The sequence below is a fragment of the Gallinula chloropus genome (genome assembly GCF_964237585.1).
Source record: "Gallinula chloropus genome assembly, chromosome: 6".
Lineage (NCBI taxonomy): Eukaryota > Metazoa > Chordata > Aves > Gruiformes > Rallidae > Gallinula > Gallinula chloropus.
The window spans coordinates 20,212,685-20,332,829 of NC_140091.1; the positions used below are offsets into that span (position 1 = coordinate 20,212,685).

Sequence of the window (120,145 nt, forward strand, 5' to 3'; positions counted from 1 at the left end):
GTCCGAGCCTGCGAGGGGAGGGTGTTAAGACGCCGGTGACCTGCCGAATGTGGGTCGGGCTGCGGCGCCGCGGTCGGCTGGCGCTGAGGTCAGCCAGTGCCCAGCAGGTTTCGGATGAAAAGCACCAACACTCTGTTCATTACTTGGTCTTGGGCAAGTGTAATTAAGAGGAGGTATCGGTGAGCGTCGCTCTGGCTGCACGCACCGGGCAGACCTCAGTGTGGGTAGGAGCACTCGCAAAGCAGAGGTCCCTGGGACCTGTGACAGGACCCCCCTAAATCACCAGAGCGAAGGAGCTCTGTGGGCAGGTGGGCGCTGCCCCCGCAGGGGTGGGTAGAAGCGCTGCCTCCTGGGATGGTATCCGCCGCTTCCCTAACACCCTGGTGTGGGTACGGGGAAAAGCACCTGAGGTTGGGAGGCTTTGAGGGAAACCAACATGAATCCCAAACACAGCAAGTTCCCCAAGGCTGGGAATTGGGGAAGGGCGGGATTAGGGCCACGAGGGTACCCTGGGATAAGCAGGGGCTGCGGCACTGGCCCGAACGGCCCCAGTGTGGTCACCCACGCTACGATGCAGCAGGTGCTGAACCCCCCAGCCCTGGGGGGCAGCCGAACCCCCACATGGCTGGGCTTGCTCTAACACCTGCCCTGGGTGTCCCTGTTGCCCTGGCCTGCACATGGTGCACTGTCTTCTCCTGCTGTTCCTGCCCCCTGGCTTTTTGTGGACAATGTTCCCTCCTCCCTCAATTCTCACATACCCTCCTCATGTTTCCTCCTACTCTTCCTCTCCATCCTCACCCTCTCTCATTTCTCTCGGTGGTCCCTCCTGTGCCAAAGCCTCTTCCTTCCCACACGAACTGTTCTCCCTGTCACGCTTCTCCCCATCCCACACTATTCCCATCCCACCCCATTACCATCCCAATCCCATTTTCGTTCCCAATCTCATCTCCATCCCATTCCCATCCCAATCCCAATCCCAATCCCATCCCATTCTGCTCAAATCCTATTAAAATCCCATTCCCGTCCTATACCCATACCCATCCTAATTCCATCCCCATCTCATCCCGTCCATTCAAATCCCATCTCTATCCCAATCCCTATACCCATACCCACCCCAACCACTTCTTATCTCCACCTCCATCCCAATCCCATCCCAATCTCATTTCAATCACTTCCCATCTCCATCCCCATCCCAATTCCATCCCAATCCTATCCACAGCCTGTTCCATTCCATTCAAATCTCATCCCTGTACCATCGCAACTGCTTTCTGTCTCCATCCCCATTCCGATCCCATCCCATTCCTACCCCTATCCCATCCCATCCCCGTCCCGGTCCCCGCCGCCCCGTCACCCCCAAAGCGCTCAGGACCGGCCCCGGGGCTGCCCAGAGCCTTCCCCGCTTACGGTGGCGCCAGGCCGGGGATCCGAAGTGACGCAGGCGCCTGCCCAAACCGTCCGCTGGGACCGGAAGCCGCCGCAGAGCACCCCCCGCCAGGGGACCCCGGCTCCCCCCCCCCGCCCCGCCAACCCCGCGCCGGCGGGCAGGGGCGGGGCCGAGCGCCTCAAGCCCCGCCCCTCCCACGGGCCCCGCCCCGCCCGGCGCGGCGGTGGGCGGCGGCGGCGGTTGCCGTGGCGCTCGCGCGCTGCTCTGGCGGCCGGTTGGCTGTGGGGCCGGCTGACGGCTGGGAGGCGGCGGCGGGGCGGGGAGGAAGATAGCGGCGGCGGAGCTGGCGGCCGCGGCGCGGCGGCGTTGAGGAGGCCCGAGGCGGGCTGAAGAGCAGCGGGGCGGGCGGGCGGGGGCCCATGTGTGGCGGCGGCGGCGGCGGCCCCCCCCCGCCCCCCACTACCGGCGGCGGCGGCGGCGGAGGAGGAGGAACCTTCGCGGCCAAGCGCCGCTGAGTCGGCTTCCCGGGGCGCACGGCGAGCGCGGCCTCGGCCCGGCGGCAGGATGAAGTTCGCCGAGCACCTCGCGGCGCACATCACCCCCGAGTGGCGGAAGCAATACATCCAGTATGAGGTAGGGCCCGGCCGTCGCGGCCCGCTTCCCCCCGCCCCTTCCCTTCCCCTCCAGCTCCCGGTCACCCGCGGAGCGGCGCCGGGGAGGGCTGGGCGCCGGGCTCTGTGTGTATGGAGCCGGTCCGCGGCGGCTCCTCGGGGAGAGGTTGCCCGTGCCCCGGGGCCGAGGCGGCTGCCCTGCCCGGCGGCGGCGGCCGGCAGCTTCCCGCTTGCGGGCTGGGCGGGAGGGCGTTGCGAGAGCGGCGGGGGCAGAGACCAAGGCTGAGGCTCCCGCCGTGTCCCCGCGGGCGTGCGGACGCCCTGGGCGGCCGGTTCGCTATTTCATTAATTGTTGACGGTCACCTTTTGGCGTGGGACAAAGGTCAGGGAGGCTGGGGACACGAGCAAGGCTTGTTTGTTGTTTAAAGAAAACAAATAAATAAATATATATAAAGAAATCGGTTCCCCTGGGAGGTTTCCGGAGGGGAGCGGTGTTTGCGCGCACCGCGCAGGGGCTGGAGTGGGAAGGGCCGCGGAGCTTCCCGTTAGCCCGCGGAGGCGAGCGGCCGCGCGGCCGTGCCCTGCTCCCGGGCAGCACCCCCCTCCTTCGCCCTCTTTCCCCCGTCCTTCCTGGGTTGTTTGGGGTTTATTTTCAGCACCACCGCCAGTTCTCCGCGTTAGCGGCACAGGATGGGGGACGGAGGGACTCCCCGGGGGCTGGAGCGGGCAGCCCGGAGGGGGGTAGACCTCTTCCTCCTCCTCCTCTACCCTCCTTGCCTGCCTTCCCCCATCCCTGCCTTCCTCTCTGCCTTCCCCCGGCGCTATCCCCGCGGTGGGCCGCGCTCCGGTTCGGTGCTGCGAACGCCTGGCCGAGGGATGCAAAGCAAACCCGGCATCCATCGCCTTGCCTTGTTTATCTTATTAGATTTTATTATATCTCCCCCCCCCCCTTCCTTCTTTCCGTGAAGCCAAGGCGGTGAGCCCTTCGCGTCTCGCCGCTTCGGGCTGGCTCCGGGGCGCGAAGCGTTTCCCGGCGCTGTTTACGCAAAGTTCTGCCGCGTTAATCGCCAGTCATTCGCAGGACGCAGCTTCGGGGGCTCTGTTATGCCCGGCTTTCTAAAGGTCGCGCCCAGAGCTTAGTCTCAGGTTCAACCCTGCGGCGCTTGGCTTGGGCGGCGATGGAGCTGAAGGTGCCTGTTTGTAGTAAAACCGTTTCCTACTTGGGTGCTGGTTGGTGCTGGTGATGCTGGTCCTTCCCGCAAGGAATAATTAAAGCCAGACAATGGGAAACTGGTTATAGGAGAGCCACGATCAGCAGAACTTCTTGATGGATTGAATGGCTCACGACCGTACAGCAGGTGTTATCATTCGAAGGCCTGTGGCTTCTCGCTAGGACTTAAGCAGCAATCTATTCCTGGTGTCCTTATTCAGCTGCCTGTGTTGGCAAGGAAAATCACGTTTATCTTGGCTTGCTTTGTTGTAACATTTAACTAGAAAAGTTTATATCTGCCCTTTTGACTGCCCCTTTGTTTTCCTTTACCTGACTGTGAAGGAGTGGATGTTTAAATAAAACTCTGCTGTCAGATTTGACTTTAGGACAAATAAACCCCCGTGATTGCCTTGAATTATGCAGGGAGCTAGATGGGCGAGTAATGGATTGGCCTTTGAGAAGGAGGAAAACCATTGTCTTGATAATATAAAGTACTGGCTGAGCTCTGCGTGTGTCCCGATGGTTTATCTCTGCTGGGAGAGAGTTTCCAGAGATGTTTTCTGTTCCTGGAAATGGCAAACTTGCCCGATGTTCCTAGATCAAAGAGAAGGTTTGGAGGTGGGTTGGAGGAGACGATAAGGAGGAAACAGAAGGGCAAAAGATTTGGCTGCCTGCTGACTGGACAGATGTAGAGGGAGGGTAAAGGAGACCCGGTGAACTATGACACCTTGATTAACGTGTGAAGAACTCTGCTGCTTATCAGCTGCTGTTTTCATTACAGGAGGTTAATTTTCAGGTGTTTTAACTAGGGCAGCGTTGTTCTCCCTTCCCCCATCCCAACTTAAAGGTAGATTTGAGGAAAAGCCTCCTGCCAGCTGTTTTAACTGTTTTTCTACGTGTAATTTCCTTCTTGGACAGGTAGAGCGAATTTAAGCAAAAGCCCCGCCCTCCTTTTTAGTAACAAGCTTCAAAACTCTTTGTTTCCCTTGTTGCAGCTGGCTGAACGTGAGTCAGCTCCCACGTATTACGGTAATGGAATAGCCTGGCATTTATTATTCAGTAACTGGTGGTCGTGTGGGTGTGGAGCAGGGATGGCCGGCGCTACCTCGGTTTACTTGTTGATGATACTTGAGGCAAAAAAGCAGCTTTCCTTTGTGGAGAAAGATTCCAAGCTGTTGGTTGGCACATGTAAGGCCAAGTGCTGCTGGCCTGCGATGCTTCCAGCACGGTAAAAACGTTTGAAAACCAATTTGTGTGTTTAATAGTGTCATGGTGTTTCTTCAGCTGGCAGTCTATATCTTCCCCCTCTTAATTAAAGGAGTGATCGAGCACTGTTTTGGAGTGAGGGGTCTTATGCGAGTTTTTAGCTCTAAAAAAGATTATTCCAGTTTTTCCAGGGACTTCCCGTGTCAGGTTCACGATGGTGATGGAAGATGGTAAAGAAATTGCTTGCTGTAAGTCATACTGCACCACGAAGCTCACGTGTAGTCACCCTAATTCTACTACTCCGATGGTTGTAGTTACTTCCATTGGTGAGCAGGTGCCTCGTGCAGCCAGTTGGCCTCAAAGTGCAGCAAGAACCAGGTAGTATGAGGGTAGTGAGATCCTGGCACAGGTTGCCCAGAGAGGTGGTGGAGGCCCTGTCCCTGGAGACATTCAAGGTCAGGCTTGACGGGGCTCTGAGCGACTTATCTAGTGAAGATGTCCCTGCTCACTGCAGGGGGGGGGTTGGACTAGATGGCCTTTGAAGGTCCCTTTCAACCTTATACATTACATTGTATGATTCTGTAACTTGTAAGATCCTCACTGGGCCGTGTGTGTCTGGCTTGATGGGATGCACAGTGAGCATGGCTGTGGGTAGATCTGCCTCGCTTAAATTGCCAGTCAAACTAGGAGGAGGGTGTAATCTGCTGCCAATAACGTCAGGAAGAAGGAGGAGGCTATTGTGTACCTAAAAATACAGTTTCACTTTCAGATAGTCTATAAGAATTTACAGTCCTCAAAGTTCATACCATTAACATGATCTTTCCTTCCAACAATAACCTGTGAGTATCGCATCTGGGCTTGTAGGATGTGTGGAAGTTGCCAGGCCTTAGGGCAGATGGTCAGTGGAAGAGCTTTAGAAAGAGGAAAAACCCATTAATTGTCTTTAAACTGACAAAAGGAAGGTATACTTTGATAGCTATGGCTTAGACTCTTCTTTCAGCAGAAGCTCTACAGTGACCATTACAGTCTGCCTGCTCTTTGAGATGGGGCACTTGACTTGTAGGGAAGAGGAAAAGTGATGGGGTGTGCGATTCTCTTTCAGTCAGCCTTCCCCAAAGGCCTTAGCCATGACTGAGTCAAGGTTAATGCTGAACTTCACACAAACCCTGACAGGCTCAATTAGACTTTCCATGCCAAGGATTGTGTGCGAACATGCAAATTTTATACGTCACACTCACGGTGTGAACTCCGTTACCAAACGATGGCTCTCGCAACCTAAGCCGATGCAAATGATCGGGAGGGCTTTGTGTGAGGGCTGGTGGCAATGAGGTAACACGCAATCCCCATGCACAGGGGCCTTCTTACTCCTGAAGTACCCTGAGTCATCTTCAGGCCGCTCCCTGGATGCGACTGAGTTAAAAACAACATGTGGACAAATGCTTAATGGGTGGAAATGCTCATTAATTGTGTTAAGTGCTAAATATCCCAAAGTTTTAAACAGCTTTGGACCTATCATCCAAAATCTTCCTATTTGTTAAAAGTAATGTTTTGAGTTTCTGCATCTGCTGCTGTCTCTATGCAAGGACCGTGGCAGAGGGGAGCAGTGGTTTTAGGGGTGCCAAGCCCATGGGGTGCTGGCTCCCTTGCACACATACCTGGGTGCTGCACGGCTCTTGCCGTACAACCAGGCAGCGACCCTTGGATATGCCCTGGCTGTGGGAGTGAAAAGGTTTGGGTGCCGCCTTTTAGGTGATCTGGCAGTGTGTTGTCTTCTAAATTAAAATTAACAATTAAATTAGCGCCATGGCACGCACTACTGCTTGTCTTAAAACCTTAAGCTTTGAACCGTTCATTTACTTTCAGTTCCTTTGGTATAACCTACGAAAACAAACCAAACTCTATCGTTTTTGTGCCGGACAGCAAAATTCTCTCTTTCATGTCGTACTGGACACAGGAAGGTAACTCTTGGATGAATTCCAGCTGATGCTTTATTGCTACGAGTGTTCTTTGTCATGGTTCTCATGTTTTTGGGCGAAAAGTGAAATCCTTGGGGTTGCTAGTCCTCTGTTTATCCACAGATTGGGCTGCAGGTCTCCTTTGCTCTCCCGTTTGTCTCTGGAGTGCTCGTAGGAGAAAGAGGAGAACGTTGCTCCTCCTGCTCAGAATTCTACATGTAAGCGTTTGCCTGCGTGTCCAGCCAATGGAAATCCAGTGGGGTTTGACACTTTCCAGATGGAGGTTTGGGTTTGGTTAGTCTGGCCTGCGCTTGTTTATTGGGATGCAGAAGTCTGGTGGCATTTCTAAAGGATAAGTGTGTAATGCTTTTGAAATTGCAGCATCTGGAAAGAAGAATCAGAACAGTTACTGCAGGAACATGGGGGATGTGGGTAAAAGGTACGAGGGGGTGACTTTCTCTTTTAAGGACACTCCAGGTTTGAAGTATTTTTGGAGAAGTGATTGTTTTTTTGGAGACAAAACCTCCATCAGGAAATGGGTGGGGAAAACGAAACCAGTAGCTGAGGTAACCAGCTTGCATTCCAAGTTGCTCTTCCAGAAACAGGTTTTTTGGTTTTTGGGAGGTGGCCAACTCTATGCTTTCAACCCTGGTTGGTGATAGGCAGTTCACACCCCGGCTTGCCACCTCCTGACGCAAATCTGTCGTGTTATTTTGCTGTTTGCCCTTCTGGGTCTTAGCAGTGGAGCGGAGATGAGCATAAGCGGTTTGAAACAATGGCTTTGTTCACTGTTGAGTTTTTAAATGTGCTTTCTTGATGCTTTTTTGGTGGTGGTGGTGGTGTGTAAAGGACCATCAGACAAGTTCACTGCAGACACAAGATGTATCACCAGCTCAATTTAAGGAAATTACCACTTTTGTTTGAGGGCAGAAAAGCATAATTCCTAAACATTTGGCAGTGATAGATAACTTGGAAACAGTGATTTCTCCAATTCTGTAATCTAGAGGACAAAATAGCTCAGGCATGAGGGTCCATTGAGCCTTTCATTTTCAGGTTATTGGTTTACTTATGTAGGTCAGGTAAGCAGTAACAAAATCTGCTGCCCTGCAGCTGCCAGATGGTAATGCGTCAGTCTGCGTGGGCACACCACTGACACCTTTGGCTTTCAGGGTTGGTTAGTGCAGGACCATCAGTGCTCTGGTCCTTTCTAATGCGTTTGTGATTTGGGTTTTGTTCTTTTTTTTTTAAAATGACTGCCCAACTGCAAATGTAACTCTGAGTGGTAAAGGATGAAGTTCTGAGTGGTAAAGGATGGAGTTCTTGCTACAGCGGCTTTCAATTTGCTGTCCTTCGGGTTTGGTTATGCTGTGCTGTGTGGTTGTGGTTCATAGAAGAAGTTACTGGTGGGCAAGGGTGAGGAGTGGGATGAAAGAGAGGGAAGGCTTTTTGAGCTCTTGGTGCATGGAGGCACATCAGGTGCTGCTGGCTAGTAGGTTGTGGGGGTAAAGAAGCAAAGCGGGCTGTGCTTGGGATGAATTTAAAGGGGAGAGCTGTGCTGCTGGAATGAGGGTTACTCTGTGGTGGCTCAGTTGGGAAAACAATTGAGCAAGTGACCTTTGTTGAGACCTCTGTGGCCTCAGGAATCAGCCCTTTGAGAGATGTCTGAGCTGCTGGTGTAGCCTGCCACCTGGGATGTCTTCTGATAAACAACTATGTCCTTTAGACCTTATATTTACTTAACAATATTGTAACCACCGTGTTACAACAGGGATGAGTTTCCAACTGCTGAGCCAGTGGTTTTTGCCTTGAGGGTATGAGGATATTTGTTATTTAGGCTGTGATGTTTTGACCAGGGGATGGTGACACAGGAGGTAGTGAATGCAGAGGTGTGGGGTTATAGAAGTATTGGATATGTTGGGAAACAGGCAGAAGAAGCAGGAACCCGAAAGACCCGAGAACTGCATCCAGCTCTGGGAAAAGGCACAGGGAAGACATAGAGCAGTTGGAGTGAGTCCAGAGCAGGCCACAAAGATGAAGTGGCTGGAGCACCTCTCCTGTGAAGACAGGCTGCGAGAGTTGGGCTGGTTCAGCTTGGACAAGAGAAGGCTCCAGGGAGACCTAATTGCGGCCTAGCAATACTTACAGGGGTCCTACAGGAAAGCAGGAGAGGGGCTGTTCCCCAGGGAGTGCAGGGACAGGACAAGGGGCAATGGCTTCAAGCTGGAAGAGGGCAGGGTTAGGTTAGGCGTTAGGAAGAAATTCTTTATTCTGAGGGTGGTGAGGCCCTGGCACAGGGTGCCCAGAGAGACTGTAGAAGCCTCATCCCTGGAGGTGTTCAGGGCCGGGTTTTATGGGGCAGCCTGGTCTAGTTGAGGGTGTCTGTGCCCATGGCGGGGGGTTTGAACTTGATGATTTTTGAGGTCCCTTCCAACCCAAAGTATTCTATGAATAACTTCTGTGTGTTAGATTTCTATGGGCTCAAAAGCGGGGTGTGGGGGGGGAGTTTTTGCAGTAGCTGCGTGTGAAGGACACTTGTCCTGCATGTGTGCATCAAGATGCCTGTCTTTACACACACACCACTCAACAAACAAATCACTTGGCAGTAGGAATTCACCCTTCCTGGTGGCTTCTAGTATGAAAACTGTGGCTTAAGTTATTCCTTCAGGCAGTGATCCAAATTCAATTAATTTACCTGTGTGTTCGATGTGTGAGAGAGCAAATCTTTTACTCTATGGCTGGAATAATACCAGCATTTTAATAGCTGTCTAAAAGGCCTTCTGGAAAGGAGCTGCAAGTCGCTGAGGTGTGTGATGTGGTGCCTCCCTCCTGGCTCTGCTGGCAGAAGGAGTCTGTGCTCGGTGTTTAGCTGTGGGCCCTTCTGCCCCCTGGTCCTGCTGCCCGCACTGCTGATCTCATGCACCAGCGATGTGAGCGTGGGTGAGTAGCTTGCCCGGTGCTCTCTGGGAAGCAGCTTGTGATGCCTCTGGGACGTGAGGACCTGGTTAATAATTCTGGCTGCTGGTGATGTTGTCCTTCAGTTTCCACCTCGAAGATCATGACCCCCCCCATTCCCTAGTCTCCTTTGTCATGTTTTCTTTGGTTTGTAGAACACGTGTATTTCTTACTCCAGTGTAAGGGTGCTAAGAAATCCCTGAGGCTGCTTTTCTTCCACTAGCCTTGACAAACTCCTCCTGTGTCATGCAGTGGGTTTTCTTTGGCTTTTCTAATGTGAAGACTCAAAACGTTCTACCTACCAGGAAACAATTTTCCAAAGGAAGTTGTTGAAAGATACAATTGGAAGAATATTTATGGATTAGTAAGGTAACAGGCCTCAGACAGAGCAGTTGGCAAACATGAACTTGTGTGTCTCTTGTGAACAGAGATACATGTGATAGTATTGACATCATGCTCCATAGTTTTCTGTGTCGGTCTGGAGGATAAAAAGGCTTTAATTGCTTTTGTTTTCCAACAAATATGTGTACGTATGATGTATTTATTTGTTACTAACTGTACTCCTCATTCTCTCCCTAACAGGCTTTGAAAGAGATGCTATATGCAGCTGTGGATGAAGCCCCTTCTATAGAAGGTAAGTGAATTGCAACCAAGAATTGTGTTTTTCTTGGCATTGCGTGCTGGACACACAGTCCTGCTACTTTTCTGTCCTTGGTCCTCCTAAATTGGTAAACTTAATATGCTGATGGGCAAATGCCTGGCCTTTCCCAGCCCGCCTGCTATTTCTGATTGTTAGAACTCTTTGTCCTCTGTCATTAGGACAATAAATGTCTTTGTATAGTTTGGGGCTTCAACAGCTGGATTCCTCTTGCTTATAAGGACATTCACTGGTGGAAGTACTTTCCTCATCGCATGAGAATAGACCTTTGTTTTTCTGTGAGTGAGCTGCCTTGGGAGATAAGCCTGCTGGAGAGATGCTGGGTCCTGGTTTGTTACCAGAGATTTGAACTGGAAGGGTCTTGCCTCTTCATCCTCCCTGAATGCCGTGCTGCTGCTGGTATGTTGACATGAGTATATTTTCTTCTTTGCTTGTGTTTATGGGCACTTGGTTCTCTGGATGGATTATTTTAGTACAGTATTTGGTTTTAAGCTTAGTGAAATCTGAATGATTTGTTTAATTAATTAAGTGGTGATCTGTTTAACACTTCTCAGTAGAACCCTTTATCTTCTCTTCTTTGAAGTATTGAATGGTTTTTGCCTTTGTGTTGCTTCACTCCCTAATTCTTGCCCTTCATGTGGATTTCAACCTGGTTTTTAACCTCCTTACCTTTACTGTTTCAACTTGCTGTTAATATTGCTGTGCAATATTAACTTTGCTAACCTCTGTGATTGCGGCTCTGGGCTTTCTTCTGTATTTATAGAACAGGAGAAGAGTTGCTGTTCCTAGAGTAGTCAGATGGCTAGCACAAATAATACTAGTCACTATTAATGTTAGCTTGTTAACTACTTTATTTTAACTATGTCATACCTCATTTCCCATTTCTAATCAAAGAAAGTGGAATGTTATTTTTTTAATTATAGCATCACTTAAAATACACGGGTTATTTTGAAAGACTGAATAAAACTTGCCAGCAATACGTTGGCAAAAGAGCAAAGAATGTCTTGCTTTCTTTTTTTTGAGTGGCAAAATTGCTTTAAAACACCCACAAACCTAGAGAGCCTCTTCCCCACGGCACAATGTCAGTTTTCTAGCGAAGAGGAGCCAAAGTGTTCTGTGCAGGCCAAACTGACTTTTAACTTCTGGAGAGGACTTGCTAATTCTGTTGGAAATCCAGTTTTGTGGAAGACTTGGAGCATTCACAAGACTTGTTTGCCTCTGTTCTATCCATCGGTTTATTATCGACAGTTGGAACAAACGGTGTCTGTGCTAATAAGGTTTTGTAGGCTAACGTGACTCAGTGGATTTTGCTTGGGATGCCTGGAATTTTGCTAGCCATAAGACTCCACAGAGTTATCATTCAGCTGCTGGTGATACAGCAATGTTCTGTTGTGTCCTGTGATGTATGTGTGCAAGTGTATTTGGCAAAAAGGGAGGAGATAAAGAATAAAATAGTGTAATAGTTACATTCTTTTAAATGGTATGAGAACTTAAACTTGGGCTTCTGCCTCCTTCAGTGCTGTAAAAAACCTCAACAGAAGGAAAGCAATGACTTAATGCTGGTTTAATTAAAGTGTCTTATCTTAATTTTTTGGGGATTGTGTCTCTTCCTCTGTGCTGGAGAGAGTGAAACCAAAGTATTTAGGACCACTCACATTTAACTCCATCTTGCCTGACCTGCCTTTGGGTAGAGAGCTGCTCTACTAATTCATTCCTTCACCTTTTGTTCTTTAAGAGAATGTGAGTATCTGTGTGGCAGCTGGAATTTTTTTTAAAGCTTATTTTTGCTTCATTCTTTCTCCTCTGCTCTCTGCTGAGAGTCTGTTTTGCGTTTTAGCATCCGAAAGTTGTGTGTGGCTCAGGATGGGGCTCAGGACCAAGCCGTCTGTACGAGCGGGTGTATTTGCAGCAGTGGATTTTTCTCCCTTTGCTTGTAGGAGTTGGAAAGGTGGCAGAAGGAAAGTGGTCTTTCCACCAGCTGCAGTTTTAAGAAAGGCTTGTACTGGAAGTGGCTCAAGACCAGCTATTTCTCCATCCTGGTTGCTTACTTCCTTCTCCTCTAGGCCCTTCTGTCTTTGTTTGTAGACGCCTTCGATGGGAGTTAGTGTGAGACTGCATGTCAGCTGCGGCAAAAACATCACCCTGGGCCCTGTCCAAGGAGATGGAGGAAGTTCCTTGAGCTTCAGGGGGATGCAGCAGCAGGGGCTGGCTGTTGGCTGCACGTTTTCACTTTAATATGGATTTTGTGATGGATACTAATGTGATACTTTGAGCTTGGCACAGAAGCTACAGGAGTGTGTGATTGAAACCCGGCTCCCGGTGTGAGCCTAATGTAATCTTATGTTAGGCCGACCTAACTAAAATCCATTTTATAATTGATCTAGTTGATCACAGACGCGCTGTAGACATGCACAGTTGGTTTTGATTTACCTTACATGTACTGCAAAGCTAATCTCCAATTAATACATTGGACTGTGGAGGCAAGGGATTTCTGTCTGCCAAAGCCAAGGCTGTTCCTAGTTCTTCTGCTTGGCTGGATGTGTAATTCCAGACTGGGGAATGAATTTCTTAGGTTGCTGCTGTAGGCTGCTTACTGTATCAGTTGGTAAAACGTGTACACATACAGAAATGCTCTTCTGTTCATTGGTAGCATGCTGGAAGCAGTTTGGAATATCCTTAAAACAGAAGCGCTACCCAACCAAGGAGCGTTGTGAGTAACAGGTGAGGCACTAAATAGGGGAACCATCCATGGTTTATAGCTGTCATTGGGTTTGTATTCAAGAATCTCTTGAATAAACGAAGCTGACTTCAGAGTGACTCTTAAGCTCTACAGCCTGGTCTGTTATAGTGGTCCTGGTACTGTTGTAGTGGACTAAGTGTTGCTGGGAACAGGATCTTGGAGATAAAATAGTGCATTTTTACTCTGATAGCTATCCAGTTCTGTGATGGTGACCCTACTCATTGTACCTACGTCCCTCTGCTCTTTCCTGTTTTCAGGTAACAAACACAGACTGCTCTGTTAACCAGAAACCCTGTAGATACAAATAAGGAAAACTCCTCAGGGCCATATAATAAGAGGCGCGATTGTTCATAGCTGTCCCCTGACGCTGCTGTGAGGTGCCCAGGAGTTACACTGGGCTGTATGTGTGTCTCCCTTGGCAGCTGCTAGCTGTACACATGGATTTCTTTTATCTGTTCAAAGGTAGATTTTTGTTCTCCTGTCTCCTTTGTAATGATAGCTTTCTACATGCCAGCGTTACTCCTCCAGATGCTCATCATCTTTTCACAAGGCTTTCCCCTGATGAAACTTGTGCCATCCTTCCACCTTATCAGCATCTGTACAACATTAGCGTTCAGCCTGTTAATTCAATCTCACACACATCACTGGAAAAACTATTGGATAAAGCTTGATTCCCAGCTGTATGATGGGACTTGCTTGAGTTTTTTGAGAATGCTTTGATGTGTGTTTGCTTTGTTAGCTGTTTGTTCTATGATGCTTGCTGTTACTGAAGTAATCAATGGGAATTGATGCTGCCATGATGTTCACAGGTTCCGAGTCCTCGTGGCTCAATAGGAAGGCCTGCCTGTGAGCATGCCGGGTTGCTGGGAGCAGGGACCCTTTCTCTACTCTGAGCTGCCTTTATGTGACAGCTCAGAGGTGAAAATCTAGCGTAGTGCTTGTTTTCTCCAAGGCAGGATGTGTGGTATTGCAAAACCACGAAATACTGACCTCACAGTGAGCGTGCTGATTTTCTTATTTGGTTTTATTTTGCATTCCTGTCCCATTTGTCACCGAAGTGAAACAGGTTACTGGACCACTGTTGCTTGGAGTCCTCCTGATTTATTCCACGTGGTGAGCAGATGTGTCGGCATCTCCCCAAGCTCCTTACGATGCAGCTCTTGGCTGTGGAGGAGAGGAAAAGTGTGCCTGTAAATTATTCATTCTCATTATCTGCTTGAATGGACAGGGTCCACTCTAAATATTATTTCCTGGAGTATTTGTCTTTCAGATATTGAAATTTAACCTTGCTTTAATATTTGTATAAACAAACGTCGTCATCGTAATATTGGATGGTACAAGAGCACTGGGTTATATCCTCTTATTATGGAGATTACTCACTCTGAGACCAATCCTGAATTTCAGCAGCACATTTTGAATGAGGATCACTGCTTGTTAACAGGCTGTGTGGGGCTGGAACAGTGTGACAGCGTACGAGCGGGGAGCAGGGGTGCTTTGAGAGAGAGCACAAGCCCCAAATTAACAGCTGACACTAAAGCAAAGCTTGATTTGTTGGGGAAAGGCTTTAGAGCTCATGGAGATCCCGTGCTGGTGCTTGTAATCTCTATGTTCACCTCTTTTCTTGTGCTGGATTAGAAAAGCAAGAGGTAGAAGTCTGGCAGCGTGTCCGCTGGGGTTATACCCTTGTTTCCGCTTTTGTTTGTAACACGCTTACCGTGTTACCTGACAGCTCCAAATCTGGAGTTTGGATTTATTCCTGTTACTGAGTAAATGCAATCGTATCCCTTCGGGTGAGAAGTAATCTTGGTGAATAAGCTGGGCGTGGGAAATCACGTTCATTTTTTCTCCAGCAGAACTTAAGAGGCTGACAATTTTCGTTTGTTACATGCAGACACGCTTTGTAGGGGTGATCAAAGGCTTATGGTTTGTCTGTATATAGAAAGATGTCTTTTTATTTCAAAAGAAACATTTATTTCCAATTGTATAAGCTCGCATTGCAGCAGGTTGAGGTTCGGTTTACATGGGAATGCTCAGGCTTAAGGGGGTCTTGAGCAGAACTGCTGTACAGCAGCTACCGCGAAGCAACCACAAGCTGATGAATGCTTTGTCTTTGCTGCCTTGTCATGCACCCATGAAGGATGTAGGGATCGGTGTCCTTCTGAAGGTTGGTGTCCTACACCCTAGGTGCTGGTCCTTGATTCTGTGCAGACTCTAAGTCATTCTGGAGTCCTCTGTGTTTTTAAGTAGTGTCTAAACTCAAAGAAAACCTAACCCCAAACCCACCAAACAAGCCCATGATGATCCTTTTCTTTCTTGGACACCTGACATCAGGAATTGGATTATCTATAGAGAAAATAGGTTACTGGGGTTTGCAGGCTCTGAAATGCTGGCTGTCAGCGCATGCAGGCAGTGGACAGGAGGAGAACTTGGCCGCACACCAGCATTTAGAGAAGGACGTGATGTCTGTTTTCTCTTACCCTGGGCAATAAAATTTGAAAGGTAAACAGTGCTTATGGTTGTAGTAGGGTGCAGAGTAGTGTGACAGAACAGCTGGACGGCCACCAGGATATTTGGAGCACGGATGTCTGTATGAATATTGCTGCAGTGTACGTTGGTCTCACGTAGAAGTCATTTTTGCTGTCAGAAGCAGCACAGTGTTCAGAGCAAGCCAGCCTTGGGACTGACCACAGGGCGTGTGTTGTGCCCACGCGTGCCGCTTTCTGTCCGTGCAGGGAATGCAGCCCCGTGGGTGCTGCTGGTACTCTGCCTTCCTCAGCGGGACCAGGGACCGAGCAAGTGGGTTCTGCTTAACCGTTAATTAGCCTCCGTGGCTGTGGAGTAAAGGTCAGGTAAGGTGCAGAGCTGAAGTGATGGAGGGTAACTTGTTGGTAGTGCAGACAGCTGGCCAGTGCAACTTTTGATGTTATTACTGCTGCACAGACCACAGGTTCTCAAGCTGTGGCCATGAGTGTGTTCAGAGGGCTCTTGGCAGCAGGGAGCAGCCCTTGCCACTGCCCCTGCAAGCTGGGCTGCTCAGGGTCCTGGCCTGCTTGTGGGTGCTGCAAGTTCTTTCGTGGATTTGCACCTGGCTGGGAGCCTTTCCAGTTGCTAGAAACCACTGGCTCCAGTAAGTGTGTGCAGAGGGGAGCTTCCCTGAGGCTCTCTGGGCTGCGATGGGACTAGGCAGATGAGTGCGGTGGCATGTGGGTTAACAGATGGATCATGTGGATTACTCCTTCCTTCTGAAGGAAGCTTGTGACTGTGGTTGGTGGAAACACTGAGAGCTTTCTCACACTTTCCGTTTGCCCTGTGTCCTGCTGCCTGGTTGGTACATTGCTTTGTCTGTGTGCACAAGCCAGGTATCTCATGGTGTTGCTGAGCAAGTCCTTTTCCCCCTTTTCTTCTGTCATCTGATGTGATCTGGGTGATGTGCCCAGCAGCTTGGAGAGCTCTGAGGCATTCTCCTTGGGGGAAGGACTCAGTGCACTGAGTAGTCTATGTTCAAGGCTGCTTCTGGGTTTGGGGACAGGCTGTTAATTGCTTTGGAATTTTGTTCTATACCATTAGTTGCTTTACTTAAGCATCTGTTTGTATTCAGTACAAAGAGCTATTACCCACACACAGCACTACCCCAGGTTTAACAGTGAAAGCTGGACCTGGTCCTGCCTCCAACGAGGCAGGCTTTGTTGGCGAGTCTGCAAACTGCTTAACAGCCTGGCTGCTGAAGGGCTGTTCGCAGTTCCTTAGTGATGTTTTTAGGGCAGCAGCAGAAGGATTTGACTAGGCCTTTTTGTTTGTTTCCCCCTTTTCCTTTTCTGTCCTGCATTTGCTTACCAGTAATTCAGGAACTCCAGTCTGGTCCTGTTCAGTGGCTAGAGGAGTTAAAGGTGCTTGTAATTTAACTGGTATGTGCCAGGTTTTGTGTCAGTGGTCAAAACTTGAGGGTTGGAAAGCAGAAAAAGGTTCATGAAGCTGGAAGGTTGACAAGGCAGCCGTGCCTTCAGCAGGGTACTCCTGAGATAACGGCACAACATCAAATGGCGCTTTGGCCATAGACCCGCCGAAGCACCACACGTGGGTGTGCGAGGGGCCAGTATTTATTGCTTTGTCTCAAATAATAGAGGAAGCCTGCACTATACACCTTATCAGCAAGATTTAGTGTGTAGAAGGCAGCCTCTGGGTTTCTAGTTACTCCTTTGGAGCTGTATTTGAAATAGGTGATTTGAATTATTAGACAATTAAGATTTTGGATGAGCCTGTAGCTGCTTGGTGAATAATGCAGTATGAATTGAATTTGATAGGTTTCTCTCCTGCTCTTTAAAAATGCATGCTGTGGGCAAGGGAGGGAGCAGGATGTCCCTGGAAGGAAATCTCATTCTTCTACATTGGAGTTGTTTGTAAGATGCCTTTAAAAAACCCAACGAAGGCCAACCCAGCAACCCTGGTGTCTGTGTGATGCGGTGGAGGAGCAAAGGCTGTCCCCAGGCACCCCCCTGCTAGAGCTGTCCCTTTAGTCACGATACCTTCACCTGCCACACCGTGCAGTGGCTGTCACAATAGGTGAACACAAGAAGGTCTGTCTGTTTGATTAAATAATGCTAAAGTTAGCAAGGATGTGGTGAAAAGTCAACCCGCTCCTGGCCATGGCTTCTTCTTTTTTTTCCTGATTCCTGAAGTAAAAATGAAGGCTCATAGTGCATTTTGCCTGTGGCCTTTTTTTACAGTGTACCTGTAGCCTTGCAGCTTGACCCTTTTTAGGAAAAGTAGATGATAAACCATCTATATACATTACATTTTAAATTATAGATAATTGTGGTTTTTTGTAGATGCATAATCTTAATTTTAGTTGTAGCGTAAACCTGCAAAATTACAGGACCTTAGTGTTACAGAGGCACAATGCAAGGGGGGGGGGGGGGAAGCTTAAAAATGTATCTGAGGTTGTTTTATGCCGCTTTGGAGGGTGGTAATCCTTTTCCCTTGAATTAGCACAGCAGACATGTAAAGTCCAGCCCTATGGCTCCGTTCCCCTGTGGCATGACGAGTACCTAAAGCTCCTGAGTTGAAGGGCAGCAGCACTGGGACTCAGCATTGTGTACGTTCAGCTGGAAACCACAAAGAAAACTGTGGAAAAGTACGAGGATCCGCTTTTTAAAGCGGCCACCGACTCTTGTGCTTAGCAACTCAGCTTCCCCTCTGCAGCGGGGGAAGCCTTGTTTATCTCCTAGGAGATGGAAAACCAATTTCTACTTCCTGATGAGAAGCTGACAGGCTATTTGACTTAACAAGAGAGGCAGGCAATGCGATTGGGAAGAGGGAAATTGCATACCATAACATACCAATACGAATGCAATTTATTTTGCATGTTCTGTATAGCTCCAGGCACATGTTTTGAGGTGCATGAGAATTCTTTGCATGCTGAAATACGAGCTCTAGATAGCAAAAAGAGTCAAATTTGGCATCTCTGTTTATAACCGTTGCTGTAATTGCTTAGCATGTTTTTAGAAATCATAGAATCATAGAATGGCATGGGTTGGAAGGGAACCCAAGGATCAGAGTTCCAACCCCCTGCCACAGGCAGGGACACCAACCTCCAGGCCTGGATCTACACAAGGTTGCCCAGGGCCCCATCCAACTTGGCCTTGAACACCCCCAGAGATGGGGCATTCATCCCCTCTCTGGGCAGCTCGTTCCAACCCCTCACCACTCTCTCTGGAAAGAACTTCCCCCTAGTATCTAATTTAAACCTTCCTTCCTTTAGCTTTAATGCATTCCCCCTTGCCCTGCCATTGTCTACCCTCTTAAAAAGTTGATTCCCCTCCTGTTTCTCTGCTCTCTTCAGGTACTGGAAGGCTGCAGCCTTCTCTTTTCTAGGCTGAACAAGCCCAGCTCCCTCAGCCTCTCTTCGTAGGGGAGAGTGCTCCTAATGTATTTGTGGGGTGAAGGGCAGGGCAGCTGAGAAGATTGGCATGAGTGAGCTGTTAACTCAGGATCTATCCCAAGTTGCAGGCTTGTTCCGACGTGTGGCCAAGGCTGCTTTTCCAGTGCTGGCACCCCGTCCCCACACAGCTCCCCGGGACAGCTTTGCTGAGCTCCTCTCTGCTGCTGAGACCGAGCTGTTTGGTACCAACCTCTGTCAGCTATAGGGAAAAATGAGCATCCTTGGTCTAAACCCTCCCTCCTCTGCTTGCACTGTTTCCCACCCCAGCTGACTGACATAGGGATGGTTTTGTCTCTTTTATGCCGTGTGTCGGGGCATCGGCAGCAGTTACATGGTGATGGCAGGTTGGAGAAACCTCTGTGTGCTGTTCAGAGGCAGCTCCCTCATGAGTGCAGCTGTAGGAATGAGTCACAGTCGAGGTGGTAAAATGGGATAATCATGAGCGAGAGGGCTTGATGTACCTACAAGGTAAATTCTATAAATAAGTTAGTGGAATTTGGCTTGTATTTCAGTGTTTTGGTATGACTCTGCCTTCCCTAAACAGAAGCAGCAATTAGAAAGCGAGGAAATAAATAATCTCATAGCCTGACCTGGCATTCCACGTTGCTTCAGTCGTGCATATGCACCAAATGGTCCTTGAGCTCGGCGGCAGCCCAAGGCCATGGTTGAGTTCCTCCCCTGCCCAGCTGCGGGAGAAGGCACCGATGGAAGCCTGGCTCAAAGCTTGGTTCTGCTCGGACCTCAGTGAATGCAGGAGCAGGAGAACATTTCCTGGAAGCTTTGTGTCCTTCTGAAGCCTTGAAGAGGTTACAGTTCACTGAACTACCTGGGCATGAGAAGGCTTCCCAGGGAGGGTGAGGAAAAAGCTGGAATACCTTTAGTTTTTCTGCGATCGGACCGGATTAACTTCAGTGCTCAGAAGTGATAATTGTGTACCCAGAGGCTGTGTTTGAAGCTTTCAGGTGATGCTCTTGACACACAATGCTTACTTACGGCATATTTTTAGTTAGTAAGATGTTGATGAGACTTGGTTATTTAAACTTAACGTTTTGCAGTGTAAGTCCATGAATGACATTTGGAGCATTCAGAGGCAGAGGGGTTAGCCAGAGGGTGCTGAGCTTGCAGGGTTTGCCACACCTGACCAGCCCCATGTGCTGTGGTGGTCCTGGCTGTAAGGTGACCGCTGTTGTGGTGTGTGCTTCAGAGCCTGCAAACACACCCCACATCAGGAGTGAGTTTTAGCAATGCCTCAGCAACAAGGAGCTCGCCACAGATTTAATACTCTTCAGCAGATGTTGCTTTCTTGGTGTTGAAGCCTCAAAGTGAAGGATGGAGAGAGATAATTACGTGGAATGGCGAATGGGTGGATCAGTCTGCTTGCAGCATGCCACGAGCTGGGTCGGGGCTCAGCTGTGGCTCTGGGAAGGGGCTATGGTGCTGAGCAGAGCTTGCCAGGCTGCTCTTGATGCCTGGCTTGTGTTTGCCTACTGGGGTCTGTCCCAGGTGGTGTATTTGACTCTGGCTTTGGCTGTACCTTTGCCTTCTTACAGTGGAAGATGAGTTTGCTACTGTCAGTGTTAAACAGGACTTTCAGCTCCAATCTCAAAGGCTCTAGAGGTACTGACTTTAAAAAAGCTTTCAAACTGGACCCTCCAGGTGTAGAAATCCAGTCACAGCTCGGGTAGAACCGATCTGTACCCATTTCCTTTCCCGTTTCTTCTGCTTTCACCCAGCTCCTACAGATTCAGCTCCAGCTTTTGTTCTCAGCTGATGGAGCTGGATTGGTGTGACTGTGTGCTCATGCAGTGTTCTAGGTGGAGGAGATGTGGATCTGCTCAAGGCAGCGTTGGAAGGTGCGTGATCTGGGCTTGGACTTGCCTAAGCACAAATCCAGGTAATGAGTTAGTCATCAGGCACGGCACTCAGTCATCAGGCACGGCATTCGTTTCCCCGGGACACGGCGAGGGAGGATGGAGCAGTCGGTCAGGAGTTGCTGGTGTGGGAACTGTCACCAGCTCACCCTACTGGTGAGCTGCCCAAACCCTTTGGTTTGGTAATTTGGTGCTACTGTGAAGGTAGCACCAAATTTGGTGCACTTGAAGGTGTTTGCTCAAAGGCCTTGGTTTCTTCAACATTAAAAATGCCAGCTGGCTATTTTGGAACCGAAGGCAGCAGAGCTTAGTTGTAGCAACTCTGGTCTCCTGTGTGTGGTGCAATTTTACTGAATCCTGTTGGTGTGGTAAGCAGGGCATGCTGGAGGGGTTTGCCATCCTCCATCCATTTCAGGAGTGATTTCATGGTTATTGAGGTGTATGGTTGATAACAGGGTGACTTTGGGAAGAGATGTCTCTGCTCCATCAGCTTCTTACCCTCGGTCACAGTTCTGACTTTGCTCTGTGTTTTTTGCTCTCTTGCTAGGTGTTTAGCTCTGGCTTGCAGTGGCTAGGCTCCTGGATGGTAATGATTTGCCAAGATGTGTGGAAGCTTTACTTAGCAAGCAGGGAAGAGGAATTACGGCAGAATGTGCTCTTTTGTCTGTAACTAGATCAATGCCTGTTTGAGGCTTTGTGTGCCCCGTTTCCCCCTGAACAGCAGGTAAAAAAGGCTGATGTAGGTGTTCTCAGTCTTCTCTTCCTGCCTTAGGAATTTCCTCATCATCACATCCAGCTCCACGGATCCTCTGGAGAGCTGCTGTTACATCTCGTAGCCTGTGTGTCTGTTTCTGTTGCCTTTGCTGGACAAACACCCTGTGCAGTAGCAGACAAATGTGTGATTCTCCCCTGTAGCAAGGGGAAGTGGCACAAGCACCTTAAGATGATGGTTGGTACTGTGGGCTTTTGAATTACTTTTGTTTTCTTTTAACACTGAATAACAATCCCAAAGCCTTCTGCATGCTAACTGCCACTTTTCCTGAACTTCCTTGCACCCAAAGGCTTAATTTTTCACTAGCTTCTATACCAAACTGTGCTGGAAGTGCAAAATCCAAATACTGCAGGGAGGTTTCCTCTGAACACTGTAAGGAGCTGGGATTTACTTGGAACTGTGCCTTCTGCTTGCAGTCTTTCTTTGAATATTTTTCAGTTACTTCAGCAAAATGATGTTGGAGTTTGAAAATGGTCTTTTTTGTTGGTCAAAGCATAGCATGGAGAATGGAAACATTCATTTTCTGATTCTGTAATGTTGTTTTATACCAATAAGATCCCTTTATACCAGTTATGTGAGATCCCACTGGAATTATTCCAATTTTAAAATATATATATATTGCTGGGTGTGTGTGTATGTAGATGTGGTGTCAAATGCAACAAACTATCTACCAGACCACGTGTTCTTCACATGCTTCTGGTCCTGGGAGTTTTTTAAGGAGAGGAAGAAAATCCCCAATCCTCTCAGAAAAGGCTTTTGTCTTAGGAACAGCTTGTAACTGCATCCCAAAGATAGAGTATTATTTCAATTAATATTTTTTTTCCAGATGACAATATTTGGGTCTAATGGAATGGAGCAGAGTGCTGCCATGAAGGCTTTTCCCACTGTTATGTTTACTTTTCTAGCCCTTTGGCTAGGCTAGGCCAGGCCAGCTCAGACTGCTTGAGAAGTGGCGTTTTGTCATTCTCTGTTTTTCAATTTTCAGCTTATTTACGGAAATCAGCCGAAATGAGGAAGCGCTTTGCGCACTGTGAATGATCAGAGTTGGCAACTTCTCTATTTAAAGCGTTTGAGGCTTATTTGTGGATGAAGATTTGGTTTGGGTCATTGTTTGGTCATGTTTTTAATCTTCCAAGATTTACATTGATGAGAGTTGTTTAGCACTAAGCCCAGCTTCTGATTTTTAGTTCGACTGAGTTCTGCTGCCTCAGAAGCGAGCGCAGCTGCTTTGAACTTGCAGCTTCTGGATTACACAGCACTAGTTCCTTCTGTTTTGTGTAATGTTGCACTGATTTTCGTTGGAAAATTGGTTAATTTATCTCCAACTTGGAAAACCAAAGGTGCAGAGTGACAGGAGGGTATTTGAACTGAAAACAAAGACTCAGATGGGTATGTGAAATTAAACAAAGGCCGGAGTGTGCAGTCTGAGAGTGAGTTAGCTGGTTTTTAACTTGGACACAGCACTTTGTGGAACTCTTTGATGATGGAGAGGAAGGTTCCTAGTTCAGGTGCAAAGACTGTGACTGTTTCTGAGTGGAGGTGGAAGAGAGGAGGCCCCTTCAGCTCTGCAATGCACCGTGTCTGCCTGTTGACCCTAAATTCATCTTCTTTGCTTTCCTTCAGTGTGTGGGAGAAGTACCTGTTCTGATCTTAATCAAGTGTTCTGTTCCATAAGTGTTCGGTACATATGTCTATTTACAAATATTCTTCATCTTTAATTAAGGAATCCGTCTCTTCCTCGCTGCTTGGTGCTCGCTTCCAGGCTGGGGAGGCTGAGAAGATGACTGACTCTAGAATTTGACTGCTCCGTGCATCCGTCTGTTTAAAACAAGCAGTTTTGCAGCTGATCAAAGGGAGGATTATGCTGCTGCCAGGGAACTAAACTGGTGAGGGGGGATAAATGGCAGTTCTGAAGCAGACCTACCAGAACCGACAAGCTCTTTGTTGTCAACTGGATAATGTGGATAATTTGTTCTGTTTTTTATTTCTTGCTTTTGTTGTTTGGGTGGTTTTGTTGTTTTTAACAGGTGTATGTTCGTTCTGTTGGAATATTTACTCTTGCATTTCAAAGCCTGAGCAACTGGGTTACCTGAGTGGACAGCTGTATTGCAGAGATGTCCCTTTGCCCTGCAAGGCTTACCTTCCCGAAGCTGAGAGGAGCACAGGGCATCCCCTGCGGATGTGTGCTTTCAAACGCTTTTCTTGTGCAGAGAAGAGGGATTTTGTTTTGCACACACGTGTTAATAGTCTGAAAGTAAAACCTGCACAGAGAACGTTAGCTTTGTCTGATTAATTAGTATATTAAACTGAGAAGTGAAGGATGTGGAACTGCTGATGTGTTACACGTTACAGTTGCCTGTGGTGCTGTAGGTAGGCAGAAAAAAATAGCATAAACTCTGATTCAGTGGCTTAGGAATCCAGACTGCTGAAATACTGGGTTATCCCTGTCCAGAAAGAGCCAGTTCAAGAGCTAAACCGGCCGCTGTTAGCTGCAGGCAGTGAGGTTCTCCCGTCTCTTCTCATTCATTGTTGGTTTATTTCAAGTTAGGAAACCAGTAAAAAGTTGAAGATTTTCCTGTTAAATCAAGGGTAGAAATATGTCAGCGTGTCAACTACAATCTGTTTCCAGTTCCTGCTCCTGTCAAATCGGTTACGTTGACGAAGTACAAGTAGCGCTTATGAGACCAGATCACTTCTTTAAAGGCAGATTTTGTTTAATAGCATTCTCTTGTCACTTTATTTTTATACAGCTTTCTCCTTCCTGCACAGTGAGGGGTTGTATGGCTGAAATAGGAGCTGGCGTCTGACTTTTTGAGGAGCTGATTTTGAGTCTGCCTGTATACAGGCTGCAGTAGTTCTTCTATATTTTTTAGGCAGCTAATTTAGTGCCCAGTAACTGAAGATGCTTGTGCATGTGCTGTAAAACTTCACTGCAGGGATTTGAACTGGCATTTGCTGGGTAGGAGAGGAGGGAGAAGAGGAAAACTGTGTTTTGGTTTCTGGGCAAGGAGCAAGTGCCTGTGGAAGGCATGGCGCTTGGCAAGGAGAAAAAACAAGATTGATGGTGTTGAGCTGTTCCACTCCCTGTGTTCCTTACGTCTTGTAAAACTGCTGGAACTGTGACTCTTTCTCACAGAGGAAAATAAGATGACATGAGTAAACCCAGAGCTTTTACTGCTCCCCAGTGCACCGCTTATATATGACATTGTGGTCCTTAGCATTGTACAAATGGGTCTACCACATCACTGTAAAGGTATCTTGACTTGCTTATCTCCTAAGGAGAAGTCTTGTACCTGGGATTAAGGCCTGGCCTTGCCTCTGAGTTAGTTATCCAAGGCAGGGGATGGGTTGTTTCTTGTAGCTTTTTTTTTTTGGTGTGTCATTTTATGAAGTGTTGAAAGTCCAGATATGCCTCTGTAGGACTTGAAGCTGCTGGCTTTGATGTTGGCTGGGAATCATGCTGGCTTTTGGGGAGCTGGGGATGGCCTGAACTGGCACGATTTGCCTTGGCCGTCCCTTGTGCAGGGCTGATGGGGACAGGGCCAGGCATGTAGCAATAGGATGAGGGGTAATGTTTTTTACTAGAAAAGGGGAGATTTAGGTTGGATATTAGGAAGAAAGCTCTTCAGTATGAGGATGGTAGATCACTGGAACAAAGTTGCCCGGATAGGTGGTGGAGGCCACATCCCTGGAGACATTCAAGGTCAGGCTTGATGGGGCTCTGAGCAACCTGATGTAGTGAAGATGTCCCTGCTCACTGCAGGGGTGGGACAAGATGGCCTTCAAAGGTCCCTGCCAACCTAACTAAAACATTCTATGATTTTATGAGTTAGGCAGTTGTCATTCTCAGCCCATTGCCTGTAAGTGAAAGTTATCAAGTGTTACATGTATTCTGGTGTGTGCCCTCTTAGAAGCCATGAACAGTGTAGATTAAGGCTGTATAAAATGGACTGTGATATTTTTTTTTATGATTGACAAGCACAGAAAAAAATGCTGGGGGGTTCTGTGTGACTTGGAGCTGGTTCTCTTCAATTTTTTCTGGTTTGTGGTCTTCTGTGGCACATGATCAGTTAAGCCCTTGGTGTTTTCTGTTCTCCATGAGCTGCTCTCTTAACTTCCTTCTTCTTTTCCCCCCCCTGCTCTGTTTTTTCCTTTCAGTGGAGCAATTGGACTAATTTTGTTCTTTGAGCATCTTAAGCCAATCATCAGAATGGCTGTTCCAGTTGTGAAGAGAACCTCTTAAATAGCAGCCAGATCGCACCTCATTCCAGCATCCGCTGCTGCAGCTGGGGTTGGTGGCAACATTCACTTATGATGGATGTCATTTTCAGCATCCCTAGCAGCTGGTGCTGGCAGGGAGCAGGGACAGCATGGCAGTGAGCAAGGATACAGTGGTCCACTGCTCAGAGATAGGAAACCAGAGTTCTGTCATCCTGCTGCTCCGTGTTCTGCATCACCTGTTGCCATTGGGGTGAGACCTCTCCATTTTGCATCTACCAAGGCATCCAGTTGGATCTTGGGCGTTTTGCTGTGTGTTAGGATTTCAACTTGTTATCTATAATAAGTCTAAAGTCCCATTTTACATATTTAAAAGTATCCCCTTTAGGGTGAGGGGTGCATTCATTTGATTAGAACTCTGTGATTAGCTTTAATCAGCAGCGTGGCACTAAGGACTTTATCAGAGCACAAGTGTGAGGATGGGGAAAAAAAAATGAGTTCCTGGCTTTTCTCTATTCTTGCTGCTTGTGTATGAAAGCATGTTGGAGCTTTCCCTTGTGATGCTGGTACTTCATTTAAATATCTTGGAAGTGATTTCTTTTAATAAGTAAATTTATCCTGTGGAAGAAACTTTAATCATCCAGATGTATTTTTTTTTTCCATGACTTCCTCATAGCTAGTTGGAAAATTAAGAAATCTCCTAGAGATTCTAAGACCCTTAAGGACTCTCAAACTGGAAATGATTCATTAACTGTTCTAATTATGTGACTTCTAGGGCATGCCTGTGTGCTTCAGGGTGAATAGGTATAATGACAAAACCATGGTACCTGCCCTAAATGAAGGCTTCTCCTTCAATCCATCTGGGCAGCCAGCATGACATAACACTTTGAGCAAAACCCCCAAAAAAGTGCAAAATAAAATGATTGTTCAGATGGCAATACATGACCACTATACAAAGGTAATTTTATTTGGCAGCTATTTATATGAAGGGCTGAAAAACTTGCTCCAGGACTTCCTTTCTCCCAAGGGGTAATGGAGGATTTGGTTTGTTGTTCTGAGTGCTCCTTGCTTGTTTCAAAATCAACAGATGCCTTTTTTAAAGGAACTTTTTGGGTTTTTTCTTTTCTTTTTTCCAGCTACGAAGGCAAACATCTTTTCTCTGTGAAGCAGACAGAAGGAGAGAGATTTGTATTTTCCCGTGACTGATGTAGGCTGATACGGGTGGCGTTTGATATTCAAACCGCAGGCAGCTTCTGACATCTGTGTTGCAGGTAGCTTCTCTGACGTGGACTTGTAGATAAGGCTGTTGCGTAGGCCTCTTGCAGCATTTGATGTCAGAAAGCCAAGCTAAGATGTGTTAATCTTATTAATGCATTTAGCCAAGGCAATGATAAAAGGAGGCAGAAATTTGTTAAGAGTGTATTTTTGAAGAGTACCGGACCTGAATCTTTCCATTTTAACTTCAGTTTCTGTTCAGGAGGGGGGAAAAGTCATTTATCTGAAATCAAGTATACGGAAAGTTTAATTGAATTGCAGTAGATGAGAAGCTCATGATCTAACGAAAGCCGTAGTGGAGAAACCAGCTTCTTGGGAGAAGTCGTATCTGATGGCTTGTCGTGGTGATTAATCCTGCCAGTATGGCTGCTTGGTGCTGTTTCCAAACAGCTGTGGAATAAACTTTTGTTGGACTTGGGTGGTCAATGACTCTCACCTGTCCTCTGCTGCCCAGTGCAGAAAGGAAGGCACGCTGGCACGTTGGAGCTCTTTAGATCTGCCAAAATGGAGTTTTAGTGTACATTAATAATTTGTTGTAGTGTCCAGCGTGTCTCTTGAAAATGCTCCTTGGAAGTTTTCCTTTGGAGTCTGAGTGAGGAAGGAGAAGTTAAGTGCTTGATGCATCTCTCTGTAAATTGAAAATAAACCTAAAGTGGGATCTAAAAGTCACTTTCTGTTACTTTGCCTGGAAGGGATCGTTCAGAGTCTTGAATGGCACCTTCAGGGAGCAACAGAACTGCTCCCACTGGAATTAGTATGAGATTAGAGCTTTACAAGCGAGTAAGATCTGAGGACTAAACCCTGTGCCACCGCCACCCCGTGATTAAAAATCATCTAAAATAAAGTTACTGTGCAGGTGGAGAAATGGGTGCTGTAATCTTATTTACTGGCTCTGTTACCACTGCTGTTCCATTGTCAGCGGGGATAATAGGTGCAGGAAAACCCAGGGTTATTTTTTCCTGCTGCTGTTGCTTCTCCCCCCTTCTTGCCACCCTGGAGTAGAGAAGTCCCCAGTGATACCTCTCAAATGCAGTGTACTTAGGGAAAACGCTGCTGTTGGGGGCTGCAGGATGCTGGGCAGAGCCAGAGGTTGTTGCAGTTTTAACTCTGGGATTCTTGAAGGCAGCGATACAGAGAGGTATGGGGAGGGCACCACTCTGCATCCAGCAGCAGGCAAGAACTGTTTTCTGCATTTCCTTTAGAGAAACAATCAGGCTCATTGAGATGATTAATTAATGCAGTTTTCTGCCATTAATCTTTCTGAACACCAATACGCATAAAAGGTGCAGTGAAATCCATTAACATGCCGTGACCCCATGCTAATTGTTAAGCTCCATTCTCCTCTGAAGGGCTTGGGACTGAGGTAGATGTGCATGGATTACAGAGGGGGAAGAATGCCTCCCCCTCAAATAAAAAGATTTAATTGGATAACACAGATAATCAGCAACCAAAAAGTGAGCGCTAGCGTTACTAAGTGGAGTAGGGTATGTCGTTAATAGCAGCGCAGGTTATTAAATAGGAGTGAGGAAGGGGTGATATGGGAGGGGAGCACATTGGCACATCACCATGTGCACACTGTCCCTGTGTCAGGTTGATCCAAAGGGGACTCATTTAAAACCTGTTTAAACTCTTTGCCATACAGTCCACTGGCTTTGGAGAAGGAAGCTGATGGAAAACAGAGCACAGCTGAGGTTTCTGATAAACCACGGGGCACATGTGACTGGGATTTGAGTGACTCCAGGACAATGGAAGTAAGTGCCCACATAGACTTGCTAACCTTAGGGGGTCTTTCAAAACTGAGAGGAGGATGTAGCGAGAGCTACCTACAAAGAATTTTCTCTTTTTTTTACTGGTTTACAGTAGTAACAGGAATACCTACTTGAAGTAAAAATACAGTGTCAGAAGATAGATGCTACCAGAACTTCAGGAAGCTTATGACCGCAGTGACTAAAACATTGATGGAAGGCTATGCTCATCTCCCGAGTAATGGATAAAATCCCATGCAGCTATGTTTAGGGAAGCATGTGATTATCTTCATGCTTCCAATTGTATCAGAAGTGTTTGTTTACATCTTGTAAATGGATGTTTCTTGTTTAAATCTGCAGGGTATTCTTCATGCTGTTCTCAGCTGATTGTAGAAACTAACTGGGGGACAAAGATTTGTGGCTGCAGTTTACTCATAGCATTGATGTGTTTTCATTGGAGTCAGTTCATTGGAGTCTGAGGGTTGAACTCGGAGCACAGAGAGGTTGTGGAGTCTCCTCCTTTGCAGACATTCAGAACCCACCTGGATGTGTTCCTATGTGACCTACTCCAGGTGATCCTTCTCTGGCAGGGGGGGTGGGACTACATGATCTTCAGAGGTCCCTTTAACACCAACCAGTCTGTGATGCTGTGATTCCTCTTACAAGAAATGCATGTGTGCTGATAATTCAAGTTAAAAACCCAAAGCAAACAAACAAATCCCCCCCAGCCCCAAAGCCTCACTATTTTAACATGTCTGGTTGAGACTAAAGGGTATGAATTTTAGATTAACCTTTCCAAGCCCTTTGCTAAGGAAGACTTTCTGGCTTTAAGCAGATGCTGTTTAGAGTGTGCAGTAGTGGTGGATTCTCTTGAGGGAAATGGCAAAGCTCTGAGTTAAGTCAAGACTCAGTAAATCTTTCCACGAAGTTCTGCTGGTGCTGCGTGTGCTTTACCTTCTGCGCATCCACGAGGACACAGATCTGCTCTCGCCACTGCAGGAAGTCTGACGCAGCGACACAAGGCTCTGTTTGAATCTGTCAGATCCTTTGGTCTCTCAACTTTCAGTAAACTTTGTTTGAAACTTCTTCAGACAGCTCCAGCTTCAATGGATATCGAATAAATGTGTCCCATGCAAGCCACCCGTTATCTGTTTTGGCAGCCTTCAGTCAGTAGTGTTCAAAGAAAAGGAACAAACCCACCCCACTCCCCTCAGTGCTGTGGTTTTTTGCTTTACCATCTTCAAACAAGTTAATTTTGTGCTGTTCATCCTTTTGCCCAAGTTTCTTATCTCTGCAATCCAGGCTCGAGGATTTGCTCACAGACCTGGGATTTGGGGATTTGGAAGGGGAGGGGTTTGGGGGTAGGAAGTAGCGTTACCTCCATTAGTGGTTACTTTTGCATTTCTTCTGTTAATCTTTCTTTGTCTGATAAACCAGCTTAAAACTGTATTCGTTTCAACGTGCTGAATGATGGAGAATAACTTCCGTGCTGTCACAAATGACGTCATTCTTATGCATGTAGTAAAGAATAAGTAGTAAAGGTACTATACACATATACTAAAGAATACTCTTAGGAGAGTAACTTCCCGATGAGACCCCCAGAACCTGCTGCTGGGCTGTAGGAGGGTACAGCATGTTCATAATACCTCTACTGCAGCTGTGTGTTTTTCTTAGGTTATTTTTTTAACCGCAATTTAGCTGCTTGCAGCTGTGACAGTAGCATGAAAGTCTCAGTGCTGGTATTAACACATGGGTAATTTTTTAACCACTTGTAAATATGTGACCTCCGTGGTAGCGGATGCTGCTGCTTACAACAGGTCTCGGCCTCATTAAACCTCTTTCATCTTCAACGCAGACATGCTCTTTGCTAGATCCATTGCCAGTGTTTGCTCCAATACTGGACGTAGGGAAGTGTGGCTACTTCCAGGGATGCCTGGTTCCTGTAACCCTGGGATTTTTAGGCAATCTGATTAAAAATTGAATCTGGTGGAGAGCAAGCTGAGGTCCCTGGTGCTTTACCTGTGTGTGACACTGGTGAGCGTGGGCCAGCGATGAGGAGGGTTGGGGTCTTTTTTGGTCTTATGACCTCACTTGGAGCTGAAGTGACTCATTTGAAATGAGTAAGGAACATTACCATCCAGAAGAGGATGTCAGGTCTTTTAACTTAAGGTATTTTCAGCTTGGCATGAAACAACTGAGGTTTCTGTGAGGGGTGTGGGCCGTTTTTGGCAAACCCCATCAGAACTACTTAGGTGGTGCTGAGCTTCTGTTGCGCGTTTGCTCACTTGTCTTGTAATTTGAGAGGGAGGGAAAAAAGTTGACTAGATGGCAGCCCAGAAAGGTTTGGTGTGAAGTTAAAATTCTTTGGCTTCTGTAAAAGTGTTATTTGAGGAATGTGCTGGCTCTTCCCCCATCTAGGAAAATGAGGGGTGGTTCTCTGCTCCGCACCACGGAAGGGACTTGGTTTGTGCGTGGTTTGTATTAGCAACAGAGTGTGGGAACCTTCAATGTTTGGAAAGTTTGGATCATCTGAGAATTGTCTATGAGAAAGCAGCATGACTTAATTTTCTATTAGCAATTGAACCTTCTTTTGCTGACAGATGAGTTGAAAAACTGCAGACCCCCCCCCCCCCAAATGACCACCCCTCCCAGTGGGATGCCTGATGTTTTAGTGACCCGCTTACTGCTTGAATTGGGCTTTTTTTATATGGGTTGCAGGGGAAAAAGAAATCAAGGCTAAATCGAAGTGCAGTCTGAAGGCTGGATTTAAGGCACCAAAAAAGCATGTGAACTTAGAATTGAGGTTCGAGTAAGAACTGGGTTTATTTTTACACATGGACCATATGTGCTACTGTCTCTACAGAATGAGAGTGAAGCTAATGAACTACAAATGAAACACAGCTCAGCAGGGGTTTATTGCCCCCTATCTGGATGGCATGAGGAACCTGCTTCAGTTATTACTTGTTTTTCTATATGTTACAGCTTATTTACTACTGAAAAATTGCCTAAGTGTGGGGGATAAGGTGTTCTGAAAATGCCACTGGGTTTTCCAAATCCTCTGTGATTTTCCTGGTAGTTGTTCACATATCCACTAAGCTTTCTGAGCATCAGCAGCCTAATCCTACAGGAGATTAATTACCTCTGTGAAGTGCTGTATAGTCAGAGAATTAATGTTTCTGAGATATTTGGGCTGCTCAGAGTTGCCAACCATGTGCTCGAAGAGGAACATTTGGTCACAGGCCTGGTGCAGGCAGATCCACAGGCCCTTTTGTAGCCCGAGAGTTTGGGACTGATTTAGTGTAGATTCAAACACAAAGAACTTTAAATTTGATTCCCATATAGGAATTAGACATCTTTAGAAGCTGGAATGCATTCTTAACAACTTTCATCTTATTTTAGTCTCACATCTCATGAGGTCACCCCTCATTCTGTTTTGAAGCTTGTGCTGCTGCAACATCATAATTAAATGGGATGCATTCTCTAAATTAACTGTGTATTGTTTGATGGGGTTTTTCTTGAGATATCAGATACTGAAATAGCTTGACATAGAAGGGTGAGATAAAAACAGATTGCTTATCACTGAAAAACAGAAGGAATTGAATCAATATTTATTCAGTTTTTGTAGCTGGTGATTTGTTTCAGGTCCATGTTTGTGAGCAATCAGCTGTATCTATCTGTATTCTAGTGAAGGAAAGCTGCTCTGCAATCTCCAGTTAATCACTGTGATCGTTTGAGACGTGATAGCTGCTGAAATAACCAAAACATAGCCTCTTTGTTACAATGTTTGTCATGATGGGGTTTTAGTATGTATGGAAGAGTGCCCAAGATACTGAAGTCTCCTGACTCTTTAAGGGAAACATCTCTGTCTGCTTGGTCACCTGGATTGGATGGATAAGGAACAGTAATTTGAAAGCTATCTCTCTGTCCATCAAAAGAAGGCATTGTTTGAAAATTGGTCTTTCCTAGCCTACTGTGTCTGAAGAGTTCTGATGCTGGAGAGAGATTCTTTGGTGATCTGAAGAGCACCCTTCCCTAGAAAGTGATAGATAGCCATAGCTATCCTGTGTGAAGGTAAAACTGCTGCTCCGGGTGGGCTGTATTGATGTTAGTTGTGGAGTGAAAGGAAGGAGGAGAGGAGACAACCTGTGCTGTGGTCTGAAAATCTACCAACACTTGCTGCTTTTCCCATTTTTGAGGTTTTTCTGATAGTAATTGGACCCCATGTACCTGGATAGTAGACTCCTTGCAGTCCTTGGTTCAGGCTTTGAAGAAAACTTCTGATTGTTTTGCTGGACGTTCAGTGTTTCACATTTCTCAGGTGAGGTGTAAGGAGCAGAACACTGTTTTGGAGCCTTGGTGCCTTATTTTAGTATACTAGCTTGGTCACCACCCCTGCTATCTGATAGCCTTAACCCATCATGGAAACCTACCTGTCTCTTGGCTTTCAGCTGTGCTGTCTTGACATGAATGATTGTTTCTGCTTGTCTGGGGCTTTGAATGCTGTGGCTTATGCTTCTTATCCTGAACTCAAATCTTCCTGAGTGTCTTATTAGCTAAAGCTACTTACTGTTTTGGCTGGTGATACAGAATTGAGTGATGTGCTTGTGCTTTGACCATTGCTCTCTCAGTAGAGATGGCCTTTGATGCAATGTCTGTTAGAAAATGGATCGTGTGTGGTTGAGTTGGACTGTCTAGCTGTTATTCTCCAGTTTCTAAATATTAACAGGCTATTACACAAGTCTTTAATAGAAAATAAATTAAAAAGCCACCTATTTCAGGAGTGAGCTGTTTGCTGAGCTTGAAAATGGAGAGTTTTTCCCATGTTTCTCAGGTTGTGATTTTAGTGTCCAAGATGAAGTTTTTCTTTCCAAGTGCCTTCACAACAGAAACTTACCCATAGAGTTCCATTCTCTCCCCTCTCCCTACTGCTTTGTCCTAGCTGGGGAAGCTGGTGGACGGTGAGGGGTGAGAAAGGTAGCATGGGAAGGCAGGCATCCAGAAACTGGGCTCAAGTGGGCACCCTCTCTGGGGAAGAAACCTATCTTGGGTTGACTCCTGGGCAGTTGTTAGTTCAGGAGCTGTGTATTGCTTGTCTTCAAGTCTCCCTGCTTGCATGTTGCAGTACACCTAGCTCACTAATTGCTGCATTGATTGATTTCTAACCGATAAGAGCTGGAGCAGCTTGATTAGTGAGGAAGTGGGTTGTTGAACCTGAGCCTTGCTGAAGCACCAAGCATCGATATGTTACTGCTGATAGATGTCCACACTTCTCTAAGGAGATACTGACAGTGGTGTAGGGGTGTTGTGCTAGTGACAATCACCAATTAAGTTCGGCCAAAAAGACACCTCACCTGGAGACACCTGTATGACTAGGATTTTTTTTCAGAAGGATGTAATTTTCTTACGTCACAGATGAGTTTGTAATGGCTTTTTGCAAGTTTATGTTCTTCCGGGTCTAGCACAGCCAATATTTCAAACAGTTTTAAACTTCAGGAAGTTGAGTTTGGACTGTTCTGCCGTGTGACCTGTTTTTATTTCCTGCAGTAGTTAAAAAACCTCTGAACTGGAGAACAAAGGGATTTCGTGAGAGACCCGTTAGCATCATCTGAAGATTTCTGTCTTCCCCATTTATTTCTTCTTCAGGGTTTTCTTTGTTCTTGATTTTTCTTGTTCCATCCTTAGAAATGTGCTTGCAGAAGAAATGTTTTACAAGGGGAATTCTTTCTTTACGGAGCTGGCACAGATGAGTGAGCATCACCCAGACGTCTCTTCTGGTTTCATGTGTTTTCCTGATGGGTCACTGGAGCCTGACCTCACTTAGGCTGGCCACTCGTGCTTTTAAAATGTCTTAAACTGAGGAGTCCGAGTCAGTAGCATGTTCTCCAGGGAGCTGATGTGACTTGGAGGATGAACTGAGATTTGTGTATGAGGTCGTGGCTTTCTTGAAACAGCACATCCAGATGTAAAATAGCTCCAGTAGTCAGGATTTAAGAACAGCTCACTTAGGAGAAAAGCAAGAACACACAAATTGTGGAGGCTTTGAGCAGATTATTGTGAATGTTTCACCAGTGTTTTCCCCCTTACAAGCACTAGCTGTTAATTCTGGCACAACTCCGTTGTGCAGTAACCCTGCCGAGCCAGACCTGTGTGTGAAGCTGGCCATGAATCTGCCTCGGGTTATGGTGAGGAAACCTGCCCACTGACTCAGACTCTCAAACTCAAGGTAGCAGCTCTGCACATCACGTTTGACGTGTCACACACAGTGTGATACAGCGTAGGCAGCAAAACACACGGTTCACTGCGATGGAGATGGTACAATAAAAACTCAGGGTTTTATTTTTTATTATTGAATTGTGGGTTTGTGCAGGGTGCAAGACCATGTGCAATGATTAGTGTGACAATGCAGCGTGCTAAGAAAATGCATAGCTATTTTTTTTCCCCCCTCAATCTCCCAGAGGTTTCAGCAAGACAGGTAATCAGTGTTTCTGAACTGATGCTGTGAGAGCAGGTGCTGTCAGAGCTGCTGATAGGAGCAGTCTGTCCTGGTTTGGTGAAGTTTTTGTTCTTACTGCCTGAAGATGCTGATTCTTACTTATTCTTACTGATTCTTACTGCTCCGATGCTGAAAAGCTCTAAAGAGTTTTTTAATTGCTTAGAAAAGTGTTTATAATCACCAGCCCCTTAGAAATTGATGACCTTCAATAGTTATGTCACTAGATACATGCTCTGCTGGTTTTTCTTATGAGCCTTAAGGAAAAGGGTTATTGTGGATAACAATAAATATAATATTCCAACCAAGAACCTCTTGCTGGTCAGTAATTAATTATCCCTTCTTAATACCCTTCTTAGGATATTACTTCAAGGCATTTTCTTAAATAGCTATGAAACAGAGAAGGCAATTTTCCTTTTGACTCTCAATGATGTTGTGTGAGCTGAGCTCCTTCAGAAAATCCCCATGCTTGTTTCTGCAAGAGGACCGAGAGTGGACATCACTGCTGGTGTATTGATTGCAGAGTTGTTTCTCTGGCCTGGTCTGGTCTTAACTTAGGAACATCTCTGGCCTTGTGATGTCTTGTCTCTGGTGCCAGCTTCCAAATTGTAGCTGCCCAGTTTGTCCACCTAAGTCCCCCACCTAGTAATTTTGCTTCACTTAATTGGTAGAACAGAGTAAAAGTTCTCTATATTTGACTCCAGTTTGTTCAGTTATAGTAAAATTTGACAGAAATAAGATACCACTGTGCTTTGTATGTTATGAAGCTCATAGCAATGAGCTTCCTGGTGTTCTGTGGATATGAGTCCCCGGTCTCTGTATCGGCTGGGAAGTTGAAGGAAGTCTTAAGTCCTGCACATGAGTTAGTGCTGGAACCAAGATGCTGCCTTGAGAATTGGCAGCACAACATGGTTTTCATCCACAAGATGTGACTTATCCAGCATCTGTAAGGGCTGTTAGTGAGATTCAGTTACGAATCGTTATCTCTTTCAGCCTGGATCTATATACTTAAACTGAGCAGTGCTGTTGTTGAAGTTTACCTTTTCTGTGGTTATCTTCTCTGTGCCTTAAGCCCTTGGCATTTATGACACGGGAATTTCTTTAGGTCTGTAGGTAGTCCTCAGCTGTCAAGTGTTGTAGAGACACTGTGGGCATGAGTTGGAGAGCCTCTGTAAAGGATGGGGGTTGCTACCTTTAAATAAACCTGAAGGAACTGGAATTGCTTACAGCTACCATCAGTTTGTTGCTCTACTTGTGCAGGCTATGTACTTTTTTTGGTTAATGGCTGAATTGGCGACAAAGGCCACTCACATCAGTTCTTCGGGTGTAGTTGTGTGTTGTCTCCGCGCCTTTTGGTCAACGTGCCAGGTTGTCTTCATAAGCATTAGCCTGGGCACTGCTTCTCCAGAATACCATTCCCCTGAGTTACTCTTTTCATGTAGCAACCGGAGGGATAATATTCCCAAGTTCCACCTGTAAAACACAGGCATGTGGCAGGTAGAAACACGCCTCTTAGGATCCATTAAACATGAGGAGCTCCAAGCAGGCTGTTTGGCTTGTCTCTGCTTTGACACAGCTCCTGCTGCTCCTGGCTTAGGCTGTGATTTTGCAATGCTGTTGTGGCTAGCTGGCTTACCTCCAGACCCAAAATGAAGGTAAATTACAGCATTCAGCACAGAAATGGATCAGAAGTTAACAATGCTTGTGTTTTATAATGCAGTCTGAAATTTATATTTCAGATGTCACGGTAGTGCCATGTCTTATTGTTCTGGTCTGTTTGTGCTTACCCTGTGATCTGTGGGTTCAATAATGGCCCCGTTTGGGGCTGTGCTAGAAGAAAAATGAGGCAGGAGGCTTTCAAAATGGAAAATACTTAATCGTTCATTGTTGGAGTGGAAGTGGATTGTGGCTCTGCTGGGAACTTGGTTGGTTCTTTTGCACATCATTACAGTGGTCATGGGTACCACTCCTTGGGGAGAGAGCGATTTCATTTTATTGCTGCCTTTTCTCCACTGTAAGCTAGGAAGAGCTGTGTCCTTGAAGCACTTCTTGAGTCTGTCTGTGGAAAAGATTTCCCCCCCACCTCAGCTTTTAGAGCTTTGGCTCAGCAACAAGAAAACAGAGGTGCAGCAAAAGTTACCTCTTATGTTTGGGTGTATTAAATCTCTGAGACTGGAGAAGTGGAGAGACAGACCAAAGGGACGTGTGAGGGATTTGGCTGTGATGAGGCCCTGGCAGCAGCACTCAGCTTTCTTGCTGTCCTTCAGATGTCCTTTGTGGACTGATGAGAGGGGCACAGCTTTTAGGTATGGATGGAAAACCAATGTCTCACTTCTTGTTTTAAACTATTTCCCCATGACTATTGAATCAAGTGCTGTTTAGCCTTGAGTCACTGAGCCTTACTCACTGTGGAATTTACTGAGGCAAATAGCTACAACGTGCTGCTGCTATTTATAATGCTATCTCATTGTCCGTAGGTTATGTGAAGCTGAGCAGTATGAGGATTTGAAGGGCATGGGTGCAGGCAGCCCCTTTAGAGTGTGCAGCACTGCAAAACTTTGTGCTGATTGCTCCAGCCTAGCAGCAGGTACAGCTTCCCTTGCGAATCACTGCCTGATGGCTGGGGCTGGTGGATAGGCAATGAAGAGATGACTTTGAGGATCTTTAAGTATTTATCAAGGCTGAGATACTAATATCCGGAGGTTGAAAAGACTGTTTACTCCTTGCAAACCTCCAAATTGGGGAAGAAAGGTAAGGGGAGATCCAGAAACAATGTTAGACCGTGACTTTTGGAAGTACACCTTCACCAGACACTTCTTCCTTCACTTTACTGAAAAATATTTATGGGCTCAGATATTCTTCCAGCTCATAGTAGCAAGCTCCTGATGGCCTCCACAGAACGTGGAAGAGGGTCCTCAAAGCTTGCTATCCTTTTGTGGGTTTGTTTTTTTTTTTCCCTTTTAAACTGCCTTTGGTAGTATTATGATGGACTTCTGTCATCCCAATATGTTCCCAGAAACCCAAGATGGAGTGATGGGATCTAGCACAGGTAACTATCTGACTTGTCCAGGGCAAGTGTGTGAAGTTTTTCCCCTTCACAGAATCACAGTCTCAGGGCTCAGGAGGGATCTCTGGAGATCATAACTTGCTTTAAGCTTTTTCCTTTAATTCAGATAAGAGCTTCTCTCTAGTTTCTGTCTCTTCTGACTGATGTAATTCAAGCCAGAAACTCATATCCACATCCAGAACTTTCCTTTGTTCAGGATGCACCAGATTTGCAGTCTATCATCAGAGCATGTGCATAGTAAAATCAGTGAGCCCAGTGTTTTTGGAATTCTGGATCTCAGTCCAGCTGGCTCCAAAATACCGAGAAGGGCTGGGAATGGGGAATTCCCAGCTGAGCAAGCTTCACTGGTAAAAAGAAACTGAAGAAATACTGAATCACAGAATCACAGGGGTTGGAAGGGACCTCAAGAGATCGTTGGGTCCAACCCCCTGCCAAAGCAGCTCCCCAGCTCATACTGCACAGGTCGGCGTCCAGATGGGGCTGGAATATCTCCAGAGAAGGAGACTCCACACCCCCTGGGCAGCCTGTCCCAGGGCTCCCTCACCCTCACTGAGAAAAAGTTCTTCTGCATGTTGGTGCAGAACTTCCTGTGCTCCAACTTGCAGCCATTGCCCCTTGTCCTGTCCCCACAGACACTGAAAAGGGGCTGGCCAATTCCCCCTGCATTCCATGCTGAAGATACTTACAGACATTAATTAGACTCCCCCTTAGTCTTCTCTTCTCAAGACTGAACAGCCCCAGCTTATTCAGCCTCTCCTCATAGGGGAGATGCTCCAGGCCCTTAATCATCTTCGTAGCCCTTCTCTGGACTCTCTCAAGGAGATCCCTGTCCTTTTTATACCAGGGAGCCCAGAGCTGGACACAACACTCCAGGTGGGGCCTGACCAGGGCAGAGTAGAGGGGGAAGATCACCTCCTTTGACCTGCTGGCCACACTCCTCCTGATACACCCCAGGATCCCATTGGCTCTCTTAGCCACCAGGACACACTGCTGGCTCATGGCCAACCTGTCACCAACCAGAACCCCCAGGTCCTTCTCCATAGAGCTCTTCTCCAGTAGGTGAATACCTTAAGGAACCAGCTTGTCTTAGCTACCAAGCATCACTATTCCTTCAGTGTTCCCCAGGCATTAGCCCCAAAGAAGCCAGAATTGAAGAGGGCTAGTGAGAGCCAGCATTGAGAGTAGGGCAACACCTTGGAGAGCAATGCAGGAATCTCTGCTCTTGTTTGGCTACCTTCCTAGAAAATGCAGGCTTTGTCAGTGAAGCCACAGCCAGGAAGACTTAATGGTTTAAATATGCCATGAGGACATTTAATCCATCAAATTCCCTGGAAGAAAGCGTGCGCGTGCATGTCCCAATGCAGGTGGACGAGTGCACACAACTGTGTGGTACTGGCAGAGGGTGGATAGTTTGAGGATAAACCCAAAGAACAGGAAAATGTGGATTTGTTGGGAAACTCTTCCCTTTCTTTCAGTAAGGCTGCAGATGGGAGATCTCTGGCAGGAGAATTCAAGGGCCAGGAGATGCCTCGGACTTGCGTTGCTTCACGCTCTGTGGGTATGCGCACTGGTACCCGGCGGAAATTTGCAGAGCAGCTGGAGTAAAATTTTAAAAGAAGTAAAACTGATCTGCGAGATTCTTTTCTGCATAATTGTAGTGTTTTTTAGTTTAGAAGGTATGAGCTCGGAATGCCTTCTCTTGACTCTTCCTTCAGTAGGAAGCCAGGTCACATTTGATGACCCCACAGGGCCACCATGCTGCTTTATTCTTCTGTTACTGGTTGTAGAAGAGGGTGACTGTATCCAACTGCTCCTATGACCAGGAGCAATCAGTGCTGTAAAGTGAAGACACAATATCTGAAGTCAATTAAGTTGCAGATAATAATCTAGGAGAAGGGAAGAGGGAGAGAACTTCTGGTTTGTTAGGTGCTGGGGTGTGAACCCTGTGCAGCTGAGGAGAAGGACCTAATGGAAATGCAGAGAGCCACTCATGGCACTGGAGTTCATTTTGTGAGGGGAGTTGGGCAGAGGTGTGAGTAGCTAATTGCGTTGTCCTTTGCAGCCACAAAGGACAAATATCTTTCCGAGAAAGCTGTCTCTTCACTTGAGTGCTTCAGGGACGTGATGTGTTGGGACAGCTGTCTTGTTGGAGTTGACATTGGAGCAGAAACCTCTTTACCCTTAAAAAGCATGCCACGTGTTTGGGTATCCTGGTTTGCTGTAAAGAATTGAGTTAACTCTCAATTTTTTCTTCACAAAATCTCACTTCTCGTTTTGCAAGTGAAATGTGAAAGCATTCTTTATACTTAATATCAGTCCTTATGGAAGAGTAGCTAGGAGCTCTTTCAGTAGCAGCTGGATTCCAGGCACAGGTAGATGATGAGGATGATGACTGCGTGGGTTCAAGTTGCAGTTTATTTTTCTTTCCTTTTTTTTTTTTTTTGATGTCTCTTTTGTTCAATCTGCTCTCATCTCCCTGGAAACTGAAGCATTAACACAGCAGTCACAGAAGTAAGAGGAGTGGGTTTTAGGAGAAGAAAAGGTTATTGGGGGCTGGGAGAGTTACCTGACTGTATAGTTCCACCTGAGCAGGAATGTCCTTTCTTTACACTAACCAGCTTGCTGCTGCATAGATTCATGTCAGAGTTCATCACGGTAGAATTTCTGCACCTTAGGCTTTGCAGCTAGGTGACTGCAGCGTGGTGCTGTGCCTCCCACCCATGAAAGAGCCTGCCTCTGTCTGCCAAATCCTTGAGTTCTCCTTGCTTGGCTGAATACTCCAGCAACACTCCACTGAATGATCCAGGTGTACGGCACTCGGGATGTGAAAATGCGCGTTTGTTCGGTGGAGACGTTCACTGTTGTGCCATACCTGCTGTTTGAATACATTTTATTTAATTTTTTTTTTTTTTTAAATCACTCAGCATTGTTCTTTTCATGTGCCAAAGCTGCTTCAGCAAAGCCAAGAACTCTACTTGGAGGTACCAAGGTAGACGCGATGCTGCGTATCGGCGTGCTGGGTGTTCAAGACGTGTGTGTGTGTGCAGAGGCTGCAAATAATTCACAGAATCCAGGTGTTTCGTCGTCTTTTGACTAAACATGAAGACTCAAAAGTGGGTTCAGCATTCTGTCTGCTTGCATTGTGTTGATTTATGGCTTTGACTATTAATCTTCCTAAGCTGAATTTTATGCAAGTTGTCTCTCGCATCCCCCTGAAAGAACAAAATGTTGCTATAATAGCCACCCAACTGTGGAAACGAAGATCATGAAACGATAGCAACTTTCTTGCTTATTCCTTTCACAGTTTTTGCTGATGTTTTATCAAGGACAGCACACTCAGATGATTGAATGAGACCCCTAGGAGCTGAGCACAAGAGGAAGATGGATACTGAATAAGTCCCTCTCGGTTTATCTGTGGTCTCTTTAATTTTTTTTGGCTGGCAGTGTTTTGTGTTGCACTGCTGTGTGTTTCATCTTGAGTGTTGCGTTTGGAGAAGAGGAGGCTGAGGGGAGACTTTATCACCACCTACAACTACCAGAAAGGAGGTTGTGGAGAGGTGGGCAGTGGTCTCTTCAGCCAAGTAACAGGAGATAGGACAAAGGGAAGTGGAAGCTGTGCCAGGGCAGGGTCAGGGGTCAGATCAGATGTTAGGAAAAAGTTCTTCACTGAAAGAGTTTTGGGGATGTGGAACAGGCTGCCCAGGGAGGGGGTTGAGTCACCGCCCCCGGGTGTGTTTAAAAAAAGGGTAGATGAGGTACTTAGGGATATGGTTTAGCACAGGATGGGAACAATTGGACTTGATGATCTTAAAGAACTTTTCCAACCTTGGGATTCTGTATAAGAAGAGTGTAGGGTTGTAGTGAAGCGTGGAAATGCTGTGGATGTACCTGAGCTCTCATGAGGATCTGCCCTTGATGCCCCGACCTTTACTTTGTACCTGAAGCAGACGCAGCTGGTGGAGGGGTTGGAAAAGTGAGCCTGGGAAGAAGTCTATCATGTGCAAACAAGGCTGTTGGGCAAAGATAGCGTAGCTCTGGTGTTGCTTCTCTTTCCCACCTGTATCAAAAGGTTGGGAGAGGTGCGAAGTAGGGCGGTACAGATAAATGAAGGCATAGAATGGCTTCTAGGTGATTGCATTCATCAGCACTATTCAGCCTCAGATAAGAGATCTGATAGAGGTCTATGAGATGAAAAAGATGAAAGATTTACTCTCCTTTTCTGGAAGGAGAACTAGGGGACATCAAGTGGAAGCAGCAGATGCTACATAGAAAGCAAAAGGAGGACTACCTACCTTCTTGTTACAGGTCTAGAGGATGGTAGGAGTTTGTGAGCTCAGAAAATCCAATGGATTCCATAGGAGACAAACACAGCTAGGCTACAAACAGAGACAGAAAGCCCCTTAACCACAAGTAGCTACTCCTGGGAGGTTATTTAGAGGAAGCTTCGTTTACATAGGTGTGTTGTCTTTGCATTCTTCCCTGGATAACCACTTTCGGATGGTATTGGGGATAAGCACCTTCTTGCCTAACTTGGTAGGGCAGTTCTAGTCATACACCTGGCAAAATGGGCAGAAGGTCCATGTGCAAAAGCGCTCCAGTGAAATTTTCTTTTTGGGACAAAAAGATCTTTAAGCATATCCACTCAGGATTTTCCAGTTAGACACGCTGTTGAACAGTATTGCCTTTGGTTATCCTTTGAGTTTCTCTCCAAAGCCAGCATTTCTCTGGCTTTCTCAAGTCCAAGCCTAAGAGTTGTAAGAAAACATTATTAATTATTGTAAAATAACTTGTAGCAGTCTTGCTTCAGCATGTAGTCCAGTGTTTTGGTTATTTTATTAGTGTACCTGTTGCTGTATGAGGACATGTATAGAATTTGTTTGTTATTAGTGGCCTGGCAATACATTGCACATTCTAATTTATGTGCACCTCTAAAAGGGGTTTAACTGCAATTGTTTCATGGAATCATAGTCATAGAATGGTCTGAGTTGGAAGGGACCCCAAGGATCACAGAGTTCCAACCCCCTGCCACAGGCAGGGCCACCAACTTTCAGACCTGGATCTATACAAGGTTCCCCAGGGCCCCATCCAACCTGGCCTTGTTTGTTCAAAACAACTTGAAAACAGGGTTTAACTGCATTTGTTTGTTCCAAACAAAAGAAGTGTAGTCTGAACTCTTTTAGAGTTACTGGAAATTATTAATGGAAAAGGTGAGGCTGTTACATCCTCTCTGCTTGCTTTAATTTAAAGAGGGGTATGGTGGAACACGTGTCAGTCCTTGCCTCTCTGAATGGTGCATTAATTTTACTCTTGTTTTTTTGGAAAAGCAACTGAGTAGCATAAGGGCACAGGGTCTGTCAGCAGAGACACTGTGGTTTGCTGTCAGGTGGTTTGTGGTCTGTGTTTAGCAGGCCTTCTGACATCGGAAACTAGAAATCACATCTTTTGAAAGTACTTTTGTCAAGTAGTGTAGAAACTGTGGTGAAGGTCACTTGATGTGGTGAGCTTCTCTACCTTATGGACACGTGAAATGCTGCTGCATTAACAACAACCTGTTTGTTTTTACCCTCTGAATATGTGCTTCAAAACCCAGTTGTGGATTTGCAGGTGAAAAGGACTCCTGGGCTGGAAATGTGATGCTGGACAAGGATGATGGTCAGCTGTTACCACTGTGTGTGTAGCACCTTACTCCCTTGGTTTTGGATTGACCAAGATTGTGTGTGAAGAAGAAAATAAAAGGATGCTGTGATGAAGCCTTATCCATCCTTTATGGCTGCTGTTTCTTAAGATTATATGACTTTGTGTCACCTGTAATGAAAAGGTGGTGTTTCCTGATCTTTGTAAATACTGTTTGGAAATCAAATGCACTGATTTCCTCAAATTACCTGTATTTTAGGAGTTTTTAAATAAGTGCTATCAGAAGCTCTTTGCTTCTGGAGAACACTGAGTTACTTTATGACAACATCTGGTAAGTGAGATGTTGTCCATCGCTTGAAGCAGCACTGTTGCCCCACCTGGGTCTCCAGCTCCTTTCCATCGCCCAAGCAGGTCTTGCTAGCCATCTGTTCTGTGCATCGTTGTAGGGAGCTGTTAAACAGTGACAGGCTGCTGCTCTGGTTACACACCTCTGATAACAGGTACCTCTAGGATAAGAGGAAATGGCACCAGGTTGCACCAGGGGAGAGGTTTAGATTGGATGTTAGGAAAAACTTCTTCCCAGAGAGGGCTGTTAGGCATTGGAAAGGGCTGCCCAGGGAAGTGGTGGAGTCTCCATCCCAGGTGGGATTTTAAAGATGGTTAGATGGGGTGCTGAGGGACATGGCTTAGTGGTGGATGGCAGGTCAGAGTGATGGTTGGACTCGATGATCTAAAGGGTCCCTTCCTACCAAGGCAGTTCTGTGTTTCTGTGACACAAAAGCTGTCTCCTAATGTGTTGGGTGAGTTGTAGGTGAGATGACGTGCCTGGCTTTAAATATTCAGAATCTGCCCGAGTTGGTCCCGAACAGCTGTGGCAGCCCTTTATCTGAATGATGTAAGCCTGGCTTGTCTAATGAGCCACTTGTTAAAAAGCTGACTGCGGTCAGGGCAGCGGCTTTGGGGAGCGTATTCCTTGATGCTGACGTGGATGAATTGGGTAGTTACAATTCAGCGGCGCTCGCACCGGGAGATTAATGCGTGTTCACGCCTCCTGCCTGGCCCTGCGCATCTGTGGGCCAGGTGGGAAGCCGCCCTGGGTGAGGATGGTCTCCAGAGCTGCAGTGCACCTGCATGTTGATCGGGATGTTGTCTTAACTCTTTAAAAGCTCATTAAAGTTGCATCTCTCGTTCTTAGTTCTTTCCTTAACGCCCTCTGGCTAGCTGTCTGGGCTTTTGCGAACAAACCAGAATTGATCACACCAATTAGCTAAGCCCTGGGGAGGTTTTGAAATGTTAATGTTTTGGGGGGAGGGGGTTCTTTGCTATTAGATAGCTCTTTGCTAGTGCAGATGACTTGTGCTTTCTTGCTTCAATGCATTTGTTCTTCTTCCCTTTAACAGTCCTCAATAGACTGCTAGTTAGGTAACACAGTAGACCTCTGTGTTTGTTTAGCTTTACGTGTCTAACCAGGTATTAAATTGGTGATATTTACAGTTGACTTAAATTCTGAATGCCTTTTCCCCTCCGAATGGTATGCATCTACACAAAAGAAGGATTAAAGATCGCTTATTACACTTGTAAAAATCGAACGAATCAAATAAAGACCACATACTCTTAAGTCATTCAGCCAAGTAAAACATCATAAACACTGGAAGTCTGATAGCTGGTAGCTCTATCAGTCTAGATACCTAAAAATACCAACCCTGAAAGGTTCAAGCTGGCACTGGCTTTTAGAAGAGGCAGTTGGTTTGAGCTGCTTCTTGGTTAAAAGTTCCTTACCTTCAAACAAATCCAATAAAAGAGAAAAATGTGCCAAGATTTGGTGAAGAGGCAGTGGGGAACTGTGCAGAGCCTTAAAGCTGTGACTGGTATATATGCCTTGCCAAACGCAGTGCCTGCTACAGCATGTACCTTATTACCTCTTCTTGAAAAATATGTCTCTTCCTACAGAAGATGCATTTGGTGTCCTTTCCAGTGCTGTGTTATGACCGATTTCCTCTTTCTTGACCAAAGTTCAGCAATAACCTTGGTTCAGAAGAAAGGGAAACTCAACAGAAGGTCGTGGCTTGACAACTGAGAATCTAACCCCATTGACTCAGTATGGCCAATAAACACATTCTATCTTGTGACCTGGATGCTCACCTTGGAAAGAGGATAGAAGAAATCAAAGCTTTGGTATTGTAGTCTTCAATATGCAGTTGTACTGTGATGATGTTATGTGTTCTAACAGTGCCTGAGTACCACAAGTAAGCATATAATCTCTTAGGCTAATCTAAATTTTCCCTGTAAAACTATGAAGTGGTGAAGCTCTCCCTCATTGCTGGTGGTGGTAGAAGTCCCTATGTGCTGTGGATTAAGTATGCAGAGGCATTTCACACCATTACTCTTCTAAGATTATTTTTGTTTGTATTTGAAAAACACCAAACCAGTGTGGTTTATTCCCAGTTCACACCAGTCCCGTCATGGGGCTCTCTTAAGTAGTTTGTTGAGCTATTATATGTGTCTGTAATGTAAGTTTGGGGATCATAGGGGTTTAATCCTTTTTACCTTGATGACTAGACCCAGGATTACAGTAAGTGTTTTTATAGCACAATGGGAAGTAAGGTGTTTCTGCTCTCTTAGCGTAGAACTTATTCTGGAATAACCTCTATACCTGATTATTTGGTGCTCTTTTTGGGGGGGTTGCATCTTTTTGGTGTGAGAGCAGATACTTTTACTGGTGAACTTTTATCAGTTAGGTCACAGCTCAGGTAGGTGACTTAAATTTTCAAGGCACCTGGGTCTTGTTCTCTTTGCCTCATCCGAATGCTGATGTACTGCCTGCAGTGCAGCCAACAAGTTGGCCAGGGAAAGACCCTCCCCGTGTTGCCCCATGACTCATTCCAAGGTGACGCTGGATTCTGGAGGAAAGGTCTCTCCATACATGCACACTCATGCCTCTTGCTCCCTTCTCGGAATCAGGCAAGCTTCCCATGTGCCAGCCCTTCCTTGGAGGTTAGAAGAGCAGCAACGCTTAGTAAAACTATCACAGGTTTGTGTAAGCTGTTAAAGGCCAAACCAGTGGCAGGGGAGGAGGTGGCAGTGACCTTTACATGGCTAGGAGGACCTAGCCCTTACCTTGCTCTGTGTATCTAAAGTAGGGTGGATTTTTTGATCTGTGCATCCCCTTCTCTTCACGCTGGGTGAATTTTAATTCTTCTATACTGAGTCAACTCAGGTCATCCTGCTGTTCAAACACATCCACGGATATCTGATTCTGTGTTTGATGTCTTTAAGGGGATTGCTGCTTCCTGTGTTGCCACAGCATTAAGACCATTAAAGAATACTCCAAAAGCATCAGAAGCATTCACCAAAATGTATTTAATTAAACCCATGGCTTCCAGTATGCCTCAAGCACACGGTTCCAGCTCATGACATTGTGATAATAAGATGACAGCTTTAAAATTGGCTAAGTCTTCTCCTTCCTGTCTTCCTTTTTTTGTTTCAGAGGTTCTTGATGTTACAGCCTTCATATGGCAAATGAATTCTTGGCAGAGTTTGCTTTGCTTGCAGGCCAGACCTTTTACTGCTGCTCCTCTCACACATTAAAATGTTGGGGGGTTTATAGTCAGCTTCTGTAGCCTTGTTGTCCCTTGTTAACCACGAGGGATAAATAGTTCTTGTTTTACAAATTTCACAAGACTGTAACAGAATTCTTGCATTAATACAGCTTGGCTGTGTATCTCTTCTCCTTTGGTGATCTCCGGAGATGTCCTCCTCACCATGAGCGAGGCCCTCAACTCTGCACCTTCCTTCCCTTCCACCTTGCTTTCGTGCAAATAGATACCAGGTTGTCAAGACCTCCTTGTTGGTTGAAGATGCAAAGATTAACTCCAGAAAAGCCTTACTTTTGATAGTAGAAATATGGGGTGTTTTTTCTGCTGTAGAGTTCTGATGGGGTCATGAGATGGCTGTGAGAGGCAAGCGCCCATCTTCTGTGTTAGCCAGTCTGCTCTTTGGCTGCAGCGTTGCAGGTACCAGATGAGTTTGGTGAGTCTGAACGTACCTCCAGCAGAACAGCCCATCGTGGGGGTTAACAAATGCATTGAAAAAAATGTCTGAGGTGAAGACTGCTTTGGGATTGGCAACTGTCAAGCAACTTGCAGAAGATTAATTGGAGTTAGGACCAGTAATTATGGAAACGATTACAGCTCTTTGTAACCTCTGAGGGCTTCTTGGTTCCACCTCCCTCCCATAGGCCACAGGATTAGTTTGTCACCAAACACACTGCTGCTCAAATGTGCCTTTTTTAAAAATGGAAAGCAAGATTGGAGATTAAATTTCCTCCCTTGGCCTTCTCCCAGCAACGATTTTGTAGCATCTAACAATCTTTACTGTCCTCAACAGTAGTTGAACGACCCTGATGTAGACTTGGCAGAGACTTGCTAGCAAAATAAGGCTGTGCCACATGTACCTGCTGAAACTCTGGTCCTGGCTTCAAAGAACAGCTTTGTAAACCTGCAGTGGCAGCGGCTTTGCCTACTTCTATGATGTACTTGTACAGGGATTGACCTGGTGCTCTCAATTTCAGAAGGAAGTTGAAGGATTATTTCTCTCCTTCCCACCCCCCCCCAAGTTGGGTAGCATCAGGCTGAGGGATGTACTCCTCGTTCCTCTTGAGAGGACCAGAGCTAGAACTTCAGTTAATGAAACAGTTTCTTCCTAATCAGGCTAGTTTTGTAACAAAAGTAACTTGGAAGAAGCATTTCAGCAGGTGATGGGTGTGACTTGTTGAGCTGGATCAGAGCTCTTCTCTGCAGCAACGGGTTTATATTCATCCCAAGATTCACTCTCACCTATGTAGGGCAACCCGGGACAGGGCTGTAATTTTAGGCTTTGAAACACAAACTTAGGCAGGATGGCCACAGCACTCAGTCTTAAACCAGGACCTGTAAGTGTAGGTTTAAGTTGTGTGGTGTACCTAACAATCATTCAGCTGGGGAATTATTTTAAAATACGAGGGGCTTATTTCTGAAGAAATTAGATTGTGACCTCCTCAGCACTGCAGATGTGCTGGTGAAGCCTGTCCTGTTCTACACATGCTTATTCCAACACCATGTGTGTTACTTCAGTGCTTCAAAGCTTTCCCAGGCTGGAGATCCGCAGGCAGTGGGAATTCAGCCTCGCTGGGAGCGTGGCGCAGCACTCTGCCTTCAGCTCTGGCTCGTGCTCCCCGTGGACAAAGCGCTGTGGAGTATCCTTACAAGAAGCTGCGCTTCCATACAAGGGGTTTCAAGTGTTGTGCTGGCTTCTCTCCTTTACGCCCTAGATAAACATTCTTAATCGTTAGAGTGAATATGATTTAAAGCCTTCAGCTTACATTTGAGCTGCAAGTTTGGGTCCTCAGCGAACCCATTTTTCTTCCCCTGTGGTATTGCCATGTTTGGATAAGACACTTTGAAGTCAAGCAAATGCAACTGAACTTTGAAAACAGCAGTGACGTATTTCTCATGACTGCAGTGGCACTCCAAATTCTTTTTTTGATTAAATGGAACAACATTTGTACACTGACCTGACAGAAGGGTGTAGAGAGGTGGGCGATGGTCTCTTCAGCCAGGTGACAGGTGATAGGATGAGGGAAAATGGCCTCAAGCTGTGCCAGGGCAGGGTCAGATCAGATGTTAGGAAAAAGTTCTTCCCTGAAAGAGTTGTGGGGCTGTGGAACAGGCTGCCCAGTGAGAGGGTTCAAGTCACCACCCCGGGTGTGTTTAACAGATGGGTAGATGAGGTGCTCAGGGATATGGTTTAGCTTAGGACAGGAATGGTTGGACTCAATCTTAAAGGTCTTTTCCAACCTTGTGATTCTGTGATTGTAAAAGTGGTTCATGGCTTTTCTTTCTGCAGGTATGTAGAAGAGCTACCGTGGAGGGGAGGAAAAGTATTTAGCTTTCCTTCCTAATTTAAGACCTCCCAAATGACATCTTTTCTTTCTGTTTCATCACATTGAGAGATGTTGCAGAGCATGAGACAGATTTCCATTTTTTCCAAACTTTCTCAGCAGAACAAAACTAGATAACAAAGCCTGTATTCACAGACCATCATGCCTATTAGGATTCTTTGACATAATGAAAAAGCTGATGAACAATCTGTCCAACCTCCTGGAGTGATTTATTTTATTTAGTTGGGAGATTTTGTGTGTGACATTTCCTGTGTTGAAAGATGCTCCTTGCAGCCTCACAGAGTAATGCAGATGAAGAGCCCTTGGGAGGTCTTTGGTCCAAGGTCCATGCTCAAAGCAGGTCCAACTAGACCAGGCTGGTGATGGCCTTTTCTAATAGGGTTTTGATTATTTCCAAGGGTGGAGATGCCACCACTTCCCTGGACTCACACTCAGTGCTTGACTGTTGTTACAGTAAAAATGTTTTCTGTAGTTGTATTTTCCTATGTTGCAGCTGTCTGTTACCTCTTTGTCCTTCTGCTGTGGATTTCCAAGAAGAGTCTGGCTCAGTCTTCTCTGTGCCCTCTGGGTGCATAGCTGGAGACTTTGCCGTTCATCTTCTTAATACCGAACAAATCCAATCTTCTTAGTCCCTCTCAGCTTGGTGATCTTGACCACTTCTGTAAGAGATGCAGATGATCTAGAGGACTTCTGACCTTTCAGCTGCTTGCTTGCTTTTCGAGCCGAAAGGAAACATTCCCTGGAGTAGTAGTACCAATGGGCAAAAGACTTCTGTTCCTTGTTTCAGATTACAAGTCTTAACAGCTTTCCTTTGCAGATGCTGTGTGCCTTGTGCCAGGCTTGCTTTGTAAACAGGCTCAACTCAGGAGGAACCCACAGGCCTGCGGGCAGGTAGTTTGTATCCAGAGTCATTGAGTATTGCTGCTTGATTCGGTCTGTGCAGCTGGAAGCAGGCTTTAGCTCTAGGGAAAGTGTGTGTCCTGGAAGTTCAGACAGTCTTTTGAGACTTCTTTTAGATTCATGTGGTTTTGACTGTATACTAGTATGTCTTTCAGAAGCAAGGGGGTGGACATTGAGCAGCCAAACGTCGCCTCTCTTTATCTTCCCCGGACAGCAAGGCATGCTTAGTTACTTGCTAGGGATCTCCCCTTGCCAGTGTGTGGGTCGCCATTCCCCTGAGCTTAAGGAGATCCCAGCTCTCCAAAGATGCATCACCCGGTCTGGTCCATGTGCTGTAAGGGAACCCACTGTTATTGCAAGTGGCCAGCTGGAGCCGCAGTTTCCCAGTACAAAACAACACCAATGCTGCCTTTGGGAAAGCTTTGCCCCTCTGCCCTGCCCAGTTATTCCCCCTACCGTGTTCTGGCCTGGCAGCCTGTGCACATGGGTGCAGAGGACTGGTTTTGAGGTCTTCTTAGCAGGGGAAGGAGGAGTGCAAGGGTGAGATGTGCTCGCTTCAAGTTGGGTCAGTTCTGAGCTCAGCCCTGCAAACAGCTGGGCTGAAATCAGAGGGGCAGACTCAGAGGGACTGGGACAAAGCCGAGACCTGGGGTGTGGAGGCAGGAAGGTCAGACTCATGCTTTACTGGTATCTTGGTAATGCTTGTGTCTTCAGAAATAACCAGTTCTGACTTCTGCCTACGTCTTGCTCCTTGCTAGTTGGGTTGTTCACTATATTTGCTTAAATACAAGTTTATTTGCAAATGAAGGGTGGGAATTGTGTTTGCTCTCGGTACGTTTTCCAGCTCAGAGCGCTGTGCCCTGTCAGAGTACCTGACCTTAAATAACACCACTCCAGGAAAACAAAAAGCTTGGTTTTTGTCAAATCTTGTTAAATTTTCTAATTTAGTCAGTTGGGTACCAGTTTTCCCTAATTTTTGTGCCATGGAAAAGACCTGCTCTAGCCTAAATCCTTCCCTAAACACGCGTTTCTGTCCCAGGGTCCATTTTCCTCCACTAATACCCAGGGATCTGGTGTGTCTGCCAGTGGGGTACTGGTTCTGCTTCAGACTATCTTGCAGTATGCTTTTTTGTCCTCGTTGCAAAAGCATAATTAATAATGGGCAGATCTTAAACAGTCAAATGTCCTGGTTTTCTACCATATAATGTACTTAGTAATGTCAGAGTAGCTTTGAACCTATTAAAACATTGTGTTACTCCCCTCCTTCCCCCCCACTGTGATATTAATACATGCCCAGTATCCACAGTGCTGGTATCTCATATATTCCCTTCCTCAGGGGGTTGGTTTAAACTATTCTCAGAGTTTTTAGTGAAAAAAGGTGGTCTGTGTCTGCATGTGTATCAGTCTATTTTTAGATATTTATTCTAAGTGGTCTTTTAGTCCCCATGCTTTTTCTTGATTGGGAAGCTGAAAGGATATTGAGTAGCATTGAAAAGATTATTTGGGTTGTTTTGGAGTAAAACCCATTTATCGGAAGAAATGCCCATTTCCTGGGGGACCCTCACTCCTGCTAAAGTAAGTTAAAAGCAGGGGTATCAAAGATAAAAAGGACTGGCTTAAGTTCTTATCTTGAAAGGCGGATAACAAGGTGCTTGTATGGTTGGGTTTTTTTTTCCCCTCAGTTGTCTGGCAGAGAAAAGGCTGCACGTAGTCACTGGAGATAAACTGGGCTTTGTAGTTATCTGTAGATTTGGTTAGTCACTTTGGATGTCCCAACTCATTGGCAGTGTCACGGGTCTGCTTCCTTCCCTGGCTTGAGAATGCATCAGATAAATGTTCCTGATAGCAGAGGAGGCTGTCAGTCTGGTATCCCGTGGTACTCAGCAAAACGTGATTAGGATGCCATGGGGGATTTTCACCTTTCCAGCGCTTCCCCAATCCCAGTTTTCCTTCTTTCCTCCATCACTGAGATGCTTCCAGCTACCGGCTTCTCCTTCAGCTTTCTGCAGGCGGCTTGAAATGTGAAATTCCGAATCTGCTGAGTTCTCTGGAGTTAGTACCGAGTGTTCTCTCTTTCCTTAACCCTGCAAGTTTAACTTTCTGACACCCATTATTCTACAGAGCAAACAAACAGCACTGGCCTCATCTGATGCCTTCGGTTCTGTAAACCTTTGTAGAAACGCCTCTTTGAAGCAAGAACAATTCTGCAATTAGTAGGATTTTTGCTCGGTGTTAGAGGTTGAAAATCTCCCTGGCAAGGAAACTGGGTCCGTGCCAGAACATGCTTTTAAATATCCGTATTCTGAGCCCGTTTCCAAAGGCAATGCTAAGAAAGCCCAACCCCTTTACTTGGCTGCTGGGAAGAAAGCGTATGCTGGAAGGAATCCATCTTATCAGCTTGTGCTGTTTTTCTTTGAAGAAGAGCTCTTTGTCCTGTGCCTTTGAGACCCTCCTGCCTCTCTTAAGGGTGATTTTTCTTGCCTGTTCTGTCCTCCTTTGAGCTGCATTGTTAGTGTGGGGCAGAGGTGGCCTTTATGCAGGTCTGAGCTGCTCTAATAGCTCCCTCCTTCCTCTGGAGCATCCTACTCCTGCCTGCTCCCCATCCTCGCGCTCATCTTCAGAGCCTTCTCAGCCACCGAGATGGATCACAGTGTGACAGCATGAAGAATGCTTTGGGTTGGAAGGGACCTTAGAAATCATCTTGTTCCAACCCCACTGCTATGGGCAAGGACACCTCCCACTAGCCCAGGTTGCTCAAAACCCCACCCATCCTGGCCTTGAACACCTCCAGGGAGGGAGCAGCCACTATTCAATCGAGGATCTGGGATCCTGGGTAGAGGCCCCAGACTCCTCCAGTGAAGCCAGATGGCTTGGTTTTCCTCTGTTGAAGAAAATTCCTTCCCCTGGGAACTGAGACATCACCCAGCAGCTCCCACAGACTTCTCAGCTTCTCTGGTAGAGACTGCAGATCCCAGGTGGCAGTCCCTGACTCCTCCAGGGAAGCTACCCAAGATGGAGATTTGGTTGTGGAGGAAAATCTTTCCTCTGTGATCCACCGAGACCCTTCCCAGGCAGCTCCCAGAGTCTTCTCACCTCTTGAATCATGCACAGGCTGTTGTAACAGGCTGTTGTAACAGGCTTGGAAACTGTGTCCCTGGTTTTCCTTAGTCAACCCTGATTCTCCCCAGTGAGTGTATGGGGGGGGATGATGAGGTGATGAGCTGTGTGAATTCATAGTTTCCCCCCATAGATGTGTATGGTATGTTAAGTACGTCCAGCCACTGAGAGTTTCTCAGGAATAGATGGACATAAAACAATGTCATGGGATTGGAATTTTATTAGTTATTGTTGTTCTTGGGCCTAAGTTGAGGTAACTAATGAGAAGATGGTAAGGGAGCCTTTCTGGGGGCTTTGCTCCCCACTCCTGGCTGCAGTTGTGCCTCTGTGGTTTGCTGGGTTTAATGTATCCATTAATATGATCTCCTCTTGGATGGAGCGAGCTGCTGGATGCCACTCTGCCCTGCCTACTCCTGTCACTTGCTGACTTTGAGGAGCATGAACCTGCGACCCATTGTGTCAGTAATAACCACAGTCCCCTCCCTGAATGCTTTTTCCTGGTGAGTGGCCGTGTTTTCAGCCGACTTGGAGGGCAGAAACACCACGGAGGGATTAGCTGGGCTGCGTGTGCTTGCTGGAGGTGTTTTTTTCCTGCTCTGTAGGACAAATGCAAGACTGTGTGGTCTGTATGTGTGTGTGTTCAGCCACGCAGTAGCAATCCTTGCTGTGCTTGAAAAGCTGAGCCTGAGTTGCTATATATTACAGTATTGATGCCTCTCAAAGAGAGCTGCCAACTTGATCGAAGTAGAGCAAAGAGAAAAACACGAGCATGGAGCGTTGGAGTTTGCTGACCTCATTACCTTCTCTCCAGCACTTCAAATTAAGCTCTGCAGATGACAAACTTCCATCTTAGGGAGACTGAGACCTGCCTTTGATAGCACACTACCCTCGTAGTGCCTGCTACCTTCAGCCTTTACAGCATAAAGCATCACAGCATCTTTACCGAAGCCTTAATTAAGCCTCAGGATAAGCTGGCTTTCAGCGACAGCTACACGTTCTGACTGGGAGAGCCTTATTTTTGTGCCAGTATTACTCTTTCCCACGGGTTTCTGAGCAGGGAGCAAACAGATTAGCTCGTGTCCTTGTGTGTCTCTTATTTGCCACACGATTTTTTTATATATATATTATTTCCCCCCCCCCATTGTTGCCAAGGCAACTCCTCCAACCCACCCACCCCCAGGCGAGGGCTCAATACAATGTAAGTTATTGTCTAGAGCAATTATTAAGCTATTATTAAAGCACCATTGAAATACGTTGGTATCCCATAGGAATTTTAAGCAAGTGGGAGCAAAGACAATGCTGAGCATTAGAGGACTGCCAAGGCAGCGTGCTGCTGGTAGGTGGGTGAAGATGCTTGTAGCCCTCCTAAAAAACATCTCAGCAGGAATACAAGAGGTCTTCTGAAATTAACAGAAGTTGGGACATGCTGGTGAGGAATAAAACTGAGAGGTAAAAGAAGGGATGTGGCGATATCGGTGCTCTTAACCGTGTGCTGCTCCTCACGTGGCTGCTGAGCACGCAGAGCATCTTTGTCTGAGTGAAGTACGGCCTACCGGGACATCACGTAGTGCTGAGAATATCGGTCTGATGGAAATGGGAGTGAAATATTCACATCCCACATGGGTGGGAGAGTGTTCTTGGTTGCCAGGTCTTCTGTGTTCCCAGTCCTTACTGGTGGCCTGGAATTTGGGAGTGAGTTATTCATCGTCAAGATGCACACAGCCAGCAGGTAAAAGGAGAGGAGAGCAAACTCTAAAATGCATTTATTTATGAGATTATAGTGTAATCTGTCTTTTCCAAAAGAAAACTCTTTTTTTTCCCCATTTTTCCCAACTGTGTGAATTCAGGAGACCTTGTGTTTCCCACAGGTGCCACCAGCGTTGTGTCCCTGCAGCCCCCACTGCTCCAGCAGCTCGAAGAGTCTGGCCTTTTCCACACCATCCCTTATCCTGGGACTGAATTTTCCATGGCTTTTGTCTTACTGATGCTGTCCTGTTGAGCGATGGTGAAGCTGACAGGGTTTTATAGCACCGTATCGATTTCATCCAGGAATTTCCTTCCAAGAACCTGCAGCGTTGTCATGGGTCAAAGATGTCACCAGACTGATTTGGCATTTCCTTGCTGACAGTTGCCAGGAGAGGACTGCAGCTCACAGAGAACATCTTTGTTTAGGGCTGTGCAAATGTGAGGAGCAACTGGGAGTGCAGATGGAGAATCCAGTAATGAATCTGTAGACGAAGGGGGAAAGGAAAGAGAAGAAAGCAGTGGAGTTTGCAGAAACCTTATTTCTTCCTGTTGGAAAGGGGAACTTTTTCAGGATCTTCAGAAACTCATTTCATTGGAAATATTCAGCTCATGTAAAGGTCTACCTCTGATTCTCCCCTTCCCACCTCTTGGGAAAGGTCTTTTTCCTCCATCCCAGACTCACTGCAGGCATAGAGAGGTTTGCCTCCTTCCTCAGCACTGTAAGGTCTCACGATAGATACTCAGGGATGCTTGTGTGTCTATTATTGGTTGTTTCTCCTGGACTAGAGCACAGCAACATAAGGCTATGTATGATGCTTAGGCTGATTGTGATACGTTTACCCATTCTCATTTATGGCTTTTCTGCCACTTCTCACAAAGATGTTGGACCCGTGGATAGCAGCACTGAGGGACTCACAGCCTTGGACTCCTGGGTCCATTCCAATTTGTCTCCTTGTTTGTTAGCATCTGGCAGCTCCCACAGCTTGACTTGCTGTTTTCCTGACCTCTGGTGAACTAAGGGGTGGGAATTTTGTGAGCTCTGGGGTCAACCATAGGTTTGGGGACAGCAGCAAAGAAAATGGGTGCAGATGATTGGGCTACAGGGTGTATTTATAAGTGGCATCGGGGGCAGCTCACCACTGTCTCCTTCAGAAGCCTGTGGTGATGTAGAAGTTGCTTTGTTGAGGATCAGTTAAAGCTTTGTTGAAGTCAGACTTCGGAGCTGATGGCGTTGGTTTGCTAGCAGTGTGTGTCTTTCGATGCCGTTACAGCTTCTGGCTCTGAAAATGATGTAACTGTGTTACTGTAATAACAATAGTGAAGACTTTCCGCAAGGAATCTAGGGCAGTAGGCTGTGGGGTCATAAGAAACACTTCTTTTGGCAACCATTTTACTACTCAAAATAAAAAAGCAGTTATTTGATACGGTAAAATCTCCTTTTCTACAACATTACAAGCCTCTTTCCAGTACCAGCGGCATTCCTAAATGTCCAGAGCTCGCCTGGATACACCCTCACTTCTATGGATCATTGTTTCATTCTTCCCTACTTGCAACCTTATGCTGTGAGTATCTGAAATGCAGACACATGGGCTGTTGCTGGCAAGTCTTTGTTACTAGCGGTTGTAGAGGGGGCGCATATTTATACTGTGTTTCCAGAAGAGTTTGTTTTCTATCTTCTGCTGGTGAATCCTCAGGGGTTTGCTTTTGCATTTCAAGTTAAGGCAATAGAACTCTTTAAAGTCAGCAGCAAAGATACTGTCACAAAACACGGTCCCCGCTGTAAATTTGCTCTCGTGCAGCAAACACCAACCCAGATACATCCATTAGCCCAGCAGCAGCCGCTCAGATTGATCTGTTCGAGCTGGTTCTTAAAAAGCTGGATTGATTTAACGACCGGCGGCTTCTTGCGTGGTGGCTGCCTGCATGTAGCTGTGTTTATTATTTTTATGCCTTGTGGGTGTTCTCCCGTCCCGCAAACCAGCCCAGCGTAACCGATACTGTCAGCTGAGCCGGGCAGGCCGAGGCTGCTCTGATGCTGCCAACACACAGCTGAGCTCTTGGGTTGTCTTGATTTAAGGACAGATACCAGTGCAGCCCTTAGGAAGGGAAGGCTGGGGTTTTGCTGGGGGTTTTTTTCAGCTCAATGAATTACTCCAATTTCATTTAAATTAATCTATGCTTCAAGTGTTCCTTTTGTCTTTGCTGGCTTTCACAGACTCACAAGGTTGGAGAAGATCTTTAAGATCATCAAGTCCAACTGTTCCCATCTTAAGCTAAACCATATCCCTAAGTACCTCATCTGCCCTTTTTTTTTAAACACATCCAGGGGAGGTGACTCAGCCCCCTCCCTGGGCAGCCTGTTCCAGGCCCCAACAGCTCTTTCAGTGAGAAATTTTTTTCTCATATCTAATCTGACCCTGCCCTGGCACAGCTTCTTGCCGTTTCCCCTTGTCCTATCTCCTGTTACTCAGCAGAAGAGTACCTTAAGTTCTTGCATTCTGTTGTAGTGATGCAATACAAATCCACAGGTCTCCCAAATACCTTTTGCTCCATGGTTGTCAGGTTTTCTACCACCAAACTAGATGTCAGGGCGACTGGAACAAGTAGTATTTACACCTCTTGTCTGTATGGAGACTTGGATTCCATCCCACAGTGGGGTTTTTTATAGAATCACAGACTGGTCTGGGTTGGAAGGGACCCCAAGGATCACAGAGTTCCAACCCTCTGCCACAGGCAGGGACACCAACCTCCAGGCCTGGAGCTACACAGGGTTGCCCAGGGCCCCATCCAACCTGGCCTTGAACACCCCCAGGGACAGGGCATCCACCACCTCTCTGCGCAGCCCGTTCCAGCCCCTCACTACTCTCTGGAAAGAACTTCCCCCTAATATCTCATCTAACCCTTCCCTCCTTTAGCTTCACTCTATCCCCCTTGTCCTGCCATGATCTATCCTTTCAAAGAGCTGATTCACTCCTGTTTCTCTGCTCCCTTCAGGGATGGGAAGGCTGTCAATGAGGTCCCCCCACAGCCTTCTCTTCTCCAGGCTGAACCAGCCCAGCTCCCTCAGCCTCTCTTCGTAGGGGAGCTGCTCCAGCCCTCTGATCATCTCTGTGGCCTCCTCTGAACCCTCTTGGCCGGTTCCATGTCTTTCTTGTACTGGGGTCCCTGGATCTGGACACAGGACTCCAGCTGGGGTCTCCCGAGGGCAGAGCAGAGAGAGACCATCCCCTCCCTGTCCCTGCTGGCCACCCCTTTTCTCATGGAGCCCAGGATCCCATCGGCTTTCTGAGCTGCAAGAGCACACTGCTGGCTCATGTTAAGTTTTGCATCCACCTTCACAGCAGGGCTGCTCTCCAGGAGCTCTTTTCAGAGATGCTTGAGCTGTGTCCAGTGACAATCTGTAAGTGCTGTCAAGTAAACTCCAAAGTTGGACTTTTTCCCCCAGTTGCACGGTCTGTGCTGAGTGCCTCTGTTACAGCAAGTGCTGTGTCTTTGCCTCTGGTGCTGGCTGTCTCCTTTGTGTCAGCAGTTCCTCTACTAATGTGTTGGAGGCTTTTTAGCAGACACTGGGCACATGAGCAATCCAGCCTTTGAATTGTAACAACCCCGTGTGTGCTGTGGGGCTTGTAGCCAGTCACAGAGTGTATTTGGGCCCGTGATCCTATGTGCTCAACCAGTAAGGGCCAGATGTGTGGACAGGGCAGGGGTGGAGCTATCCGGATGTGAGCACATGGCACGAGTCTATAGAAGCTGATGATCGGTGTTCACCTGATCGTACTGATCCCTGAGTGTTTGTCCAGGATCTCCTGTACTAATGCTCTCAAGATTAATGGTGACATCTTTCTGCATCCGTGACATTAAGATGACCACACAAACAGATACCTGTCTAAGTTTGCATCTGAGACCCAGGATGCACCTTTGGTCTTACACCCACTTCTCCTTTATCCATCTGAGTTGGAGATTACAAAGGTAGTACCAACTGTGGAGACCATCACCACTGTAGAGCAGAGAACCACCAAAGCTTTTGTTGCAGGAGGTTATCATTTTATTCCTTGACAAAGAGTTGCTGGCATCCTTCTGACAAGCCCATCTTGTATTTCTGCTGAATTCTGCCTGTTTTGTCATCTGCGTGCTACCTGCCATGTGGCATGTTTCATAGACTTCTTTGGCAAAGGAAAGGAAAACACATCCATGTTCCATTTCAAAAATAGCACAGCCGTCTGTAAGACCAGTTGTGTTGTGCTCTGGGGTTGCCGTGCTGACGCTGTCTCTTAAGGCAGATTGATGGCTCCGGAATTGCGGTTTCAGGGTGTGCGTGTGAAGCGAGTGATAAAACAGTGAAGGAACCTGAAAATTAATTCCTGTGTCATATGTGGGTTTGCTTGAATCTTTTGGGTGACTTTTTTGCTCAGCTACCATTATTTCAGGGCTGTTGCAAGGAGCTTCGTGGAAAGCTGAGCTGCCTCCAGCACCGCATCAGGAGGAACGGTTGAGAAATCTGGCATCCTTGGGCAGGTTTGGCAGGAAGAGAGGCTGTGGTTCTAATACAGGGTGATGGAAACCAAAGCAGAAGCGAATAGCTCTCATTGGTGGTAGGAACAAGTGTGGCATCAGCAGCTTCCCTTTGTATTGGCGCAGAGTGAGCGCAGGCGTAAGAGGCATCGCTAGTGTGCAGACGTTCTTCTGCGTGTTCAAAGCTGTGGTGGTTTTGTATTGGCTAACTTGAAGGGTTTTCTTCTTGAGAATCACAGTGTTTTAGGGGTTGGAAGGGAGCTCCAGAGCTCATTGGGTCCAACCCCCTGCCAAATCAGGGTCCCTAGGACAGGTCGTACAGGGAGGAGTCCAGACAGGTCTGGAATATCACCAGAGATGGAGATTCCACACGCCCTGGGCAGCCTGTCCCAGGGCTCCCTCACCGGGAAGAAGTTCTTCCCCAGATTGGTGCAGAACTTCCTGTGCTTGGCTTTGAGGTTGGTTGTGTCTCTCTCCATCAGGAAGCTCTGCGTACGTGGATATGGATGTTTTGCTCATGTCTCCAGCTTAAATTTTCACTTCATTCATTCCCTCCAAACCCATCCCTCTTTTTTATTCTTTCCTGGCTGTAATAAATTAGTGATTTTATGGAAATCTGGTATTTGGTGGAGGCGGGAGGCGTGCCTTGGGACTTGTTTAAGCTATCACATAGGAAATCATCATCTGTTCCATGCTTTCTGCAATTGCAGTCCATTCTGGTTTTCCTTTATTCCTTAGCCCTCTTTTCTAATTGGCTTATTACTGTTTTTCCTTGAAGCAATTTTTAAAGTCTCTTTAGACTGTTTGCCTGGGTTAAATGATTTGATTCTTTTGTTCCATCCTATCACCCTGCCCCCTCCCATTCCCCCCCTCCCCTTATTTTCCACCTTAAATAGGAAAAGGCAAGCAGCCATCCCTGCATTACATACCTGATTGCTATTCAGTTCCCAAGGAAGAGGCACTGAGAGCTAAACGCGGGGGCTGGAGGTCTGGGCTGTCTGGTTAGAGCCACTGAATGGCACTAATTAGAGCACAGTAGCCACTTACATATTTATTCATGTTTCAGAACAGTTGGTGAATCAATTGACGGAATGAACTAGGGTGGCTTTGATGCTTCTTGTGTGTGAATGTGCTTAAAAGAACTCCCCCCCCAACCCTCCTGAAGTGGGTTCCTTGTGGCTTGCTGCTATACACCAGCCTGGCTGTAGTAAAAGCTTGGCTTGCATGTCGCCTTTGGGTGATGCTTTTTCCATTCCCTCTGTCTTCTGTAGTCAAAGAAGAGCTGATTCCACCTGCCTAGGTATTTGCAGAAACACCCCAACTTCTGGTGAGAAGATAACATTAACCTTTAAGGCCATCCTCACTCTATTTATTTGGGGTTAGTGGATTAATTGGCCTAAAGCTTAATTTATAATCCTTGGGGGAAACAAAAGCAGGACAGCAAGAACTCGTGCTCGTGCTCCACTGGCGGATACAACCCCACCGAAGAACATGGTGGGTTGTGGTTTTGTGGAGCAGATTGATATTCCCCCCCCCCCCCCAAACACCTTGAAGTGTTGCCTTTCACCAAGATCCCATCTGAATTTAGCTCCTAATTGATAATAGCTCATTTACGTTTTGGGAGCAGGATGGTGACAGCCTCCCAGTCTCCCCTCGCTGGGAGATTTGCATTCCATCTGCTCTGGCTGTTGATTAGCAGCATGCCGGCTACATGAGCAGTGTTTCTGGACGCTGCGGTCATCTGTCGCCTCTTTTATTTATTTATTTATTTCTGCTGCGAGGACAAGACCACAATGCTAAAAGCATGTTTAGGGGAGGGAGGAAATAATTTTTGGGGGTTTTCCTGTTGTTAGGAGGAGAGCACCTCGTGGGCAGGGTGGCTTGAACCTCTATTGTTTGGTCCAGATTTCCTGGTGATGGCAAAAGCTTTCAAACATTTGAGGGACAAAGCTGGGCTGAGTGCCTGCCTCTCAGTTCTGGTTGTATCACCCATACTTGAAATAAGGAGACGACTTTAGCAGGTTTTGCAAAGGACAAGGGTTTGAGTCCCCCATAGCTTCAAAGCGGGCAGTATCAGACACAGCGTGGCCAGCAGGGCCAGGGCAGTGATTGTGCCCCTGTACTCGGCACTGGTGAGGCTGCACCTCGAGTGCTGGGTCCAGTTCTGGGCCCCTCACCATAAGAAGGACATGGAGATCCTGGAGCGTGTCCAGAGAAGGGCAACCAGGCTGGGGAAGGGGCTGGAGAGCAAACCTTCCGAGGAGCGGCTGAGGGAGCTGGGGGTGTTCAGCCTGGAGAAGAGGAGGCTGAGGGGAGCCCTTATCACTGCCTACACTGACCTGACAGGAGGGTGCAGAGAGGTGGGCGATGGGCTCTTCAGCCAGGGGACAGGAGATGGGACGAGGGGGGAATAAGCTCAAGCTGTGCCAGGTCAGGGTCAGATCAGATGTTAGGAAAAAGTTCTTCCCTGAAAGAGTTGTGGGGCTGCGGAACAGGCTGCCCAGGGAGGGGTCTGAGTCATTGCCCCTGGGTGTGTTTAACAGATGGGTAGGTGAGGTGCTCAGGGATATGGGTTAGCACAGGACAGGAACGGTTGGACTTGATGATCTTAAAGGTCTTTTCCAACCTTGTGATTCTGTGACCTTGTTACCTGCTGCCACACAAAGCTCCTGTGTTCAGCAGGGGTGGGGAAGGGGTGGGCAGAGTTGTTTTTACAGCCAAATATGCTTGGGTTTATTTACCCTTAACAGTGGTAAGGGTTGTGTGTGTCTAGAGTTCGGCAGATGGAAAGGCAGGATGGAGAGGCAACTGGGTTCCTGGTACCGGAGATGTGTAACTCCACACTCTCCCCAGTGTCTTAACATGAGTCTGGTTTTTAATCTGGAACAGCCGCACTCCAAAATGTTCCCATTTAATTGGGTTTTAGTTGTGTTTTTTTATTGTGTGGGATATTACAGAGTAACACTGAGGCTGATCATTCCAATCCTGAACCTTCCAGGCTGTAACTTGATTACTTTAGCTGGTTGATAACCTCTGTGACAACGTTTTGGGGTGGTGTGCCACGTATTGCTGGGGATGTGCCAGTTTGTGGGTGAATTGGGTTTCTTAGGGCAGTTCTCTGTGGCCGAGGTACCGATAATGCTGTTGGTCTGTCTGTTTGCACAGCAGATGCCACAGCTGCAGCTTTACATTCAGGCCCTTTGCCGCTGTCAGGAGCAGGGGTAAAATGGGATAAACGGTGGTGGCTCCATGGTTCCTGTCTTTGAAATGTAAATCAGAGGTGACTTCGGAAATTGGGCCACTTGTTCCTTTTTTACTCTCAGCAGACTTAGAATTTGTGTTCTGGATGGGAAACCTTTCTGTTGGCAGTTACTCCTGTGGTTTGTGTGTTCCCTTCCCGCCAGGATTTGTTCCCCAAGTGATAGAAATTGCTGAATGGTTCCTCTGGCCTTTTTATTTACCAAGAGCCAGCAGTGCTGTGTGTTGAGCCTGGCAGGGAAGTGTTCGGAGGGGAAATCACATTTTGGAGGGGAAATCACATGCCTCTCCACCTTTTTCTTCTCATTTGGGGTATAAAAATCCTTTTCAAAAGGGTTCCAATCCCAGGCTGGCAGGGATGTTCCAAGAGGAGATACCCAGCCCCTATGGTTCCTGGCCAGGGGCTTGTGCTGTGTGAGAAGAAAGAGGTTAGCTTGGAAGATGGACAAGCTGACGAGCGCAGTCCTGGACCCTGTTGCATTTCAATCTTAAGCTAAAATTACCCCTTGAATGCAGAAGCTCTGTTGAAGAGTTGAAGTGGGCCTGGCCCCTTTGAAAGACCATCGTTTCTCCCCTTGAAGGAAGGACATTTAAGCAGAGCTTATTGCTTCCCTGTATGCAAATTGTAGCAAAACCTCCCATGGCCAAGTAGCACCTGGGGAATGCTACTTTTTACTTGAATTGGAGTTAAACAAGCCCTTTAAGAACAGGAGGGCCAATATGGGAAAGTGGTTTTCAAAGAAAACAACTCCAAACTTTGTGGACACCTGAGAAGAGGGGTGGTTAGTAGGTCGAGAGGTCCTTCTCCCCCTCTGCTGTGCCCCAGTGGGACCATACCTGGAATATTGTGTCCAGTTCTGGGCCCCTCAGCTCAAGAAGGACACAGAACTCCTTGAAAGAGCTCAGCACAGGGACATTAAGGTGATGGAGCGGAATACCTTCCTTATGAGGAGAGGCTGAGGGAGCTGGGCTGCTTTAACCTGGAGGAGGCTGAGGGGTGACCTTATTAATGTCTTTAGATATGTGAAGTGTGAGAGTCAGGAGGACAGAGCCAGGCTCTGCTCAGCGATGGCAGCAATAGGACAAGGGGCAGCGGATGCCAGCTGGAGCAGAGGAAGTTCCATGGGAATGTAAGGAGGAACATTTTCCCGGTGAGGGTGACAGAGCCCTGGGACAGGCTGCCCAGAGAGGTTGTGGAGTTTCCTTCTCTAGTCATTCAAACCTCACCTGGATGTGTTCCTGTGTGATTTAGTCTGGGTGGCCCTGCTGTGGCAGGGGGGTTGGACTCGATGATCTTTCGAGGCCCCTTCCAACTCCTGATGTTCTGTTATTCTTTGTGATGCTTTTTTTTTTTTACTGAGTACTGGGATGGTGCTCAGCTGGGTGGCTGCACTTACATGAGCGAGGAGGAGTATAACCTTGGGTAGGCTTTGTGGTGCTGCGGGGATCTGACAGCATCTGCTGCTGCGATGCTGTCAGAACTAAAGCAGAAGAATGACTGCCTTGAAGATACAAACACTTACCTCAGCTCTCTCTTGCTGGGCTTCCAAGTAGACGTATTTGAAAAAGAAAAATGCTGGTTTAAGTTGTGCAAAACTGTTTAGAAAGATGCTGATGAGGATGAAGAAGTTACTGTTTCCTCCTTATGGAGACATGGGAAAGAGCTAAATGTGGTCTGTCTGTAAAGGTCCCCTGGTAAAACCCTGCACAGAGCCACTCCCAAGCTCCCTGTCATTTCTCCAAGATACCTCCAAAACATGTTTTTCTTCATCTGATAATTGCTTGCTTATTAGCTTCTTCCTAACTGTTTGCTCTTAATAGCTGGAATAATAAAAACCAGGAGAAATGAATTTGAGGAGTGTTTGCTCCCCCGGGGGGAATATTAAGCCATCGATAGCATGTTTAAAGGAGATTTGTCTTTGTGCTGCTCTCTGTATGGGGAGCCTGTAGTTGGTTCTGCACCATTTGTTTTGTCTTTCTGCTTGCTCTTAATATTAATTGAAGGCTTTCCCAAGACACGGGTTTGTTTAATCTTTCCTTTGTCATTCCCCTCCTCCCCCCTGCCTTGATATCCCCAACAAAAACATGCTCGGGTGTATGAGGAGAGATTTAAAAGGGGTGTGTTCTGTAATGTTGCTACTCCGTTTATTCACCTGGTTGGGCTTTCTACCATCAGTATTAATGTTTCTGTTTCTTTGCTTAACTTCAGGATTTTATGTGTTACAAGGATGTAAACAGCTTTCCTGGAGCGATGGGTACAGGTCTCTCATCAGCTCCAATTATGCAAAATCTTTTCAATTATCTGTGGTTCCCTTTACTGCTTCCCTCCCTCCCCCCTGCCCCTGCCAAACCCAGCCACAGAGGGCCCTCCTGGGACACGGATGTGCTGCACAGGGCTGGGCTTTCCCCATCTAAATTGTGTCCCGTCCCAGAAGCGTTAGGATCACAAAGCACGTTCTGCTACACTCTGTGTTTTTTAAAACATTATAATGCTTTTAATTACCCCATCTCCCTAAAGATGCTTGGTATCCCTGCTGGCAACCTGTGGGAGGAGGGAGGAAGCTTCTGTCCGGAGCTTTTTATCAGCAGCAGTGGAAACAAATGAGTGTCCTGGACTGCAAAGCCTTTTCTCCTTCGCAGTGCAAAATCCCTGCGGGTGGGGAGGTGCTTTGTCCAGTACCAGTAACTACCCAAGGGGGACAAGCAATGGGATGAGAGGGAATGCCTTAAAATTGCCCCAAGGGAGACTTAGGTCAGATATCAGGAAGAATTTTTGTACTGAAAGGGTTGTCAGGCACTGGGACAGGCTGCCCGGGGAGGTGGTGGGGGCACCATCCCTGGAGGGATTTAAAAGGTGTGTGGATGTAGTGCTTAAGGACATGGTCTAGAGGTGGGCCAGGCAGGGTTAGGCTGTGCTTGGACTTGATCTTAAGGGTCTCTTCCAACCCAGGTGATTCTGTGGTTCTGTGATGCTTTGTGAGATGGACTGACAGCTATCTGTGGAATGGCAATTTCTGCGATGTTCCTGAGGTGGAGAACAGATGCCAGTAACTGAGCACAGTGGCCCAGTAAGCTTTGGGGTGGTGCCGGCTCGGAGGTTTTCACCTCCACATCCAACAGCCGCGAAGAAGGGGAAAGCAGAGGATTTTCCCAACAAAAATACATGTCATATGGAGGCTTTCTTGAAACAGCTTGAACCATAAAGTGATCTTGTGCTTGTTTTAGTCCTTACCTTGGCCCCTCATTAGTATGCCTGTGGCTGCTTTCACAGCTGCCTGATGGAGTCCATCAGGAAGCTGAGAAGGGCTGTGAGAATAAGCTTTATATAATAAATAACTGAGGAGGGCTGAGAGTAAGAGCGCTGCTCTTTGCACAATTGTGCCAGAGTGGCTGGGATTGCCAGGTGCAAGGACTGACTCTCAAAGAAGAGCTTGGGTCCACAGCGGGATTATGTAAAGACCAATTTGATGCCCCTTCTGCAGTGTTACCTGAACTGACATGGATCATCATGGAATCACAGGATGCTTTGAGCTGGAAGGGACTTCGAAGCCCATCTAGTTCCAACTCCCTGCCATGGGCAGGGACACTCTCACTAGCCTAGGTTGCCCAAAGCCCCATCCAACCTGTCCTTCAACACCTCCAGGGATAGGGCTCCCACAGCTTCTCTGGGCACCCTGTGCCAGGGCCTCCCCATCCTCAGAGTAAAGAATTTCTCCCTAACGCCTAACCTAACCCTGCTTTCTGTCAGCTTGAAGCCATTACCCATTGTCCTGTCCCTGCACTCCCTGGGGAACAGCCCCTCTCCCAGTTTCCTGTAGGATCCTTGTAAGTATTGGTATCCCCACATCCAACATCCCTTTCTCAAGAAGCAGGCTGTTGGACTGCTGGGCTTGCTTTTGTGGCATGCACACAAGGGTTTAATGCTGAAAGATGGCATTTCCTAAAGCTCCTGGGTATGTATCCTACTGGTGAGCACCTGCAAATCCTGGGAAGAGCAGAACTGCTTGAGATAAATGAGTCCGGAGTTGGATGAGGGTGGTAAGAGCGCACTGGCCGGCTGTGCAGCAGAGGCGATCTGCTTGTCAGGCTGCATTTGTGGTGATGGCTTTATCGCTCTGAGGATGTTGGTAGTTTCTGGGCCTCTTATTTCAGCATACATTAGCACTTCTTTGTAGGACTTGCTCCTGTGCAACCTGATTTTTGCCAGCAATTTGAAAGAAAAAAAATGTAAAAATGAATATATACCCTGTAGAAACTCATTTTTGATGGAGGGAGGGAGGGAGAAAGGAAGTAGGGGAGAAAGCACTGAAAGAACAAGACTGAAATTACATTTTGAGATGGTTCTACTCTGCACTTTTCTTCTTCAGATGAGTGGGTGACAGGTGAAGTCTGTCACAGCATGCATGCCTGGACCTTCTTCAAGCTCTTCAGTTCTTCTCTGGGGAGAAGATTTTCTTCCTAGCTTGTTCATCGCCATCATAGCACAGGTCACCTGCACTGTGTGGGCTGTGGACAAAGGAAAACATACGGATACTTGGACCCGGGCGTGTGCAGAGAGGACCTGTGAGCACACAGGACCCAGCAGAAGATATCCCTGTGAAGGAACAGGTGGAGGGGGACAGTGGCCATCGTACCCAAAAGGACTTTGCCCATTTCAAAGGTTCCCCGTAAAGCTTGCATGGCAAAACTTTGCCAGAGTCACTTGTGTAACCAATTCTTACATTTCTTTCCCAACTTATTTCTTTTTAGGTATTTTACGTCTTTATGCTAAAGCACCTATTTTTATTCCTCTTCAGGATAGTTAAAAGTATACTAAAATATTACAAAAGTGTTGTACCATCCAGTGTGCTGGTGTATGTTGAACTAGATGGCTTGTATCCAAGGTAGGGACGAATGCATCGTTAGGGAATTTGAGAAGGAGGCACATGTGCTGCTGTAGCCTTTGCAGGAGCTTGGGTGCTGTGGAGAGAATGAAGACCAAAGCTTCAGCTCGTTCAGTCTATTTAACTAGTAACTGAGACACTTGCCATGTTCCTACCAAGGGTCCAGGTGTGTGATTCCAACTGGAGTGAGTGACGTTGGCTTCCCCAGCATCTCCTTGGCGGTTGAGCTGTGGGGTGACGCGTTTTGTCACCTCTCTGCATGAGACAGGTGTGAGTTGGAGGGGGGAGATTTGATATTCCACTTAAATCAGTCTTAACAGGTAGCTGCTGCCGGAGGGGTGATTTCCCCCTTGCTGCTACCTCCCTACCTGCGATCAGAGGACTAAATCTCAATAAACTATTTTATTCTGCAAGTTGGAGCACAGGAAGTTCTGCACCAATATGTGGAAGAGTTTTTACACAGTGAGGGTGAGGGAGCCCTGGGACAGGCTGCCCAGGGGGTGTGGAGTCTCCTTCTCTGGAGATATTCCAGCCCTGTCTGGACGCCGACCTGTGCAGTATGAGCTGGGGAGCTGCTTTGGCAGGGGGGTTGGACCCGATGATCTCTCGAGGTCCCTTCCAACCCCTATGATTCTATGATTGGCCAATGAGCTTTTTGATGCTTTTCAGTTCACTGCAGGCTCAGATGAGCAGTGGTATCGGAGCAAGGGAAGGGGTATTGGATGCATGGGTGGGAGAGGAATAAAGGACAGCCTGAACTGCCTCTGAAATTCCCCATTTACGTCTGATCTTCATGGAAAGGAAAAACTTATCTAATAATACAGGACTTTAAAACAGCTTTTTATCACGGTTCCTTTAACTGGCTTCAGTTGCTGAGCTTTGTTTGAACTCCTGTCTCGTGGTTTTGGTTATGTCAGATGCTCTGAAGGGTTTTGTGCCGTTTTAATGAGCAGGTAATTGTTATTTCTTAGTAAAATCCTGGAAATAGGACTATTAAAACTGGAGGCTTGTTGAAAGGAACATAAACAGTCATTTAATCATGAAGCTTTATCTCTTGACAGAAACCTTTTTTGTTTGATTAAAATATTCCCAAGATTAGACTTATCTCTTTCTTGATAAATAGGAATGCACATTAAAAGAAGACCAGGAAGTTTCCTCCTGTTTCCCTTCTCATGCCATTAAGTATGACGTTTGTTCAGGAGGTGGAGCTGGGGAAGAGCATTTATGGATTTTTAGGGTGAGGGATCTCTTCCGTGCTCAGCGACAGACTATTTGAGTTCCCTTTAATCACCCCTTGCTGCTGTGTTTCGAGACCCTGAGGTATTTTCCTCCATCACTGATTTGGGGACTGGTCCAAAGGTATTGTCCGTTTGTGATCTTGGAGCCTGGTAATGGTCAATGTGAAATTTCATTTGGTGTCTTGGCTCTTCTTGACCATCTTTTCTTGACCCTTTGGTGGGTGGCAGTGTTTCTGATCTAGCTTCTTGAGAACCTTCTCCAAAAACACGTAGCAAATCTTTCCTTCTTGGAATGATTAAGGATTTAAAGGCTGTCCTTAACCAAGGCAGGCAGGTATTGGGAGTCTTGTCACTGTTTGATGTCTCCTGGCACCCAGGCCTGTCATAACTGCTTTAATGATGTTTTTTTGGGGGAAGGGGGGTTGAAATACTGTTAGGCATTTGCGCTGCTTCTCTTAATGATTGATTGTTTTCTTCCCTGCCCAGCTGTCCTTCAGATCGGAGGCACCGCATGGCCTCGGTGGTGTTACTCTCCTGGGAGCACTGATTTGCTCAGCGGTGCAGAAGTGAAGCACCGTAAAAGCGTTGAAGCATCACGGTCGCGTGTAAGGTCTTGAGGACAGAAGGGAGCAAGGATCCCAAAGCTGAGGCGGTGCTGGCAGTTCCCAAATTCAGACAGCAGTCTAAAAATGGTTGATTTTAACAGCCAGACTGGGTAGAGCTGGGAGATATGCTTACAGAGGTTTGGGGTCTTCTCTGCCCCAAAGCTGTGTCAGCCTGCTTGGGGGTTTTCACACCCATTTTGCCCTCCCACCACCCCAGTTACTTGGAAAGCAGTTCCTTAGCTCCTCCTGCAGTCGCATGGCGTTAAACTGCCCATTATTTTAGGTAACTGCTGGAGAGCTGGAATCTTCTTCCTCTGAAATGAATCTGATGAAAGGTGTGGCTTTGAAGCATCCTTGCACAGATGGCTCTGTGGAGCTGTCGTCTCAGTAAGGTTCATGTAGCGGCGCTTGCACTGGGAGAATCCAGTGATGCTCTCGCCTCAGTGACTTCCCTGCCATCGCTGACGGAGTCTGGTGCTGCCGCCTTGGTTTGCAAAACAAAGCGACAGCTTCTGGGTGCTCGATACTTGTCTAAGGAAGCGAACCTATAGACCAGCTGGGCAGCTGCCATGCAGACTGCCAACCAGCTGGGCAACAGCTGTCTTCTCACATCTGGCTACCGCGTTCCTCATACCAGGACGCCATCGTTGCTTTAGGATCTCTGTGTGTGAAGTTGCAAATGTAAATAATTTAGAGTAGACACTTGGTTGGATATCTTGCTTCTAGGTACATTGGGAAGGTTGCTGGTTTTTTTTCCAGCTAAATAAACCTGGCTGGTTTCCTTCTAAGATTTCAGTGATACCATCTAAAATTAAGGAAGCAGAATTTTTACCGACCAGAAAAATTGTAATTTTTAAAGGTGTTTTGAAATAGATTCCATTCATTTTTATTGTTTGTGATAGTTAACCCAAATGGTGAACCAACACCTGAGAGAACCTGTGCTGGTGATGTGCAGCAGTTCTTGCCTCCTCCGTCCCCGACCCACACAGAAATGCTGTGTGTGCAGGCAGTACCAACCTCATTTGCCATAAGAAGGCTCTGTATGGGTACAATGAGCACTTACATCTTTTCTCATACAGAAATCTATTAGCCACAAGATTGGACTTGAAAAAGCATGGTGAGTAATTTATTGGAAGTGAGTCGTACAATTTGCAGCTGACCGGAGCTCGTAGTTTTCTGTTGTGAGGGAGTGAGTTGCCTGGCAGAGAAACCTTTCCTTTGGAAAAACACCCCAATAAACATGAGGATGATATGTTAGAGGGGTAAAAGTAACCTTTGTCCTTGCATTTATCAACTTGGTGCTGTACAGCTGTCCAAGTGTATTGACCTGGGAAGAAGAAATCATCTTTCTAGACCTGGGAAAAAGAAATCTGTCATTTATATCTTGTTAATTTTTCAGAGCACAGTTCTGGGGCTGTGAACCTCTTTGAGCCCTGTGTATGGGACATTTAGTTAGCCAGATGCCAAGGGGTATGGAAAACGTTACAAATTCAGTGTATTTGAAATGCTGCTGATGTTAAACTTGTGATCACCTGATTGGACTGACTGGGTGTATTTAATCCCAATGTTGATTTCTTTCTTTCTTTCTTTCTTTCTTTCTTACTGGAGAGATGGCAGAGTCCCTGTGCTAACTGAAACTGCCTTCTCTCCCCCTGAAGTGTTGAAATAACTTTACTTGGATAAAACTGGTTTGTGGCAAACAAGGTGATTCAGGGAGCTACACCTGTGCTGATCTCGTGACAAAGCTAATTAATCCCATTTCATTAAATGTCCCTTAAAAATCAGCCTGATGAAGAACAAAGGGCTGTGTCCTTTTTTAATTATTATTTTTAGAGGGCACTGCTCCAACGAAACAAACTTTAACTGTCTGTACAGCAAATAAACTGAGCTGCCCAGGATGCTGATCGGTCGTTCAGATACTGTGGCTGCAGGAGAGAGAAATTAAATGAAGAGCTGACAGATGTGCTGAGAAATGACTCCTCGGGTCAGCCCAGGAATATAACTGGCTTGTTTATTTTTCAACTTGAGGTTTTAAGTGTGCCAGCATCTCAACTCTCCACAAACCAGGGAGTACATGGTGAGAGGGGAGTACATCCACATTGCTGCTGGTGTGCTGCTCAGCTTTGGGAGCAAAAGGAAGAGCCTCTCAGCCTTGTTGTGGGGCTGGTGGGTTTTTATTCCCAGTGGACAATTGCATAGGAAGATGAGGTTGGGAAGCTGCAATATTGATCGGACTTATCTTTGCAGCAACCTTGTTTGTGGCAACTTGGTGGATCTAAAGGTAAATGGAGTGTTAGGGCTATAGAAAGAGAACAAAGGAAAGGTTAGTGCTGGCCCTCCTTGGCAGGGATGGCTGGATGCCTTTTAAAAACAGCTCCTGTTGTCATGGAGCTTCTGAATTCAAGGCTGCTTTCTGGCACTGATTTTTTTTTTTTTTTTGTCTCATGGCAAAAAACTGTTGTCCTGTCCTAGCCTTGGGGGGGAAATAAATAAATCAAGGCAATAGCCTTGGCAGCACTTGTCTGTTATTGCAGCTAAATGGCTGAGCTGTGGTGGGAACGGGACCAAAGGGAAACCTTTTCTTCACAGAGAACCCTGGTTGGTTTCTTTTATTATCTAAAGCTGGCAGCCACCGTGGCCTGCAAAATATCTTTTATAAGAAAGTGTTTGACATTTGGAGAAGGATTTTGAATAGTTTATATAGAAATTGCTTTCCTCTGAGTCAGCGATGTTTTGAGGTTGAAAGAAAGACCTGAATTCCTAATCTCAAGGTTTTTGGAAGGTCTTCCAATAGTGGTTTGTTTATGTTTTAAAGCCGGTTTTTCTCTTCTAATCTTCAGATACGGTCAAACAGTTGTAACACACTTATTTATTGTTTCCTGAAGCAGTTGGTAACGTATAAAACCAGATATTTATTAATCCATTTGGCCTTGATTGCGTTGGTTTAACGCTACGTTGCTTTTGCTGAGCTTTTTGCTCTCTTTTAAGGCAATCTTGCCATTGCATAGAAGGATTCCTGCTTATTGGGCTGGACAAAAGGTGTGCCCACCTACCTGACAAGATTTTTTTTATTTTTGGAGAGTTGCTTGCTTGACTTTACTTTTGCTTTGGGAATGTACCAAAACCTGGAAGCGAGCGATGATAGATTGTCAGGTGTTTCTGGAGCAGGGGAGCAGTGAGCCTCTGTGCTGTTATTTCCACATGATTTATTTTTAAAGGCTGGAAAGGATGATTGCCCCATGTCAGAAAGCATCCGTAGGTAAGCTCTTCTGCTGGAGCCATGTAAACTCTGCAGGCTGAAGAATTTGCCCTTCAGGCCCTTCCTTAAGAGTCAGCTCCTGTTTTTACATTGCCCGATGACTGTGATTTGAAAAGTTTCAGGCAGCTAGCGGATAAAATCTCCGTGTGTGAAGTATTACATAGTAATTTCTATTGCTTCACCTTCCTGTTTGTGTTTTTATCTGCTGTTAGGTCAAGGATTAGCGCTCTGACAGACAAGTTTGGATCGGCCTTACTGGTGAGGTGCCCCAGGGAAAGATGTTGCAACTGCTGTGACTCTGCTGTTAGAGATTACCAGCCCCAAAACAGAGTTATTCTCTGTCTTCTGGTGTTTTGGGCTACCTGCAAAGAGGGATCTATCCGTGTTGAGGCACGTGTGGCTCTGCAAAGTCTCCGTTGGGCTGGTGACCTTGAACAGGGGTGTAACAACACCTCGGGGCTGCTGCGGCTTCTGCGCAGCGGAGTCAGAGCCCTGTCATTTTGGGGTTTCTTTGCACAAGGGAGGGAGCACTCCTCCTTGGGAGTAGCCACAGATCTGCCAAGTATATAATAATTGGATAGTAAAGGAACGCCAGGAGCCAAAACTGGGAGTTTGGAACAGCCTTTGGAGCCCTTGGGACTTCTTTTTCTGCTAACCCTTGGGTAGTGGAGTTGTAAACACCAGTCATCTGCACAGGGCTGGGTAGGGTTGGATTGTTTTCCTCTGTTTTACTCTTTAAAGTATCTTCCAAGTCCAGAAGAAGACAGGCAACTTCCAACGTTGTTCCAGCAGGCTTGTGTTGTCTGCTCTTTCTATGCAAGCCCCCTAAACCATCAGTAGAGCATCTGGAGGTTTTATGGTGTTTTAATATCAGTGCCACAAGCACAAAAATCAGGAAATCCTAATGATTAAGCATTTATATTGAATATGTGTTTAATACTACTTTGAAGTTGGTCTTACCTGGAAACTAATGCTAAAAGAAAAAGCTTTTTTTTAATGACAGTCCAGAGTATTTATGTGCCAGCAGGTGAAATTCTTCTCATAGACACTCACCATCTCTCATTAATAACGTGTATTTCAAAATACCTCTTGACCTTTTTGAGCCTGTAATAGAATTTGGATCTTTTCCCTTTGTAGTACTGCTAACCTTGTCTCATCTGTAAGGCTGCATGAGAGCTCACAAAGGTATGGAGAGATTGCTTTATTCCAGCATTGGGGACATTTGGGATGGATGATTGGCAGTGCCAAAATTTGTCACGATAGTGTAGATTGGTTAATTTTTACTCATTAAGCTGATTTCTGCATTACCAGAACCCACGGTCTGTCTTTAAAATTCTGCCCTTCTGGAGGTGCTGCTCTGTCTCCTATAACAACAGAGTGATCATGTTGCTGCTTTCATCCAACATTTGACTTGAATTACAGGGCTGTACTTAGTTCTTCCAAAAAGAGTTAAACTGGCCCCAGAGCAGCGGGGCAGAAGCATGGTTCTGGTCTCCATCATCATAGTTTAGGTTTCTTCTTCCTTTAAACTTCACTTCCAAGAGAGATATTTTCTTTTCTGGGAAGGAAGAAGGTTGTTTCCACCCGGTTTCCCGTTGACTTGCTTGACAGATTTTAGTTTGCTGTGGTGCTGTGTTTGTGTTTGAATGGTTATATTGATGAGAAGGTGGGAATGATGGCTGAAGGCAGCGAGTCCTCCTGGAAGCTCACATGAAGCCTTCAGATAAAAGCTTGGTGCTTTTCTTCCAAATACCATTGTTTACCAAGCTGGGATGAATACTTTTTGTGGTCTTGTTCATCAAGAGCCAGGCCAATGCCTGTGGTAGGTCACGAACGTACATTCCAGTCCCAGCAGAAGGCACGTTGCAGTGGTGGGAGTGTTGGGGAAGCTCTGGGGTAAATGGCTGAGAGGCCGGAAAGGGCACAGCACGAACACTCAGCACTCATGGTACTTGGCTTTCTGCCACAGTAAACCAAGGGAAGAAATCCCAACCCCCCACCATGAACCCCCTCTCTTTGTTAAAGAGCTTTGCTCGTCTTGGAGAACTTGCCGGTGCCCAAGACTGGAGAGCAGAACAGCTCCTGGGGTTATAAATGCCCACATTTCACCCTGAGGCAGAGCAGAAATAGCGTGTTGCGGGTGGTTATGCTGCTGCTTCATCTGCTTTTGTTTTGGTCAGGAGATCTTTCCTCCATCTGGCTCTCCCTGAGTTTGTGGGGAGGAGGGGGACCACCCCTGTGGCTTTGTGCTGGGTTGATGTGGCAGTGGAGAGATGGCGCTGGAGGCAGCAGGGTGGGTGGGTTGGCATGGGGCTTGGGCTTCCCTTTCCGCTTCGCGGTGGGTGAGATGCCTTTTCAAAAAAATTCCCATGTATAAAGAGCAGTCTTGACCCAGGATGGCCCCGTGGGCACGGTCACCCCAGCTGGGTTAGGAGGTGGAAACGAAGCATGTGAGATCTGCAGTAGCACTTGAAGGATCAAAAAACAGATGCGGGGAACTTTGGTCAAGGTGCTGTTGAGCTCATGCCAGGTTTTCCCCTCTCTATCTTGGTGCAATTCCTTTTACAGCCAAATATGGTGTTCCCTCCGGGCCCTTTGGACTTGCTTGTTCTTCTTTCTCTGTGTGACAGAGGGTGGACTTACTCTGAAGTATTTCCATGGCACCCACCTAAAAATTGTCCCTGTGTTCTCCTGTTACAACTCTATTTTTTTTTTCCTCTTTTGTTTTATAGACACAGATGAGGACACAGTGAAACGGTGTTTTGCCACGTTTGAAGAGAAGTTCTTCCAGACCTGTGAGAAAGAACTTGCCAAAATCAACATTTTCTATTCAGGTAAAGTGCTTATTTGTGTATATTTGTGGAAAATGTAGCGACACAAAAGGAGTCTGAAGCTCCCAAACTTTCAGAATAACCACAGTGGTGATGCAGGTCTGCCATCATGTAATTATAGAGCAGGTTTTTACAGGAAGCTCCTCTGGTTTAATCACAGAGCCAAACCATCGTATTTGAACGGAGGGAGGAGGAGGCACAGGTGACTTCATTCCTTTTGCAGTAGCATCCTGCTGAACTTCATGGAGATGCTCTTAAATTTCAAAGTGGTGGCTTATGTACAGAGCATGGCTTCTCAGGTTATCCATGGTGACAGTCTCCTGTGAGTGTTATTGGCATACTAAGCGCTCTAGCTGGTGTTTCCTGACCAGGAATAGCTATCATGGACATCCCTCTGCACCGTAACTTGCCCATCTTGATGTGTCCAACAGGTTTTTAAACACAACTCTTTTTATTTAAACTCTTGGGACTTTCTGGAGTAGCTCAGCCGGTAGTAATTGATCGTGTATAAATTCCTTGTTTGGTAAACCAAGGGAAAACTGTAACAGTGGCAAGAGTAGGGGTTCCTAGGGATGGAATGTCAGAGTGCTTTTGTTTGTTGCTTTCCCACCCTGGGTTTTGCAAATACCATTTATAATGGGGCAGTCAGAAATTCACCCTGCAGTATTGCTACAGGGGGGCTGAGTCACAGCACACTCCAGTTCCACCCGCCCTTGCACTTCAGCTGGTTTTCAAGCCTCTTTTGGTAAGGTTTAAAATGGCTTTTTGACTGGAAAAGCGATTAAATATGGGTACAATGATGCACTGGCTGCTGCGATACTCTCGCATGACATGTGGATTTACCAATGTGGAGCTATAAACAGGCTTCTGCAGCACAACTGTGCAGCCTTTTCCCTTTCTGATTTGAATCTGGTAACAAACTTGAACCCTGCAAACTATTTTAATAGCTGTCAGGCGATGACTTTATTGCTCTTTTATTGCGAGCAGAAGCTGGGCTGTGGACACGAGGAGAGCTGAAAGCGTCAAGAGATGCGATCGCTGTGCGCTGCAGCTTGCGTCCATCAGCTTCCATCTAGGGAAGCAAACCCTCTTCCAGGCTGGCTCGTCTGCCTCCCTGCAGGGTCCCCGTTCTGCTGCAGTCAGTGTAGTGTCAGGACAAGGGACAATCTGTAGGCAGAAGCGATAGATTTTATTAACCCAGCTGGGTTTTGCACTCTGTAAGTGTTTTTCTCCATGGACCTAAGTGGGAATGGCCCTCAGTGTGGTGAGATCACAGAATCACAAGGTTGGAAAAGACCTTTAAGGTAGAGTCCAACCATAACTGTCCTATTTCTATTCCAGGTTGTGAGGGAAGGCTTTTGTGCTCAGAAACCTGTCTTGCTTTAGTAGTTACATCAGATTCCGTGTACTACAAGCTAGGCTCTGTGGAGGAAGCTCTGTCAATTTAGATGCACAATACAGATGACAATTTTCCCTAATGACGACCTGCTAGCTCACATGCACCCGCATACGTGCATCCATTCTGGCATCATTTAAAATGGCATTAATAACAGAGGGTAGGGTTTTTTTTTCAGCTTGCTGTCATTTCAAAAAGTTCTGAGAGAGAATACATGTAATTTGAAAATCTTTTGTGATAAGATTAAGTCTTTTGTTCGCAGGAGAGTGACGTGAGTTTAATAGTATGGAAACCCTTTATTAGGGTTATTAACGTTAAGCTGCATCAAGAAGTGTTCCTTCAGTGTTTCCTCTTCTCGATGGTGTCAGAAATACGGCACATCTCGGTCCCTTTTGTAGCTCCAGGAGTGTTTATTATGGATTATGACCTAGTACATCCTATTTAATATAGGTTTATTATATGGCTTATTATACGCCTGCTTTTACTGCAGTAGATACTGTCCATTTGCCAAAGAGTTGGGCATTCCATTGGTCTGCACTTCACTTCCTCATCGAGGGATGCTCAGCGAGCATCTGCAGTGTGGACAACCCCGTCCTTTGGGGATGGGCTCTTCCCGGAACATGGAGCACTCAGGGTTGAAATGCCTTTCACTGCGTGCTCGCATCGTTGGCTCCCATCAAACACAGCCCTAACTCCCTGGATCATTATCCCAGTTCGGTAGGAAGGAAAACTGCCGTTAATTAAATCTGATTTGATAAATACCATGTGATTATTTAGACTATGCTCAAACCAATCTCTACGCCATTGAAAGAAAACAGAGCGGCAGTCCAATTTTCAGATGGCTTCAGAGGAGGAATGCCTGTTTGAGGGATGAAGTGTTATTCGTGGCCTGTTTTTGTTTGTGTTTGGGATTTTCTAGAGGGGAGTTTTGTTGTGTTTTAAATTTGGCATCATCAGGATCTGCTTGTGCAACTGTTTAGCTAGTAATGGTTTCGTGGTGGTTATTTGTAGAAGCCTGTGGCTTTACTTGGTAAGCAAAATATTGAATGCAATATATATATATATATTTTTTTTTTAAAGTAGGAAAAAGAAGGAGCGTTATAAGAGCCTGCCTTAAATTCCCAGAGCCTGGAGCACTGGTGAAACAGGTTTTCATCACAACCACGTAAACTGGAATTTGGGGGCAAAATTGGACTAGCTCCTTGGCGCAATGGAGTTTAGGGGAGTTTCCATCATCCTTACGCCTGAATTTTTTATTAAACTTCAAACATTTTGAAGCCAACTTGGAAATGCCCAATGGAGGTGGGGTTTAGTTAGGTTCTTGAAGGATTTTTTTGGGTGCAGCTGCTGCTTTGTTGCAAGCATTGTGATTGGAGCCCACCTTTCCTGGTTTGTGGACTTCTCCATAGTCTTTCCTGTGAGATTACACCTGAGCATCAGCTCACCAAAATGCTGCGACGCGAGAGAGTTCCAGTTTCTGACTGCTTTTTGCTTTTTCCCAACTCTCTTGAGGGGTGTATTTTTTTAAAAGTGGCTTTTTGGGGTGCTAAATCCGTGACAGTGGTGAATGGCGCTTCAAATGTTTTGGAGCACGTTGCAAATTGAATAAATCAATTTCTGCTCTGCTTTGCCCCTTCCCTCAGAGGTTTTAAGAACAGCAACACTCCACGTTGAGGTTTGGCGTTTTCTTCCCTTTGATTTCCTTCCTGTCATATAAAAAGAGAGCGAACGTGTAGCCAGTGGTGGGTGCACAGATAGGAAATGCGGATGACACTAAGCTGGGAGGAAGTGTCTATCTGCCCAAGGGTAGGGAGGCTCTACAGAGAGATCTGGACAGGCTGGATCCATGGGCTGAGACCAACGGGACGAGCTTCAACAAGGCTAAGTGCAGAGTCCTGCACATGGGACATAAGAACCCTGTGCAGTGCTACAGGCTTAGGAAGAGTGGCTGGAAAGCTGCCTGGCAGAGAAGGACCTGGGGGTGTTGGGTGACTGCAGGCTGAATATGAGCCAGCAGTGTGCCCGGGTGGCCAGGAAGGCGAAGGGTATCCTGGCTTGTATCAGACTCAGCGTGGCCAGCAGGGCCAGGGCAGGGATTGTGCCCCAGGACTCGGCATTGGTGAAGCCGCACCTCGAGTGCTGCGTCCAGTTCTGGGCTCACTACCAGAAGGACATGGAGATCCTGGAGTGTGTCCAGAAAAGGGCAACCAGGCTGGGGAAGGGGCTGGAGGGCAAATCCTCTGAGGAGCAGCTGAGGGAGCCGTGGGTGTTCAGCCTGGAGAAGAGGAGGCTGAGGGGAGACCTTATCACTGCCTACAGTGACCTGACAGGAGGGCGTAGAGAGGAGGGCGATGGTCTCTTCAGCCAGGGTACAGGAGATGGGGTGAGGGGGAATAGGCTCAAGCTGTGCTGGGGCAGGGTCAGATTAGACATCAGGAAAAAGGGTTATGGGGCACTGGAACAGGCTGTCCAGGGAGGGGGCTGAGTCACTGCCCCTGGGTGTGTTTAACAGATGAGTAGATGAGGTGCTCAGGGATATGGTTTAGTAGAGGACAGGAACAGCTGGACTCGATCTTAAAAGGTCTTTTGTAGCCTAGTGGTTCTGATTCTGAGCATCCTCTGGAAATCTAGTCTGGGGGAGGACGAGAGGTCTGAGTTCATGCCTAATGTGCAGAGGGGCCAGCCCCCTGATTTTAGCTGTAGTAATTAAGATCTACCTGATGTGACTTTTTTTCTTGGGGAAGTATATATTTTACATAGGAGTCATTAAAACCTTTAACGAGAAGGAGCTTCATAAAAGAGAAATACTCAGAGTTGTTGAATTTAACACTTAGTAGGGGAATGCTCAGTGTGGTAGGTTATTCACGGGGAAGGTGGTATGATTTTCCAGGCTCGGTGGGCAAGCTGCTTCCCTCTTTCCTGACTCTTCCCTTTCCTTGCTAACAGAAAAGCTTGCAGAAGCACAGCGCAGGTTTACGACTCTTCGGACGGAGTTACAGTCAACGTTGGATGCCCAGAAAGAAGCCAGCGGGGCTTCCACGCTGCAGCGGCGCAGAAAGCCCGTCTTCCACCTGTCCCACGAAGAGCGTGTCCAGCACAGGAACATCAAAGATCTGAAATTGGCCTTCAGCGAGCTCTACCTCAGCCTCATCTTACTGCAGAACTATCAGGTACCCATGAAAGGAGGTGGTTTTATCAAGCCCTATACATAAACATCTCTCTGCTTTGCGTTTGCCTCATTCAAGCCAGCTTTTGATTTCTTATTTTATTTATTATTGCTGCTTCTTGTGCTAGAAGCGCAAAGCTGACCTGCAGAAGGACCTTCCTCCTTCTTCCCTTTCAGGTCTGGCATCCTTGGCACCGTCATGGTCAGGACCCGAAGCCACATTGGGGTCATCCCCTTCCGTAGGGTGTTGTTCTGTGCAGGGCTGGAGCTGGCAAGTCAGGGAAGAAGCCCTTTTATCTAATGTTTGTCATGAAATTTGAAACGATAACGTACTGTTTTTCTCTCAGCGTTACCATGGTAGTGGCTGTGACCTTGCTACATCAGAATTTCTTGTTAAAACATCCATTTATAAAAACAAAAATAACGTTTTTAATTCTGTAGGATACAGGCTACTTTGCCTTGAAGTATGAAAAAGAATGATCTTTAGTTGTACTTAGATTTCTGCTGTGAAAGGGCACAGTAAATATTGTCAACACTGATTTTGTTCCAAGAATCGTGAAAGAAAAATCTGAAACTGTTAAGATCTCTCTTATTTTTGCTGGGCTAGCTCTTTTGGTATTAAATGCTCTTTTGAATGTCTCATCCTGGGGGGTTTAACTTGTTAAATAAGAACGTTTGAACTTAAATTCACTACATCTGTATTTAGATCTTTACCGGCGTTGCACTGGAGAATTTTACTAAACAAAATTCACCATAAGAATGAATTGAGTACCACTCCACAGGACAGACAAAACCTGATTCTTCCCAAATTCAGAGTGTTTGTACCTTTCCTAAAACAATACTGTATCCTTGAGCTCATGCGCTGCCAGTCACCAGCAGCATTATAAATTATACTATGGCTTTGATGAAGCGCTGAAGACTTGAGTTTGGGTCCCCAGGTCTATGTGGAGGGAATTCCTCCTTCTGTTAAGGCTGAAGCAAGAGCAAAAGTGGCGTGTGGTCTCTCTTAAAGGGCACGAACCACCCAGCCAGTGAGAGTAGTGCTTGGCTCCAGGGCAGCTGTTAGTTGTTCAGCTGGCCGGTGATGTAACTGCTGCTGATAAAATTAATTTGCTGTTAACACTGGTGTTTATATGCATACAGACTCCAGAGTTGCATAAATCTCTTTATTTCAAATACTGGATTTAGAACAGACAAATCTTGGTAAGTTAAGTACATAGTGTATACTTACATATACTATATATAACATAATACACTGATGGGGCAAATAATGGGGGCTTGGAGAAAGCTCCTTGCCAGATAAAAGCATCACGACCAGCAAGAGTAGCAAATCCTGCTGTGCAAACAGCCTTTGACTGCTCTGCTTTGCAGTGCCGTCACCACGTGGTCCCTGTCACAACTCCCGCCGTAGCCAACAGCGTCTTCATCATGAGCTTTGGGCTCGCAGGCCACGTTTTCATCTCACAGGCCAATTTTCAGGCCACTGGAGAGGTTCCCAAGGGTGTGGTGTGACTGTGGCCAACCTGCTGAGGCCCACTGGAGTTAGGCTGTTATTGCACATGTGGCAGGTCAAGTGACGGTGGTTCAGGCTACGGGGAAAACAAACCTCTGGCCAGAGCCATGGCGTCCTTACATCTTTCTTTTCTTCACGTTGCATGTATGAGAAGGTGACCTGCGCTCCCCGGGGTGGAGTGCTGGCTCTTCTAATAGAAAGTAATTAAAGTCTCTTGTCTGCAATAATGCCAGTCACTAATGCATTGGCTTCCTGCTCCTGTCTCCCTAGCCTCATTTCCCCACCTATGTGCCAGGGTCCGATATTAAATCACTCTAAGCATAATTAGATTGAAAATAATTTCAGTGAGTAGTTGCTGCCTCTTGCTGGGGCACTGCACTGGATTTTGCTGTTTACTATGTTTTTCTTTCCGAGTTACTTGCTAAGCTTTCTTTAGAAGTGAATCTGGTCACAGTCTCTCATGTTCCTGCTGTTGCTTGAATGAATTATTGTCTTTTGAATGGCTTTTTCTCTATAATCACAGAATCATTAAGGTTGGAAAAGACCTCCAAGACAATCTCATCCAACCACCCCCTTACCACCTCTATTACTCACTAACCCATGTCCCCAAGTACCTCATCCAACCTTTTCTTGAACACCCTGAGGGACAGTGACCCCACCACCTCCCTAGGCAACCCGTTCTGATGCCTAGCTGCTCCTTCTGAGAAGAAATTTCTCCTCATTTCTAACCTGAACCTCCCCTGGTGCAGCTTGCTGCCATTCCCTCTTGTCCTATTGCTACTTATCTGCAAGAAGGTGCTGAGCCCCGGCTCGCCATGACCTCCTTTCAGGTGGTTGTAGAGAGCAGTAAGGTCTCCCCTCAGCCTCCTCTTCTCCAGGCTGAACACCCCCAGCTCCCTCAGCTGCTCCCCATAAGGTTTGCTCTCCAGCCCCTTCCCCAGCCTGGTTGCTCTTCTCTGGACACGCTCCAGGACCTCCATGTCCTTCTGATGGTGAGGGGCCCAGAACTGAACACAGCACTTGAGGTGCGGCCTCACCAGAGCTGAGCATAGGGGGATGATCACCTCCCTGGCCCTGCTGGTTACACTATTCCTGACACAAGCCAGGATGCTGTTGGTCTTCTCAGCCACCTGGGCACACTACTGGCTCATGTTCAGGCGAGTGTCAACACCATGACCAGGTCCTTTTCTAGCCATCCTACCCTAAGCCTGTAGCTGTAGCGATAACGAATTGCAGGATTTCAAATGTACTAGAAGAGTGTTGGGTCAGGGCTCGTGTATGATTTTGAAATCAACCCTTATTTCTTCATTTAATGCAGGGCTGTGTGCTTATCTGGACAGACTAGGGAGTTACATCTCCCACACCTGCGAGCCCAGGCTAGGTTTGCAGTCACGATACGATGTGCTCTGTGGAAGGGGATGCTCTTATGGGGATGCGCTTGTTTGGGCTCAGTCTGCAGCATTTAAAACTTCCGTCCAAGGACTTCCCTTCTATAATGCTGGAGAACTTGATTTGAAGCCGATGTAAAGCTTAAAGACAGTGGAAGTCAATAGCCCAGCCTTTTTGGAAGGGATAAACCCTTGAAGGATGGGTAGTGAGTGTGGGAGATGGGACAGACCCTAGTCCTTCTGCAGCTTTCTGTGTTAAGAGTAACAAAACTCCTGCCAATGCAGAGGCCAGGTGCCGAGTTGCAGTGCCTGTGACATACACAGTAAGGTGCACCCTCACACAAGGGAGCCTATCTTGGAAGAACTTGCAGCACACAGGTTTTGAATTCGTGTCCAGGGGTTATTTTGTCTTTGGTGAGGTTTCATCAAGGATGGCATTGCTTCCTGCATTAAGGAGGACAGCGGCAGTGAGTTGGCTTTTCAGGGAATAGCTTTTAGGTAGCTTCCTGCAAATAAGTTACCTCTCTTCATGCTCTTGGGTCTCACATTTTGCTTCTGTTGTTAGTCAGGGATATGGATCACTTCTAATAAAGTAATAACTCAAATAACCTTTTTGGAAGCTGAGGTTAAAACACTGTATCCGCTTTGCCACGCCTGCAGAACCTGAACTTCACCGGCTTCCGCAAGATCTTGAAGAAGCATGACAAGAACCTGGAGACGGCACGGGGGGCGGAATGGCGGGTGGACGAGGTGGAGGTGGCACCCTTCTACACCTGCAAGAAGATCAACCAGCTTATCTCCGAAACAGAGGTAGAGATGCTAGCCTGGGCACTGCTCCTCTTTTAACTAGAGGACAATGTTTCCTTGTTCCCTATCGATTCCTATAACGTTTTGCCCTCTCCATAGCTTATAATCACAGAATCGTAGGGGTTGGAAGGGAGCTCCAGAGACCATTAAGTCCAACCCCCTGCCAAAGCAGGGTCCCTAGAACAGGTCACACAGGTCAGTGTCCAGACAGGGCTGGAATATCTCCAGAGAAGGAGATTCCACACCCCCTGAGGGGGCAGCCTGTCCCAGGGCTCCCTCACTGGGAAGAAGTTCTTCCACTTATTGGTGTGGAGCTTCCTGTGCTCCAACTTGAGGCCATTGCCCCTTGTCCTGTCCCCACAGACACTGAGAGGAGGCTGGCCATGGTCCCCTGTGTCCCACCCTTCAGCCATTGATAAACACTGATCAGATCCCCTCTCAGGCTTCTTTTCTCCGGGCTGGACAGCCACAGGTCACTCAGCCTTTCCTTGCAGGGGAGATGCTCCAGGCCCTTAATCACCTTTGTAGCCTCCACTGGACTCTCTCCAGGAGATCCCTGTCTTTTCTGTACCAGGGAGCCCAGAACTGGACACAACACTCCAGTTGGGGCCTGACCTGGCAGAGTAGAGGGGGAATGACAACCAAGACAACTATTAATTCCTTATTGACATGTCAGTGATTTCTGGCATCACTTCTGTAAATATGGGTGTGTTCTCTTCAGCTGGTAACTCTTCACTCTGGGAAGCTCACACAGGGTTAGCCCCTATTGTCTGGAGCTGGATGCAGCACGGTGATCTTTTTATGTCTTTGTTACCACATAGTAGAAGAATACAATCACCAGGGCAGGGCTCAGATGTAACTTGGAAATCAACCAACCCCTTTTTTCTTTCAGTTCTGTGTGCTTATTGTTAGAACAAACCTCTGTGATGTGTGTCTTTATCTCCTTAGGAAGTGGTGACCAACGAGTTAGAAGATGGAGACAGACAGAAGGCTATGAAACGTTTGCGTGTTCCACCCTTAGGAGCAGCTCAGGTGAGTGGTGGAGTTATGAAGCAAAGCTGCTTCCCCAGCTTGTCAAGGTGCCAAATTAGATTCAACGTTTGAACAAAGTAGTGAAAATAATTGCTGTGAGCATGCTCTGCATATTGTGAGGGGGACATGGTCACGTAATCTGCTTTATTTCCGGAAGACTTGGAAATGGCTTACTTGCTGTTCCTAATGCATGCAGACAAGGTAATGAAGGGATGAGATAAATTGTAAAAGGAAATTTGTGCTAATAATAACATATGCTTAGCGTTTGGGTGGTCTGGAATATTTTTCAGAGGGCATTTAGATCCCAAGCTCGGTTTCAACACGGCTACAACATAGGCAAGAACATTATGCAGCATTTTCAGTTTAAAAAAGCTTCAAGAGCGAGAGTGTGAGCAGACATGAGGACACACCATCCCTGGTTTTAGATTTCCTCTGCAAATTAATCTGACTCTGCTGACAAGCTGCTTATCCCACCTTAACTCCATCCTTGCTTTGTTCACAGCCTGTACCAGCCTGGACTACGTTCAGAGTTGGATTGTTCTGTGGGTTGTTCATTGCACTCAACGTCACTGTCATACTTTCAGGTGGGTATTCTTGGCTGGACCTGGCTGCCAGACCTTGGTTTGGATACGTTCTCGTATTTGGTGAGGGTCTGGGTCTGAATTGGGTTGGTCAGGATGTTCTGGGTTGAATCCATCTGAGTTGGATCATGCTGGTGTGAATTATTGGTTCTGCTCAGTACAAGGCGGTGGGTTTCACAGAATGACAGGACATGAGGAGTTGGAAGGGACCTCAAAAGATCATCTAATCCACCCCTTCTGCCAGAGCAGGATCACACGGACTAAATCACACAGGAACACATCCAGGTGGGGTTTGAATGTCTCCAGAGAAGGAGACTCCCCAGCCTCTCTGGGCAGCCTGTCCCGGAGCTCTGTCACCCTCACAGGGAAAAAGTTACTCCTTACGTTCACATGGAACAACTTCTGCTCCAGCTGCACCCCCTGCCCCTTGTCCTGTTGCTGCCATCCCTGAGCAGAGCCTGGCTCTATCCTCCTGACTGTCACCCTTCACATATTTATAGACATTAATAAGGTCACCCCTCAGTCTCCTCCAGGCTAAAGAGGCACAGCTTCCTCAGCCTCTCCTCATAAGGAGGGGTTCCACTCGCTTCATCATCCCAGTGGCCCTGCACTGGGCTCTTCCAGGGAGTTCTCTGGAATATATTCTCATGTTATATACCCAGACTTAGAACATACTATGGTTTGTTCTCCTGGTTTTCTCCTTAGTCTTGGAGGGATGTTCTGAGTTCAACAGCCATGTATCCAGACAGGATTCCGTTACCATTCTGCAAACGTGCAACCCTAACCGTCTTGAGAGAGAGGCTCCTAAAACTTGAGTTTTGCATGGTCCTGGCTCTGTATGGAAAATGAGAGCAGACCAAGGGCCACACAAGCACCATACCAGTCAGGACATTTTCCTGCAGAAACTTCTAGGATTTCAATCCTCAGTGCCTATTAATGGAATTAATTGAGTTTTTCTTGTTGGCAGTGTTTGGCAAGATTGTTGAAAAGCTTCAAGAACTTACTGCATATCTCAGCCCTTGGGTTTATTCTGCTTTGTCTCTTCTGAATTTGGGCTCTGATTAGAGTAAAAGCCGTGTTAGTGCTGTAGATCCAGATCCAGCACTTAATCACAAGCGGCTTTACTAATTGTGTGTGTGATTTCAGTAGTGGTGTAACTCGCTTAGGCAGTACAAAGGAAAAGGCTTAACAAATCAGCGTGCCAGAGCTCGTGGTAGGGGAAGCCCACGTCTCTTGTTTTTCACTTAAAAGAGTGTTTAATCAGACGTTTCTGTAATTGGATCCAGTTGTCTCTTGGGATAACGTTGCTCAGCGAAGCTGTTTGCAGCGCTTCTCTTTTGGATTTGCTGCGGTGGAGGCAGAAAGCTGGCCTGTATGTCTGAAGGGCCCATTTAACATGTACAAGCTGTTCTTTATTCCTTGTATTTTAGGTTTTTCCCCCTTTAACTTTTGATCATAGAATTGTAGAATGGCATGGGTTGGAAGGGACCCCAAGGATCATAGAGTTCCAACCCTCTGCCACAGGCAGGGCCACCAACCTCCAAGCCTGGATCTACACAAGGTTGCCCAGGGCCCCATCCAACCTGGCCTTGAACACTTCCAAGGACGGGGCATCCACCCCCTCTCTGGCCAGCCCATTCCAACCCCTCACCACTCTCTGTAAAGAACTTCCCCCTAATATCTAATTTAAACCTTCCTTCCTTTAGCTTTAATCCATTGCCTCTTGTCCTGCCATTGTCTACCCTTTTAAAAAGTTGATTCCCCTCCTGATCTCTGTTTGATCTCTGCATGAGATGCAAATGTGACAGAAGCCAGTTGTGTTTGCGTTATCCCTCAGTATTAAGAGTGAAAAAGTGACACAATTGTGAGAGTGAATTCTTCAAACTGCTTCATCTCTAAAGCAAGTGTTCCTAAGGTAGTGTGAGAGATAGGTGTGCTTGGCATAATGTTCCACCTGCAAGGGGTTGGTGTAGGGTTGGATATTCTTTTGCTTACCTCTCTGCTGCTTTTGCCAGGTTGTTTTTAGGACTTGAGTGACTGAGGTAGGACTTCAGCATTGTAGATGCCAAATCAGAATTGTGACTTCTAGTAATGAGCTGCTTCTGTATTGCCTGGCTTTTAAAAGGAGAACAGCAACAGTTGAGATGAGTTCACAGCAACTCAGGGGCCGTTAAAGGCTGCTGCAAGAGGATCCCAGGGAGTACCACCCTCGACCCATATTCTTCAATGAGTTTTGAGGCCTTTCCATTATCAGCTCTGTTGGGCATCAAGCTAGTGTGTAACAGAGGTTGAAAGCTTATGGAAATGGGCATGTGCTTTGTTCATCAGGAACCTGTAGGGCTGTGTAGGGAGTCTTCTGGCCTTGCTGCAGCGGTGCCTTGTTTCTTGTTTGAGAATTAGGTTGTGGTGCCGTTGGGCTTGCCATCAGGGGCATCTACCTGATGTCACCAGGGGCATCTTCCTTTCTGAGCACCAGGTTCAGAGCTCACGCTTGCTGCAGGGATCGGTTGATCCTGCTGACTCTAGGAGGTGACTTGGCTTGTATTGGATTTAAGCAGAAGCAGTGTGTGAATGGAAACTCTCTGCCTTGGAGCTGTAGGACACAACCCCATTCTGGGTCATGCCAATGTGAGACCTCATAGGCCGTTGCTGGGCACTTCCCTGCCAGCAGAGTCTGTGAGGGTCTTTAGCTTCCGCAGCAGTTTGACCAAACCAAGTAGAGTTTAGCATCCGAGGAGAGAATTTACAGAATTACTCTTGGCTGCTGTATCATTGGTAGATCAGCTCCTTGTATTGTTCAGTGTCCACTCTCTCCGCAGACCCAGCTGCGGTTTCACGCTGTAGATATGGACCTCTACCACCCTGAGAGCCCAGAAATAAGGTTCTGGGGCATTAGCCATGGAGGTCGTATGCCGTGCTGTCATATTCACCTTGAGGTGAACCTTTGCTTGGGTGTTGTGTCTCGAGTAGCACACAGCACATCTGTCCTCTCCTGTCTGGGTGTTTCTTATTCTGTGGTTTTGGGGCTGCTCTGTGGTGTCTGGAAGCACCACTCTTGGTTTGGTCTGCAGGCATTTCAGATTGAAATTGTGTTTGCAATTCGGTATTTAAGATTCATTGCCAAGGTGCCTGTTATTTCTGGCCAAAATTTTACTCTCTTTTGCCTGAATTCAATTTTCTCTTTAAGTTTTAAACTCAAAGCGCAAGAGGTCTTGAGTTGTCAATCTTTGCATGATTTTCCTCCATGATTTCACGTGATGCCAGACTCCTGAAGCTTCTTACAGACATCCTTACTCTGAAGAAAAGTTTGAAAAACTCAGGGCTGAGATTTAAACGTGAGACTAAATCCTCAGCATCGATCCTAGAAAACTGCACGTTCTTCCCTCCACCCGACCCTTCCACCCCCTTAAAAAGCCTTTTGGGTGAGAAAAACTCCCAAAAACTGAAAGCAAAGATTCCAACAACCACGTTTAATTTGTGCTTTGCTCCTAAAACCTGTATCGGGGCAACCAGGGGACAGTATTTTGCCAAAGCACTCACAGTTGAGAGAGCTCCTGCTGCACAAGGCTGCTCTGCACTTCAAACAAACAAATTTGTTTTCAAAACCCCAACGACCGAACAAAGGAAGCAACAGGCTTTCCAGTGTTGCTGCCTTATGCTGGGTTTTCTGTTTGGACATTATATTGCTGGAAATTATATTGCTTGTGATGAATTTATATTGCATTGAGGTTAGGTTGAGCTCAGGGCTGAAGCGCTGTTTTAAACGCTGTAAATGGCACTGCTTGGTTTTGGGGGCACTGAAGGATTTGTATCTCTCTGTTGGGATTTCACCCCTGTTAAATGGGCAGGTTTAAGTGCATGTAGTCACTATTTCTGTTCCCTTGTGCCCATCGCATGGGATGGGGGACTTAAGATGCTGCCACTGACCCGATTAAGACCAGACAGAGAAAATTTTTCTCCAGACCACTCTTAGATCCACTGGCACAGACTCCGGTTGGGCCAGAACTCCAAAGCTTTGCTTTGCATTGAGGCTTGTGCTATCGCTAAGGTCATAGACTTACAGACTGGTCTGGGTTGTAAGGGACCCCAAGGATCACAGAGATCCAACCCCCCTGCCACAGGCAGGGACACCAACCTCCAGGCCTGGACCTACATAGTGTTGCCCAGGGCCCCATCCAACCTGGCCTTGAACACCCCCAGGGATGGGGCAGCCACCACCTCTCTGGGCAGCCCGTTCCAGCCCCTCGCCACTCTCTGTAAAGAACTTCCCCCTAATATCTCCTCTAACCCTTCCCTCTTTTAGCTTCACTCCATTCCCCTTGTCCTGACAGTGTCTAGCCTTTGAAAAAGCTGATTCCTCTCCTGTTTCTCTGCTCCCTTCAAGGACAGGAAGGCAGCAATAAGGTCCCCCCACAGCCTTCTCTTCTCCAGGCTGAACCAGCCCAGCCCCCCAGCCTTTCTCTGTAGGGGAGCTGCTCCAGCCCTCTGATCATCTTTGTGGCCTCCTTTGAACCCTCTCCAACAGTCCCAACATCTTTCTTGTATTGGGGGCCCCAGCTCTGGACACAGGACTCCAGCTGGGGCCTCCCGAGGGCAGAGCAGAGAGGGACAATCCCCTCCCTGTCCCTGCTGCCACCCCTCTGCTGGTGGAGCCCAGGATACCATTGGCCTTCCGAGCTGCAAGAGCACACTGCTGGCTCGTGTTAAGTTTCTCATCCACCAGAACCTCCAGGCCCTTATCAGCAGGGCTGCTCTCCAGGAGCTCTTCTCCCAGTCTGTATATACCTATGGGATTCCTCCAGCCCAAGTGCAACACCTGACACTTCACAGTGTTGAACCTCATTAGGTTCACTCAGGATCATTGTGGTTTTGTCTTTTCCCAGGTGTGGCTTTTATAGATGGACCAAATGTGTGGCCACTGGTGAGAATCTATCGAGGTGGCTTTCTCCTGATAGAATTCCTCTTTCTCTTGGGTATCAACACATATGGCTGGAGACAGGCTGGAGTGAATCACGTCCTCATCTTTGAACTCAATCCCCGCAGCAACTTGTCCCATCAACATCTCTTTGAGGTAAGCAGAATGGATCATAGGAGTGGTTGGGCTGCGTGGCGTATCAGGAGGATAAATCCTGCACCGCTTCCTGGCAAGGACCTCTAACACAATTAGAGGAGGAAGTTGCTGAAGTCTGATTAGATTACAGGATTGAGCACTGCTCTCCCTTTTCCTATAATGAGAATTCATTGTAGGTTTTGGAGCTGTGCTTTTATTAAGGTATCTCTGTGTTTCTTCCGTCTTGCTGCAGATTGCTGGTTTCCTGGGGGTTCTGTGGTGCCTGAGCCTGCTGGCGTGTATATATGGTAAATTCACCTACATCCCTATGCAGGTGAATCCACTCATCTTGTACGGCTTCATGTTGCTTTTTCTCATCAACCCTACCAAAACCTTATATTACAAGTCCCGGTTTTGGCTGCTCAAGCTATTGGTAAGTCTCTTTCAATAAACTTAGTAATAATGACAATAATAGTAGTAATGATAATGATAATGCTGTAGCTGAGGAGTAGCAATAAAGTATACGCAGGCGTTGCTGATCTTCAGAAGAGGGGGATGCTTACACACTGTGTATTCACAGAGCAGAGCGGGTGAGGTGTTGGCTGCAAGCAGCCCTTGGGCATGAGTTTACAGACATACCTTCTGTCTATCTGTACCGCTCTGTTATCTTGGGATTGCAGGTTGCTACTTGTTCATTTTCCTATAAGCAGCTATGTACATACTTTTGCACCTATAGAAACACTCAGATACCTTTGGTTGTTTGTTCCTTTACGTAGCGAAGCAGTTTGGGTAAGGCTGCTGGGATGCTCCTCAGCCAACATCGAGAGGGTCTGCTGATGGAGAAGGAACCTTCACAAAGCTTACTGCTTATAAAACGATGTTTATGGCTGGAGTTATATTTGTGATCTTGAACTATTTATATGTATATATTTATATTTATGTTGAGCACTGTGTTCGCTTTTGGGCCCCTCACTACAAGAAGGACATCGAGGCCCTGGAGCATGTACAGAGGAGGGTGAAAAAGCTGGTGAAGGGTCTGGAGCACAAGTCCTACAAGGAGCGGCTGAGGGAGCTGGGGCTTTTCGGTCTTGAGAAAAGGAGGCTAAGGGGAGACCTTATTGCCTTGCAGGTAGTTGCAGAGATATTGGGGTTTGTCTCTTCTCTCAGGTGCCAAGTGATGGGACAACAGAGAATGGCTTGAAATTGCCCCAGGCAAGATTTAGGTCAGATACCAGGAAGAATTTCTGTACTGAAAGGGCTGTCAGGCACTGGGACAGGCTGCCCACGGAGGTGGTGGGGTCACCATCCCTGGAGGGATTTAAAAGGCGTGTTGATGTTGTGCTTGAGGGACATGGTCTAGAGTGGGCCAGGCAGGGTTAGGCTGTGCTTGGACTCGATCTTAAGGGTCTCTTCCAACCCAGGTGATTCTGTGATTTTTAGACCCAGCTCCTATTTTCATCATAAGATAAATTTGGTGAATTGAGGGTAAATGTGCATGCTACTTCGGTGTCCCAGTTACAGGAAGGAGCTCCAAAAGAACAGTTTGCAGACTTGTTGGCTGGCTCATCAGCTTCTTCCCAAGTGGTTGTTTCCCACATTCATCCCCACCCTGTCTGCCTTTTCCCATTGTCTTAATCACGTTGGTTCCCTCCATCCCTTATTCTTGTTTGGAGCTGCTCTGGGAGCATCGGGTGGAAGAGCATTTGGCTGGCCGATGTTATTCATACAATCACTTTAATGTCAATTAAAACAATTTATCTGGTACACGCCAGAGGTGAAACGTAGAATCATGCTTGGAGCGTGTGTGTGCTGTGTGCAGGTATACACAGAGCTAGTTAACCTCGAGTATTTGATTTGCTAGCTCACTACTATTTTAGCTTCTTCCTATCTTTGCCTTCCAGCGTTCAGCCATCTCCCACAGATGTACCTTTAGTCCCATGTCTCATTACTCTTCCTGCTGTCCCTTGGTGCTAGGGGAAGCATGGGAAGCGCTCTAACCACACAATTAGTATCCATGCTGATTTATCTTCGTGTCCTAACAAGATAAGATCCTCAGTCTTCACAGAGCTCTTAGCTGGGATAGAGCTGGCACTGGAAACTATCTCCAGACTTTGCTGCACTCTGCGATATGCATGTATCTTCAAGCTGGGCACAGGCCAGTTCATCCCAAGGTCTCCAGGGGATGGAGAAAAAAGCTTCATCAAAATGCAAGATCACCTTAATGGTGGAGAATGACACACTGGGTCTGACGGCATTAGGTGGCGGGGGAAGGAGGAGGCCAGGCAAACCACACAGAGAGGAGCTGCCAGGCTTTTCGAAGTTTTAGTGGATGCAATTAGCTGTCTGGGTGTGTTTTATTTCTCCTTGCGGTTGCCAGCAGCTCTCTGGGTGACAGGAGGTTTAAATAGCCCAATTCTTAAAGCCGTGCTGTTGGCTCAAATTCTAGCTTGGTGAGCATTTTTCTTTGCATGTTTGATATACTTCCCTTCCATCTAGGATGAAGTCTGGTGTAGCAGGTGTAGCAGAGCATTACTGACACCTTCAATTCTTCTAGAACTGGATCAGTGGGTCCTTCACTGTGTTGCACCATTTCTCAGTGGATACAGCAGGCTTGCTGTATCCAGCTGTGATCATCACCAACCACTTGTTGGTGCTCATGAGTGGGATGTCACTTACTGATCCCTGAGGGACCGCAAGTTGCGCCTGAATCCGTCTTCCTCCAAGTGACAAAAGGGTGATTTCGCCCTCAGTAAGCTTAATTCCCACCCCAGGCTGCTCTTTCTCACCACCATCCGTAGCAGAGTGCTCTTTGCCCCTTTGCTGCTGGCTGGGGTGCCTATGGCCACGCTTACGTAGGCTGAGGGGAGCAGCTTGCCGGGAAGGAATCGGATCCAGGCACAGGGGGTGGCACGGCGGCTGCGTGCCCACGCTCTGTGCGGCGTTGAAATGGTGAAACAACTGCAGGGAGCCTGTCGGAGTGAGGTGAAAATCTAGGAAGCGTTTAGCTCCAGCTCAAATATCTGCTGCCTCAGCTCTTCCTAAAACTGCAGCTATCAGCACTGGGAACCCTGCGCTTGCCTTGTGGAACTGGTGACGTATCATTGTGATTGATTCTTTGAAACTGAGGTTCAGCTCCAGCTTTTGGTGTGTTACAACTTTTATTCTCATGGCCCCGTCTTCACTGGAAGATGTTCCAGGTGTTTCTCAGCTGGGACCTGAGGATGGTACCTGCTAGTAGTGATAGTTGAGAAGTAGGAGAGGTAGTTGAGAGGTAGGAGAGGTAGTAGTAGTAGTTGAGCAGAGGGTAATTGAGATGCTAGTGCCTTAGCTAGGGCCTGGATGTATCTGCTGACTCCTCACCTGCCATAAACTTTAGGTGGGAGGCTTCTTCGCCCCTCTCCCTTCTTCTTCTCCCCTCAGTTTGATGCCGTCATGGAGCAGCATCTAAGTGTCTCTCCCTAAATTAAGCAACAAACCTGGGTTTGATTAATTTCTTCTTTTTTTTTTTCCTGGGAGATCTATTTGGAAAGCTGATACGTCTTTTGTTTTATTTGGTCTTTGTTTCTGGCTAAAACACCCAGGATGGTTTTATGATGAAACAGGTGAAAATAGTCTTGGAGAGTGTTAGTAAAAGGGAGAAAGGACCTTCTGCAAAGGAAGGTTGGCATGGCTGCTTCTCTGCCCTCGGTGGCAGCTGTTGTGCAGCTGGACTGCTTGGAGGACAATGCTCCCCGAGGGCTGGCCCTGCCTCAGCTGCTGTGATAGGTACGTCCTACGTGAACGCAGCGCTTTCTGGGTCAAGATCCATATCTGCTTTATGCCTCTAAGTCTTAATCCGCTATTTGGCTTTGGAATTTAGCACCAGAGCTTTAAATTGGCATGATGGGCTGATGGGAATGTGCTGGTCCTTTCCCAGGTTCCTGTGGCTCTGTATGGCTGAGGTTAATAAGGAGAACAGCAGCAGAGATCAGTGTTAGCCTGTGCTTTCATTAATGTAAAGGCTCATAAATCTCCGAAGGACAGGATGGCGCTGGTGCGGTCTGTTAAAGAAATTGGCTCTTAGTAACTGGCACTAACCGGGGAGAGAGCGAGCTGTAATCAAAGGTAATGGGCCGTGAAAACTGTCTGGTTTGAAAGGAGCAAAACTGCTGTTAAGGCTTAGAGGGAAAGTGGGATTGAGGGGGAGTGGAGTTGGTGGTCAGGGGATTTGCTTTGCCCTTTAGTTAACACTTTTCCTGCTGGAGGCTGTGGGAGCAGTGCCAGTGGTCACTCCTACACCTTCTAACAGCAGAGAGCTACGTGTGTGTTATGTAAATGGAGCTGGGGTTGGACTGATGGCCATGCCAAGGGTCTGTAATCTGCTGGTGGGTGTGAGGGAGAAGGTACGTGTGGAAGATATCCATAGATGTGACATAAATACCTGAAAAGAAAGCATTGGTCCAAATGAGGAGCAACAGCACAACCAGAGCTGTGTGGAGCTCCTACGTGGAGACTGAGAGATTCTGGGAAACAGCTTGGTTGGAGGAGACCAGGTTCTTCTGCCAGTGAAAGGAAAAAAAACCCAACCCAAAAAGCTGTGTGGGGACATGAATAGCTGCCTAACAATTATATCTTTTTCTTTTTTCTTTTTTTTTTTGTCAGCAGGAGCAAAAAGTCAGCAATAAATCTTCAAACAGTTCTGTTACTTCCATATTTGTTCAGTGCTGTGATGTCCTGCCACTGCCTTTAGATGTCTTTGACACTATGTCATGAATTAGTCTCTTTTCTTTTTTTTTTTCTCCTCTCTTTTTCTTCCCTCCCTGACAGTTTCGAGTCTTCACTGCTCCCTTCCACAAGGTAGGCTTCGCAGATTTCTGGCTGGCTGATCAGCTCAACAGCTTGGTCGTGATACTCATGGATCTGGAATACATGATCTGCTTCTACAGCTTCGAGGTTCAGTGGGAGGACAATGCCGGGCTTCTGGCAAACACAGGTAGAGTAATGTTGGCAACCCTTGCGAACCTGGTCAACATGACCTGAAAAACACTGAGCAAGGCAGCTTTGTAATTGTGGATCTCTTTGGAAGAGGGCTGCCACTGACATGGAAAATAATTGGCCTTTCTTGTAAATGCAGTATTAAAGAGATGCTTCCCTTTCTTACTTCTACACAGAGAAAGGGAATTTCATTTCCTAATCCAGTCCTTTGGCCTGATGTGTATATTCATCAAAGAATTTAGACACAGTACTTCTTGACTAGGAAAAGAAATCCATGATCCTGGCATCACTGTTGTATTTCCCAGCAGTTTAACCATCTCTTTGCTTTTAGCCTCTTCCTGTTGCTCAGTGCGAGTTGTGGGAGCTGGCGAGCCGCGATGTTCTGTGCTGTAGCCACCTCCTTCCAGGCTCCATCATGGTGCCCCAAAGCAAGCAACGGTGGAGAAGCTTCCTCCGAGCTTGTTAGTGCCACCCCTTATCCAGTCAGAGATGATGGTTGCTGCTTCCCTCCTTTCTAGCCAGGATTGCTGCAGGGTTGGCATATGAATTTTGACTTGGGCTTTCCCAGTGGCAAAATACTCTCCTCCTGGATTGAGCTGTGGTCTTCAGCTGCTGGCAAATGGCGCTGTCTGATGGCTTTGGTGCTCGCCAAAAGAGTTGGCAGTGTGCTTCCATAGGCATCAGCCTTCACTTTGCTCTTCTGATCTGTCTGATCTTTCTCTTCCCTGTATGACAGCATGGCGAGTAATTAAATGTTTGTTTTATTTATTTCTAATAAATAAAGCAACCAAGTGGATAACAACTTGCCCTGTTCTGATCCCAACAGTGGAATGACAGCACAGTGCTTTGGAATAAATACCAGCTAATAACGTGTCTCCATGAGGCTGAGTAGGGAACCAACGTTTGTTAGTCAGTGGCATGTCTGTGTTAGATGTACTAAGCGTGAGAGGATGGCGTGCTCGGGGACTCCAGGCAAAGCCACAGGCTGCCTGGACATTTCCTGCCTAAAGTGATGGCTTTCAAACACAGGGGCTGTGACACGATGTCATGTCGGTGAAGTCGTCTCAACCCAGTTATTGAACCAAAACCAACCAAACAACCCCCCCAAACACATTAAAATATGCTGGGGGGGAGGGTGTCCTATTATGATATACAAGGGAAATGGGCCAAGGACTACATAGGCAGAGTAGCCTTTTTGAGACATCCTGCAGAGTTTGGAAATGCACAAAAATTCAGTGTTGATGGCCTTTTATAATTCCATTCTTAATTTGATTATTTGCACTGCCAACAGGGCAAAATAAATTTAAAACCAGATTACTCCTAATCTTCTTGCACGTTAATTATACTGGCAGCAGTGAAGGAGTTAGATGATGATCTGTCTGGATGTGTTATTGATGTCAACTCACCTGAATACCTCTGAGATGGAGCAAAAGGGGCTTCAGGGTACCTTCTGGTGATGAGCTTCTTGCTGTTGTGGGTGTGGGCATGCAGAACAACCAGACATTGATGGGGAATAGCTCTCAACGTCAAGTGAAATTACTCTTACAGAAAGGATGACAGAAGTTCTTCAATTTATTAACTCTTTGTGCCTGAAACTCCTTTTTTCTTTCTCTTTCCTTGCAGATAATCAGATTTGTTACAGCTACTCCTACGGAGTGAGAGCGGTTGTTCAGTGCATCCCTGCTTGGTTGCGATTCATCCAGTGCCTGCGCCGTTACCGTGATAACAAACGGGCCTTTCATCTGGTTAATGCTGGAAAATATTCCACCACCTTCTTTGTGGTGACATTTGCAGCCCTCTACAGCACCCACAAAGGTATTGGTTGTTTTGGGGAGTGCTTTACAGGTCGTGGGATTTGGGTGAGTTTTTTAATATGGGAGAAGCTTGGGGTTTGGGCATCTGATTGAAACAACTCAGTGGAAAGGCACAAGCCCACCTTGCTTGCAAGGAGCCATTTAAGATCTTTTTGCTGTTTTTCACATACCTGGTATGCTCAGAATCACAGCTGAGAGAAAATTTGTAGGACAAACTGAAATACCTGGGGTTTTTTTGCTGTGGAGGGGAGTTGTATGGGAGGGATAACGTAGGAGATTCTTTTCCCGCAGCATTCCTGACTAGCTAATCATCTATATAAAGTCAGTACATCGTTCCTGGACATGGGGAGATACACACGGTGTGGGGAAATGCCCTCCCTGGATTTTCCTGTGTGTTTTTATCCATGTTTTTTCTGTGGCTGATAGGGAGTTATTTCCAATCCATTTAACTGCAGATTGAGCTCTGATTCCTCAAGTTCCCCATCTCCCTGGAAACGACAATTACTCGATTCTGCTCTTGTTCTGAAGGAAAAAGCTTTTAGTTCCTGCACTTGAGGCAGTTGCCCTGCCTTTCATTGTTCTGAAGCCCTAAAAGCTCTATTCTTTTCTGGAGATGTCCAAGGCATATATTTTCCAATAAATTAGCAACCGCGCACGCTCCAGTGTTATCCTGAACTGTGGCAGGGCAGGGAGAAGTGGCCAAGACGTGCTTCTAGTTCATGTGCTGGGTGTTTTGGGAGGGGGAACAGGGTTTTTAGAAAACTTCCTGTGGCTGAGAAATGGCTGTTGTGTGTCAGGGGCTGTTGTGTCACACTGATAACGTTTGTCATGCTGTTTTAATGGCAGAGAAGCGCACTGGTGCAAACCGGCCGAAGGCTGGGAAGCCAGGCACTCCGTATCCGGAGGTATGTCCAAACCTGGCGTGGGAGCATCAGGGGTGGATGCAGCTTCCAGCCCCGCCGCGCGTCTCCTCCCCGCCGCTTGTTCCCGTTTGGACTTGTTTGCTCAGTGACGTTGCACAGCTCTTCGGTTCCAACCCTGCAGCCCCGTTAGTCACCGAAGCCCAAGACAAGATGCGTCCGGATTGCCCGGCTGTAGTCGCTGCTTACATGCTTTTATATCCAGTGCCTGCTTTGGGGGGCTGACTAATGCTTATCCATCCTGGGGATGGGGGCAATGGGACGTGACACACTGGCAGAGCCTTCAGCAGGAAAGTCAGGGTAGGTTTGGAACCAAAAAGAAAACTGACTTCAAAATGTCCTGTTGAAGAATTTAGCATCTTCCTACTCCTCTTGAAGCTTCTGGTCCTGCCAGGACTGCTGACTGTCGTTCTCCTTGCTGCCCTACACAACTGCTGTCTGCTCTTAAGGGGTGGCGCAGAGCGGGTTGCAGTGAGGTGTTTATGTGCATAGGGGTCTCCTTCCAAAGCTGAGATGTTCCTGACTCCCAGCCTTTGTCTGTCTGGTTTCGGTGGCGGTGGGAGTCAATAGCACATACAGAAACCAATATGGAAGCTTCATGACCTTTGGGAATTACACATTAGCACAGCTTTTGCTGGGCCTGGGCTCATAGCACTTTTCCAGAGGGCTGCCTAAAGACCTTGTGGTGTTGCCTCAGCCCCAGAGGTCTATTCCCATCCTGACAGGAATGTACTTTTTGATGTACCTGCTAAGAATCCAATTTTATCTACAGGCTTTACATAGGTCCCCAGCTCTTTCTGAACTTGGCATCAGATAGTCTGTCATCAAGCCGTTAGGATGTCACCGTTGGAAATAGATGTGCTGCTCACCCACACCTTGTCTGTGTCTGCTGAAGGAGAGGGGAGCTGAACGGATCCTGTCCCTACTGCACATCTGGTGAGGGCTGGCGGCTTCCTGTTGGGAAAGCAAGCGCTGCCTGGAGCAAGTGCCACATGGGTACTGATCCTTGCTCCTTAGACCTGCTCTGAGCTGCAGGAGGTAACAAACCTGTTAATTGCTGCAGTAACAAGAGTTCTATTAAAGCAGTCTTTTGTGCCTGGGCTCCCAAGCCTATGATTTAGGCATCAGGAATGACAGCTTTTGGCTGCCAGGACAAGAGGGTAACCAGTGGCCTTTTTGGGTAGGGGCGGGATCAGGTAACATACACTAATGCCTGATCTCCACCTTGGGAGTCTTGGGGACGTCATGACCCTCTGGAAAGGCTTGTCTTCCTCCCCTGCTGTGAACGCTGAGGCATTTCTGAGCCGCTCTGTAGGTGTTTAACCCGTGTCTGCCGGCTTCGTGGGGCTGGCCTGTGCGGTGAGGAGGGTGTTGAAAGGTGGCTGAGTGAGTGCTTACAGTGGTGCCATGCTGTGGCTTCCAGGGCTTGTTGGGAAACAACTTGAACTGAAGAAATGCTCAAATGCCACCTTGTTACGTTTAAGTGATGTATCCTGCTCCTAGCCATATGTGGTACTCCCTTCTCCAAACCTGCCATAGCAACAGGTCCCCCCAGTAACAAAGCATATTGCAGGCTTCTGTCTAGTACCTCAGTTTCCCCAAAAATCATTGTTTGATAATTGATACTGCTTGGGCAGTGCTTAGCTCGGACTCTTTCTTCCCTCAGAGAAGCCATTCCTTTTCTTCCTTTCAATGGAGACACCGAATGCAGCCTCCTTTCCCAGTTGGTGTTGGGATGTTGGATTGGTAAAATAACAAAGTAAATTCTATCAGGTTTTCTCTCCCAAACTGGTAATTCTGCTGTTCTGGGATGAGACCAGTTTTACATGGTGTTAACACCAAGTTATCACCTCCTGAATTTGTGAACCTGAAGTGAGAGCAGCTACCCTGTAATGTAAGACTGGAGCAGGCAGGGGTTGCGTGGATGGGTTCTGACTCAAGTCACCCACTCCCCCACGGCTCAAACATGGTGTGGGGATACACACACACGATGGGGATGGGGATGACACAGCAGCAACCAGCAACCTAAGGGTGACTGTTGCTGAGATCCCAAAGGAAGAATCCTCAGTATTTTTATATGGCTCAGAGGAATGGGAAAGCCAAGGCCGCGTTCTGTAAATACAGTCCTGTGGGGTATGTTTGCGCAGGCAAACGAAGCGTATCTCTAACTAAGCTAGCCAGGAACTGGGGTGCATTCCCACTCTTTCCCACCCTCACTTTGCTCCAGGAAGTTCACTGCTGGTGTTAACTTCCCTGGCAGTGCTGAGCAGCTTTCCCCAGAGTAGCCATCTCAGTATTACATTGCTTGCTGGAACCTCCATGGTTCTGGGAAAGCAAATGATGAAGCCCAAGTCTTCAGAAGATGTCTTGGGATGCTATCCAGAGAGATGTGGACAGGCTGGAGAAGTGGGTCCAGATGAACCTCGTGAGGTTCAACAAAGCCAAGTGCAGGGTCCTATACCTGGGTCGGGCCAAGCCCTGTTATCCATGCAGGTTAGGAGACAATGTGCTGGAAAGCAGCTGTGAGGAAAAGTACTTGGGGGGACTTGTGGATGAAAAGCTGGACGTGAGCCACTAGTGTGCACCTGCAGCCCAGAAGGCCAACCCCATCCTGGGCTGCATCCCCGGAAGTGTGGCCAGCAGATCGAGAGAGGGGATTCTGCCCCTTTGCTCTGCTCTTGGGAGACCTCACCTGGAGTACTGTGTCCAGCTTTGGAGCCCTCAGCACAAGAAGGACATGAATCTGTTGGAGCATGTCCAGAGGAGGCCAAAAAAATGATCAAAGGACTGGAGCACCATTCCCCAGTAAGACAGGCTGTGAGAGTTGGACTTGTCCAGCCTGGAGAAGAGAAGGATATGGGAGGACCTTATAGCGGCCTCCCAGTGCCTATAAGGAAGCTGAGGAATAACTGTTCCTGAGGGCATGGAACAATAGTACGAGGGGTGATGGCTTTAAACTAGAAAAGGGGAGATTGAGGTTGGATGTTAGGAAAAAAATCTTTGACACTCAACTACTATTTTGTAGAGTTTTCACTTTCCTTGACAGAACACATCTCTGTGGCTGCTTCCTGATCAGTCCAGCTTATCACAGCATCCCAGGAGGACCCCCTCCTGTGTGATGTATAACTGCACTGAAGAGGCTGCGCTGACCTCCCTGGACTAGCCAGCCTTGGCTTCGCTCCTCACTTGGACCCGCTCCGGGCTTTATCAGATGGGACCTTTGTATCTGGGTGTTCAGCTTGTGTGAGCAGCAGTGCAACCAGAGCTGGGTTGTAAGGCTCTAAGGGTGCTGGCTGCTGCTTAAGCTTTGTGCATGGGTTGTGCTCCAACTTTCTGCTGTGTAACGTGAGCTGCATCTTGATTTTGCCACTCAGTTTTCTCTTCCCTTGATGCCTTTTGCTCACATGGTGTCATTGGAAGCGTCTGGCTACGCAGAATTACAGATTGGGCTTCTGTGCTTGAAGAAGTGAGCTTTGAGAGTGGTCTGCACTCCTCCATCCCTTCCTGGGTTAGTGGGGTTTGCTGTTTCAGCGAGAGCATTTGTGGGTTTACCTTGTTTGGGGTGGGGTTCAGGAATGTGTTCCTGAGCTTAAGCACAAATATTGGGTTAAAATTTGAATCCCAGACTGGTTCGAGTGGGAAGGAGCCTCAAAGCTCCCCCAGTCCCACCCCCTCATATGGGCAGGGACACCCCCCCATCAGCCTAGTGTGTCCAAAGCCCCATCCAACCTGGCCTTGAGCCCTGCCAGGGATCCAGGGGCAGCCCCAGCTTCTCTGGGCACCCTGTGCCAGTGTTGATGTGGGGTTTTTATCCTTTAACTAGAAGAAAAGCTGGTCTATGTGAACTTCTGTTGTCACTTTGATTTACACACCTTATTTGCTGAAATCCTTGTGGTCTGGGCAATATCCAGCTATTTACTGACTTCAGGATAATTCCACAATTAATCCATGTAGCCTGAAAACTTGAGTTAAGCATCTTTTCTTCCTTTCTGCTCCCACATCCTTTCCAGGTATCCCACATAAGACCGCTGAACACAAGGTATCATTGGCTGGGCAGTGCCATGGAGAGCCTTGGGTCGGTCTAAGATAATGTAACTGCCACACGCTTTCTCATTAAACACCCCGGAAAACTGACAGTAATTAAAAATACAGAAGTTAAGTAAGTAGGGCTGTCTCTAAAGAGCAGTGCTTCTGTCAGCATTCTCCTCATCGCTTCAGAAACGGGTTTCTCTGATGGAGGGATGTGTAATTTGGGTCTGGGGTACAGGGGGTTAAAACCAAGTGTAAGAGGATGGTGAAGCTCCTTGCTTTGCCCGGGAATAGAGATGTGACTTGTCAGGGCAGGAGTCATCCCTCGATTAATGGGCTTTTGCAGGAAGGTGTTTGGACCCTCCCTTACTAATAGAGAGGTTTGACCAGGTCCGACCGGATGAAGATGAATGGGAACCCTGTCACTTTCTGAAAACACACTGGGAGATTCCCAGGCCTCCTAACGGCTGCCTGCCCGCTTCTCATTAATCACGATGACTTCAGCCGTTAGCAGTGACGATGCTGGCTGGCGTAGCCATGGCTGGCGTAGCCAGCTTCACGCCCGAATGGATCTCTGGTTCTCCTACGACCTGTTGTCGTAGGCTGCCCAGGGAGGGATCCGACTTCCTGGTGAAGGCTAGTGTGATGGGACGTGGCTGCCCAGGGAGGGATCCGGCTTCCTGGTGAAGGCTAGTGTGATGGGACGTGGCTGCCCAGGGAGGGATCCGGCTTCTCGGTGAAAGCCGGTGTGATGGAACGGAGGATGGCGGTACCATCAGGCTGTTGCGTTGGGAGCTGCAGGAGGGCACCTCGCTGCACCTTTGCTCTGCTCTGCTGGCTGAAGTGGGCTCATGAGCCGTGTCACTTAGAAACTGCGGGCTGCAACCCCACGCAGTGCGTTTGCATGGCTGGGGGGGGAACAAAACGAACTGCCATCCGAAATGGTTTCAGCATCACCTTGTTCTCCTCAACAAGGTGATGTGTGAACTGGGGCTTGCAATGACTTTTACAGAGAGAATTTTATTCCTGGGGCATGGGGCAAGGCAAAACAGACAGCGTGTGCTCCAGCGCAACTGAAGTAGGCAGCTTTGGTGCCATCCAGTTCCCGACTTCACCTACTCATCTACTTCAAGAGTAGATGAGGTACTTAGGGATATGGCTTAGCATAGGACGGGAACAATTGGACTTGATCTTAAAGGTCTTTTCCAACCTTGTGATTCTGTGATCCCTGGTGTATCGGTGGAGGACCTCCCACCTCTCCCTCTCTTTCTCGGTGCACTGGAAGAGCTGTCAGTGCTGTATTAAGTCTGATCATTTGATTTTAGGTGTCGCAAGTGCCTTACAGAGTGCTTGGATTGACCTCTTGAAGCAAAACAAACTTTGTAATGGGATTAACTGGCTGCTTTCTTAATACTTGCTGTTTTCACGTGGCTTCCTTGAGTGTGGAATCCCGGCAGCTCTGTCAGGATGATTATTTGGAGCCAAAACATGCAACGTCTGTCACGGTGCTGCGAGCTAGATGAATTTTTGTCTGAAACCCCATCATCCCGTGCCCAGGAGACCTTCGGTAATGAGTTGTGTTCATTAGCCAGTCTTTCTGATCCTTTCCATCAGAGCTGTGGCAGCGTCATTAGCAAAGAATTGGAGGCATCGCCACGGGCAAACATTTTCATCCTGGCCTCTGACCTCCCTCCAGCTTTGACGTGGGTCTCTGTGGCACCCCAAGCAAGCCGGGCTTCTCCATGCCAGTTTGTTAGCTCCTCTAATTGCCCAGACACCCATCTCGGTGATAATACTTCGGGGTTGAGCCAGGAAGGGTGAGGAGCACCCTGGCAGGGCCACGGCAGGACCACCCTGGCCAGGATGGAGATGCTGGCAGGAACTCATCCGCCAGCATCCTGCGGTAAGCGAGTGGGGACGGCGAAATGAGATGGCAAACTCTGTGGGGAGCCTGGGAGGAGGAGGAGGTGTTGGGCAGAGTGATTGCCGGGACTGCCACCGCGCCCCGAACGTCAGCACAAATGAGGCATAGAAATCCCACCGGGAAATCTGCCAGGGCTTTGTAGGTCTCCAGATGTCAAGCGGGACGTTGGCGGTGGGGGAGAAGCAACCTCAGCACCCCACCGCTGAGAGAGTCACGAGATCGCGGCCGGGGAGATGGATTGTAATGGCTGGGATTTGGAAAGCGGGATAATAGCACCGCTTGTGTCGCTTAGCATGAGCTTGCGTGTTAACGGTGGCGGGAGAAGTGGGAATGCTAATGAACGAGGTGCAAGGAAAGAGGACAACCTACTGACACCTCCTTTCGTGGGCACTTAAGAGGGGGAAGCCTGGCCTTTTTTATCTTTATTAATGGAACATTTTAAGACCAGCGCTGGCTCTCTCAGAAGTGGTTTTCCTCTCAAGTGTACGGCAGGACGGAGTTCCTGGTACCGAAGAAACACGGGAGATGCCATCCTCTGACAGTCTCTTTTATTTTCCTCCCCACTTTCCATCACCACAGTTGCTATTCTGTTTTGAAGGACTCTGCTTTGGGATCTCAAAGCACAGTAGAGGTAGCAGATGACGTGGCCCAACCCCCAAATTGTCCAGCGAAGGCCCTGATTTCCAGGCTATTTATTTCTGATTGCAAATCCCGATGTTGTTGTTAGTGTAACAGTGGGCAAGTGGCTCATTGTTAAACTCTGTCCTTCTCAAGGCAGTGGTTAAACATCCTCCAGGAATGCTTCTGCAGTGCTGGAGAAGCCATCAGAAGAAGAATCAGGTTAAATCTCAGTCGTGACTGACAGGCTTCCTCCTGTTTGCCATTAAAGCACGCTCTCTTGCCTGAGATACAAGCGATGAGATTGCTGGAACACCTCAAAATTAGGCACTGTCATTTATCACCCTGTAAACCCCATGCAAACCCCACAGTGTTTTGGGGGGGGTGTTTTTAGTTGAAACCCGATTTGGGGATTTCCTTACTCCTACAAATGTAGAGTCTAACTAGGAGAAGGGAGATGCTGCTCCCTGACAGTTTCTCACTGTGCCGCATCTTGCTGTTTTGCTTTAAATTGTGCCTGGAGGCTATAGACTCTAATGGGGAGGCTGATGGTAAAGCCCATCAGCACGCGATGCTGAGGTCTCAGTGTGCTCCTGGCTGGGGTTGTTTGCCTTTTGGCTGCATTAAGTCCGCTGTCATGTCATGGCCCTGCCAGTGATTGGGATTCAATAACAGTATGTGCTGGCAGGGCAGAAGGGCAACGCTGCTACTGTTCCCTCATTAAGATGTGTAATTACTGAGGGACTGGCAGTACCACACCGAAAGCAGTAAAGGGGTTGGGTAGATGCTTTGGGACATTCTTCTGCTGGCAGTTCTTATGTAAATTGGGCACTTTTGGCTGTCAGCCCCCTCCCTGTGTGTTCTGGGATGGAGTCAGCAGGCATGTGCCATTCCGGGGCTGACCGGGTGGTGGGAAGCATCCGCTTGGCTCTCCAGGATCTGTGCTTGGGTAGCACAATGTAAATATGTACTTGGTCATGACAGGCAATGACATTTGGCATCCCTTATTGAGAGGATTTACTTATTTGTTTGAATCGATGCTGGGGGCAGATCTGCTCACTGTAGGGCAGTTTTGTCTCACAGCAGGGCTTACCCACCACCAATTCCCGATAACTTCATGCCTCTCATGGTTGGTATCACAGCTCTCACCATCAGCAGAAACCGCAGTGGGCTGCAGTGCCTGTGACGCACCAGGAGTGCTTATTGGGGGCCATTGTGCTCTTATCCACATTTTCAATAATACATGGCATTGATTTTTTTGCCCTGTCGAACATTCTACAGTGTTTACATTCCCCAGAATAATTCAGCAGGGTAAACAGATAGTATTCTTTGGAAGTAAAGTCATTATTAACAGCGCTCGGGATTGTATTTGCTGTCTGCCGTTGATGGAAAGCAACCTTTCTCTTTCCTGTGTTTAGAGGGGGCTGTAATTTCCATGGAGCGTTGTTCTCCCAGATCGCTGCTCAGATGCTGCATCCCCTGGGCTGGGCATCCAAGATGCTGTCTGTCAGCACTTTCTGCCGGCAGTAAATTCTGCTCCCCCAAGTGCCTTTTGGGCATTTTGTGGCACCGTGGCCATTCACAGCTCTGGTTGGAAGGTGGAAGCATGCTGTTACTTAGCTGGCTGACCTTCTGGAGCCATCTGTAGGTGTGTTTGGGGAGGAATGGCCTTTTAGAGGGTATGCTGAGGCTGCTAATGGAAACACTGTGGTGAAGGTTGCAAATGGCCTCTGTGGTACGCCGCTTCCCATCCACTTTGCGGCAAGTGGAGGTACCCCAGCGAACTGGAGTAGTGTCCGGTGTAGCTGGGTGCCCCCAGGTTGCAGACACGCTGATGCAAACATGTATTGAAACCCTGTTGGCAGGGAGGGTGAAGCTGCCCTTCTGACTTCATGCGCAGAGAGGGCTTGCACCCATGGTGTTCTGTCCTGATGTGGTTTCACTTTGGAGCATTGAATAGAAGGGTCTTTCATCTGCCTCTTGCTGGGTGGAGTGGTGGTTGTGCTGCTGTGGGATACTGAACACTCTGGATTTTTTCCCCTCTTTGGAGAGATGGAGATCTGCTGGGTGTCAAGAGCGCTTCTCTAGTTCTGTAGATTATCCCTTTCAAATGTTTTTTTTGTGTTTTCTGGCACATGATTAAGCAGAGGAAAAAACCACCAGGTGAAACAGTTCCTGCTTAAATAGACCATGACATCATGGTACATATGCACAGCTAGGCATTGCTTCTGAAAAACCCACGGGCTGGGGGTAGACAGAGCATATGAATGCCTTGATTCTCTAGCCCCCTGAGTAGCAGAGGAGAGGGGCCGCCAGGACCCGCCGGCGGAGATTGAGATATAATTGCTTGCCTAGAGCAGTAACATATTTCTGCACGCAGGCTGAATACCGATGAGGATGGGAGGGAGGAAGGAAGGTATCAATCGGAACTGCAGGCAGGAGAAGGAAGAGAGGTGATTAAAAGAAGGGACTCAGAAGGCTGAGGCTGAAGACAATAGGCTGGTTCTGATTAGAGCCTTTTATCAGGGAGTGATTTAGGTTTTTAATGAGGGTTTTTTTCGGAGCTGAATGCACTGCAGGGCTGGGTGGTGAGACAGCAAGCAGCGTGAGCCCAGGTGCTGCAGGGAAAGCGAGTTGAGCCCAGGATAACCTCCACAGAAGCAAGCACATCCTTTGGAGGCCAATGAGGTTAACGCTGCAAGGTTTCTCACTTGGGCCTGTTTCTTCTTCCCGGACCTGATTGCACACTATAACTTATAATGCAGTTTAGGTTTAGGCAGCATGAACCTTTGAAATTACCTTCCTCTGTAACTGCCAGCTTAAGATGCAGTTTTGTTGGCCCCTTATGTGGTTTGAGATGGCGGTGCAGGGCCAGGCTGCCCCCTGCGTGATTGGAGAGCTCCAAAGGGGCTCCCAGTGATGCTGCTTTGCTGCACTTTAGCCCTGCACCCAGCTCGTGCTGGGGATGTGGCAGAAGGCACAGTGATGGATGGTCCTGCCTGCACTGCTTTCTCTATCTCTGCTCCTCAGAGGTGTTGGAGTAAGACTTGGGTTTTTGGCTTTCTGTCCTTAAGGTGTTGGGTAAAAAAACCCAATGCAGCATGACATAGCCTTCAAACTAAAGCTTGGTAGGAAGTACGCAGCCTTGCAGGGCAGTTTGGAGAGTTTCAGATGCTTTGAAAGCACATGACCCATTAACTACCTCTGAATTAGCATTTAGGATCTGGAGCTAAACGTGAAGATCTAAAATGAGGTGAAAATAATGATGGAAAGACCAGGCTTAGCATCTCTGAGCCACTCAACACTGGCATCTGCCTTTTGTCCCTGAAATGATGTAGTGGAGGCTCTGGGGGAGCAGGTGGGGGAGAACAAAATCTTGTCCTAATTGCTGAGCTCCCTAAACCTCACCTGTGTCCTCTCTCATGGGCAGCTGTGCTTCAAAACCTGCTGGGAGAGGTGGTTTCAAAGCAACGGCATTAACAGAGCTGGGCATCAGCGCCCATGTTCCGCAGGATGTCTCTGCCTGCTCCAGGGTGACGTCACGGTGACATGGCGGGCGATGCGATGCCAGCCCTGTCCCTGGGTATCGCTGAGCCTCAGGAGGAGGCGAGTTACTGCTCGAGGGCTCCTAACCTTGCAGAAAAGCAGGGAAAGCCAGTCGGTAGCCGAGAGCTGCAGCAGACATCTCGCGTCATTTCCCTCCGCCGACGCGAAGCTTCACTGCCCAGAGGCTTCACTTGAAGAGTGGTTTTAACAGGGTTGGCTTTGGGGGGGTGTTTTGGAAGGAGAATGAGTGTACCTGACCTATATCCTGCAGATTACACCCAGGAAGCCTGAAAAGGCATAATGGGAGGAATGTCTTACACGGTGCTTCTCGTTTTCACCTCCATTCATTTTATGGGATTGTGTTGTGTTTGTATTGCGATTGTGTGGAAGGAAAAGGGAAGGAGGGAGCCAGCTGCCCTGTTGCTCCCTCTCCGATCAGCTTTGGGGATTCTGAAAGGGACATACCTGGGAAGCAGTGCTGTTAGTGTGGCGTCTGGCTTGGACTGGGAACGTTCGGGCTTTTTATTTTGTACTAGAGATGTTACCAGAAAGAATCAGTGACTGAGCAGTGCGAGCGGCCACGCGGACACTGGGAGAGGCTCCTGGCAGCAGGGAGATGCAGAGTGGCTCAGCCTTGCCACCTGCTTTGCTTTTATTGAACTTTCTGACTCAGATTCGCTAATTAAAAGCAAACAGAGTTATCCTGTCTGTTTAGTTTGACCCACCTGACCAATACAGGGAAGTTCAGCTGAGTTGGGGGAGCGCCATAACCATTTCGGGGGGGTGGGGACAGGATGGGAAACAACTCAGGTGCCGAAACACAGGGCAGGCATAGGCCCTGGTGCTCGGTATGGGCATTTAAAACTCCACATGGAGCCTCCTTTGGGATTTATACGTACGTGTCAACGTATTGCCACCGTCTTGCCTATTTTCCCCTTCCACCGCAACCTGTGCCCCTGCGCTGTCCATCTTCTTCGAGGTTTCCAGCGCACCGGTTCTCAGGGCTGTTTCTGTCTAGGCAAATGTTCTTCCATGACACTGAGCGCCGCTGTTTTCCTTTGCACAAGCCCGTGTCCTGTGTGAAATCCGGCCCTGAGCTTCCACCTGCTGTTCAGAGCTAGGATGGCAAGCCCACCGCACGTCCAGAAGACAAAAACCTGGGTGCAGGTTTCAATCCTGAACTCTTGCCAAACACGATGGAAGTGGAATTTAAAATGACACCATAAAGCTGCTCTCGGTTCGGGTCAGTTTAGCTGACCTGATTTTTCTCAGAGCTTGAAATAAAGTGGGGGGGATGTTTCCCCCAACAGAGTTTTAAGAAGCAATCTGCTTGGAGCTGTACAGAAGTATGTTGTTCTTCTCTTTTCCAGCTAAAAACCACAGTGACACCCAAGTGTTCTTCTACTTGTGGATCATCTTCTATTTCATCAGCTCTTGCTATACCCTCATTTGGGACCTGAAGATGGACTGGGGTCTCTTCGACAAAAATGCTGGTGAAAACACCTTTCTCCGTGAAGGAATCGTCTACCCACAGAAAGTGCGTATACAGCCCGCTCTTACCAGCTTAGAGCTAAGAGCTTTTAATGCTTAAACAAAACCAACTCAACTCCTTGAGTTGAGAACATGTTGCAGCTGATCCTTCTTGAACACTTATGGGCTGGGATTTTCTAGCAGTTGAGTTTAGTTTCAAAGAGATGGTTTCATATTGTTCACTTCTCTGGTGGTTGAGCAGCAAATGCTGTCTTCTCCTGCAGACCTGAAGCGGGTCTGTCTCCTGCGCAGAGCATGTACAATGAGCTGTCCTGTCTGTCTCGTTCTTCAGGCGTACTACTACTGTGCCATTGTAGAAGACGTGATCCTGCGTTTTGCATGGACCATCCAGATCTCACTCACTTCCATGCAAATCTTTCCGTACGCTGGGGATATAATTTCTACTGTATTTGCCCCGCTCGAGGTGTTCCGGTAAGGCTTCTTGACCCCACACATCACTTCTGCTTCCTGGTTTTATTAGCCGCATAAAGTCAGCGTGGTGGGAAGCACCTCGCTCCATCGATGTGGAAGGTGCCCATCCTTGAAATGGAAGGCTAGGTCAAACAGGAGCATTTAATTCTCGGGTTTACAATTGTTCTCAAATCTCTTGTCTCTTTCCCAAACGTTAATTTGGGTCCTGTGAGGTTTCAGAGCTCTTTACATGCTTGTGCTTGAGCTGGAGACCTACCCCCACAACTTCTCAAGATGGTTAAAAGCCCTTGAAGCTAAACCTTGCTCAGGTAGATGGCGGAGGTTGCGTTTTGCTTGTCCTCCTGCCTTCCTGCTGTCGTTGTCAGGACAATGAATGAACCTGACAGATCTGTTGTTCTCCAGAGGGTTGGGAAGATGTTGTAGCAGGTGCTGCTGTTAGTCACTGACTGGTTCTCTGTACTTCTGGCGTGTTCCCAGAGGCACTTTGATCAGTGAGAACGGTCGGTATTACCCAGCTGCACTTAGCAGTGCTACGCCAAACAGGGGTGATACCTCTAAAAGTGGAACCAGATGGATCATTTTCACTTTTCCTCCATCCAGGCGGTTTGTGTGGAACTTCTTCCGTCTGGAGAATGAGCACCTGAACAACTGCGGCGAGTTCCGTGCCGTGAGGGACATCTCTGTGGCGCCGCTCAACGCCGATGACCTGACGCTCTTGGATCAGATGATGGACCAGGAAGACGGTGTACGAAACCGCCGCAAGAACAAACAGTGGAAACGCAGCCAGAGCGTGTCCTTGCGCAGACCTCGTCTCGCTTCACAGTATGTTTCTGTCCCTCCCCTAGCACAGAACACCAAATCGTGGGTCAGAGGTGCTTGCCAGATGATTATGGGCTTGGGTAACCGCGCAGAGTGCTGCACGTGGGACATAACCCCAGGCAGCGCTACAGGCTTGGGGGAGACTGGCTGGAGAGCTGCCTGGCAGAGAAGGACCTGGGGGTGTTGGGTGACTGCAGGCTGAATATGAGCCAGCAGTGTGCCTGGGTGACCAAGAAGCCCAACAGCATCCTGGCTGTGTCAGACCCAGCAGGGCCAGGGCAGGGATTGTGCCCCTGGACTCAGCACTGGTGAGGCTGCACCTCAAGTGCTGTGTCCAGTTCTGGGCTCCTCACCATAAGAAGGACATTGAGGTCCTGGAGCATGTCCAGAGAAGGACAACCAGGCTGGGGAAGGGGCTGGAGGGCACATCCTATGAGGAGTGGCTGAAGGAGCTGGGGATGTTCAGCCTGGAGAAGAGGAGGCTGAGGGGAGACCTTATCAGTGCCTACAGTTACCTGACAGGAGGGTGCAGAGAGGTGGGTGATGGTCTCTTCAGCCAGATGACAGGAGACAGGACAAGGGGAAATGGCCTCAAGCTGCACCAGGGCAGGGTCAGATCAGATGTTAGGAAAAATTCTTCATTGAAAGAGTTGTTGAGGATGTAGATGTCTCTGCTCCCCATCCTTATCCATGGGCTGCGAGGGGACACCAGCTCCAACATGGTCTTCTCCACAGGCTGCAGGGGGAATCTCTCTCTCCAGCACCCGGAGTGTCTCATTCTTCCCCCCCCACTCTCCTTCAGGCCTGGCCTTGGTGTCTGCACAGCTTGTTACATCTTTTTACTCCACTCTTTTTCTCCTAAATGTGACTCCCAGAGGCGCTGTGGCCATCACCAATTGGCTCAGCCCTCGTCAGCAGCAGCTCTGGCCTTGAATCTATGGATGTTTATTTTCTGGGGCCTGCAGAGAGCTTTTAGCTGCTGCTTGCAGAAGCTGCCTCTGCACCACAGCTAAGCAAAACTGTGACAGCAGGATTTTCAAGTGTTGTTTTACCACCTGCACGCGACAACAGGAATGTTTTTCTCCCCAGTGAGTGTTTTCTGATTGTTCTTTTTCTTTCCCCAGGTCCAAGGCTTCTGACACTAAGGTATTGATAGAGGACCTAGCGAACGAAGTGAACACATGAGATGGCCACAGGCTCTTATTCCACATCCTTTGTTTTCTCATTCTGTTCCCCTCTTCCCCAAGTAACCTGATCTCTGGTACAGCTCCAGCTGAAAACAAGAGAAGACACTGAACACCTTTTTTTTTTTCTGAGCTCTTCCAGCCCAGATCCTATGGACTCCAACAAGCTCACTGTGTTTCGTTTCTTTTCTTCTGGGTTCATTTTAATGTCCTATTTTAAAAACAAAACCAACAAAAAAAACCAAACAAAATAAAAATATTTTACTTTGTTTTGCCAATAAAGAGGACAGTTCAGGAAAAGAAGGATTGTTTACAGTCTCAACAAGGACATACAAACCTATCCGGATAACGAAGCATCGTAGGGACTCCCTCACGGGACGGTGCCGAGAGCACACTCGCTTTCTGCTTTGGCCCGGTTTTGACTGGTTGAAACCGGACTTAAGTTTTTAAATCTGATTTCTTTCAGGGTGAGGGTGTGGGAGGGGATTGGGGGGGGGGTTGGTTTTGGTTTGGTTTTTCCTCTTCATATCCAGCGCTGAGGCACTGGCCGCACTTGCAGGGAAAGTGCACTTAGAGCAGTATCTTCATTCATGAAGCTACTTTTTAATTTGATGTAACTTTTCTTATAATTTTTTTTTGGAGGAAATACGATGTATCTGTTGCATATAGTTTTCACCTTATTTATGAAACTTAACCATATGAGAGTGATTTTTCTTTTTAATTTTATTTCTTTAAATTTTCTTTCTGAGTCCTGTGCAATGAAGGTTGTAACAGTGAAATGGAAACCGGGAATGTAGATCTCGGATCTCCAGGGTCCGTGGGCTCGCGCCCCGCAAATACCTCTCTCGTGAGACAACTTGCATCTGTGTTGACCTTTTCTCTCTTACTTTCTTTTTGGTATTTTATGTTATTTTAAACCAAAGTTTCTCTTTCTGATGTTGTTTTGGGTTTTAGTTGCTGCTGCTGCTGCTTCTGGGCATGTCTCTTGTGCCGGTTGAACACCAACTTTCCTAAGGCCCTTTTTGAAAGGAGATTTGCAAAAACTGAAGGGAACAAAAGGCTTCAGGACTTTGTTCTCCAGCTCAAAAAGTTTTTTTTCAAAGCCTTAATAATCCTTAGATGATGTCAGGGCATCCCATGCCAAGCAGGGAGCTCTTCGGGGCATCTCCCATGGCCCGGTGCGGATGCAGTGATGTGGGACAAGGCGAGGAGGTGATGGTTCCCAGGGGAGTGAAGTGGCTCGGGAGCAGTTGGATGTTGGAAAGCCATTGGGGAGCACAGGAAGGACCACGTTGTGCCCATGTGATGGGGGTAGTGAAGTTGAAAACGGGTTTTCTCGTGGTTTGTTGGTGGGGTTTTTTCAGGCAGGTGTTACCCCGCTGTGCTGCCCTGCAGTTTGGCTCTTACCCGTGCCCCAGCCCCCTTTGGGAAGTGCAGTGCTGGGAAACGGCAGTCAAATCCCTTGGTTGGAAGAGCGATGCTGGCTTGATGGTCTCCCCTCCCATAGGAAGGGAAACGGGATGCCCCTGGAGCTGGAGCTCGGGGGCAGCTGAGGGCGAAACTCTTCACATAGGATCCTCGTGCTGGTGTCTGTCTGGTGACTGGCCTCTCACTTGGGTGACGGAGTTGCAGGAGTCTCTGCTCGGTTGCTGTTCGGTGGTGAATTCTCATTTGTTTTTAATTAGCTAATAGCATGGTTTCCCTCACGACTGGTACGTTGTGTTTTCTGTTTGCCTGCTGTGCCTCTCTGCCCAGAGGAATTGAAGAAGGAAACTTGGTTCTCTTCGTTTAATTGGAAATAGGTGGAAATGGAGCAGTGGGGAACCTGTGCCCCATGGCAGGCGACAGGCATCGCTGCCAGCCCGGAGCTCCCTGCGGTTCTGCGATGTGCTCTCAGCTTACAAAGGGAAACAGACGGGCCTGCTGGGAGATGCCTCTGCTCTAGGCATGGAGGCGCTTGTCTTTTGGGGTGCTGCTCCTCCTATCTCCTACTGCCCCAGTCTGCTCCGGCGATAGGGTGGCTGGACTGGCCAGGGTTGTGGTGGCCATCCCTTCGATGCCCAGGAGCCTCTTTTCCCTTGTTTTACCTCTTGTTTCGGACATGAATGGGAGGGTTGGAGGGTTCCTCTTTGTATAGAAGCTGAGTCCCAGATAGAAAAGCCCCTTAAAATATTTCCATCTCCTAATTTGCACCGCAGCGGTTGTTGTCGCATCCAAACCTGGTGTAGATGCTTCCAGCGAGAGCGGTGGTGGGACCTGCAAGGCTGTGCCCACCTCGGGGCATTTGGCACAGGTGGGGAATACAAAACAAACCAGCGGTGTTACTCAAACAAGTGGCTCTTGATAAAAAGAAAGGGAGGAAAACAGAAGGGGACAGGCTGAAGCGATGCCGATGCCCCAGGAGCACTGTGCCTTCCTCAGCTGGGCTGGGGAGGATGCATCCTGCCCGCCGCTTCCCAGCCTAGCAGGGAGGGTCCACTCACAAGGATTTCCTATTCTCTAGCTTACACAAATCCTTACAGGAAGCAGGAATTCCACCTGTCCTGCTCTGTCTTTCCCTCTTTGCTGGCAGGAGAATTAAGGGAAGAAAGAGAAGGAGAGGAGGGAGGTGGTGGGCTGCGGCTAGCAATCATTATCTCCTAAATTAAAACACCATCCGTGTTGGCAGTGAAGATACTCTCCTGGGGGAAGTGGCCCGATTCCCAGAGGCACAGATTTTACAGGCTCCCAGGGCTGCGCCTGCCTGTTCCCTCCCTGCCTCCCAGGGATTTCTGAGAAACCAGGCGTGCGGATTCCTCCCCAGAGTGAGCGCTAAAGCCGGGATGGCTCTGCATCTACGAGAATATCCAGACCAAGGCCAACCTAACAAAGCTGAGGTGACAGAACATAGCCCCATGGCTCCTTACAGGAGCAGGGACGATCCCGGGGTGGCTTCGTTTTGTGAGTGGGATTTGCTAATGGAGAATGCTCTGGGATGACACTCTTGAAGTACAGAGAGCAGAGTTAAGGAGCTAGGTTTCTTTGTGATCCAGTGCTTGAGGTGTTGGGAAGGAGCTGGGTGGGAAGGGGAAACTGGGACCTGTCTCAGCTGCCGTGACGCAGCGCTGGGTTTGAGCTCTCCCATCTCCTTGTGATTCCGTGTGCCGGCAGCTCGGCAGAGGTGGTGGTTGTGTGTGATTCCCGAGAACAGTGAGGAAGGATGCGAGGCTGGCTCGTAGTTGTCTGGGAACTGTACAGGTGGTCCTGTGTAAGGGCAGGGAGCTGCCACGGTGTGCCCAGTGATTTTCGGAGGTGCCCTTTGGACTCGCCTCGCTGTGGTGATTCCTTGTTGCTTTCCACCCTCCCTGCTCTTCCAGGGATTTTTCGGGCCGCAGGAGGTAGGGTTTGCACAGCTCTGGGCCCATGTCATTGGGAGTGCCAGGCTGTGGGCTGTGGGTACGTGCTCCTGGACGAGTTGTGGGGCAGGTTGGGGCTTCACGGCCTTGGCAAGCAGGAGCAGGAGCTGCTCTGTCATGGGGACCCAGCGTCATCCCACCACATTTCAAAAGCAGTGGCACGCAGCCACAGCCCGTACGTGTCAGAAAAGCTCCTACCTCTCCAAGCCAGGCACGTTCCCAAAGTCATCCATGGCCCATCCCGTGCCGCTCCGGCCCGTCTCCTTCCATCGGTGCCTTTGTGCTTTGTGCGAAGCCAGAGGCACTGGGGGGAAGGAAAACATTGGGATGGGGAGAAGGCTCCTGTGGAGCAGTGTTAGACCCCACCGCTCGTACTTCCCTGGAAACTTCTTGTGCTGCTGCTTGTGCTCCCTCACTGGTGCTGGCAGGGTGGGAGGGAGAGCGCGGTCCTGGTTCAGGAGGTAACAGTCCCCGGGGATTGTCCTGTGGATCTTCCGAGCAGCGAAGGCACGAAGCCTCGGAGCTCTGGGTCTGTTCAGCCTGGAGAAAAGAAGGCTTAGGGGAGACCTAATTAGTGTTTATAAATATCTTAGACTTGGGATGCAGGGGGAATTGGCCAGCCCATTTTCAGTGTCTGTGGGGACAGGACTAGGGGCAATGGCTGTAAGCTGGAGCACAGGAAGTTCCGCACCAACATGCGGAAGAACTTTTTCACAGTGAGGGTGACGGAGCAGTGGAATAGGCTGCCCAGGGAGGTGGTTGAGTCTCCTTCTCTGGAGATATTCAAGTCTCGTCTGGATGCCTATCTGTGTAATGCTTTGGCAGGGGGGTTGGACCCGATGATCCCTTGAGGTCCCTTCCAACCCCTAAGATTCTGTGATTCCAACATCTGGTGTGTGCCCCAGGCTTTCGGGGCGGGGAGTTGTGACCCTGCTGTTGGGACATGCCCTGGGACTGGGGCACGGCTTGGCTCCCGGTGGGAACCGGAAAGCCGTTCTCGTGCGCTGCGTCCCGGCCCTGTGCTCACCCTCCTCTCCTCCGCCGTCCTGCTTCGCACGCGCAGGGGAAGGGGATCTTCTGCCTTAAGCGGTTGGGTTTCCTCCAAACTTCCTCTTTAATTTCCACTTTTGTTCCCAGAGGGCGACAGGATTGTTTTGTCTCCTTGGAAAAGAGGGGCTGGGGCTCCTGAGGGAAGTGGAACATCCCTACTACTGTAACTGCAGCCATCACCTCACCTCCCTCCCATGAGGAGCTGCCATCCCAAATCTCACGCCTTGTCGGCCGGGGTTAAACTGCTATGTGGGCATCCATCCCTCAGGGGCTTCACCCCCACTGCAAGAGAGATGCAGGTTTTTTGGGAGGATGGGAGGAAGGGGTGGGTGATGCTGGGTGTATGGGAGTACAGATGCCCCAGCCCTGTTCCCAGTGGGAGCAAGACACTGCTTCACCCCGGCACAGCCGTACCATGATGGGTGGGAGGTGCTGAGACAGCTGCCCCTTGGCCTCACGGTCCCTCAAGCTCCAGAAACCAAATTTTTGCAAACTCTTTGCTCCAGAGGAGAAATCGGGCAGCCTGGTCAAACTCATGACCACCTCTCTCCATCCTGTAGGTCCTCCTGGCCAAGGATCAGCGTTCAGAAAGGGCCCGGAGTGGAAACACAAGTTTTCCCCCTGCCCCCCATTCCCACTGCCACCTTCCTCTCCCCCTCCCCGTTGTGTTGGTCTAAATGATCTTTCTATGATGCCCTGTAGATGTCAAAAGTAATTATGGAGTGTGATTAGTCCTCTGTGGGTGCTTGCTTTCTTTCCTCCTTTCTCTTTTGCTATCCCCTTCTCCACTCTTCTTTTTTTGGGCTATAAAAGTGGAAAAGGTGAGGACAAAGGATTGCCGCTTGCTTGGACTCATGCTGTATCTGTGACTGCGCTGTTAGCTGTCTCCTCTTTCCTCCCCAAATGGATATAATTTTGGAAGTGTGGAATTACCCTTCTTGATAAGTAGGTTTAAAAAAAAAAGACAAAAAAAAAAGACAAAAAAGACAAAAAAATGCACAATGTGATGCTGTTCCATAGTTTCTAGGTGGTTGTATAAAGCAAAGTTACTGTGGTTGTGTTTTTTCCAAGGAAAAAGTGATTGGTTACAAAATCTGTCCCCTTTCCCTCCCCACCTCCCCCACCCCCAATTATTACAAGCTCTTTGTTTTCCAATGATCTGATGGCTCTTTTGTCCCCGGTCTGTGTGTCTTTCTTTCCGTGTCCCGTCCCTGCATCCACCCACAAAGTGTTTGCTTCCACCGGTCCCTGAAGATGCTGCTCACCTACCCCTGGGATCTGTGGGCTGGGGCCGGAGATGAAGGAGGGAATGGGGTGGGGGGGATAATCTGTATCCTAGGGTGGGGGTGCTTGGAGGGAGGGAGGTGGAGAAGGGCTGGGAGGTGGCCAGGAGTGGCTTGTGGGGTGGTCCCGGGGCTCAAACCCAGCGTGTCTTTTGAGGGGGGATGCTGGAGCTAAAGGCTCTGGGTCCTGCTGGGAGCCTTCTGTCGCCTCTCTCCAGTGCGACTCTGGTCTAATGTGTTTTCCTGCCTGCACAGTGGGTGACCAGGGCCCAAGCAGCCCGACTCTGGGTTGCCTGGGGTCTCCACTTTCATTTTGCTCTCTTAAATCCCCTCATCGTCTCTTGCAATCAGTCTTCCTCCAGAAGAGAGCCCAGCGCCTCGAAATCGCTCTAAGCCTGTCGCCACTCGCGCCAGACGCTTCCCAGAGGTTTAATCCTGCCCGGCCAGAGGCAGGAGCCCGGCTGCCCTTGCCTTGGCACCTCACTGGGCCCCGTGTCCGCAGCACGCTGGAGAGGGACAGCATCCCCCCACTGCGCTTCTCCCCCCCACCCAGCCCGAGCCGAGGAGCAGGGATCCCTCTCTGGGATGGTGCACAGGTGAGGATGGGTCTGGGCATCATGGGGGGGTGTTGCACCCCTGGTCCCTACATCCTGCACTCTTCCAGCCAAGCCCACCAGTGGAACCCTCCCAGCTGGGGAAAGATGCTCCAGCTGTGGAGCAAGGAGCGAGCCCCACTGCCAGCACGGCCAGCCCCTGGGGCTCAGTTTTGGGGGTGGTGGGGGGACGCCAAGGCCACCGCAGTGGTGGTAGGGGATGTTTTAAGAAGATAAAAAAGTGATTTCTTGCTGCTCGTGCTGGCGGGGCCCAGGGCGGCCGGAGCCGGGAGGATTAAACAATTTTATAATCCCGGTGATTTCCTCTGGATCGGGATTATGAAACCAATCACGAATATCAAACGCGGTGGCTTAAAGCAGCAGCCGGAGCAGGGCCGGGATGCCCGTGGCCCCCGCAGCACCCTGCCTGCCCCCCAGGGATGGCAACCCCAACCCCAGCACCTCCAGGTAAGCAGCACCCACCCAGGGCGCTCATCCTGTCTGTCTGTGATGGGTTTTGTGGGGTCTCGGGGCTGGGGGAAGGCCAAGGGGCTCAGTGTGCGGGGAGCGGGTGGGTCTGCGGGGTGACGGTGTGTGGCTGAGCACCAAGCTCAGCTCTGCCGCAGGGTCCATGCAGGATTTGGGCTCCAGGAAAGCAAGGAACGCTGAGCAGGTCTGCAAACACACGATGCTCACGGGTGCTTTGCTGCCGGTCAGAAAGCTGGTGGAGAAAACGCCCCCACCCTGGCGGGACCCCCCCCCTCCACCCTTCGCTGGGCCTCCTGCAGCCCCAGCCACTGATGGGGGGCTGACCCCTCGGGTACCCCACCGTGGGGTGCTCCCCCCGGCAGGCCCGGGGAGGTGGGTTCCCTTCACGTCCCGCTCACCTCCCCGTCCCGCCACCCAGACAAAGGACATTCCTGAGGGCCGGCCGAGGCCGCGGGGCTGCTCTCCGTCACGCCGTGGGGTGATGGGCTTTCCATCTCACGGGGTCCCCGCCGTCCCTCCACGCCACACATGGCCACGGCGGCATTGTCCTTCGGGGCCGGACGGCTGCAGGGCTGGGACAGGATTTGACCGGGTGCCCC

At 47.8% G+C, this 120,145-nt stretch overlaps 1 protein-coding gene across 1 annotated transcript; it reads left to right on the forward strand.

Moving 5' to 3' along the window:
* Positions 1-1,608: 1,608 nt before the first annotated feature.
* Positions 1,609-113,039, forward strand: XPR1 (xenotropic and polytropic retrovirus receptor 1). The gene is made up of 15 exons (XM_084265817.1): positions 1,609-2,017; positions 9,901-9,952; positions 75,915-76,016; positions 80,356-80,579; positions 84,137-84,286; positions 85,232-85,315; positions 85,818-85,899; positions 90,780-90,967; positions 91,200-91,379; positions 95,753-95,918; positions 97,544-97,735; positions 110,142-110,308; positions 110,594-110,733; positions 111,334-111,555; positions 112,677-113,039. Exons 1-15 carry the CDS (start codon positions 1,949-1,951, stop codon positions 112,735-112,737), a joined length of 2,079 nt encoding a protein of 692 aa, XP_084121943.1. The 5' UTR covers positions 1,609-1,948; the 3' UTR covers positions 112,738-113,039.
* Positions 113,040-120,145: the final 7,106 nt, after the last annotated feature.

Excerpts from the sequence above, each read along its gene's own strand:
- XPR1 (XM_084265817.1), top strand. The coding sequence starts at position 1,949 with ATGAAGTTCGCCGAGCACCTCGCGGCGCACATCACCCCCGAGTGGCGG. Across the intron at positions 76,017-80,355 it reads AATCAACATTTTCTATTCAG|AAAAGCTTGCAGAAGCACAG; the intron begins GTAAAGTGCTTA and ends CCTTGCTAACAG. Across the intron at positions 85,900-90,779 it reads CGTCACTGTCATACTTTCAG|GTGTGGCTTTTATAGATGGA; the intron begins GTGGGTATTCTT and ends GTCTTTTCCCAG.